Genomic DNA, 142,658 nt, shown 5'->3' on the forward strand with positions numbered 1-142,658 from the left:
TCGACAGCTATACTAACCAAACAGGGCAACCTGTTCATCACCCTTATACTTGGATCACAACAAATATAAAAGTTTGATTTCTCTCGTGTATCACTTTACGTGGTTTAACATATTTTAATTATAAGTCGCGAGCACACAAACATATAATCAAACATGCATTATACATATTATCTTAGGATCATAAATTTTCCAATAGTATATATCTCAAAAATTTCAAATCGTAATTTTATTTGTTAAATCACCATTTTAATCTCAATTGGTGGCAATAGAAATTAATATCATAAATATTTTTATTTCAAATTCAACTATACTTTTAAATCATTATTAAAATAATAATAAGATAAATTTTATCAAAATAATATTATAAATTAAACATGTAACAAAATGATTGTAAATATAATTTGAGAATTAAAAATATAAAGTATAGTATCATACAAATCACGTATCCTATTCAAATACATCAATTATCACTTAGCACATAATACTAACGAGATAATCCTAATTGGATGGACAGAGAATTACCTTGTAAAACGACCCTAGAACATAAATATACGCTCCTATCAATTTTCATTTACGAACTTGACATTTGAAATATAACTGTTGTTTTAATTTGTAAATTGAAAATATCTAAAGATTGATAAATACTATAAAGAAGAAAAAGAAATTAATAGTAGATGTAAAGCAAAATAGATGGTTAATGAGAGAAAAAAAAATGTAAAGGAGAAGAAAGAAAATTAAAAATACTGGATAAGTTAAAAAGTCAAATAATTTAATTTATAGTTGTAAAATGTGATAATTAATAGAATTAAATGGAAAGAGCGAGAAGGAGTGGATGAATAAAGAAGTTATTTTGAAATAGTGGGTGAGGAACTTTTGAACTTTTTAGAGTATTTAAACGTATAATATGGTTTTTTCAGATTCTTTTTATTTTTTACTTTTTTTTAATTATTTTTCTTTTCTTTAAAATCCTGATATTACATTCGTAGTGTAGTAGAGTTAAAGAGGACAATGTCAATTGTCAACAACAAATCTACAAAAGTGTTTATAACTTTTATTTTTAGCTTATTTTTCCCTTTCATTTTAGAGTTTTTGTTTATTATATTGAAAATGACCTACTAGAGTTACTAGTTATATTGACAGTCGACACACTCTAAATAAACATTTAAAATTTAGATTATATAGGATCAATCTATATGTCACATTATTATTGAAAATTGGATGTAATATAAAATTATTTTCTATAATTTATTCTTTAATAATTTGTACTTTAGTTAATAGTTTGACAAAGAGTAGATTATTTGAATTTTTTATTACGATTTTTATCAGTTTTATGAATTGTTTTCATTATCATAAAAGTATTACACGCTATTCAATTTCGTTTGGTCCAATTTAACAAAGATGAAGTCTTATGTGAATTTGGTTAACACAATTTACTATAAACCAACCTAAAAATAATAAATACTCCCTCTGTTTCTTAATTCTACAAGGAATGTTTACGAAAATTATGAAAAATTAAATTTTTTAGATAGTTGATAGATTATTTTGTTGAAAAATAAATTTAATTGAGAAAACGTGAGGACAATAAAAATTTTAAAAATATTAAAATAAAGTAATGGAAAATATATAGAGACCACAAAAAAATGTTAAAATAAATTTAGTGAAAAATATGTAGGATTATAAGGAGGATGAATAAGGGTATTTTTATTCAAAATTTATGATATAGATAGAAAAATTTCTTTATGGGAACAACAAATAAAATACCAAAATAACAAATACGAATGTTGTAAGGGGCAAAGAGTGTATTTTTCAATAATTTTAAGGAAAAATTATCAACAATATTTCAAACTTTTTATGATTTTCCTAAAATTATCCCATTCATTGATTAATCATGAATAATTCCAACTTTAAGGGGTATTTTCTTAGAATAAACCCGGTAATCGATAGCAAGTTTTATCTAAAAAAATAAATTAAAACAAAATTTTTAAAAAAATATTTAAAAAATGTTATAAAATTTATGATTTTTCTTACTATTTAGAATTTTTTATGTAAATTTTTAAAATTTTTCTCTATTTTTACATTAATTTTCAATTTTTTTTTTGGTGCATTATCTACTATAGCATGTAATCGAGTTATTCAAGTTTACTATAGTCAAATAACCCCCTAAAATTGAATCAATAAAAAATATTATTTAATCAATACAAAATATTTGTTTTTTCACGCAGTTCAATACACTAATTTAATCTTTAATATCTAGAATTATATATAAATAAAAATTATAATAATTAAATATTAATAATCTTTGCATCAAGATGAATAAAAAAAATTCCAAATAAAAAAACTCGGGACGGAGGAAGTAAATTGGCAAGAGACTAGAGTATCGTACAAAATCGAATTCAAATTTAGATAAGGCGTTTTGAATGTGAATACGCCTTTGTCTGTCTCTATTCTCATTCAAGGAGTCCGTAGAAGTACTTGTATTTCTTTCGGCGTAAAGTCAGTCGCTCCACCTTAGGGCAAACAAACTCTTCACTGATTCCTTCCTTCCTTCCTTCCTCCTCTACTACTCTCTCTTTCTCTCTCATTCATCCCAATCAAAAATGGTGGAAGCCATGGAGTTACTCAGAGCAAACCTCTCCCGTGTTCGAATTCCTGAACCTACTAATCGCATTTTCAAACAAGAATGTTGCGTTTCTTTCGATACTCCGGTGAGTTTTCTTTTTAAAATTTTTTGTTTATTGTTTCCAGCTGAGATTTTGCGAAGTTCAATTAAGTTTAGTTTCTTGATCGTTTTTTAACCGAATGATTTATTATGTTGTTTGGTTGCACACTGAGTTTAGTCGTAATCAGTCTAAAATGGTGCAAGTTCTGTACTAAAGAGATTGCGTCGAAAACCTAGGTTTTGAGGAGCTGCAATGGCGAATTATAGAAATTTCGACTTTGACATGGTTGCTGAATTTTACTCCTATGTCTTTATTGTTTATTATGTTGTTATTGGTATATGTTTGTGACCTACTTTGAGTTATTGATGATTATGCTGCATTTTTCAAGTATGCATTGTTTTTGGTTGTATTCTGTGTGCCTTTCGATACTCCATTGCGTTTTTTTCTTTTCATTTTCGATTTATTTTACTTTGTTTCGCAGGAATTTTGCAAAGTTCAATCAAAGTTTAGTTTGTTAATCGTTTTTAAACCTACTGAGTGATTATACTGTTTGCACTTGCACATTGAATTTCAGTCCTAATTAGTCTAAAATGGTGCAATTTTAATACCAAAAAGATTCCAAAACCTAGGTCTTGAGGAGTTGCAATGGCAGATTATAGAAATGTTTGAAATGGTTGCTGAATTTTATGTGTTAACTGTTTTTGAGGATGTTATATTTTGAAGTTCTTGATGATTATGCAGCATTTTCAAGCATGGATTGTTTTAGTTCAGTTTTGTGTTTCTTTTGATTCTCCAGGTCGTTTTTTCCTTTTTTTTTTTTTTTCGTTTTTTTAGCTTTACTTCTGCAAAGATCAATCAATTATAGTTTGTTGATCGCTGTTTAACCTAGTGATTGATTATGCTGTTTGTTTGCTCATTGAATTTTAGTTGTAACTAGTCTAAAATGGTGCAGGTTCGATACTAAAATAATTGCCTATAAAACCTAGGTTTTGAGGAATTGCAATGGAAAATTTTGAATTTGAAATGGAAGCTGAATTATACCTGTTAATTGTTAGTTATGTTATTTTTTTGAGTTCTCGGTAGTATTGCTGCATTTATCAAGAGTGCATTGTTTCTAGTTGACTTTGATTATGTTGGATATTTTCTGTTGTTTTAGAAGTCGGAAGGTGGTTTGTTTGTGGATATGAGTTCTTTCCTCGCATTCGGGAAAGATTTTGTCAATTGGAACTACGCAAAGTCTGGAAATCCGGTTTATCTGCATATTAAGCAAACACAAAAGGTGGTTGCCGAAGACAGACCTTCAAAGAAGCCAACTATCTTGGCAATTGGTATGCATTTTGGATACTCTGTATTTTTAGTTGCTACATATTTTGATTTCACCTTATACCACTATTTTGAACTTTAATATATTTGCATTTATAAAAAGTTGGAATTATAAAAAGATGTATTAAGACGACTCAAACAAGATTTTGATTTTTTTTAATACATTAAGAACAAGATGTAAAACAATATTGTTTGATGAATACCAACTACCGGAGTTTGTATTATAATTTATCACCAGCCGATCCCAATATTTATTTTGTGGCTTTGACATTGTTGCTGTAGTCGTTTTCTTTCCCAATCATTGTTTGGTTGTGATGGAATAATAATTGGACTGTTGTGGTTTCACGTCGAATTTTTGCTGAACTATGTGCTTGAAATGTTTGATGGGTACATTATAAGAATACAACTTAAATTGAGTTAAGGTTCCATGAAGGTGTGAGATGCTGGGTAAGATGTACACATCCTTGCCATAATGAATTAACCATGAGATGGTTTTAGGACTCCGTTCTCTTCCAAATGAAAATAAACTTCAAAAGAAGGTTAAATAGCTTAAGCAAGGATTTATAGTCATAGACGTTGCAAAATAATGCAGAATGGAATATGATCCTTGTGATTTAGGGTTTAATAGTCTAACTTTCACAAGCAATAATGTGACTCTGTTCTCAAAACTGTAGTTTGAATTTCAAACACTCATTGTTCTTTAACTCCCTTATCTAACACATATTTTGAGTCTCAATAATTTTTAGAGAAGAATTTTCCTAATTACTGAAATAGTGAGTTTGCAGAATTTCTCTGCGCTTCTGCAGTTTAAGGGTGTTGGTAGATGTGCTACAATGGCTAGAATAGATTTCTTAAATTGCTGAATTGACTACAAAAATTTTGATCCGCATTATTGTATGGTGTGTTAATGTTACCTTGTGGTGGAGGGAAAACTAATATTCTTTGTGTAATTGTAGGTGTAGAAGGGGGTTTTGGTAGCGGTGAGCCTGAATATGAAGAGAAATATAACATTGTTATATTGCCGGAATATGCTAGTCTTCCATTTCCCTCTGTTGAGTTGCCTGAAAAGGTACTTACTGTTCTTTTTAAAAATGCAAGAGGTCCTCCCCCTTCTTACTTGGCTTGGTAACAGTTAGGCATGAGCATTGATCGATACCAATTTTGAAGTGGAAAATCTGCTTCATTGAGAAATTTATTTCTGTGTATTTCGAAAGCTCTGTTCTATCCAAAATTCCAAGCTAAGTGTATGTATCAAGATGTTGAAATAATATATTGCTTTATTTATTAATAAGTAGTCTGCATCAACACTCTCAAATTGAGATTTTCAGTTATTCAAACTCGTCAATTGTGTTGCTGTATATGTTAACTATTCGAACATGCGTCTATTGGCTTTGCATGACATGCGTATTGTAGGTAAGGTTGGCAGTTGATGCTATTTTATTGGCTGAGGGTGCTGAGCGGAAAGAGCAAGTTGCAGCTTGGGTAGTTGAGAAGCAAATCAGTGCATATGCCATGGACTTGCAACAGATTGACAATGGAGTTATTGTTCCTCCTTCAGGGTGGAAATGTGTAAAGTGTGATAAAACAGAAAACCTTTGGCTAAATCTAACAGATGGAACAATCCTTTGTGGTAGAAGAAATTGGGATGGAACTGGTGGTAACAATCATGCTGTTGAGCATTATAATGAGACAAAGTACCCTCTTGCGGTGAAGCTTGGCACAATAACTGCTGATTTGGAGGCTGCAGGTAGTGTCACCTTTTGGCTTTAATGTGTCTTGTACATCATTTTGTCGCTTTGTATATTAAGATTTTAGTTGTCTGCTTATGTATATAAGCTCGGCATCTAATTTTTTCTTTACCTTTTATGTCGTTCTTTCTTTACATGAACTTGAAAGTAGCATTTTCTTTTGTGAAAATTATGTGATACTTTGGCGTGCTCATTTATAAACTTAATTATGTATGACTATGTTCTTTGTGACCATAAGTTGAATATCTTGACTATTCTAAAGTTGGATAGTTTAATAAAAATTCCCAAAGCTTGGCCCTTCTTTGATGTTATTAACACTTTACTTTCTGATCAACGGGACCAAATATTGCCAACTTTAACATCAAGTTACCATTGCCTGATCTAAAGGGGATTGTGCTAATTAGGGTGTCAGGACCACCATTACCTAATTTGCTGTCTAGTTCTCCTGTGAATTTTCAAATATCATGAAATTTCCCAAACTTAGTGGCTAGTCCTAAATGTCTTATAATGCACTAAACTTAATTCACAATTTGTAGATTTAGTATATTAGGTTCCATTATTGAGGACTTGGCCATCGTATTCATTGTTTTGAGCATGGTGGCTAAGATGTTGTATTCCAAAATGATAGGAGCTTTTGGACTATTTGAGCTTAATTACAATATCATGAGCTTGGGATTTGAAATATGGCAGTGTCTCTCGGTGTTGTGAAAGTTTGATTTATACTGGAGGAGATGCTTATTGTTAACATGAATCCATTTGAAGAATCCTCACAGCATCTTCCCTGGAAATCCAGATGCTGAGACTTCTGCAATCTTCTTTAGTTGACAAATTATAAAGCACTGGAAAATAAAGCCTTGGCTAGTTAAGTTAAATGATACTGGTGAGAAGAGCATGGTGATGTTTTACACCTCATATAAACATGCATTTTATCATTCAAAATCTGTTCATCGTGATTCAATTACCATTGTATCATGTTATATAATATGCATTTTAGTTGAATCTTGTTTGCATTTGAATTCAATCCTGTTCAAGGCGTTTAGTGTTCTTGGAAGGCTTAGAAGAGGTTCCTTTCCCATATCCTTTTTTCTTTGCGCTCCTACTACAGTAGCCTAAAGCTTATAATATGAGTGAGTTTGTTGAACTGTCTTGGAATAAAAAGTGAGAAACTCTATTATAGCTAGTTGATGCGTACTCTTTGAATTACCATTTTCAATATGTAAATTTAAGATGACCAACTCCGTTTTTCCTTATGAGTTATGAGCAAATTCAAAAAGCTTGAGTCCATTTTTGTTGATGTCTGATATAGTTATGGTTCATTTTGAAATGTCAGATGTATTCTCTTATGCGGAGGATGAAAGTGTCATTGATCCTCTTCTTCCACAACATTTGGCACATTTTGGGATTGATTTTTCTTCATTGCAAAAGGTGTGTAATTTAAATTTTGATTGAGGAGCTTCAATCATTATTTATTCTTTTCCCAAAGTTTTAGAGTTAATTGTAGAAAGGTTCATGTTTGTAAGTTGGTTAGCTGGGGATATTCTACATGCGCACACAATGTTTGTTTCTTACTTCCATTAAGTTACATGGGCCATGTTCACATGACTAGTACCGCTTGAATGGCATTAGACACGAATCACGATTAGTATATAGTCATGTTAAACTTTCAAAAAATGATTATTATAGGGAAATTGGGTAGCTTTGATGTGTATGGTAAGATGGATGAGTGGATACTCTAAAAGGATACAATTTGAAATGAAAACATAATGAAGAATTTTGGAGTTGTTGAAGTAAAAATGAGTCAAAACCTTTTACGCTGGTTTGATCATGTGCGAAGAAGATTGGAAATGCAGCAGATCGAAAAGTGGTAAAATGGAACTGTGAGGAGCTTAGAAGAAAAAGAAGTAAGCCAAATATGATCATGATAATTGGAGTGAAAAATGAAATGAACGATTGGGGTTCGCATGAGCTTATGGTAATAGGTAGAAATAAATTGAGAAAGAAAATATGTTTGGATGATCATTGAATAAATTATTTTAGTAGATAGGACCAAATAAATTATAATCTTTGTAAGCAGCGATTCCTCACGTTGAATGTTGTTGGGATGAAAGCTTTAGCATTTTTGTTGCTGTATACAATGAATGAGTTATTGTGTATCAGATTGCATGATGGACCCTTAGCTGAGCTAGCATAATGTATTAAAATGTCTGTTTTCTCAAAGAGCTAGAAATTATTGCTTTCAAACACTCTTTTGCTATGTATTCTTAGTTATGGGGTTTATCTCAATTATTTATTTTTTAATTTCCTGTTATCTTACAATTTGTTTACTTATCTTCATTAGACTGAAATGACCACTGCGGAAAAGGAGCTTGACCAGAATACAAACTTTGATTGGAATCGAATCCAAGAAAGTACAGAGGCACTTCAGCCATTATTTGGCCCTGGTTATACTGGACTTGTCAATCTTGGCAACAGGTGTTACTCTTTGACACTAAATGGTTTCTTTGGGTTATTGATAATAATTCAACTCTTAATTGTTCCTTGAATTTCATTACAGCTGTTATCTGGCAGCGACCATGCAAGTAGCATATACCACACAAGCTTTTATTTCTAGGTTTGTTTGTCTTTCGAATATATATTTTTTTCTTGTGTCCTTTTGCTAGTATTCTATTTGTCGCTGAGATGCTCATATTCATTTAATGTTTATTGTGTGATTATCCAATCAGATATTATGCGAACCAAGACTTAAAAAGTGCTTTTGATTCTGCCCCTGCTGATCCTACGGTGGATCTGAATATGCAGTTGTAAGTGAACTAGCATCCCCATCCTCTTTTAATTATATCACCTAGGCTATAGCTGTTAGGTTACCCTTGTTACATCTTGATTAGTTGGGTAAAGAGATTTTGTACTGCTATCTGTTTTGGATGTTTGATGTCATGAACTATGGTTTGAATGTTTTTACACAAAATGAAGTTTTCTTCTTAACTCCAATTTTGAATGGGATATGGATTGGAGTAGGGGTGGGGAGGGATAGGGGAAGCCTGGAAGGTACTGTATATATGGGTACATGGGGGAAGAATGCACATAAACATTTTCATTACATACCAAGAATTAAAATGCTAGAAAACATCTGAAATACCATCCATAGTTAGCTTCAACTCTCTATGACACCTACCTCTTAGCATTAGGACATTCTCAACACTTCATACAAATACTTCCCAAGCATCATCTCATTCCTAATGTTCCCCACCCACCATTCAGTCCTCGCCTCAGGTAAATCTCGACTTAGACTTTTTTTCATGAAAGATCCATCAACCTTGGTTTAAAAACTCTCACCTAGCGCGCCTATGGCATGTGCCTTGGGCGGGGATGGGCAAGGCGCCTTGATAAGGCTCGGCGAGACGTTAAGTGAATGCCTCAGGGCGTCCATTCTATCGTCTGCCACAGGGCATCTTCTATTGCCTTTTGGCTCCCTTTTCGATACCTTTTTACCAGTTTCACATTATACCAGATGTTACCATCTTATTGCGAGGTATTTGACCACCTTATTGTTCTCTGCATCATCTTCTCTGTGAGGATTTAGTAATTTTTAACTATCCTTCAGGCTCCTCCTTTTACAACTTTCACTATAATTGTATATGATTCTGCTATGGTCCAGTGCTCGTGTTTGTTGTTGACACCGCCAGGATTGGCATCAATGTCAAGTCAGGTATCGAGCATGGGGAGATCATAGAGCCAGAGGGATAACTAAGAGGGTTTACCAACATAAGTTCTGCTGAGCAGCTAGTCTTTCCAACTTGCATTGAAAATTTAGCCAATCTATTTCCAAAGGGTTTCACTAATCTACATACCACAGTGTACCTTCTTCATAGGTTATTCATGTATCTCGGGAGTCGGGATCGATTATGATACACAATCTCCATAATTTCAATGCCTGGTGATGAATAAGTGACACGTCATTTTCTGAATGAAAAAATTGCCCTGTAATGTATAGCAGATTTGTAAAGTTAATTTTGAAACATATATAAACTCCATTCAGTTATACTTTTTATGAATTGATCCTCAAAGTTTTGCAAATTTCATTATTCCTTGATGAATTTATTTCCCGATGTCACATTTCACTAGCAAGTAGCAACTGACAATATTGTGTGGTAGGACAAAACTCGGCCATGGATTGCTCTCCGGGAGATATTCAATTCCATCATCAGAGGTGAGCTTTGTAGATAGTGCCTATCTCTATTTTTTTTTTCTTCACAAATGTCGTTCTTTCATGCATTTTAGTTTCCTTCCCACATTTTATATCAGTGCATGGGTTTTGATGTTACTAATTGAGTAGTTTGGACATTAGTTGTTTGATTATCTATATAGTCACGTACCATTAGTGCCATCTTATTTCTCACTCATTATCATTTGGATCTGCTTTCATATGTCAAGTTGAGTTGATAATTGGCCTTTGAATATTAAAAGTAACTAACTTTATTATGTAGCAGTAGATTACTTAGAATCATCTCCTTCCTAAAAGACAAAAAGAGAGCTCTATGATTTATTGGTTGTGTTTCAAAATGTTGAAAGGATATAATCTATAACTTGGTTGTTCAGTACAAAAAGTACTGCTAGAGTGCCAGTAATTCGTTGGAGGTGTCTGTTTTTTGTGTATGTGGAAGAGTCTCAACCTCACTTGAGGATAAATATAAGAGAGGAGTGTTATATGGACAAACTGAAAGTAGGTTACATCTGGCTGTTAGTCCATCATCCTTTCAGTTTTCTTTCGTGTCGTTTCCTTGATATTTTCTTTCTTGAATTACTTGTGTTTCAAGACAAAATATTCCTGTCTTACTTCAATTAAGTTTTTGGTTTTGGTTTGATTAAATTAGGTTCATGGTGATCGCTACTCTTTATGTTGAGTTAAATATGCCCCTCACCTTCACCGCAAAAAAGGTCTTGAGTCTTTACATGCTTTAAATAATTTTCAATACAAATGCAATTGGAGATACTAAGGTTTGTAGCTGGAAGAAACGAAAATAAGCCATTTAGACAGTTGGATGGGAACAAGTGTAATAATCCCCTTCATGGGGCTGGAGAGTACTCTTATGAAGTCACTCCTGAGCTACATCTCAGTAAGTATTGGCTATCGTCTTGATGCCACTGAATACCCTTCGGCGCAAGTGTATTCTTCCTATCCTCTCTACATTCCACGTAGTGTTGGGGAGGGGGTATGTTCGGTAGTCTTAACTTTTGACCTTTATTACTTTTCAATCTAGGAAGAGTACAATTTTTTTAACATCTCAAAATAGTAAATCCTCCTTATCAAATTCATTGTCCTCTAAATGGTTCGACGGTCTTATATGCGTAAATTTTACTATAATGAGTTTTAGTGAGATTTTTTAAAAACGAAACAAAGTTGATATTTCAAAGTACTCTCTAAAACAAATCTTGGAAGTCCAATTTATTTTCTTTTTGTATATTTGCGAAAAATAAGGTCAAATTTTATGATCTTTGTCTTTGAAAAGTCACAAGGGATACTTGTTGACTAGTCACTTAGTCACTATGCAATTCGGGACTTGTATATACGCAGTATAAGTCATTTTGGAGTTCAAATTGGGTCGTCTAAATTGAATTATCTCTATAATTATTGACTTTGACTCAATCTTCACAATGTTAATTTTTGCTTAATGAGATTTTGTTAGATTTGTCTCTATACTTTCAAAATAATAACTTTTTATGATTTTAAGTACATCATCTTAATCATCATACTCCTGGTAATAGAATTTTTATGATTTTTAGTAATACACTAGATATTGACAATCAGAGAAGTGTATTTGGTTGTATAAAAGGCAACTTAGCATTCATTTTGAAATGAAAGTAATAATCTGTATTTTAGTGATAGCCGGTTCTCCCTCAATTTTGGTTATTGTTATTGAAGATGAAAGGGGGAAAAGTAATGGAGCATGATATATTTGTGTTCAATTATCTCCACAAGACCATAAGAGAAAATCTCACTTTCGACTCCTGAGCACAAATTTTTGAGGGGATAAAAAGAGAACTCTTGAGGAAAGGAAACTTATGAAAAAGTTGCACCTTGTGCTAGAATGTTTCATGGAAGTGTTAACTTGTTCTATGTCCAAACGGAATCATTGTTTGTGTAGATTTTGATTGGTGGTTTATACTATTGCTATGAAAAAATTTATTTGCTTGCTGAGAATTTTTCGTAGTTTTTCTTTTCCTTTTGCCTTTCTCAGACAAGAGAACTAAAGAATGCTATTTTCTTTTTCTTGGCTGTATCTGGATCTTCAGAAGCAGGAAGGCATCCCTCCTCGGATGTTCAAGACAGTAATTGCTGCCAGTCATCCAGAATTTTCTACCATGAGACAGCAGGTTTGTCCATTTTCTCGGGCTGCCTGAAAACCAACTGCTTTCGTTGTGACGTGCTGATTTTCCTGTGAAAATAGTTTGAGGTCATCTGTTTTGTTGGTCATACTGCTGCATAACACTGCATCTAATTGAGAAACTGTCCCAATTGATAGCTTTATATGTGTAAGCATACAGTAGATGTGTGGAAATATAGAGGTCCATCTGCTTTTTTGGCTGATCTTCTACACAGACCTTTGAGATAGAGCTGACCCCAATTTTGTTTGGGTTTTCAACATCTTTTGACCTTGACTTGAAGATTGCCAATGAAATATACTCCTATATAATAAAAGGGACATAATCTCAAATTTGATTCTTGACTAGACTACTCCTGTTGAGGTCTGATAGATGTGTCAATGTATTGATCAGTTAGCACGTAGGGCACCCTGTTGTTTCAGTTTCTTGGTTAAGCTTCTGTAGACTGCTTGACGAAAGGAATGGGTTTGCCTCATGTCTGAGTTTGTTATATACTTGACCATGGCTCTTTCAATTTTTCCTTCTCAATTATTTTTTAACAAAGTATGACTGGCTTCTCTGCTTTACTCTGGCTAGGATGCGTTAGAGTTTTTTCTACACCTTCTAGAACAAGTTGAACGGGTTAATGCCGGGAATCCGAAACTGGATCCTTCAAGAAATTTCAAGTTCGGCATTGAAGATCGAATTCAGTGCCCCTCTGGAAAAGTTACTTACAATAGACGCTATGACTACATTCTTTCTCTCAATATTCCATTGCATGCTGCAACAAATAAGGGTATGCTAAGTCAATGTATTTTTATGCTTTTCAGGGTAAAATATATTGATTTATTATTTATTGTGCCTGCATTTTCTTACATGTATGTGATGTGATTTAAATTCTAGATCAACTAGAAGTGTTCCAGAAATTGAAATCTGAAGCTGATTCTGAAGGAAAGGATATGTGAGTCGACCTTTATGATTGTCATGTGATTCATGTTCCATGGTTGCAAGTATTTTACTCAGCTTGTGTGATGTTACAGTGATGCTAGTGAAGTAGTTCGCCCAAGGGTGCCATTAGAAGCTTGCCTAGCTAGCTACTCAGCTCCTGAGGAGGTGATGGACTTCTACAGCACTGCATTGAAGACAAAGGCAACTGCTACAAAGTAAGTAAACCCATTTGCTAGATATTATTCTCATAAATTAATGTAACAGCCTAACAAGAATGATTTGAATGGCATATTCATGTCTTGTGCCATAACAAATGACCATAGTTTGGCTTTCTAATTTTTGTGCAGAACTACTGGACTGACATCCTTCCCCGATTATTTGGTCTTGCACATGAGGAAGTTTGTTATGGAGGATGGATGGGTACCCAAAAAGCTTGGTATTTCATTAATTTCTTTATTTCTTGGCCAATATTAATATGTGGTCGACTTCTATCAGTACTTAGGCCTCTTCCTTTTCTTCCTTTTAGATGTCTACATAGATGTACCCGATATGATCGACATCAGTCACATGCGGAGTAAGGGTCTTCAACCTGGAGAAGAGCTGTTACCTGAAAGTGGTAAATTATGTTTTGTTTTCTATGCATTTCTGTTTGCTCATCATCAATTGGAAGAACTAATTATTCTCTACTGTTTTTTGTTTGCTATTGTTTTTTCACAGGTGAGGGTGACACAGAGTCTACCAGAGTTATAGCCAATGAGTTTATTGTTTCTCAACTTATGTCCATGGGATTCGGCCAAGTGGCTTGTGAAAAAGCTGCCATTAATACTTCCAATGCTGGGGTTGAAGAGGCAATGAATTGGCTGCTTGCTCACATGGATGATCCTGGTAAGTATTTTTTAATGTTTAGTCTAATGACATGAACATCTCATTTCATTGTATATCATCTATTTTTGGAGCTTACTAAAAGTATTCAGATTGTAACAAGTATTTCTTTGCTAAAATTAATTTTGTCAGATATAAATGACCCTGTATCAGATGTGTCTCAAAGTACTCCCGCTTCTGTTGATCAGTCAAAAATTGACACTTTGGTTACATTTGGTTTCTCAGAAGAAGTTGCTCGAAATGCTCTCATGGCTACGGTATTAGTCTTTTTCTTTGTGCTTGAATGATCTATGTTCTTCTATGTTTTGTGATTTTGACATTAAAATTGCATAGGGCGGAGATATTGAGAAAGCGACTGATTGGATTTTTAGCAATCCAAACACTTCGTCCACATCGGATATGGACACATCAAGCAGCGGAGCTGCTGTAGCTGACGCTGAACTACCAGATGGCTCAGGAAGTAAGTTCTCTTTTTTCATCCACTCTTGCCCTTGAGGGAATAAAGTAGCCTTTTGATGCATAGAAGTTATGCTGGCATGACTTTCTTAGTTTGTCTGATTTCTTGGTTTTGTTGAGTCGGATTCCTTGAGTCCTTTTCTCTTCTACATGTGATTGTAAAGGCGAGGTTAATGACTTAAGACATTTTCAAGAAGTATTATTTATGAAAATGGAGTTGCATGCCCCTAATCTTGTTCTAATCACACATTCATACTGCCCAGTTGAGCTTTTAAGAGTTGCTGATCTTTTGTACAATTATGATAAAGAATGGAGTAAATTATTAGTTTTATACTTCATAATTGATACAAGTATTCTTTATTTTTGTTGATTTGTCCAATGTTACTCGGACTTGGGAACATATATCTAACATGGGTGCACTTTCAAGTGTCATACTGGGCTAATTTATGGAAACGTTCCATATTTCTTGTTCAAAATGAAGTGTCCAAGTGCTCTGCCCATGTCAATCCATGATTCGACACGGGTACATAAGATAAAATGAGGAGTCCGAGTAGCATAGGATTTAACTATCTGCTGCTTTATCTTATGAATATCTCAATACCTTGCAAGAGATAGTTCATACTCCATTCAGTTAGCTCATTGGTCTATTTTTCAGAGTACCGACTTCTTGGATTCGTGAGTCATATGGGAACTTCAACCCATTGTGGTCATTATGTTGCTCATATCAACAAGGATGGTAAATGGGTACTATTCAACGATGAGAAAGTGGGAGCTTCTGTCAACCCACCTAAGGATATGGGGTACTTGTACTTCTTTGAGAGACTAACTGCTTGATTAAGAGATGCAAATTCATAATCGGCTGATCATCCAGTGTTTGAGGGATCCATCCCAAAGCTTCGTTATGTTGCATCCTGTCCGTCTTCCTCCAAACTCAGTTGTCACAGCGCCGATGGCGGGTATTCAGATGCAGGCTTCTCTAATTGCTCGTTCCTTTCATAGGATGCGATTGTTCTGTTGACGATCTCTGGAAAAGGTATTGATTGAAAAGTTTTGATATGATCTCTGCTTATATATGCCTGGACCCAGGAAGCTGGTTCTTTTAAAGAATAGCCAACAATTGTCAAAACCCTAGGATTTAATCTGATCATATTGGCATTGTTTCAGATGTCAATTGTTAAATAATAGAATTGGAACTTGGAATTATAAATCTGTTGCAGTGGACTATAGTAAATAGACTTCAGGTTGATTTGAATTTGACTCTTGCGATCGGTAAGAGTAGCAATTACTCCAATACTTCCTTTTTCTTTTTGATTTTTCTACATTAGAAATTTGTTACTTTAATATGTAGTATAAAAAGGATAGAAAATAAGCGAATTAACAAAATATATAAATGAGATAAAATTGGAAAATGAGTTTGTGGATGAGATGAGATTACTGGCTACTGCAATAAAGACAAGAAAATGAGACAAACTCATATTGACATAATATGAAGTATTTCTTTTGTCTGTTTGAATTTGCTATACGCTAGAGTCTACAATATGCATACAATAACTCTTAGTCTCATTTTGATTTGATGGTCATAAATTGTCGTCCTTGGCCTGATTAAGTTAACTTCTTAATTAATTACTTATAAATGGGCATAATGTACTTTAATTAGGCAACTTGTATTATATTACAACGTCTACATCTAAAAGTTTACTAAAGATTCCCACACGTAACTGCCTTATCCATATCTCATAGAAAATTAGGCCTACTTAGATAACAATGCACCATTTTGGCTGCTTCTGAGGAAGCGATATGTGGATGCTTCTTTTGGTAGGGCTAATCTACTTCTTGAGTGCTCACTTTCACCTTACTAGTCCCCTTTTTAGGGGAGCCCACCTTAATTATCACTGTCTCCCAAGAGAACAAGGGTAATTAGTAGTTTAGTACCTTCCTATTTATATATAAGAAAACAACTTAATTAAATGTATTTTTGTTTAATTAAAATTAGAGGTTCAATCTTTATATTTTAAGAGAATAATGATATCTAAAACTTAGAAGTTGTGCGTAAAAATCAATATATTAATTTTTATTTTTAATTATAATTATTTAACTTTTTTAAAAAATCTCAACATGTTTTACGTAATTATGTTGATTTTCAAGTAGAGTAAAATATAATAAAGCATGTTTTAAAAACAAGTACAATATTAAACTAAAAAAATTACTAAATTCTCTTTTACATATAGTATAAGGGGTGTCTATCATTTTCTTACCCTAAAAAAACAGCTCGTATTATATGAGATCATCTCATCATGAGACGAGTTCATATAATAGCTCATTTTTTAAATGATTACTATAAGATTATAAGTAATCGTTTTAATGTTATAAGTAATTATTCTAAGACTATATATATTAAAATTATAAGTGAATATTTTAACGTTATAAGTGATCATTTTAAGACAAAAATGTATATTGAGCCAGCCCAATTGAGATGATTTCACCGTGAGACCGTCTTATTTAAAAATTAGTGAAAAAGATAATACTTTAAAAAAAATTTCTAAAAAAAGGTCCTTTTCATACACTCACTTTTCTCCTCTATAAAGAACGATAACCCCATCTACCATTTCTAAACCATGAAACTTACACACTTCCCAATCAAATACCCATTCAAACAATCTAAATTTGTAAAATTTTGTTTTGAAAAATGAGTTCAGTAAAAAGCACAGCTTGGATAACAATGGCAGCAATAGAAAACATGAAAGAACAAGGCTTTGTTAGGTGGAATCATAGCCAACATGCCAAGAATAACATTAGATCATATTCTCAAGCTAAAAAGCTTTCTGGGTCATCTTATTCTTCAATTTCCCAAAATATTGGAGACGATCAGAACATGAATCAATCTGAAGAATCTCTTAGAAAAGTCATGTATTTAAGTTGTTGGGGACCTAATTAATTAATTTTTAATTTCTTCATCTTTTCTACTCCTAATTAATGGGTTTTTTGTATATTTGTTTCGTAGAGTATAGTAATTAATATATACATAGTCTTTAATCAAGTTTTCTTGCCATTTATCTTATCTGCATGGGGAATCTAAGATCGGGATTTCGTTTATCCGTTGAAACGAGTGTCCGTGTCGAGAAACAACTAAAAGCTTAAGCTCAGGAATTAACTTTAACACGCCATCTCACACGAGAGCACTTTAGGCTAGAAGATTCATGTGAACGTAGCACAAACTGTGCTTATAAAACTTGACATGAGATATTCCACTTTAAAACAAAGGCTATTGATATTTGAACTCTTGACCTTTTATCACGTCAGCTCTGATATTATGTTAAAAAATCAACTCAATTAAATTATTCTCTTCAGTTTAGAGAAAAAATAAATATTGGTCCTAATTAGAACTTAGGAGTATGTGTAGTACTTGGATTTAGTCAATTTGGTAAATGACTATTGGTTCAAATTGTCAGCTAGCAATGATCGTAGCAAGATCAGAGCATACTATTGCCTAGGGTTGATATTACTTGGATTGAATTTAGATATGAGTTATTATTGTTTTTATAAAGTTGTTAAAAATATCAACATAAAAAGAACAAAAAAAGTGAAAATCACAAATTTTTGTATCAGATAATTTCACCGTGAGACACGTCTTATATATGGACAACTAGCCCAATAATATAAATTATTAATACATAAATTTCTTTTCTAAATGTTTTTCCACCAAAAAACAGTCTCTCACAATCAACATTAACTGGATCTAGTATTGTTATATCAAGTTATAAAATATATATAAGTTATTTTTTAGTAAATATTCAAATTTTTTAAAATCATATTAAAGGGTATGAGACAATATAACTTATTAGAGAAATATTTAGCATATTTAGACGCAAAAAAATAATTAGGAATCCACTACTTGAGACTTATTGTTATAATTAAAAATACCTTCAGCATATTCAATATCAATTTGTTAAATCAATCACTACAGTATGTTATTTGACAATCAACATGTCAAAGCAATTAACAAATACATTTAATTAAATCAACCACTAATTTGCAAACACATTTAAAAAAAATCCTCACAATCATCATGCCACGTCTATGTAAAAGTGCAAAAATAAATGCATCATCATCCAGTATCACATGGTTAACCAATGCTCCTCGTGAGGGACAGATAGTACAAAACACTTAACCCAATAAAAACTCTACAATAATGAGTAAATGACACTATTCTATTAGGCATTAGTTAGTGGCACTTTCACAAAAAGACACCTTCATACCCTCCAAATTTGGGGTATGACTCATCTCTTTCTCCATACTCCCAAATCAATCAATAACAAATAAAAATACCTTAATTCATCTCCCCAAAGCCCAATACCACGTGCTTACCCACACCTTATCTCTTTAACTGCCAACAATTTTCCAACCACTATATATTAACCCACCCATATCACCATCATTCATCAACAAACAAGCCTTTAAATCCAACACTTATATAGCCTATAGTCGATTCTCCAATCTTATTCTTGAATTAAAAAAGCACTAAATCTTCTTCCAAATCAATATTAACCCACCAATAACAAACAAATCTTAAAACCAATACTAAATCACTTGTAGCGATTCTCTAATCTTACTGTAATCAATACTAAATCTTCTTCTAAATCAAGATTAACCCATCAATATCATTGGCATTCATCAACGAACAAACCTTAAAACAAGCACTAAATTGCCTATAGCCGATTCTCCAGCCTTAGTCTCCCAAATCAAGATTAGCCCACCAATATCGCCATCATTCATTAACAAACAAATCTTTAAGGCATCACTAAATCGCTTGTAGTGAATTCTCTGGCCTGGCCTTACTCCTAAATTTTAACTCAAACAAAGTTATAGGCTTATAGCTTGATCTTGTTTAGTTTTGATTATAAAATATCATTTAAAGTGCAGGAAAAATGAAGGGTACAAAGAATTGGGTAGTAGCAGCAAGTATAGCAACAGTTGAATCCTTAAAAGATCAAGGATTTGCAAGATGGAATACACCAATTCGAGGTCTTCAACAACGAGCTACGAATAATGTTCGATCGTGTAGGACTTCATTATCGACTTCTAATGTGATTTCTAATAAGATTAGGGATAATAATCATAAATTGCAACAATCTGAGGATTCTATAAAGAATGCTATGTATTTCAATTGTTGGGGTCCTAGCTAATTTTTCCCTTTATTTGTGTGTAAGTGTACATTTTATAATGAAGTTAGTGCATGTTGTTGTAATATACTTAATCAAATGTCTCGTTTAATTTTAATTCTAAATATTTATAATTATGTTTAGTAATAATTATAAACAGTTATAACATTTACATTAAGGCGAGCAAATAAAATTTCACATGAGAATAAAATATAAATAAAATTTTATTTGGTTGAGATTAAAATTTATTTAACACAGAAAATTATATTTCTTAGGAAATACTTCTAGATTTTTATGTTATGGTCAAAAACTTAAAATGTACTTTCTAAAATTATATGGTATTAGAAAGATCATCCATCGAGTATTGTATGCAAGTCTATAATCCATTATTTTAATAATGTGTGATCTTCCTAACATATTTAATATTTCCAACATAAACTTCAAATGTTATATGAATGAATGTAGTAGGTCACGACCAAAGACGTAATGACATAAAACTAAAAATTATTAAAGTTTTGCAGTTCACACAATACTTGTAGAGTTGTAGTATATACGACAAATTGTCATAATAATTTGGAATAATCTTGGAGCATCAAAATTTAGAAAATAATATAATGAGATTATATATTTTCCGATTCACCGCCGCCAATCATATGGACCAAGCACAATGTTTGACCTCTCAGAACTTGAAACTAAATTTCTCAACTTATGTTTGAGATTATCTTCCCATATGCTACTGTCATGTACTCCTCTCAACTCTCTTGCTGTATCAACAATTTTGCGAGGCACGCCCTGACACAACTCAACCATTTTCTGTGCTAAATCTTCGATAGCAGGGTTGGTTTTAGACTGTGTTGCAAGGTAGGATGTTTGTCTAAATAGTGCGTATGCTTCCTCAAACGGAAGTGAATCCATTGGAATCATTTTCTCGCAACCTGTTTTACGACAAACATCCAAAGAACGCGAAGAAACAATAATCTTACCTCATGTCTCATCGAGGGGAATGCCTACCTTATCTTCTGATAGATAGTTCTTCAAACCATCAAAAATAAGCACAAAATTCTTTGCTTGTAGTTTTCGTGCTAACAAAGCTGCCCTTCGAATTCTATCCTTTTCCTGAATTTTGAATCCTAGAGCATTTCCGATCTCCTCCTGCAATTGATATTCGCTATCCTGTGCAGGTACTTGTATCATATAAACATCTACACCGTTTCGTAACAATTGATTATAAATGTGCATTAGAACTAAAGTTTTTCCAATTCCTTTAATTCCATTGTCTAGCCAAGTCAATATACTGTGGATACTTTCATTTGCAGCCTTACCTACTAATGTTGTTGTCACTAATTCTACTGATTCCCTAACATCAGATAGAACTTCATCGAATACACCTTCATTGTAAAGTTCATCCACCTTTTTTGATCAGTCTCTTAATCAAACCTCCAGATCTTAGTCGTTCTGTGATTTTCTGGAAAGGACTGACATCTCCATACGTCATATTATGTAGCATACGCAATTCTGCGCATTTAGCTCCAGTGTCATTCAACCAGATATCAACTTCTTTTCGACGTCTACCAGTTTGAAACTGTTGGTCTTCAACCCGCATTCTAATATCATTCAACCTATCCTCCAACTTAATCCTTCTTCCTTGAAAAATTTGCAGATTGTCTTCAAAATGGAGGAAGTAGCTAACCCACAATGGTATGATGGACCATAGCAAATTGTGGATCAAGGTATCCACTGCACAAGATCTCCAAGGTTAACATGCATTTTCTAACTTTTCATTGGTCATCAAACTAACTAGCAAAATGTTAAGAATAATTGACTAATAGCTTCGGATTTGTAACTATAATCAAGTGCTTTGCAGTATGAACAATTGATAAGTAAATAAGTAAGAATCCAAATAAGATGTAGAACAAGAGAGACGAACCAAACTAGGGAAAGCCTCCTATCAAATCTTCAATAATTATAAAACCCACCCAAACAACGTAAGTCAATTATATTGATGATCTCGTACACAAAGTTTGGATAATAGTTTTGAAGAGAAAAGAAAGGAAGGGAATGGAGATGGGGAAGGGTAAGGAAGGGAAGAGGAAAGGAAAGAAAGTAAATCTTGTTTGTTTAGGAGAGAAGGGAGGAGAACGAAAGAAAGATGAGAGTTTTCCCCTTTAAATCATTCCAATTTTGGAGAAATTGTGACCTTAATAAAAATTATTCATCTAATTCCTCCCATCCCTTCCATTTTGTTAGCCAAACAAGAAATCCTTCATCCCTTCAAATCCCTTCCTTTATTTCTTTCCATCCAAAGACACCTTTAGTGTAAGAGTTTACATATAAGAACCTCCCACTAATTTCACACATAATGTACAGAAATTTAAATGTTTAGCTCTCCCTCAAACCCTTACTTTGTAGCTCTCAAACCTCTCTAGAATTGATCTGTCTTACCAAGTTGAGATGAGACTTTCGTTATTTATACCCCGAATGCTTAAATTGAGTTAAATCTCAAAACACGTGAACAGGGGTGATGTGCTCAAATGAGTAAGATAAGTGTTTGTTCGAGTATGCAAGCACGAGATGAACTGAACTACTGGAGGTGCTCGCTTAAGCGCAAGACTTGCTTCCTCCAGCAGCATACCTGCTCATCCAAGTGGATAAAGGATCTGCCCACAAAGCTTGCTCATACTATTGGCAAATCGGTCTTGTGGCTGCTCGTCCAAGTGTTAAATCTACTTGCCCGATCAAAGACTCCTAGCATATTGCCCAACTTGTCCGAGCATGCTTAGCCAAACAATCCCAAGCTCTTACACAAGGGTTGCAACATATTCACCACATAAGAAAGCCTGATGCATTTCTTTTGACACTGTACCTATCCAAGCCACCATTTTCAGCCTCCAAGATTTGAATCAACACTTCACAATCCTCTACCTTAACGAATTAAGCAACTCCACCAAGTGGCAAGTAACACACCATTCGCAAACCACAAATAAACCACAATCATTTAAGAAAAAATGATGACCCATCTCAACCCAATGCAAACATCCTAACAAGGGAGTCCAAACCTATTTTACAAGAATGTACATCGTCTCAACATGACGTCTCCTCATCAATGAGGTGTCACCGCCGAAACAAGGATGTCAAAAAATGATTGATGACAATAAGCAACTGAGATTGAGACTTGCTCAAACTTAACGATCAACTCTAACTAAAATAAGTTCTTCAGGTTCCTTGAAAAATACAAATTCAACCTAGACAATCATGTAACGCCAAGCAACAATGTATTGAAAGTGGACCTGGCAGGTTTTGGATCCGATCATTTTCAGTAGGGTTGATTTCAAGATGGGTCACTTTCAGGTTACGAGTCAAAATTTCCAGGTTATGACCCACTAATTTCCCCTTAGGACTCTGAGTTGATTTTGGATCAATCAAATTTTGACAGTTCTAGTTGATAGTTTCACAACTTCACAGTTCACATCAATGTGCAACCTCCTATCAAACGAATAACTATGCGGTAAAAATTATTATCTCAACCGACCTATTTCTACAGCATGGCAAGACACATTGTTTTCCATTAGCACCACTCTACCTAGGAGACTTTTGGGAAATTCAGGTTCAAACCAGCTTAGGCCATGGACTAGGCCGAGTCAGTCTAGGCCATGGCCCACAGCCTGAGTCGGTCTAGGCAAAACCCAATTTATTTAATTAAAATTTAGTTAATATTATATTATGTAACATATAACACGAAAAAAATAGTAGCACGATAGGTTTAGTATACAAATTGGTGAGTGTTCGCCTATTCGGTAACTCTACACTAGTATCTCATATTATTCGCCCCTATTGGACACAATCAAAGTAAAGAACCTCCGGAATCAAGGATCCATTAGACCTTTCACTTTTGATTCAACCGCAAAAGAATTGGATAATCATCATCACTATCACAATAAACATAAAAAGTACTAGTAACTTCCTTTTCTATGTCTTGCCTTCTCTCTGAACAAACCTTTCGAATATGACCTCATTTTCGGCAACCTTGACACTCAAATTAAAGTTCCTAATCCTAGACATGGACCAAAGTTAAAATCCTGCTTCCACTCGAACTACTCTTCTGACTAGACCTGATCATGAATATGGCCCAATGGGCGGGTTTGTGCAGACAATAAATGGCCCGAATTTTTTTGGGACGGATTTGGGATTGGCGTTTGGCCCGCGGCCTGGCCCGGACCGGCCCGAAAGGAGCTATGTTGGCGCAAGTATAAGAAATAAAAGATTATGGGCTTGTCTGGTTTTTGAAGAATTTTGGATTACTTTAAATTTATACATGAATTTGTCTGGTTTTTGAAGAATTTCGTTTGTGTACTTCGATTAAAATGGCAGTATAAGTACCATATGAAAATCTATTCAAATACTTCAATTGTATTTTGCTTGAACAATTAAATACTGGGTAAAATCTATTCTAATGTGCGATTGTATTGTTTGACAGTTTGATTTGCTGGGTAAAATTATTGATTAGGATTCTCTTAATTAAGGTATTGATTTGATTCTTAGTTTCTTACATTCTGTCTATTGGTAATTGGAATGGCGGAGTAGATCTTGAAATTCTAATGTGATAATCTTAGAGTACAGTAGAAGTAGAAGTACCAGTGTTTTGTTGGAGTACAGCAAAATTGATGGTTTCTAATGTGATAATCTTGGAGCACAGCAAAGCTAAAGATTTTCCGGTGTTATCATAATACTTTAATCTTATCAACCTTGTCCTAATTGACGATTGTCAATTCATTAATTAGTTACATATTATGATTATTTTGTATTTGTTTATTTGAATTATTTGTAATTTGTGTTTTAAATTATGTATAATATGTAACAATTGTATTAAATATTTGTGTATTTCAATTATTTGTAATTTGTGTTTTTAATTATGTATAAATAATATATAATATAAGCCCGCAAGCCCACATATTACAGGTTTGTGCAAGAAGTTTTAGGCCCGCACTTTGGCCTAGCCCGGCCCTCATCAATGGGCTGTTTTGCCAAGCAGGCCCGGCCCGATGTTTGATCAGCTCTCCCTTGATTTACGCTTTACTACAAAACTCTCATCATCCAAAACAATAATGACTAATTAAACAAATAAAAGAAAAAAACAAGAATTACAGATATAACTTACAAATTTGTTCAATGATTATGTAATTTACCATTTTATCAGTAATTTGTGAATCAATGGCGCCTTAGCTTGACGGAAAGAAGAGAGAAAGCAGAGTTGTTTTGTGGTGAATGGAGTGAAAAAACAGAACGAAATACGAATGAACGCCAGTTTCCATGCCATAACCATAGTCCATAAGTCTTGTTTCCTCCAACGCGCATTTGAGGAGTCAGCGTGTGAGAGAAAGTAGTATTTTAAGAAAAGAAAACCTAATCGTTTGGTCGTTGAGAGTTCAGAATGTTCTAGAGAAGATTCCTAAATCCTAATACTTTCTTCTTTCAAATTACATGCTAAAATTATAAAATAATACACTATTTATTTGTTATCTTTAATTTATAATTACTTTTTAATTTAATAAGTTAAAGCATATTTTAATTTGCCTTAATACCAAAACATTTTGATATCAAATTTTTATAATTTTTTATAACATATAATATAATTAGATATATCACAAATTGAATTAGTATATTGAACATACAAAGTCAGATAGTGTAAGTATTTTGAAATGGAGGTAGTAGTATAAATTTTTACGATTTGTATTAAGTTTTATTTTATAGCAATAAAATTTTAATCGTAAAAAAGACCTTTATCATAGTTTTTCATTATTATTACTAATTATCACCATTTCAACTTGTTGAAGAAAAAAAATTTGAGAAAAAAATAAATTAATGTTGAAGTAGAATAAATTCAATCATTAAACTTGTGAGGAATTTTTTCAATAAAAAGTAACCAGACTTTCAGTTTTTATTCTAAGCATTTATTATCAACGAAAGGAATTTACACTTTATTTAAAATGCTTATCGAGTCATTGACAATGTGAACAATTTTAAATAAACCATCTCCTAAAAAAAGTTTTATATCAACAGTGTTATTATTATTAAATAGGAAGTAAAACACAAGTTATCTCATTATATTCATATATGGTAATTTCTGTTTATTAAAGTATTACTTTTCGGAAAAAGTTTTCAAATATAAGTATACTTTACAATTTAGACATGTTAAACTTTGTTACAATTCAAATTGTCCTGAAATATAATCTGAAATTAATAGCTTATAATCTAGAATATTTGGCATGTGATCAGTGGCGGATTCAAAGTTGAAACTCAGTAGGAGCATAATCGATTAAAAAAATTCAAAAAATTATAAATCTATATAAAAAATAATATTTTCAATTTGGTGTTTTGTTAAACCGTAAAAAAAGAATAATTAAGAAAAATTAATTATATTATAAAATTATAACTGTATTTAATTGAACTTTATTGTATAGCTGAATATATATTAAGTGCAATTAAAATTTCTTATTAGTAACAAAATTAAATAGCACATGTGGTTTAGGCTTTGTCTCACAACTTACATGTTGCAAGCTCAAAACCTATTGTAACCTCTTAGAAAAGTCTTTTTAAATGCAGTGACCTTATGTTAGGGCACTAGGATCCACCCATGCTTGTGATCCAAAAACGACGTGATTCGAGTTTTTGAAATTTTATACTCTCTCTATTTTCTAATATTTTTCCCATTTAAAATATTTTATTTTGGAGAGAAATTTCATTAAGATTTTTAAGACATATTCATCATCATCATCATCATCCAACCCAGTATATCCCGTTCATAGAAAAACTATGGACAAGGTCTGGAGAGGGAAGGACAGCGATAACTCATACCCATAGAAAAGAACGCGGCCAAAAGAGTCCCCCGACTCGAGTAAGATATGGAGACGTAGCTACACGGGAAAGATAAAAAGGCCTATAAATAAAAAGTAGGCCCACCTACAAAATATAATAGAAGGGGACAAAAAAACTAATACTAATAAAAGATACGAGAGGAGCAGGATGGTAAAAACATAAAGAGGTAATCTACGAGGGCATCAGTAATCTAAAACATGGATATGATGCCTCCAACTACCCCTATCTCTAGTCAAGCCTTCGGAGAGGTTTAGCTCACGCAAGTCAACTTTTATCAGCTCATCCCAAGTTCTCCTAGGTCTTCCTCGACTCCTCTTACCCTCTATTATAATGCTTTCTACTCTCCTCACAGGGGTGGCGAGGGTCTTTCTCTGCACATGTCCAAACCATCTCAATCTATTTTCGCACATTTTTCTAGAAATAGGGGCTACCCCTAGTTTGTCTCTAAACTCTTGGTTCCTAATACGATCCATCAATATGTGACTTCCATCTTATGTTCAAAAAATCTTCTTAACACGCCAATATTTGGTCTCATATAACAGAACAGGTCTGATTGTCGTCCGGTAGAATTTTCCTTTTAACCTGCTTGAAAATTTCTTATCACATAGCACCGCGGTGGCTACACGCCACTTGATCCAACCCGCTTCTATGTGATGGTTTACATCTCTGTCAATCTCTCCATCCCTTTGAATAATTGATCCCAAATACTTGTACTTGGTCGTACATTTAACAACTGCTTCTCCTATGGACACCTCTGGTTCACCTACCGATGATGTCCCACTAAAGTCACATCGCAAATAGATATTTACATATCTTATGTTGATATTAAATAAGATTTCATTTGACTATGTTTTAGTTTATAGATTAAGAATAAATTAAAAATTAAAAGTAGCTGATGAAAACTCAATAAGCAAATGTATACTTTCTCCATTCTCAAATAATTGCTACATTTCGATATGGGCACTATTAATTGTTCAAGTTTATTTTATATATTGCGACTAATGTGTAAGTAAAAATATAGTCCAGGGGAATTTTATTTGAATCGTTTAATCGCATATTTTATAATATTAACTTATTATAATTTTTAAATGTGTATAATTCAACATATAAATAAGCAAAATAACACTTTAAATTGTGTAAAAAATCAAATGTAGCGTATATTTTGAAACGGGATCAAGTATGTCCTACATGCACTCAAAATGCTTTCAATTCGAATTTTTCTATGTATGTTTGAGTTTGACAGTTAATAAAGTGACGTCTTGTAAAAAGGAGTACTAATACTAATACTAAACCAAATGCAGCTAGTGAGAATTCGGAAACCATTGGCACAACGTAACTTGCCCCTGGTTTTCTCATCTTCCGCTCGCTTTCCCTTCATCTATAAAAAAACCCACATTCCAATCTTCCAACAAACCAATTTCATCTTTCAAAATCTCACAATTTCTTCATCAAATCATCCATTTACAATCAAAATCATAATCATAAACCTAAAAATCACAAAATGAAGGGAGGTGCAGCAAATGCATGTAAATCATACATAGTAGCAACAAGTATGGCAACAGTAGAAGCTCTAAAAGATCAAGGATTCGCTCGTTGGAATTATCCTTTAAGATCGCTTCATTATCGTCTTAAAACTAATCTCAAATCTACATTTTCTCAATCTTCTAAAGCTGCTTCTTCTTCGTCAATGGCTTCTGAGATCGCCAAAACAACGATTCAATCAACAGAGATGAATATCAAGAAAGTTATGGAGATCGATTGTTTTGGTCCTTCTACCGTTCGATTTTAAGATCAATTATAGCAATTTTACTATTAGGTTTTTGGTTTCCCCAATTCTGTTGAGGTTTCATTTCATATGGTCGAGATTACTCGAGAAACTATTGTGTGTACTTACTACTTCGTCCACACTAAAATTAGAGTTGTGATTCAATGTTACTCTATATGAATGTTATCCTTCCCTTATAAGAACGTAATTAATTTGTTTGTGTTGTGTTTGATTTAAAATGTTATCACATTAAAAACAAATTATTGAAACTGATCTGTAGTTCTACAAAAATTATTGACTTTTATTCAACTTATTAATCCATTTAGTTTTTACATTTCTCGACATAATATTTTAATCTTTAATATTTCTAATTGTTTTTAATTAAAAATTATAAAAAGTTAATATTAATAATATTGGTATTAAACGAATCAAATAAGATTTCACATAACTATATTTTAACTTATAAGTTGAAATTAAAATACAAATTACGAGTGATGAGTGAAAACTAAATAGTGAGAAAAAATAAATGGGACTTATAGGTAAAATAGGAGGGAGTATTATTTATTTTAAAGTTTACAATGAAGGTGACCTCTATTTGATCTAATGTTATCCCTCTAATGAGACAAAGTTACTCTGATATACAAAAGGTATTCTTCTTCTAGGATGTAATTAATATATAACTTGTATTTTTGTATTGTTTTGGTTTAAAATTCAACACATAGATAATAAATTTTAATTTTATTTAACGCGTTATAAAATAATAATTTATTTTTAAGTTTACAATCATGATGACTCTTATTATATTACAATGTTATCTCATTTACATGAAAAAGTTACTCTTTATTACATACTTTAAAGTAATTGAAAAAAAATGAAAAAAATAATCACGTGATTTTAATTTTTTAATTTTTTAATAATGGAATGAAGTGTAAGAGTATAAGAGTAAAGTGGAATAGACTATGATGAAGTGAAATAAAGTATAAGAGTATAACAATAGAGTAAAATGTAAGAGTTGGTCTACAAATATTAGCGCGGACTAAGTCCATACTAGACTTTTACCATATGGTTTGGTACTTAGAAAATTTGAAAAACATAAGTGAAAAAATACAAAAAAAAAAAAAACTAAATAAACTAAGAATCAAACTTATTCCAAAAGTAAGCGTGAAATTCCCAATTCTGAGGTTTGAGGCTGTTCGCAGTTAGTAACTGCGAACAGGTCAAAACAGACAAAATAGATGTTCGCACTTACTAACTGCGAACAGCTATTTGACCTAAAAAAACCAAAATAGTTGTTCGCACTTAATAACTGCGAACAGCTATTTGACCTAAAAAAGAAATATTTTTTTTTGCTGTTCGCAGCAGCTATTTTGTCTGTTTTGACCTATTTTGTCTGTTTTGACCTGTTCGCAGTTACTAACTGCGGTCTGCGAACATTCTCAAACCTCAAATTTAAAAATTTCACGCTTACTTTTGGAATAAATTTAATTCTTAGTTTATTTAATTAATTTTTTTTAGCCTACAGATTTTAAATTTCCTGGTACTTAACGTATTGTTTCTCAAGTATCTGAAATTGCTTTCAATGGACTTTGACTACTTAACATAGTAACAATCAATATTTTCTGCCTAAATCACTTGATTCTCTCTTTAAATAGAATTAAGTACATTCTTTCAAAAACAAAAATAAAATATGCACGATATTTGAATATTTTGTTCCTTAATTAAATGGAACACAAATTATTATACTATGAGATAGAGATGATTTATTATGAGACAGTCTGAATACGCATATGATGAGTGATGATGATAATGAAAACAATCGGTCTTTTGAGAGACCGTTTCTCAAATAGACGTTTTTCGGACTCAATCCGTTAAAGACTTTAAAGTTTAATTCTTACTTTTGCTTTACATTTTTTTAATGGGTCAATTCAATTAGAGATGATCTCTCAAAGAAACCGTCTCTTACAAGAATTTGTGTTTTAAAAGTTCATACAGTATATTAAAAATATTAACTTTATATATCAATTCATCAAATCATATATATTTTTTTCATAATTTTCAAATAAGACAATCTCAACCCTAAGAATATTTATATTAGGTTGTCTCAATATATCCTTATAACGTCATTAAAGTAATCATTTATGATTTTAGTGAGCTTAATTATAATGATTATAGATTATTTGAAGTGATCAATTAATATTTTTGAAGTGATTAAGTATAATTTTAAAGTAATTATTTATAATTTTAAAATATTCATTTACAACAATTTTTGCATGAGACCGTCTCACGTTGAGACATGACTATACAAGCAGCCAAATTATTTATATTTAAAAAAATTAATTCAAAGCTGAATCTAAATTGTTTCATATATATATATATATATATATATATATATATATATATATATATATATATATATATTAGAAAAATAATGTGATTGTATGGATCCGTTTAGTAGTGATACAATTACAAGACTTGGTGAAATTCACAAATTCTTGTGAGAGACCATCTTTAATTGGGCCGACTTATTATATATTTTTTAATATATTGTAAGTAAACATTAAGAATAATGTAAGTAGATATCTAAGATATTGAAAGTAGGCATTAAGAATACAGTAAGCAGATATTAATTTTTAATGGGATGGACTTGAGATAGATCTCTCAAAAAGACAATTTCTCAAGAGACTAAGACAATTTCTCAAGAGACTAGCTGGACGTAATTTATCATATGGCATATACTACACAAGTATACAACCCAGATTTTTTAAAGGCCCATTTCAATCTAATCGAATTTAGTTAGAGGCCCACTGACCCAGCCCGTGGTGTGGCACTGGAGGGCCTGCTGCCACTTGCCATCTCCCGAGTATATCAAAATACAGCTAGTCTCTTGAGAGACGTATCTCAAGCCTAGCCTATTAAAGATTAATACCTACTTATCATATTCTTAACGCCTACTTACATTATCCTTAATGTTTACTTACCGTATCCTTAATGTCTACTTTCAATATCTTTAATGTCTACTTATATTATTCTTAATGCTTACTTATAATTTTTTAAAAATTATATAATGAATCGGTTAAATTAAAAATAGTCTCTCAAAAAGACCGTCTTTCTCAAGAATTTGCGACCAGAATATTGTTTAAATGCCAATGTAATTCCCCAACTACCCAAGTTCCATCAACCAAGACCCACAGTTTGTTAATGCCCTAAACCGCCTATCCTATCGGTTAAGACAAATACTCTGACCTTTGAGTTTAATTATTTTAATTGCAATTTTTTATCAGCTTTTTTTTTTATGAGACCGTTTCCGAGTTCATACGAAAAATTCATCATGATAAAAGTTTTTATTATTAGGCTATTTAACCCAAGTAAGAGGTACGTTTCATGTGAGACCGTCTCACTATGAGAGGGCCTCAATTGAATCAATCCAAACTCCTTAAAAAATTATTAGCCTATACAATTGTGAATTCAAATTTATTACTTTTTATATTTTTTCACTAATAAACTATTTGTATTCATACCATATGTGCTGCTTGGTTCATATTCTACAAGTTTGACGGCCAAAGCAAAAGAGCTCCCCAGTCCCCACACGGAAAAGAATGTGAAAAGTCAACGTAAATTTCAACCCCATCTTTTCTACTTAACACAATAACACTTCTACTTAAATCCTATGCCAAAAGATTAAACTACTTATGATGCGTTTTGTTATTGCTATATTATTATAAGGAAAATTATTAGAAACTATCTAAAAAATTTATATTTATTAAAAATTATTTAGAAAATTTTTTTGTCAAAAATTACCTATAAAGTCTATTGTTTTTTAAAGAATACCTATTAACGATTACCGTAAAATAATCATTACTAAACCAAGTTTTAAACAAAAAAAAAATCATTTTCAATTTCTTACTTTCCCAAACTCAATATAAAATTTCTTCCATTTTAAAGCTTGAACACATGATTTTAACGGGGAAGAAGAAGGAAGAAGATGAAGAAAAATCGTTCTTCATTCGAAATTAAGGTTCTGTTTGCTTCCCAATTGAAAACTAGAATGGGATTTTATACAAAAAAAAAGTCACGTAGTTTTCATGTGAGATGAGAAAACAGTATTTTGGATGAAAAACGTTAATAGATAGTCTTTAACCAAAAAATAAATAAATTTGTATGTAGTTTTTGACAAAAAATATTATAGGTAATTTTTGACCAAACTAAGCTTTTTTTAGGTAATTATCAATAATTTTCTCTTATTATAATTACATAAGTTGAAAAATCAATATTAGTAAAAGCTTAAGGCTTTAAGTTGTTGGTTGAAGTTTAAAAACATCTTAAATATTTTAATCTACTCTCATTCACGAGTGTTCTTCCGAGAAGAAGTGTAAATAATCGCGTAAAAACTTATTTTACTTCTAGCTAATAACAAAAGTCTAACCTTTTTTCTACTAATTTACAATTCTAAATTCTAATTCCCTTATGATTTTAAAATTTGTTGGATTTGAAATAGAGTTTGTTTTAGTAAAATTAACATATTTGAACAAGATGCGTTAAACGACATGTTGGATTAATAAATAAAAAAAATCAATTAATCAATTCAATTTTTATAATTAGTTATTAACTATTAGTTATCCACGATTTGTCAAATAGTGCGAAAAATAAGCTTTAATTTACATTAATTATAAGTCATGACATTATGTCATAGATCTATCCTTTTTATAATTCTTTTTCTTTTTTACTTTGATTATTCTATTATTTTTAATTTTATCTTTTTATAGTTATAATTATTTACAAGTAATTATTATTGACTAATATTTTAAGTGCAATTGACACATTGAAAAGTTGAAATTAACCAATTAATATATATTTCTTCAAGAAAGCCCCACTTTAATTACTATTTTCTTTAAAATAGAAGGCTATTGGCCAGTAAGAGTAACCAACTCTGAACTGTTCCATTTCTCTTTCTCTCAACTTGCCATTTTTCTTTAACACGCTCTTATTTTTTTGGTATAATTAATATTTATATTTATACATGAAGTTAGAGAACATTCACACTTATTGACCGGAAATACCCCCAATATCCGATCACCGGAACCCTAATTATGGCTACTAAATTGAAATCTTCTGAAGTGAAGCTATGGAGGCTCTGCAATTTCTGGCAATCCAATAGTAATACTCCTAATACCACTCAAACTTCTTCGTCTTCTACACAACAACTTCACCAGAATCATCATAGTTATCGCTCTAATTACGATTCAATTCAGCAAGGAATTTCTGTTCCGAGGTCTAAACCTACTGTTTCTTCCGTTGCTCGTTCTTTGCTTCCGGCGAAACGGCGGCTTCGTCTTGATCCTCCTAATCATCTCTATTTTCCTGGTGAGTTTTTGTTCTGGTCTTTCTTTTTTTTGTTTATTTTTCTGTTTGATTTTGAATTTTTGGGATTTTAAGAGTTTTTTATTGGGAGTTATTTCTGTAGGAATTAGAAATTTATTGGAAATAGCATAATCAATAAAGAACATGGAATAGCAATTCTAAGGAATTTATGAAAATTTGTATCAAGAGGAGGAATCTTTAGCACAAATGAGATAACCAGACTCTATTAAGCTAGAAAGTAAAAACTCTTTTCAGGTGGATTTTCAACAAGGGGAAAAATGGTTAGCGGATATTATGTGATCGGAATGTACCCCTAAAACTAAAGGACCATTAGACCGGTACTTCTAGATGGATATGAATGTTGGAATGTTAGAAAGGATCCGGCACTTCTATATGGATATGAATGTTGGAATGTTAGAAAGGATCATAGTTGAAAATGGAAGTTGCACAAATGCGAATGCTTCAGTGAAAGACCAGGCAAACCTTGAGGCAAAGAATTTGAAACGAAGATATAAAAAAGGGTTAGAGCAGAAAATATTGAGAAATAGGTGAAAGGTAATCATTTGAAATGGTTTGTGTATGTGCAAAGACGGTGTATTTTAAAAAAGAAAGAAAGTGGAAGTTCGGGGGACTTAAAAACAAGGGGAGGAAGGCCGTAGAGATCCTAGAGGACAAAAGCGGAAAAGGATACAGAGGAATCATACTTACGGATTGGGATTGTAGAAAGTTGAAAATAGTAGAGAAGAAGAATCCACGTGGATGAGAAATTGATATATTAGTTCATCTAGCCGACCTTGTCTTTTAAATTAAAGATCTCAATCTTTTGGGATTAAAGCTCTGATTTTACGTTTGTTGTTGAATAGTCAACCAAATATTTGTCTAAGTGAAATTTTTTTGATTTCAATGTTAACCAAATAATATTGCCCAATTGGAAAGCAATTAATTCAAATGTGAACTACATTACTCCTTAATTTGGATTTCTTATTGATGACTTACTTCCATGGAGATTGCTGGAATTGGATTCACTACCACAATATATTTGAATAAGATCAGTATAGATAAACTATTTGACACACATTTTTTTAAAGCCTAAAGGTGAATGCTAATGTAGTGGTTGTTTAAGAGGAATTAGTTATTATAGAGTGCTTTATTAAATTTTGTTTAATTGATTATGTGCTTATAAAGGACTTTGGTATTGTGAATGTAAAGGTACTAACTTAACCAAATGTTTAAGCGAAAGATTGTAGCCCCTCAAACAAGAGCCCCATGTATTAGACGTGTGGTTGCTCATGCAGCACAATTCCTATTCATACCTAACAATTTTTTATGCACTTGAAATGAGGGGCGAATGAGATTTATTCATACCTAGCGTTATTTATTCATACAAGAATGAAATGTTTGGTAAATGGCTTTTAAACCAAATGAAAAGTTGATTTTCAAGTTAAAACATTCATTTTAACCCCTTTTTTCTTTAATAAATAGCCAACAACCAATTTACCAAATATCTTCAGTTGTCTTAACTGTTAGCAAATCAACCAACATTTTCGGCTGGTCAAACCGGCTAGTAGCTTCAAAAGATCCCGTGTCGATTGTCAAGTAACCAAGTCAACCAAAAGCTTTATTGGCCCCATGATATCCTAGTAGGTGGGGAAAAGATGTGGTTTATAGTGCTCTATTGGCCCAGCAAGTGGATTTTGATTCCATTCAATATGCTATGTTTTTATTTGTTTTTTGTTTATATAAGTATTTTGAGGAGAAATGTAACAATTTCAAGACGATAGAGGAAGAATGTGTTAATTTGTGCTCTAGCAGTGGGGAAGGTGGAGTCTAGCAAGCGCTCAACTTGAATTTGCTATGACAACACTTATATTTATGCAAATCTTAAATATGCTTATGCATTTGGCAATTTCCTTCTGTTTCTTATCATCTTTTGTGTTTCTCTTTTCTTAAATGTTTAAAGATGAACCTGGTAAACAAGTTAGGAGTGCAGTGAGGATTAAGAACACAAGCAAATCACACGTTGCTTTCAAGGTATTACTTTTCAGTTATAGTGGCAGTTAGAATTTTCTGATTTATTGTTTTCTCCGAAGCATGTATAATATTTAAAGTAGACCTGTTAAATATTGATTTTATGTGACTTGCCATAACTGATTTCCAATAGCTCTGAAATGTCTGCACTATCTTTTTGTCTCAGTTTCAAACAACAGCACCTAAAAGTTGCTATATGCGCCCACCTGGTGGCATCCTTGCTCCTGGAGAGAGTATTGTTGCAACCGGTAATATATCCCTGCCCTATTCGATTTTCTACATAAGTCGTATTCTTGGTTTTTTGAAGTCTATGCTGTAAACTCGCTTTTGGGAATATCTATTCGTTACCCTTGGGTTCAAATCTAAGTGTTCTAGCAGTCAACTTCCTGTTTTGTTACTGTAGATTTGAAGTTTTTTGAAATTATACTAAGTTCATTGTTATGAGCTGGTTGGAAATCCTTAACTTTTTGGTTTTTCCCATGTAATTTCTTTTCAGAAGAAATTTCCACCACTTCCTAACAAATATGTTAAATTTGTTCAAAAAACTTTTTTGTGAATGCTACAAATGGAACTTGTAAAAAGTTCCGTTCAAGAGCAATATTTCTACTGATTCAAAAGCAAAAGGATATTATAGATTTTTAAGCTAGGTACAACATTGAGTTCTGAAAAACACAAGGATGCTATTTAGAAAAATTGTTTTCTAATGGTGACAGTATTCAAGTTTATGGAGCAGCCAGAGAACAACGAGAAAATGCAAGATCTCAAGAGAAAGGTTAAATTTAAGATTATGAGTCTAAAGGTGAAAGAAGGAACAGAATATGCTCCCGAATTGGTGAGGATCTCTAAACCCCTTTCCTTGGTGTTTAGACATTTAAGTTTTCTTTTGCTCAAATTTTATTCTTCTGTGGTTTACTTTACTATTGAAAAATATTTCTAGTTGAATTCCATAAAGTTTAAATTTACGTCACCTTCTGGAGTAGTGAATCTTAAACTTCAGTAAGTTTTATGATTCTATGTCTATACTCTAAAATGGTGACAAAAGCGAAGAGGAATTGAAGAATATGAGTGCTACAGAATTAGAAATTTGGGATTTTAGAAGCCAAATTTCATTGGGCGTCATCTAGTTGAGAGAATTAACTTCAGTCAGAATGACATCCAAAAGAGACAAGTTGCAGGCTCGTGAACCTTTTATTAATGGGTATCGAGGTGTTTGGTGCAATTTACTTTGTTGATTAGTAACTCTTATCCTGTATGGGCTTCAAGTAATGTTAGAAATTGTTGCTCCAAGAATTAAATCCTATAAGAAATAAATTTTAATTGAACTGGCTGAGTTATTTCATGGACCATCTGTTTTTATAAGTTGTTATTTCATTGCTTTCGATGAAAGTGATAATTAAATTAGTCAATCAACAGACACGGCCGCTGGCAGTCTGGCACCACATCGCCTATGTCTTGTGGAGTGTTTGGGTATGTAGATTGCAGCGTATGGCTTAAGAGACCTTTTTGTCCGAGTTCATTTGCGTCTAAAAACATAGAGGTGTTCGGAAATTAGCTTACAACTAGTTGATCAAATCTTGTATAGACTTTAGATATGTAGTTTTTCACAATCATTTTCTTAATTGGGATAGGCAATTACTGGGATAGCAGCATTTTCATCTTGTACAATTAGTTATTCACTATGCTAGGAGTGGTAGTAAAAAGGTTAATTCTATCATGCAAGCTAACCAAGGAAAGTAAACAAGATGTGAAATGTTTTGAAGTCGAAAGTGTTGAATACTTCTTATTGTCAGATGCCGTCATCTATGCTTTTTGTGGATAAAAGCTCATGTATCTGTGAGGTAGAATTCTGTTTCCGGGTGTTAGAGTGTTGATATATGCACACTGACTTCACTTTTATTCCAAAACTTCTAGATGGAGTTGCAGTTTCTGCCATTTACTGTATGAATGGGTAAACTGTTGAATTTTTTTCTAACATGTGCTAGCTGTGTTAAATTTCCCTTACTGAAAGCACATGGACATGATATTTGGATTTTGTCGAATCAATCTGGTTAAATTCATTTTGAATTAAGGAAAATTACATGCATGTCAAGAGATGTACACTGACATATACATACCAAAGTCCACTGAACATATATGCAGAGAAACTGCAAATTTGTTTTCGTATCTAAACTACCCTTATTTGCAAAGGGAATGATGGGATCGGTCGTGTAAAAATGGAGAAGTTAGTCATCTTTTGTCCGTTTGACCTAAAATAACGGATTAGAGTACATTAAATATAATGAATTTTGCCTTGGGGAAACTCATCTCTTACAATAGTGTTCTGTATCTTCAGTAGTGGTAAGTTACTGATTGTGCTACAAATTAAATATCTAAATTCCCTCCTACTTTCTCAATACTACTCTGGTCCTGCAGTTTGATGAACAAAGAGACCAAGTCAATGTAGAACGGGTATTACGTGCCATTTTCTTGGATCCTGATCGTCCTAGTTCGGTGAGCTTGCTTGTGGAATTTTCTTTAGCCTCTATACTCCAAGCATTATGTCCCACATTTCTTGGGATAAATCTTATGTTGATGCAGGCTTTGGAGAAATTGAAACGGCAATTGGCTGAAGCTGATGCTGCTGTTGAAATTAGGAAGAAACCTGCAGCAGATAGTGGTCCAAAGGTGGTTGGTGAAGGTCTCGTCATAAACGAATGGGTGAGTTTTATATTGATAAGTTTACTAAAAACTTGATAAATTCTCTATTACACACAAGCACAGAAGAAGAAAAAAATAGTAAATGTATATTTTTTACACGAAACTTCTCTTATTTTTTGTCGAGTTGAGGAATTCTTAGGCCGCGCTTCCATTTATGGGTATAAGTTACCTCCGTCTTTCCCTCCCTGGACCCTGATCATAGTTTTCTATAGGCGAGATATACTGTGTATGATGATGAAGAATTTTTTTTACAAGAAATCTTTTCGCTTCAATGTCTTGAACTGCAGAAAGAACGAAGAGAAAAATATCTGGCACAGCAGCAGGGCGAAGCAATTGATCCATCAATATGAATTGCGTAGTTTTGGTGGTAAAGTGTCATTTCTCGCTATGTTCTTGTTTTTGCAATCCTTTACTTATGTGTTTTGTCACGGGTTTTATATTATTGTGTACAGTCAATAATTTGACTGCTTCGGTTCCTGCTTGTAGAATACACGATTCAGGGCAGCCATATTCTTCTTCTTGTAGATATTGATTGATTTTTGCTTTCTTTATGGAAGTAATTGCTTATATTATTTCGGCGGGGACTTCATTGAATCTGTTCGTTGATGGAACTTTGTATTGGATATATGCCATTTACGTATAGTCGGTCTTATCGTTATGGTAATTTCAGTTCCTAGTATCGATTACGGCACGTGATTTTCGTCAGTCGAGTTTTTTAGGTGGGAGTTCCTCCCATCATTTTGTTCAAATGTCTATAAATGCCCAACCCTAAATTTTTAAAAGTTTGATTTGCATTTCCCAAAAGTTGATTGGCGTTTTGTGATAAATTGTTTGATTTATGTAATTTTTAAGTGTCGTATTTAGGGCTTTACAAATAAAGTGGTACGTTTTGAGAGCTTAGCTACATCTGCGTACTTGGTAAATATTGTTTGTTATTTTATAGATATTATTAAATGATGAAACTCAACCGAGTAACAATAAATATATTTTATTTGTCCTATAAAATTTACCTCTTTTTTGTTTTTAGGCGTACTCTCACAGTTTCACTATTTTTAAAGTTTCATCCACACTTTTTTCTTACTTTAACAAATACCAATTTAATTCATATTTTTTAAATTGTTCTCTAATTATCTGTGAAGCAAATTTAGTGAAAAAGGAGAAGTGTACTTATTCTTGAAAGTTGATCCAAGTGACATGTTCGTTAGAAATCGACTATGGTTGCAAACTTGCAATTTGTTATCCAACCATGAATACGCAAATGCCTCTAATCTTATCTCTATAAATTTGTTTGTAATTTTCTAAACTTTTTGAATAATGTGATCTTGTGTAAATTTATTTTTCCAAATTTGATTTGATTTGAACATATTTTTGAGCAAAAATAGATGAATCAGTTTCGTAAACATAGTTTATTATTTTAAGTCTTTGAAACGCAATGTTAAGTGTACGCTTTTTAAACTTATTTAAAATTAATCAATAATTATATAATTTATTCAATTGCTTAATTGTAAAAATGTCAATAATTACTGTTTTAAAAATTAAATTGTCAATAAAATTAATAATTCCATAAGATTGCAATCTAGAAGATAGCATAAACACAAGTACACAAATCATAATTATACAACATTTGTTAAAAAATAGCATCATATCATCAAATGTTCAATTTTCTCTCCAAATCCTAGACCAAAGAAAATGAAACCAAATACCAAAGATTCACCTAACCCAAATGCAACTCTTTAAAAAGCAAGAAAGTGTTGCTAAGAATAGTCATGTTACAACTTACAAGAATAATGTTAAACCGTAATCCCAAAATATAGGATCGGTAGAATTATACATTTCATTACCCTTAACCTTATGCAAACTAGAGTTTACGGAGGTCAGATGGATGCATCCGTACCCTCTTTATAATCAACTAAATTAATGAACCAAAAAACATCAACACTTACGACTCCAACCCAAAATCAATTTACCTTCACATCTTCAACAAATTCACCAATTTTTCATCCAAATTTCCTTTACTAAATCATAAATTACTTGGAAGATCAAACTTTTGACAGCCAAAGATATGATGAGAACTGTTTTGTTGTACAAAGAGAGCAACACCACATTTAGTACTGTTAAAAGTATCCCACAATGGGAAGTTGAGAGTCCCTGTGATGTTCTTCTTAGCAGAAATGTCTTTAACGAAGCAAAGTTTTTCGAGCCTCCTAACGACAAAGTCGTTAGAGAGAACTCGATCTTTGTTCTCTCCCTTTGGACAATCGGTCACCAAGCCATTCTCGTACAATGCCACCATCACATTGGCTCCTTGATTATCTAGCTTCATCCTTAATTGTCCTGAAAGCGAGATTTGCAATGTTTCTGGTTCGGTTCTTTCGAAGTTTGCCTGGTTGCACAGATAACTAAAGGAGATTACATAATCGATAAACTATACTATGTATTGTTACACGGGAAAAATCTGATCAAAAATAAGCTTAATGGGTTTTCATCTTAAAATCAATTGGTATTAGGTGGAATAGTCCACTATATTATATTTTGATCATACTCTTTCGAATTCTTTAGCCGGATCACAAGTGAGAGTACAACAAAGTCCGAGTTATGTTTGTGTTTCCATTTTACTATTCATTTATCTATTTTGGATTATTATATATAATAGCAAAACGGTCTCATACAAGACGAGATGTCGTATATATGACAACAAACCTTGTAATAGCCCAATCCAACCCGATCCTTTAAATCAAAGCTCTTTATTGGTTCAATCTGTTCATGATCCGTTTAAGAGTGACCCGATTTTTAACCCATTAGGTTGACCCGTCCCATCAATATCTCGAGTTGAATCATTAAACAAAGTTGAGCTTGACATAACTTTCTAGTCTTGATGCCTAAACACCACATGTAACGACGTGGACCATAATAAACATCATTAGCTCGTACTCCCTCATCTATTTTTTTGATATTGCTAAACATTTTATTTTGAATTGTACTTCTATTTTTCTTTCTTTTAATTTAAGTAATCCCCATTTTTATTTTCTCTCACATCTCATCACAAAATTAAAAAATTTTCTCCTATTAACAAATTCATTTTAACTTCTAATCTCATCAACAAATACATTCACTCTCGCTCTTATTCACATGCATTTTCCATCACTTATTTATCTTTTATTCTTCGACAAAAAGTCAATAAAACAATCCTTATCTCTATTTAGCAACCTAAAGCAACAATAAGAGTATAAAATAATTGAACATACTATTATTCTTATGTCGAATACCAAATCAGATCTACGTAATCTTATCTTTATTCTCATAAAAACAAATTAGCTACTTCAATTTACTTTTATCTACAAAAATAATACCAAAAAGGCTATATCGGAATACTTTCCATGTCCACATTATAAAAACAACACGGTCTCATCAAGAGACGTACTTTCACATAGGTTAAACATTCTATCTAATACATATAATAAGAATATAAACTTTTTGTTTAAGATAATTTCTTCGAGATACAACCTTAGAGACATTAATTTTCAAAATTAGATTACTTGGCCTATCAAAATGAAAAAAAAATATACAAAAATAATTAAAATTAAATCTCACCTGAAAATTAGGGGAAGGAAATCTAGGAGCAGCAGCAATATTAGAGAGAAGATTATCCTCTTCATTACCAATACAGTGGGCCCTACCTTGAATCACTACTTGAGGGGTAAACATGGTATCAAGTTTTAAGGACTCAATATAAGCCTTTTGTCTAACAGTCCATTGACTTGACCCGTATGGATCTTTCCAGCCCATATAATCCCAATAATCCACATGAAAGCCCAATACAATTATGGGCTGATCCAATTTAAAATCTCCCCGGCCCAATCGTGACATTAAAAGTTCAGCTTCAGGGGACGTTTTACATCCTTGAGATGAAAATAGCTCCACCAAAACGGCGCCGTCTCCTCTCCTCTGCTCCTCTACTGCCACGTCAGACGTCGCCGCCACGTCGGTTTTTCCGGTTCGTAATGAACGGCTCGGTTTTTTACCGAAACAGGAGCTGAGACGGGGAGCCATCACGATTAGACGACGTCGTTTTGGCTCCGAGAGAGGAGAATACTATTGATTGGAAATGGAATTATTTAGTTATTTATGATCTGGGTTTTGCTTGTTTTGATTTGGGTATGAATGAAATTGAAAAAAAATAAAAAGTAGAGAAAAAGTTTTTTTTGGGGGGAATTGGGTTTTGGTATTTGGGAGGAAAGATTTGTGTGGAGAGGAGAGAAAGAGGGTAAAATTGATGAATTTGAGAATCTTAAGAGGAGGGTATTGAAATATTTAATTTGGGTTTGATAAGAAAATTATTTTTGTGAAGATTAATTTAGTGGAAAATACTAAATTGGTGAAGAGAGAATCAAATTAATTAAGTTTAGAGTTGCTTTCCTTAGAGATGCTCTGTTTTGTTCTGGTGGTGATGTTGGTAGCACGTTGATTGTCAAAGGTAGGAAGTGTTATGAGGAAAGAGACATACAACATTTGCATTGCGCCATGTTCAAGTTTGCTGATGAGACCAAGTTGTTTAAAATAGACCCAATGATCTGACATTCAACTAATTAAATCGGACTTTAACAAGGCTTGAAATTTATATAAAAACTATGTAAAAATCTATGTGGATATAAGACTCGATTTTAAACCAATTCAAATACTTAACCTAAATCACCCCGATAATCCAAATGAACTCTGAAATGGGGACACCTAGTTTTTAAAAGAAGGTTTAGATTCGATTCTCATTTCTCACCTGGTTTTAGGTTTGCTTCTTTTGTTCATTTTCTATCTAAGGTGTGCTTTTAAAGGAAGATTAGTTGAGTATAACTAGAAAAAGACTTGTAGGTCGTACCTTTTAGTTAAAGTAGTCAGTTGGTTAATCAATGTGAATTATTGTCTAAATCAATTATTTAAGTCAATTTTTAAGGGGTATCTGGTAAAAGTTAATTGTTGATTGTCGTTTATTAGATAATGAAAAAATTACTCGTAATAATTTTATATTTTGAGTTGAGGTAATGATCTAATATGTCGTATTATAATTATTCTTGGTCTTTAAACAAGTCCAAAAGTGTTTTTCACTAAAATGAGTCTAAATTAAATCAAAAAATAGGTCTTAAATTGATCATAAGTTGATATAGGATGAGTTTGAGTATGGCAATATCATACTTGCAATGACACATTTAGGTTTTTTGGATGCGTCCATCCATTAAATATTAAAATATTATTCCTAAAATTAAGGGCGGATTTAGAATTGATTTAACTATTTATTACATCTTTGCTCATCTCTAAAGTATATTGAGACTAAGGTTAACCATTGTCTAAGTAAAATGCTACTCACAACCAACAACTTCAAATAAATATAGTGATTTTAAGTGGTAATAATGATAAGTAAAAATATAAAATATAATTAATCTTAGCTATGTAAATTATTTGACAAAGGTTTGTGACTGTTTTTTTAACTTTCATATTTTTTTTATATAAATTTAACTAATTGAAAGGTACACCAGTACTCCACAACAATTTTTTTCCTAATGACATTAAGGGGCCTATGGACCTATGGTGGAGGTCGAAGGGACGAGAACTTACTTTTATTAGTAATAACATTAATAATAAATAAATTGATCCTGATTGAACCTTAATCCTACTTAAAAGGTGGCCATTTAGATATTAAGCTTCGACAAGTAGGAGTTGCGAATTTGAGTTGGGGTGTATGGATTTTTTTGTTAATATCGGTTATGACTTATGAGTGGTAATTAAATTATAAGTCTCTATTAGACTCGATGTAATCAATTTTATATGAAGCTAGATGTTAATATTAGGTTGATTACAAATCACTACGAGTCCACGATCAAGTCAAATATAGGTAGGATACATATTTATATACATGCATTTCATCTAAGAGGTTCTGTCTAAGCAAGTTACGTGTATGTCGGACCATGCCATAGTAGTTCATGTTCAATAACAAGTCTTGCCATGCGGCCATGCCAAATAAACATAACAAAATTATTTTGAATATTTATTTTATGGCTTGTATTTACGCATATTTGATTTATCTCTAATAATCCCTAATTGCCTATTAACAATTGAAAAATATATTTCAAACCAACAAAAAGATATCATAAAATATTCTCATAGAAGTTTTTTTTGAGAAAAACAAATTACTATAATTCTATTTCTATCATTTTATTTTCACGATGCTATATCGATCATTTATTAACAATAACTCAGAGCACGTGACTATGCATCTTGTGTCGGTCAGTCGGGTCATGTCACAACATAAATTTCTTTGTTATTTTATATTTGGAAAAATTGTTTAGAATAATTCAACTTTTTATTTATATGCTCTTACAATAGTCATAACTTTTGATTAATCAGGAATAATCCCAACTTTAAGATTACTAACCAAACAATATTATTACCCAAAGGGTGATCGATTCACTAAAAAACCAAAAGTATTAAAGATTACAGTTAAAATATACAAAACTTACATCAATTATTTTTTTATAAGGTCGATAATGATATTTACAACTCTAAGAGTTGTATATAAAAATCAACAAATTTTATTTATTATTAATTTTTGTTAGTTTTATAAGATAAACCAACATGGAAATTGAAAATAATTAATAATTGTATATAATAAGTAGATATTAAAAATATAATAAATAGAATTTAAGAAAAATGTAAATAAACATTAAAAACAGAATTAAAAACAGAATTAATTGAGGCATGGGCCGGTCTGAGACCGGCTGAAGAGGAAATGCCTTCCCGCCAGATACAGCAAGTCCTGCAACTCCTCCACTTTCCAGTTTCCACCACCATTGCTAAACCTTCCTTAAACCCTAACTAACATCTTTCCTCCTCCATCTTAATTTCTCTCTTCCAATCCCATTCTTGACGTCTTCGGCTAACCGATTTCGTTTTTTACAATCGATTTCATTTTGGTTTTATCGGGTTTGCTTTTCTTAGGGTTCACGAAATTTGCAACCTGAAATCCGCATTCAATCAAGGCGTTCACTGAAGTACCACTGCGGCGCGGATATCTTCTTCTCCATGTTAGCAACTTTCTCTTTGTCTAAATCTGCATTTATTTTGATTTTTTTGTTCAAAACTTGCTTCAGAGTTTATTTCGTCAGAAAGTTGTCAAAATAATGTAATGGTTTTTTAATGTGAAATTGTGCTGGATTTAGACTCCCAGATGATTTGCCAAGTTTACTTCCAACTTGATTGGTTTAATTATTGGGTTGATTTTTTGATGGGGTTGAACTTTGAACTGTGTTTATACTATTTGTTAGGAGTTTGAGTTTTTCTTTTCATACTCTGTTTCTCGGATGATTAGTGATTAGTTGAGAATTGAGATGTTTGGTTTTAACTGATAAGTTCATTATTAACTCAGCTGCTTCAATTGTCAAACTTTACTTGTATGTAAGGTGGAGCAAAAATACACAATAACTTTTTAGGCCATGCTTATTTACATAGTTCAAAATTTTGGGGCCTAAAAACATAATCAAAACTAAAGCAAAATTGATGTGAACCCTTATAAATTAATATTTGAGAACCCTTAATCCAGGTCCTGTGTGCGATGGAATACTTTGTACATGTCTAGCTCCATCTTTACTTATATGCTACTTAGCAACTTATAGTATACTTTCTTGCTTCTTTTTACTTCTAATTAATTTTCCACACCATTATTTGAAAGTTGGTTAATTTTTCACACCATTATTTGAAAGTTGGTTAAGTTTGATTTGGGTCATCAGTTTTTGTGTAGTTGTGAATTTTGGAATCTGTAATGATAAATTCAAATTTAGAAACAATTTAGCCTTGTAGGTTCGTTTTAGTTGACTTTCGTTCAAGACTTCAAGTTTAGGGTAAAAATGAGGTTTCGGTTAGGGTAATGCAATTCTATGGTAGTTTGTAGACTGGTTCTACCCAAACTGTTTTGGGGCAAGAGTCTGGTTTACTTTTGGATTGTTACATTTCTAATGATGTAAAGTTTGGTAATAACACCCCATGTTGCAATGTATCTGTCCTAGATTGTATCTAGCACTATTAGGTGTGTTTTTTCAATGGATTTAGGCAAACAAAAAGGATGGAAAATGATTGTCGGTTCTACACATTCTATAAATCAAATTCCTACTATTAATGTCTAGTTGATTTTTTGATTGTTTCTTACAAGTTGTTTTAGTTGTTTCGTTTCACAGTGCACACTGTAAAACTAATGCTAAAATTTGAGTTGTTGAGTAGTATTGAGTTAATGGGGCATGCCCAGGGGAGTGGATGTTAGCACTTCTAGTTTACCTCTGTCAAGGGAAGTGAATATCATTTGTATCCGTTTGATTTTCTCCCCGTTGTTCAATTACTATCATCATAGGCTGAAATTCTAGATAAAATTACCCCTGCATCTTGTACAAGAAGATACGCTATGCATCAATTATATATTTTAGTTGATATATTCAGGTCCATTAATTGAACTCTTTTATCCAAGAGTTATGGAATTGATGTATTCAAAACTGATTGATTTTGTTGCTATTATTGTTTGAAGATGTAACTAGAGTAGAACTCTTGGCAATACATGAGAAGTTATTGTGTCAGAATCATAGTTTTGAGTATGCTCTATATACTATGATTAGGGAGGATTCGAGCAATAATTTAAGAGTGCTTATAGCGACCGATTGCCACCTTGGTTATTTAGAGAAGGATGAGATACGCCGTCATGATTCATTCGATTCCTTTGAGGAGATATGCTCAATAGCAGAGGAAAAACAGGTTATTCTCAGTACTCACCAACTACAATCCTTTTTATATTAAATTATATCATGAATAACGCATCATTTCATTAGATTCTTAGCCATTGTTCTAATCTTCTTGCAATGGTATGGTTTATGCCTATGTTCGTTTTGTGCTCCTAGAGGCTTGGAAGTGGTGTTTTCAATCTTGTTGTTATTATGATTATTGCTCACAAATAGAATGACAATGGTGTGGCCATTAGGTGGACTTCATACTTCTTGGTGGTGATCTCTTTCATGAGAACAAGCCATCAAGGATGACTTTAGTGCGGGCCGTGGAAATCCTTCGTCAATACTGCCTTAATGATTCACCCGTGCAATTCCAAGTTGTCAGCGACCAGACCGTGAACTTTTCAAATAGGTTTGTTCTATATTCATCTTTTATTAGCATTGTGAGACTTCGTATGAAATTGTATATTACCTAAACCTCACTTGAATATGTTGTTGAGCTTTAGTTATATTGCTGCTATGATTGCTTGTGTTACCTTGATTGTGTTGGTGTACTCCTTTGATCCCTTACTACACTCATATTTGGGTTCTAGAGAATATCAAGGATGATTTAACTGTGAAAAATTGTTTTTGATTGTAGGATAAGTTAGAAATGTTATGATCGAGAGATAATTGAAGTTGATGTCATGGAGAAAGAAAAAAATATGTCAGGAACAACCCTAAAAGGATACTGAAAGTATTAAGGGACTGAAAGTATATATATTTTTTATTTGAATGCATTGCGTTCTTGGTCTATAATTTATATTTCAAGTCAAAAACAAATAAATGAAATTTAAAAGGAGAAAAGGGCGTAAGGTTTTGTAATAGGTTGTTTGACTAGTATATGAGAAATATGGTTGGTTAGTAATGTTTCGATTTTTAGTAATCTATTGTCTTCATTAGCAAGTGGTGTGTTTAGCTTCATTTTGTTCATGATCATAGAACAATCCCTAGGGTGTTTCATTTGATTTCTAGGAACCAACAAGACTAGAGTTTTTCTTCCACTTACTATTCTGAAACACTTAAGCCTCCTCTCGATACTCTTTCTTTGTTTTGGTGTCGATGAACTTTGTTCTTACAGAAAAGAATAGGCGTTACTTGAGTTTCTATGAAGCATGCTTACTAGTTTCTAATATAGTTATTTTGGTGGTTGATGATACAATGTATTATTTCTACAGCTTTTGAGATACGTAGTTATACTATTATAGTACTTGCGGAGTTCATCGTTGAAAAATCATGATTTCAAACAATATGAATACATATAGGTTGTTTCTTGATTGGGAGTAATAGTTCAAGAGGGAGACGTTCTGGCTAATTTTAGTTGGTTGGATAAGGGTAAAATATTAAAGGAAGGTAATCTACTATCTTAATATGATTAGGTGAATTAGTTGCTCTAGCTAGTGTTGTCAAACAGATCAAGCCAGATCGGGTTCGTGTTCAGTTCATATATAAACCGGTCTGAAACCTCTTGATCCGAACCTAACTCGAGATCAAGTTAACTTGATTTCAACTCAATTCATTTCAAGTTTTCCTTTTCCATTTAAGAGGTTTTAACAATGACTACATCTTATCTTTTAAACTCAATTTTAAACTTTTATGAGTTTATTTTCTATTTATTAAGAAAAATAAGAAAATCTTAAATGAATTAAGTTCATGTTATATTGCTTGACTTGACTCAAAACTAATTCGTTTAATTAAATGAGTTATATATGTGATGTGGAAATTTTATTTATTGCAAGCGCACAATGTATGTATAGTGCTTGTCAAATACAAGGAAACTAATTTAATGATTTTATTTAGTTCTAAACATTGCACAATGAGAACACAATTAAAAAGTGGGTTTTTATACCTAAATCACTGAAAATTATAACCTAATATGTTGTAAACTATATAATGGGAAAGTCTAGGATATTGAATATCACCAGTTCTCATATGGACAACCATTACTACTAATATCTATAAATTATGGTTCAAAAAGGAGGTGAGGAAAGAAAATAGACTTGAAAACATGCCAAAATAGAGTTAGGTGGAACTTTATCCCTTGACTTAGTGCTCTAGGGATAGTTAACTGTACCATTACATTTTACTCCCAAAATCTATATTTTTATACTGGAATGCGCTTGCATATAAAAGCTATATAATGAGATGTTGTTACATGCTTATTCCTATTGGATGGGAGGAATATATTATTGCAAGGATTAAACTAGATGGTTACTTGTGAGGTAAAAGAACACTGCTTGAACCATAGTGTAAAATGCGGTAACAGTCGCGTTAATGAAACGGTGATGTGGTAACAAGAGTGATGCAGTTACCATGACGCCTAAATATTGGTCAAAACCATAAGTTATCCCTGTATACGGCCCAAAATGTGGTTTTTTACACCTTTACAATGCGTGAAATATCAGTTCGTAGTTTTTGAAAACCTTCACAACGCGGACGATGGGTCTTGTTTTTACTCTGGCTTGAATTGCGGTAACGAGCATTAGGAGACTAAAATAGCCTTGGAAGAGCTGTATTTTGCGTGAAGCTCTCCGGGAGATGCTTGGTTAACTTATTATTTCAATTGAATTGAATGGTTTCTTGGGATTCATATGCCAATAGTTAGAGCTTAATAGCTTATCTCTCTGATAGTGATGACGAATTAGCTACTTGCGGCATTGCATCTCCAATGAATCTGAGGACCTGTTTATCTTTTTGTTATTTTTGAATGGCTTATATATCTTACAACCTTTTTTATTTCTCGACTCAGATTTGGTCATGTAAATTATGAGGACCCTCATTACAATGTTGGCTTGCCCGTGTTCACAATTCATGGCAATCACGATGATCCTGCTGGAGTGGTAAGGCCTGTAGCATGGACACATTTGTTCTTTAATTCTTCTATATGTACATTTGAAGTGTGTCTGTGTGGGTGATTACTTTTATTTTGTTGTATTGAAGTACTTGTCATATGCTGTAAGAAGTTCGTTCATTCCAGATTTTGAATAGTGGCATGACTAGGAAGATACAGTTGAGCTGTCAATCCTGTGGTTTTAATTTGATGTTCCTTCGTCATCTTTAGAAGCGTAATTTATGGTGTGGGATTGTAGGTCATTGTCTTAGAGTCTCACCCCACCAAATCCTAGGTATTGTTTTATTATGTTGGTTCATACCTGCAAGCGAGTAAATACCCTTGTGCAAAAGGGCTGATAAAGGTCCCCCCATAGCTGCCTATAATAAAAGGAATGTTGAAAGGGCATGTCTGATAAGTATAAGGTTGTAATGCTCAATTTGCTAGTAAAGGTCAAATCAGCAAATAGTGATTCTTTGTCAATTTATGTTTGAATGTTGAACTGTTCCAAATAATGACAGGTGCGTGGAAGTTGCAATATTTGATTCTCATTCGAGTAAAGTGTCGTTCCTTTGTACTATTCTGTATATTTCTGTACTTCTGTCATAATATATTAACAACTTAAATTCAGATTTGTTTTTGAAAGAATGTATATTGGAATAAATTGGAGTCCCCTTGTCTTGCACCAAAAAGCGGTGCTGCTCAAACTGAGTTGGTGTCTGAATGAGTACACTGGAGAACTTTTTTAATTACTGGCTTGTTTGAGCACAGCTTTTTTTCATTAACAACTCTGCATGTTGTATGCATGAGCCATCTTGTTGAATCTGAAAAATTCTTTCTTCTGTCTGATATGGTAATTATCAATGTTTAATGATGTCTCTTGATAGAAAATTGAATCAGGAGCAAGAACAATGTCAGTTGAAAATACTTGGATAGTGTATTAAATTTGGCTTCCTGAAAGATTATGCTATAAATGTTTTTATGACAGGACAATCTATCTGCTGTTGATATCCTTTCAGCGTGCAATCTTGTCAACTATTTTGGTAAAATGAATCTTGGAGGCTCAGGGGTTGGCCAGATTACTATTTACCCTATTCTTATCAAGAAGGTTAGTCTTTGATTATCTTATGTGAGCAGTTCATCGAACTTTATATGATGGCATGTTGGGTTTTTCTGTAGGGTTCAACATCTGTCGCTCTATATGGCCTTGGAAATATTCGGGATGAAAGGTTAAACAGAATGTTTCAGGTGCTTTTATATTTATAAGCATGTTTTTGTTTCATCCTGCATTAGAGTCTGTAATCGGGATATATTATCGACTATGTTGAATTTTGGGTTCCAGACACCTCATGCTATTCAGTGGATGTGCCCCGACGCACAAGAAGGGTGTCAAGTTTCAGATTGGTTTAATATCCTTGTTCTCCACCAGAATAGGTACAGTCTCTACCAATATTGTTTTCTGAGAGCTTGCTTTCTCCCTTTATCCTGCAGATAAGTCGGTGAAATATTATTGTTACAGACCGCGTAAAATCCTGAAAGCTACTGGATTTTTGCAGCAGCAAATGTGCTCTGACAAGACTTTTACTTGTGCAGAATAAAAACAAATCCTAAAAATGCTATAAATGAGCATTTTTTACCGCGATTCCTTGATTTCGTGGTTTGGGGCCATGAACATGAATGCCTAATTGACCCACAGGTGCAGTTTCAGTTTTTTCTTGGCTTCCGACATATATCGCAGAATTCTATAACTGGTGGCCTGTTGATTTCACAGGAAGTTACTGGAATGGGTTTTCATATTACACAACCTGGTTCTTCTGTTGCAACATCACTTATTGATGGGGAATCAAAGCCAAAGCATGTTCTTCTTTTAGAAATTAAGGTAGTTCAACAGATTTCCATAAAATTTTGTACCTTTTTATTTGCTAACAGCGTTGGAATCAAGTTTTTGTTTCCTGACCTGATATTGTGCTCATTTAGGGAAACCAATACCGTCCAACCAAAATACCTCTGCAATCTGTGAGGCCCTTTGAATATGCTGAGGTAATACTTACTAAATAATGTTGAGGATGATGAAAGCCGCCTTGTTGTTTATTGATTGTTAAAAATTCAGGTTGTGTTGAAAGATGTACCTGATATTGATCAAAGTGATCATAATTCAATTCTTGAGCATCTAGATAAAGTGGTAAGCTTTTCTCTGTTTTAAGAAATACCATTATCTTGTGTCTGTGCAGTGCCCCCCATGCTCCTTTGTTTACATCTGTATTCTCATATCAAATATATAAGTGTTTTTTTTTTTTTTTTGTGTGGATGGTATTTTGTTATCTTTTCAGTTTGTTTTCTTGCTCTGGTGTTGATTATGTAGTTTGAATAGGTCAGAAATCTGATTGAGAAGTCTAACAGAAAGGCAGCCAACAAAGCTGACGCTAAGCTTCCATTGGTTCGAGTGAAGGTACATCCTGCATGCTTTATAAAATGGTTGTTATTAATGATGGGCATTTGATGGTTTTTTGACGAATCTCTTTCAATTGATTATTGTTAATTCAACGGAGCTTAAAGATTTTGGGTCCAATGCTTGGTCAGCTACAATTGTTTTCCTGAACTAGAAAAGCTTTTATAGACTAAAATCATTCTGGAAAATTCTTGCCAAGTGTTGAGACTTGAGCGAGGATTGTAGCCACCTAAAATGATCCTTTCACAACACCTTTGCTATTACAAGGGTACGATTATGTACGTTGACCCCAAAACCCTGTCTAGGAGGGAACGACTTTGCATTGGGGTAATGACATGTTGTATGATCAAGTCAAAATTCCTGCTGCTAAGTGTAACTTAATCTAGAAGAAATATAAAGTGGATATGAAACTGTTGTACATCTTTTTGTTTTTTTTTTCTTCTTTTTCTTTGGCAATGATTAGAGGGAAAATTCTTTTACATGGGATTGCAAATGAATAGATGAATATTGCCGATGAAAAGTATGTTAGTTCTATGTCAAATATCTCATCAACGCAACCCATTTAATAAAGAGTGAACTCGTATTGACTTGCTTAGATTAAATGGCCAAATTTTTGACGCTAGTCTAGGACAATTGTTTTGTGTGGAGTCTGTGTTGTGTTGTCATGTCAGATCAGCTTTTTTTTTTTTAACTATAACCATGCTCTGCCCATACTCACCACTGTCAGCTTGTCATCCCATTGCAACTACAACATTAATTCTTGCCCACCTCAGCATAGTCTACTCTTCTTCTCCACAAATTTGACAATTGTGATTGCTATAGTTGATGGAAATAGTCAAGGGGAGGCAAGCTAAATCATTACATTTACATTTTCATAATTGAGTCATCACAGCCAAATAAGGTATTTAACAAGTGTTTTTTGGTGAAATATAGGAGACATTTGGCATCAATTTAGTAAAGCCTTAAGTTACCTTAAGCAGATATCATTTGAAATGCACATTTGATCACATGTTACTTATTGGTGGTTTGAAAGAAAGGAAACCATTGAATATTGCAGGAGATTTGTTGCTATAAGAACCGCATATTCTCTTTGTAAGAGGTTTTTCGGATCCTTGATTCAAGTTCATATAGTTGTCGAGGACTTCCTCTTGAGCTTGTCGGTGGACTCATGACATGTCTTAGATCTTGATGATTCACATGCATATTGGAATACTCTGGGGGTTCCGGTTCTTGTCTTCCATTGCAGCTTTTTAGAAAAAGAACGAAAAAAGTTATAGAAAACAAGTTTTACTTTTAGTCACTGCTTTTGTTTATGAATCATTTCTGTGGTTAGTTTCTTCTACACAGCTTACGTTAGCCTTTTTAATTGGTAGGTTGACTACTCTGGATTTATGACAATAAATCCTCAGAGATTTGGACAGAAGTATGTTGGCAAGGTACTTTGTTAGTTTGTCTTTCTTCCTTTTGCATCATATTGCATATTTTGTTTACGATTGTCCCTTCCTTCCTGCAATTTTCCATCCAAAATACTATGATAATTTATTTTAATAAACTACTTTATTACTTGTCAGTTACTATGCTACAAAGAGGGGATGGGCATATGTATATAGGAGTAGCTATGGCCAAAAGAATGATATGATCGCATATTTATGACAAGTTCTATCATTTTCATTATTTTAATGATTTTTGGGTTCTTGCAACTTATAGGATGGTTAGTAAATGCACTTTTTTCTGTGTAGGTGGCAAACCCTCAGGATATCTTGATATTCTCAAAGGCTTCGCGGGTTAAGAATCGAACTGAAGGTAATTATCTTGTGGGCAGTTCTGGTAATGGTTTTAATTCATTAAAATTAGAAAGTGGTGAGATTTTAAGGTTGAGGCAATTGTGACTTTTGTTATTTTTTGGATTTTGAGTTTTTTGATGTCATTAGTTTACTTGAGCTGTTATTGGATTATTTTTTATATCCCTGCTTTTGTTTATTTTGTATTTTTTACTTTGAATATTGGGTTTGTGCATAGTATAAAAGAGAGAGACAGTAGTGAAAAAGGGGTGCATTTGTTGAGGAGAGAGATAGAGAGAACGTAAATGCTATTTAAGTTATGTGCAAGATAAGATAGTTTAAGAGCTGAGATGTGAACCAGAAGTTTGACGAGCATTGAGCATTTGATAGAGAGTAAATCTGAAGGAAGAAATTGAAATGGAAAAGAACAACTAACGGCACCAGAGTAGCATTGTAAAGCTATGGATGGACGGTGGTGATCAGCGTATATGGATCTTGAGGAGTCTTGGGTCAAATTCTATTGCATTTTGAAAACTCATTCATCTAAATGAATACTCACTCTGGATATATTTGTTAGATTAACTCATTAAGATAGAAAAGTTATAAAGAAGGCAAACACTTCTAATATAGTTTTTGGATCATGAATGACTAAGATTCAATGAGTTGTCACTGAGACTAAAGTCAACTGTGTGATACTGGGCTGTTGCACTTTGGTGAGAAAATTCTTATGGTCTGGAGCTAATGATACTAGGAAAGACCTTGCAAAGTGAGTTATGCTGTGTCGCTCAAAATTAGAGATCAACAATTTGGGAGGCTTTAAAATCGATTATCTATGAGATTCCCGGAGGATTTATGTGGAGAAACTTTCTTTTGTGTCTGTTCCATTGTTTCTAAATGTTAATTATATATTATACTGTTGTGTGTACTCTTTATGCTGTTAGTCTTGGGATGTTGTTTTATAAAAGACTCTCATGCTAGGGAGGTTTAAGGGTTTATTATGTTGGTGGGATTTTTGATTTCTAATTACTTAATGGTGATGATTTTAGGTTGTCGATGGGTGATCCATTAGCATTGTTTAAATGCAAGTCTTTGTTTAGTTGCTTAGCTTCTATTCTTATTTCATTTAGAAGGTAAAACTTGTCAAGAACTTTCATTATTGAGTTTCGTTAGTTTTCTACAAGATTATACAAATGATATGCTAGATTCTATATGGATGGTTTTTTTAGCAACTTTTATTCTTGTTCGCATGTCATTCTTTATTGTCAATGGCTCCGTCTGAGTATTTTAGTTTTTTTTTGGTGGAGAGTATAGCTTCGGCCCTGTTGAGTGGACCTTTTGTATATACATTTTGTAGGGTTTGACCCAACCAAGGGGAAGAAGTTGTGCCATGTTCCTTCATATAAGTCTTCTCGTGTATTTGATTAGATCAACATTCTTGCTTTTCTCAAAAGCCACATATATACAAGACTGCCGGAACTTATCTGTCAGGGTTTGTATTGGCTCTATTTTATTTCTCTGGCACAGGGGCTGTCGGCAGACTGTTCTATGTATTTTAGTTTGTATGCACTTCCCAGGTTTATAGAGTTATGCCCATGTTAAGTTTCACTGTTTAGTCTAGGCGACCTCAACTCAATTGGGCCTTTTTCTCCAAAGGGAAGGCTTTTACCTGCGAATCCATAAACCGTAATATGGTTCATCTTTGATTAGATTTCACCCCTTATACCAAAGAATTAAAATGACTTTCTTTTAGGATATTTGCAGCTGGGGCTTAAAATAAATCAGTTATGGAGATTTGTAGGACCCTTTTTCGGTGATATTCACTTTTTATTGAGGATAACTTGTCTTGCTTTGTACATCCCTTTTGTAAATTTCTTCAATTACTAAAAATGATAAAGGAGTGCATTTTAGTTTGCTTATGGCACATTTTTGATAACAAAGTACTTTGCTTACTCAATATCTTTCATGCCCTGTTTGTATTCAGATATAAATTTTTGTCACATTTTTATCAAATTTAGTCTTTATTATTCTTGTTAGCTCATCACTTCATCTAAATTTTCGTTTGCTGTCTGATGTACATGTGCCCTTTTCCTTTTTTCAGGGAAATTGGATGATTCTGAGAAATTCCGACCAGAAGAATTAAACCAACAGAATATTGAGGCTTTGGTTGCTGAGAGTAATCTGGTAATGTGTTCAGAAGTTAGGACGTTTTCAATCCCTTGTCTGATGTAGATTTGCAAGTTGACCTTAAGATATTTTGAGAGATGATCTCTTCCTAGCTCGACAGCTGAATGCAAAGGGTTATACTAGCTCAAAAGATACAAACAACTGTGTTGTGCGTACCTTTCATATACGTTTCTCCCTTCTCATGTATGGAAGCATTTACAAACGAAGAATTAGAAGACTGCTTGATAGTTGTGTCCAAAAGCCATTTTATGTAAAATAAATTGTACAAAAATGCAGAATGTTAGCTTAACTTTATGGTACTTAGTGTTTTTTTTTTTCTAGTAAATTAAATTTTATCTTTTTACTTCTTGCAGAAAATGGAGATTCTTCCTGTTAATGATTTGGATATTGCACTGCATAATTTTGTCAACAAAGATGACAAAATGGCTTTTCATGCTTGCTTACAACACAATCTTGACGAAACACGTGTAAGTTGCATTCATAAGCGAGTGTCCGGCATCAGATTTCCATAATATATGTGATGATGAACCATTTCTTTTACTGTTCCTATATTCCCTTTGATAACCTTTTTTGACTTGATTCTGATGGTTTTGGTACATGATAGTAAACTTGTAATTTGTTATGTCTTCTGTGTAGAGCAAAATTGCTGGAGATTCAGATCCGGTGAAGTTTGAGGAAGAAGACTTGATTGTTAAAGTTGGAGAGTGTTTGGAGGCAAGAGTCCTGACTCTTATATTTTCATATCTGTATTTTGTATCTGCAGAGTACATTTATACTCATATTTATACCGAGTATCTTTTTTCTCCCTTAGTGTACCCTTGTCTCATTTTCTAGGAAATGTTGTTCTGTTATACGCCATGATTGATGGGAACTGAATGTTTCAAAGTTTTGTGTCTAACTCTAACTAGTCGTTTGTTAATATTCTTCAGGAACGTGTCAAAAACAGGGCAACAAACCCAAAGACATTTACCTTTAGTGCTCAGTCAGAGGTTGGCTCTCTTTCTTTAGTGTTATATGTGTCTGAACTGACGTTTGTCAATGCTATATGTTCATATTGTTCCTGAAGCCTTTTCTTAATTGTATTAACTTTTATCTATCATGTACTTTTTTTTTGTTAAGCACACGAAGAGCACTGAAATTATAATGAAATGTTGAAATTATAATTAGTCAGTCTTTGAGATCCACCGGCTGACTACCCTGATAGACTACTTTGCATGGAGATTTTAAAACAATGCAAGGAAACTTAAGTTATTTACTGTCAGGCCCTTATCCAACAAGAGCACTGAATGTTGTTTATGAAAATATTGTATTTAACGAGTAGCAGAACAGGATTTCTGTGGCTATCCCAAATTAAAAGCTTGTAGCTATGACGAGTCTTGATAGCTGAATGCCTTTTCTGTTCCCTGTCTAGGAGCTCAGAGGTAAACGCATGGCAGGATCAAGAGGTGCAGCATCTTTTAGTGATGATGAAGATGATCCTACTCAAATTTCTGGAGCAAAGTCTATTGCTCGAGGCAGAAAGGCGAAAGTTACAGAACTAAGTTCATCCTATGATGTTTCCGAAACCGGTAAAACTTCTACGAGAGGAAGGGGAAGAGGAAAGGGTAGAGGAAAAGGTGCCACCAATATGAAGCAGACAACTCTCGATGCAACTTTGAGTTTTCGCCGTTCTCAAAGGTGTGCTATTTCCATGCTTACTTCTGTATTGATCTCACTTTTTTGCATGTATGTACTAGACTTTTGCATTGGTACTGCATAATGTTTGTATATCTGGTTGGGAAGCCTGAATAAAATACCTCTATTTCTTGGGGGAATTAGTAGGTTTTTTAGATGGTTTGCTTATTTGACTTTGCTTTTCTCTATGAGATTTTCTTTTGTATGTTTTATTTTATGGAGGTGAGTAATAGCATGGCTCAAAGTTAAATACCTTATACATGGCTGAGACTTTGGTGTGTTTAAGATTGGGGAGAGTTTTCCAAGCTTGCTTTTGCCTTCACATAGCCACAATTAGTCTTGTTCCTTTAACTGCAGGATCAAACAGAATCATTTTTTCCACCTTCAAGGTTGGATGTGCCTGCTAGCCCCATCTGTCCTTCCATTACTTCCTTTCTTATCACTGGACCTTAACTCAAATTTGTAAGCAAAAGAGAAAAAGGGGGGTATGCAAGATTGTGGTGCACATAGATGGAGTTTGGTGGTTCTTTGTAGAATAGAGTTTTAAAATGTAGGATTTCCATCTGCTGTGCCACTTATATATATATCTTTTTATATATATATATATATATATGTATATATATATATGTATATGTATATATATATGTATATGTATATATATATATATATATATATATGTATATATATATATATAAAGGGTCAAGTTCAAGTGAGAACCAAGGTTATATGAGAACCGTGAGAACTAATCTCTCTAATAAAAATGTGTTACTTTTCAAAAAAAAGTGTTACTTTTGCACAAAAAAATATTACTTTTGTTTTTAAAAAAATCTGGTACATTTTAGTAAAAAAACGTTACTTTCAGATTAAAACATTAATACAAAGTAACACATTTTTTTCGAAAAGTAACACCTTTTTAAGTAAAAAGTAACACCTTGTTATGAGTTTTTTTTAGAATTTTTTTCTTAAAGTAACACTTATTTGCCTAAAAGTATAATCTTTATATATATAGATGTAGGATCAAATATAAAGGATTTATTGTTAGTCACTATAAAAAAAAAAAGGATACTATGTTATAAATTAATAACATTCTTCAGATTTATGACATAATATCTTTTCTGTGTAAGATAGTGACTTTTACAATTAAGTGTTTTGGCTTCATTGTGACCTTCGATTTTTTATTTTATTCAAATCAAAGGTGTAGAATGCTTTTTATTCTTCTCATTTTGAACACCCTTTTCATTGGATCCCTCTCCTCTCTCTCTCTATATATATATATATATATTGCTCTATAGCAAATAGTGCATAGATCTTATTAGAAGTGATAGAGTAATATGCATATATTACCCTTTTCTTATAGTCATAGGGAATACAATGAAAAATAAAAACTTTTATACTTTCTCCATTCTCTAATATTCTTCCCACTTAAAATATGGAGAGGAATCAAGGAGAGTAGTAATAAGGGATAAGATTTGATTAAAAAGTAATTTATTATTGCTTGAAATCATAGAAAGTAAAGGGGTTCGGTGAAAAGAGGGTGCGGTTATATTGAAGGAGAGAGGTACCATTATTTTTATTTTGGTGCAAAGGGGGAGGGGTACCATTATTATGAAAGCATCAAGTTAATTTTGGAGGTTAAAAACGCAAATATGTGATGCACTTTTTGTAGGGGGGTCTTTCAGGATGTACGAGGTGATCGACCGTACAGGGCCCTCCTCTTTCTCCTGTGTATAATCAAAAAAAGAAATATGTTAAGTTTATTAATAAAATAAAATATATTTACCATAAATAAGGCGCAAAATAAAAGTTTTGCATAGGGCCCTCAAATTTTTCAAGACGACTCCGTCTTTTTGTAAAATATGCTAGACAAATGAGGTTGTTTTTATCCAAAAAAAATGTTCCAAAATGGAAATATGCATAATGGGAAGAACTATATCAAAGTTTCATTTGGGGATAAACAAATAGTACAGAGGAAGCATAAAATTAGAGAGATTTTTCCCTAGTAAGGATTTCATTATGGCTTTATTCATGTAGACAAATCTCGCATGAAATCTTTTTAATCTATTGTTTTCTTTATTTTATCTTTGGTGGTCTGTGATATCTAATGGTTAGCTTTTTAAAGTGCAGATCTGCATCAGTTGCCGCTTCAACGGCAGTGCATGCAATTGCTGATGAAGTCGATTCTGCATCAAGTGATGATGAGGAGTACGAAGCTCGAAAGGTCAAGAACAGTTCGGTATGTGAGATCTGCTTTGCATAATCCAGATAAGCCGTCCGTAGCTGATGTGGGAGCTCATATGGATATTTAGCTTTTTTGATGAACAATGAAATATAAGGAATTTCTTTTGCAATTAAGGGTCAATTAAAAATAACCTTTTTGTTAATCATGGTTAAGTTTGCATACATCTAATCCCGCAATCCCTGCCTAGGTGGGAGCCACTTGGTATTGGGGTTATGGCATGTCGTTGGATTGCAAAATTGGTATAAGTGTAAAAACTTGAAAAAAAATTAAAGGGTAATAAACACAAATCCTATGTTATAGTATGGGCAGAGCTGTGTACATTTCTTTTATAGGCTTTGCTAATCAGTAGTAATGTCTAACTAAGCAAATGAATGTAATTTGACTTGTCTAGGATGATGACGATGGGCTCCAAGTAAAAAATCGCAAACGAGCTGCACCAAAAGGAAGGGGGAGAGGTTCAACACAGCCCTCTAAGAGGGGAAGACAATCAGGGAGTTCTTCACTTCAAAGGATGCTTATGGGCAATGATGATGAAGATGAGGATGATGATATACCGAGCCGATATAATAAGTCTCAACTTAAGGTCAGGATATTTGTTGATTCATTCTTTGACTTTGATTTCTTTCATTGCTATGCAATGTTCAGCTGAATATTTTGAGTTTTCGTGTGATTTTTGCTTCTGCCTCTTTCTGTGACTGACATGAAGCTGCTTGTGAGAATCTTCATTGCATTGACCAGTATAGAATTTTTGGATTCCTTTTCTAACAAAAAATGGCTATTAAAGTATGAACTAATTTCCCACTATATACCCAAGGATCAAAGACTTGATCTCAAGAACACGTCTCACACAAACACCCAAAACTTAATTTGATATGTGCAACCCAAGAACAATTAATAAGCAAATAAGAACACAATCAAAAGCACACCAAGATTTAAGTGGTTCACCCCTAATTGGGCTACGTCCACTGTCCTAGCCTAGATGTCTTATTGCTCCTTTAACAAGTTCTCCAATGAAGATGTACAATTGAAAATGATTACAATTGAGGAAGAAGAGAATAGAGAGTAGAGAGTGAAAATGTGTAGAGAGAATAAGGGAATGAAATCAATGTATCTAATCTATGTGTTTAGCCCTATTTATAGTTTATAGGGACTAACACTTACATATAATCCTAAGGCTAATCAAGAAAGCCGAAGAACAAAACAAGAAAATGTTCCAGCCTATACCACCGAGTCGGCTTCCCTTTGGCCAAGGGAAAATCCGACTCGACTTTTCCTTCTGTCTCAAATCATCGATTCTTCCTTTTAAGCCTTATACCATATGTCTGAAATTACCATTTTGCCGCTTCTTAAAACACAACATATTAACCCATGATTAAGGACATTAAGTCACACTAATCACCACAAAGTAAATTGTAGTCTATTGATCATGGAATAAAAACTCATCTGTTACATAATGCAACTACCATTATTTTACATGTTTGAGAGTTGTGTCAAATCCCGTTACGTAATGGTGTATGACTTTTTATGGTCAAAATGCTGCTTTGACCGTTATGTGATGCGTAATGGCTGATATTTCACTATTACTTTGTCGAGAAGATGTTATAGAAAAATTTCTTCTAAAATGTCCCTAAATTATAGAAAAAGTTCTACATCTCTTGTTAAAATTTCATTACCTTTATTTCCAAAAAAAAAAAAAAATCATTACCCATTAACTTACTTTAATTATTACAAATCACTTAAATTATAGTTATTTATCATTTTAATCATTAAACAAAATAATTATTTAATAAGTTATTTAATTATTCACTAAAAGTTTCTTATATAGTGCAATAATAATAGTTATGGGCATGATAATAGTAGTTAAACAACAAAAATGCAATTATAAGCTTACAGCTCAAAACCCCCTAATGGTCATACTATTGTGTTATATCCGTTTTCCTTGACGCCGCGACCGTTTCCACTAATGTTTCCGCAACTGCTTTTAGTTTTTACCATGCTACCTATGTTACTCGAACCCTCCATTTTCGCCAGCACACCAGTGTCCAATACGGCCGGTACAGATGCCGATGCTTGACATGTGCACGGTACGCCGGATTGCACATGGGTACGGTAGCTTAATGCTGTCATTCTTAAATCGCCATTGAAGCTTCAGTTAACAAACCCATTCAACCATTGTTTTTCTTATGTTTTAGCGATGAAGAACATGTCTTTCTCTTCTGTTTTAGTGATGAAGTAGAAAGTGTTAAAGCTTGAATAATGAAAAAAAAACAAAGAGAAAGAAGAAGATGAAAGGAGAGAATACTTATTTCTAAAGAATATGTAGTGTAAGTGAAGAAGTTTAGGCCATAAGGGTTAGTAAGGGAAGAAGTCTTCTTTTAGCTTCTTAGAGGAGCTTAGTTTTACTTCTACTTTTTACTTTTTTCTTTACCTTTTACTATTTTACTTCTTTTTTTTTTTTTACCTTTTCTCTATTAGATTATTATTTTTACTTCTTTTAGCTTGTTAGAGAAGCTTGGTTAACATCTCCAGGTGCATAAAAAAAGATCATGCATCATTGCCTTTAATATATATTAAGCTTAAACCTAATAAACCTGAAATACATGCATTTATATCAAGTTTTCTAATACATTGTCTGTCATTTCCTTTGTTCAATGAGATTCTCAAGCTGGATGTTTTGAAGATGGTGTTTTTCTCTCATTTCGACAAGTAATTGATTTGTGTGTTGTTTTCTTTTCGTTCTAATACCTTAGATCACAAAAGATTATGGAGCTTTAAGACGATAATTTGGATTTGATCCCTCTTAACAATCTCGTGTTGAAGTCAAATCTTTTGAAATGCCGTTTCTTGTGCTACCTCAAGAGTGTAACATTGAATGTAGAGAACAAGTTATGGGCGTCATGCACAAATTTTCCGAATCAAAAATGTTCTTGGCGATTTTCGTATTGGCATTTAATGTATAATATTGTATTCTATTTTCTGGGAGAAATTTTGAAGATTTTGTTTTATGTAAATGTATAATTGTACAATTTTGAAATCCATTAGTGCAGAATTGGCCATTTATTATCAGCTGACCATTTTGAACTCCAGACTACAGTTCATACTTCATAGTTTGATCAGCTGTAGCTTATGATATTGTCTGAGAATTAACCTTTTCATGGAGTTTTAGAACCATTTGCTCGTGCCGGTGTTTCTTTGCCTGTGCACCTTGCCGATTTTTTTTGGGATTAATGGGTAAGGATAATCCCGTTTAAGTAAAAAAGGAAAACAATTAATTTTTCTATTGGTGGTGAAGTTTGTATATCTGTGAATGGGATTGAAAGGAAAATTCATTTAACCAATGATTCTCAATGACACTTCATTTTATTAATATTTTAATAAAAATAATAAAATAAAATGATATTTCTCATGTAAATTGTTGAAAGTATTTATTAATGAATAATTTGAAACTATGAATTATGGTAATTTGCGAGTTATAATTATTGGGTAATAGAGATGGATAATTTGCACAAATGAAAGTCTAAATTATCAGCTATTGATAAAATATACTCTTATCATATCATTTAAGTTTTTATTGATTGATATTAACTTATATGATAAATAAAATTAGTCAATTTATCATTTATAACCCTCCTAAAAATTAATTAAATTGAGTAACTTATCATTTTAAAAATAGATTGAGTTGATTATTCTTGCTAAGTAATATATATATATATATATATATATATATATATATATATATATATATATATATATGTTCTTACTAAACAAACTCATTCAACTCCATCTATTTTTAATAAAAGAAGTGGAAGGAATAGAACATGTATCCCTTAATCTCATTTAATAAATTAGCAAAAAAAAAAAATTTATACCCCTTATCATTGTTTCCAACCTGAAAACACATTTGTTGTCTTCTTGTATTACAGAATAGTTTTAAAATAATTATTGCTTTAATATCTAAAATGTTAATTTTAGATTAAAATTCATGTGTAAAATATTAAACAAAATAAAGTGATATTTAAGTCTTAACGTAAAAGATTTAATCACTATAATTGATTTATTTATGTAAAATAGAATTTGTGTAACATAACTGATATGAATATGCATTAATTATTCCAATATATAAATTAAGTTAATAAAATAAATAAATGTACAATTCATTTCTTCTTTTTAATTTGCACATTCTATAAATTTTATTCTTACTTGATAAACTTTTTTTCATTTTAATTCTAAAACGACTAGCTATAATATTAGTTGTATAAAAATAAATTAAATTACAACTTGCGGGGATAGCTCAGTTGGGAGAGCGTCAGACTGAAGATCTGAAGGTCGCGTGTTCGATCCACGCTCACCGCATATTATTTTTAGGCAAATAAAATTCTATCCTAATTAAATGACTCGTATTTAAAGATTTTGCTAATTAGCAATCTATTAGCGTTGCTTGAAAAATTTACAAACCAATTGCTATTGAATTTTTTTTACTTTTGATTTTTGCTATTACAATTCAGCTAAATTTTTGTTTGTTGAAAAAAATTTTCATAATTTGATTTCCATTTGAAGAAAATTTATATCTTTAATTTGTTTGATGAATCGGATTATTAAAGAAAAAGTTTATTTGTAAAATTTTTCAATTATTGTCTATTTTATCATTACTCGAATCATAACTTACTTTATTGTTTAGTTAAATAAACAATTATACTATATTAATATAGAATCTAGTGAAATGCAGAATTATTAATATTAAGATATAAAACTATAGAAGTATTATGAGATTTTAAAAGAATGCTATAAATTTTTCAAAAAAAATGTTATAAATATTATAATAATAATAATAATAATAATAATAATAATAATAATAATAATAATAATAATAATAATAATAATAATTATTATTATTATTATTATTATTATTATTATTATTATTATTATTTAAAATATGATTGTATTATACTAATTTGATGATGGACATATTATTTTTCTTTAAAAAGAAATTGAGTGTTTTGACTTTTATAGTAGAAATATAATATGTTATGTCATGTAAGTTTAATAAATATAGCAATTAACCATTTTAATTATTCCAGGTGGCAAATCTTTGTAAAAAAAATCCTTTAGTAAATTGGATGATATTTAGTTCAATAAATATAGCAATTAAACAATTTGATTATTCCATGTGGTAAATATTTGTATGTATCTCACATGGAATTTTCTAATCCTTTCAATTAACATAGATTCTTGTATGAGACGGTCTCGTGACACATAGACTTGGGTCTATTCCATAGACTTGCAATAATAATGTAAAATTTGGTCAAGTATCAAAATTTGCAAATTTCAAGTATATAGGTATCATTTACAATTCTTAAATTTGAATATCCATATCAAAATTAAATTTCCTATTTTCAAATGAATTCTATATTGCCAAACACTACCTTATTAACTTTGGTGGAATTTGAGAATCATGTTTTATCCAAAAAAAAAAAACCTCGATTCAATTCTCGCTAACCTTTTTTCTTCTCTTAGTCTATTTTATATTATAACCCAAAAAGCTTTGATGAATTTTTAATTAAAAAATTTTCTCTCGATTGCTTTAAAAAAAAACTGACTAGGACAAAGGAATATTTGTCTATATAAGAAAAATAAAGGGCACATATGAACCCACACATGAACAAGTATATGGAAGAGTGATGGGAAAAGACGAGAAATAGAAGGGATTGGCAATTTGGTATTGGCACGGCATGGCATGGGTTAGACAACAGCCACAACACAACACCAACTACTTGTTATTTCTCCTATCTATTGTCTTTATGCCTTATTGTCTTTCACTACGTTCCATTTTTCTCTCTTAGACTCATCTGACATTTCCATTGTTCTTTCGCTCTCACCCAAGTCCCAACCTATTTTTTGCTTCCCTATAATAATTTTATTTGATTCGAGATTAGACTAAAGAATTCTGCCAGCAATGGAAAAAGAAATTGGTTCTTCTTGTATGTAAGAGTTAAAGAATTGCTTTTTATTGCACGCCTAACCCATAATTCATATTCCCTGTAATGAATATGTTGGAAAAATAACTCATATATAATCCCATATTGAAGAATTAGAGAGCGATTGACGTAGTATATAATATTGATGAGCTACTCAACCGATCATGATTGGTTTTAGGAGAAAACTTCATCGAGTTGGAAAATAACTTGTATGTGATCCATTTCGAATAATTAGAGATATGTTGACTAATATATAAGCTTGGTAGGATATTTCTTTTATTACCAATTGGTTTTAGATAAAACATTATTAGTTTTGTTGTATACAGTAAATTGTCCTCTTATGTGGGTATTGCTTTCCAAGCCCAGTAACAAATTTATCAAATTAATACTTAAACGATTTCCAACATATTGGCGTAAAGTTATATAATATAATTATATAGTATTGTCCGTATAGGGTCAAAAATGTCTAGCTGAATGTCATTCTCTGTGATATTGTCAATAATTATATCTTTTAATTTGTTTGTAAATGACCATAAAAAGATGGCCTTAAAGAAATTTGGTCTTGTACATTATAAATTCAGAGAAAGACAAAGTGAGATTAATTTTAAATTTGTATAGTTTTTTAAGTGTTATGATGGACCAATTGAAGAAAATCTAGCAAAAAGAAGAATTACTCTACTATAATTTCCTAGTTATTGTTGAAGTACAGGTCAAAATTTATACACCATATGAACCACTCTAACAAGATATAGTATAACTTGTGAGCTAAACAACACCAAGATTTATAAATAAAGACTTTTCTTCTCTCTCGTGTAACAAGAGTTTAATTAGTTTCTTTCCCTCCTTACTAGTAGAAAATTGTCTTCCCTTACTTAAAAAAACCCTAATTAATATTTTATCCATTTTAATTTGTATCAAAGATGAATTGAGTTATTTTTAAAAAAGTGATAATAAATGAAAAGATACAATGAATTGTGTGAATGAAATTAAAAAGGAATTAAATGACATGAATATGATTAACAGAAAGTACTCGATCATTATTCAAAAATAAAAATAATACAAATAAAATAGAAGCAACTAAAATAAAAAGAAAAAAAAGTATATCATTATCATAAAAATGGTAACTTTACATATAAACTATAAAAGTATACACCAATCATAGATAGAACATACTTAAAAATGAAAAAATAAACTTAAATCTATCCCAAAATGATGATCCCAAAAACCACATGTTAATCATTTATACTTTTTCCCCCCCTTATCTTCTTCATAAGTGGCAAAGAAAATAAAACCCCACTACCTTTGTCTATCTACCTCTTTTTGATTAGCCTATTTTCTAGACAACTCCTCCCCCACCATTTCTAATCCCAAGACACTAAATTTTTTCATTACATTGTAAATCAATTTCTTTTCTCCAAACAACTACAAACATAAAAAGTAGCCTTATAATTTCATTATACCTTTTTTTGGATTACCCTTAATTCTTCTATATCTCCATTAATATTCATTCATCAACCAAACATGGGTAATCCTAATTCAAACAATACATATAAGGAAAACTTAGAAGAAGGAGAAGAAAATAACACCCATTACCCTTTTTCCCTAGACTTAAACCTTTGTTTTAATCCAAACAAGGAATTAAGTGAAGAAGGTGCGGGTGATGAAAGTGATGATAAAGTGACAGGGGAAGAAATCTCACCTCCTAATAATAGTAGAGTATTCTCTTGTAACTATTGTAGGAGAAAATTCTTTAGCTCACAGGCACTTGGAGGTCACCAAAATGCTCATAAAAGAGAAAGAAGTATTGCTAAAAGAGCTGTGAGGATTGGTGCTTTTGCTGACAAGCATGTAAGTTTAGCATCTCTTCCTCTTCATGGTTCTCCTTATACTTCATTCCCACTTACATCTAGACCGTCCATTAATATTCAAGCACATCATGGGTCTATGATGGCTATGGTGCACCCTCATCATCAATATCATGATCATCAGAGAGTAATGCCCTTAAATGGGGGTGGTGGGCCAGCAGCAAAATTTGAAGGGCAAAATGGGTATTTCATAAGAGGTATCCCAGTCTTTAATACGGTGCCGTTTTGGCCAGGAAGTTTTAGGCAGGTGGATGATGAAGCTGAAAGTTCAGCTGTTTTAATTAATAATAATAATAATAATAATAATAATAATAATAATAATAATAATAATAATAATGGTTATTACTCCTATTATTCATTTGAAAATAATGATTCTTGTCCTGATCTTACCTTAAAATTATGATTATATGAATTAAAAAATTCTTTTGGGTTTCTTTAGTTTTTATTAATCTTATTATAATATGTGGGTAAGATTTTTATTGCATGATCAAATCTGATTAGGTTTGTGTAGGAGCCTCTTTTTATAATAAAATTGATAATTAAATCTTCTTTTTTGAAGTGTCATTTTCTTTCCTTGATTTGGTTTAAGATTAAAGTAGATTTGAAGATCCTTTGTAACAAGGACTCCCTATCATTTCTCATTGCTTTTAAAAAATACAAACTCAAGTGTAATAAAAAAAAAATAAGTTTATTTAAGTATATATTTTATATTTATTTTTGTAATTCTTTGTAAAATAAATTATGTAAAGTTTGACAGAGAATATGTTATAGAACTTCAACTATAAACTTAATTAAAAATTTTTAGTTAAATTAATTTTTTAACATGATATCCAAAGCCAATTGTTAGAGTATAAGCTTTTGGTTGAGTTGGTTCCTTAACATAGTATTAGAAGCCAACGTGAGAGATCACGGGTTCGAATCTCAACCACCCTTCATTTAAAGTGGAATATTCAGCGCCTATGCGCATCCACACTTCTAGCCCAATGGGGTCTCGTGTGAGGGGGCGTGTTAGAGTATATAACATATCTTGGGGCCTCAACCATCAGCTTAAGCTTTTGGTTGAGTTGGTTCCTTAACACCAATAAGAAAAATATAATAGGGTATTTAAAAAATACCATGGGCTATAGCTATCAATTTAAGTTTATGTTTGAAGACTTATTATAATATCTATATACACTATTAGTTTTATCGTTTGGAAATATAGATTATTTATTCATTTCACAAATAATCATAATAAATTTAGATTTTCTTTAACTATTTTTAGCATGAACTTTGGGTTATAGAAGTTCAAATAATGCACATCGAGTGCTCGATAATTTTATTTATTTAGATGAATCTTAATAATCGCTTATGCTAAAGTGAAAAATAAATAAATATCCATCAAATTCTTTGATTTGTATCATATAATTAATTGTCAAATAATTAACTTAATTAAAAGTGTAATTGTAAAATCTTATAATTTATATTTTTGGAGCAAAATATTTATTTAAGTAGTGGCATATCGTCAAAGAGTCATTGGCCATCCAGAAAAGGATAGATTATTGGCTCATCAGTATTATTGCCTATTTGGTAACAAAGCCTACATCAACATGACCTTTGCTAATCTGGCTGACCTTTTATCGTTTCATCATTTATTGATCGTTACTCCCTCCCTCTCATGTATATTACTATATTTTTATTTTGGTCCGTTTTTTAAAATTTGCTATATTTTTATTTTTGATTATAATTTATACTCTTAATTTGCTCAAATTTTATCTTTATACCAAATGTTAAGAACAATATATATTACTACATTATTTATTAATCATTGCGTACTATTATTCATTAATCATTATAACTACTTTTTATGAATCATTAAAATACTCATATTAATGTATTATACTTATGTGGCGTAGGAATATTGCTGCATAAAATTTGGTTTTAGTTGGATAGGTTGGGACTCGGAGAGTATATAAGAAAAATTGAAATTGTATGGATTATATTAAAAAAGACAAAATATATAAATATTTGATTGAGATATAATAAAAATAATGAAGTTATTATTCGCTATTTTTTTGGTCATTCTCAAACCCGCTTGATGATCTAGAAAAAACTTAGTATCGTATTTGTTAGTTTTAGAGTATATATAACATCAATTAGACAATTACTATGTTTGTGCTCATATCATTCATAGGCTTTGTGCAATGCTCGGAGAGAACTAGGCTACGTTACACCAAAACTCTTGCAAAAATGGCTAAGAGTGAGCTTCAAAGAACCTGTTAGGATCAAGATCGAGCCCAAATTTTCTCCAATAGTGGACTTGACTATATGAGCAACATAACCCTAGTCCATGCTCGAAGCATTCTAGCCGTGCTAGTGTTTCAAGTAATACTCATGGGTTTCGTTGAGGGTTTTCGTATTGAGTCGGATGGAGTTTGTGACTGCAACGACCTCTACCCATGTGGTCTATACTTCAGCCCGTTGGGCTTAACTGATGACCCGGTTACCTTTTTGGGCTCAAGGTGATAGAGTTAAAAAAATGGAAGGCTTGATTTGTTCACCAAATAAGTTATAGTTTTAAACTTATTTACCAAATAAGTTTTTTTTTATTGTTGATTAACCAAAAGCCAAAAATAAACAATCTCAACAAGTTAACCGAAAATAAAATTATCCAACAAATCAATATCATTAATATGTCGGTTATACTACAACCCGAATGCACGATACCCCATTTGCTCGATCAAAAGATGTAAAGAATGGCTCTCGTACAAGATGTGGGGATGTGCCGATAGACAATATTACAACAAATTTGGAAAAAATCAAGTGTTCATGAACTCAAAAATGTTGGAAGAACATGAGTGATAAAAGTACGAGGAAGAAAATCCAAGAGTTCCAACAAACTAATTGATTGGCTACAACCTTACATAAAAACACAACATAAGCTTCGCTTCCGCCTTTTGGAACGCCTATATTCACTATATATACATTGAATGTCGTCACATCTTCTCCCGGACAGTAACCCTTTAAAAATACACCTTGATATCATCAGGTTTTCCACCAAGCAACAAAATTTGGTAGACATACAACACAAACCGTGTTCATGTTATCTCCGCTTAATGTACTTGCACGGCATGCCAGAACACGTTTTGGCTCAAGAAGTTGATGAGCGAAGTAGTTTACAGAGAAATTTGAAAGATATGAAGTTTTCTCCGATTAATGTACTCTTCCACTCAATTTTCCCCACCATTTACGACGATGCTTCTCCACATCAGCATGCCCAATCTTGTGAAGCGTTTGTTTTGTCTCCTTCAGCCGAACTTTGTATTCCTTCTTCCATACTTCGAATTTCATCTTCAGTCTCCGAAGCTCATCAAAGGAGTTCATACCTGGTGTAGACGGCACCGAGAAAAGAGCTCTAGCATCTTCATCAAAAACTTGTGTTTGCTGCTCAAACTCCTTTGCCAAACGATTGACTGGATTTAGGCCACCTCCATTAACTTCTCGAGCTTCAGCAATGGGATTTGAGTACTTCATTGGTGTGCACTCTCCGGGAGTCCGAGGGCCCATAAACAAGTTATCATCTGAATCGTAAGAGCGAGGTGATGGTGATGCATCTTGCCTTCCAGGTTGACCAGCAGCATCCTCGGGGACAAGACTCTTTTTAGCTGCAGCTAGGCTCATCTGCAAGAGTTTCAAGTTGTTTTAAGGGACATGGTTTTCAATGTCACGTCTTCTATAAATCACCAACAACATTGTATGATTTCAAAACATTTAGACTGCCACCTTGGATATCGACATTTTTTTTGTTATTTGATGCAATTATTAAAGGAACTACCAAACCACCAATAGAGCACTCATTCTATTTCGTTTTGTTTAGTTTGATCATTTATGAGAGCTTTTTGTCAAACTAGAAATAAGGAAAACGTAGGTAGTATTAGCTAGAGGGGTTCATTCGGGTCATCGGATTGATTTCGGGTCAGTTCAAACTCAGTTCTTGTGCCCACATTGATTTTTATATAATTTTAAATTCATTTTAAAGTTGGGTCAAGTCGGGTTCGGTAACAAGGTCGGGTGAATATCGGTTCGTCGGTCTATTTTGAACAACTCTAGTAGTAGCTAAAGTAGCATTAATGATACTACGGACCACAGATCATAACGTCACTGCAACAGTCTTGATGCATAAGTTGCACAATATTCGAAAAACCAACGAATAAATCTTTCAAAATCACTTCGTTATAGACAGCATTGAACGCAATTGCTAATTTTGTTATGAAGTAGGGACATTGTCCCAGAAAGGAGATAAAAATGACGGTTTGCATCTCCATAAGAACGTATTAAACAAACTTACTTGCAAAGATGTTATCTGCTTCTGCCACATATCCTCCATTGACCGCATTTTAGCTTCATAATCTGACCACCGCATCTCATACTGCTGTAACTGTGTCCTTAATGAAGTGTTCTCTTCTTCCTTCTGAGCTAAAGTTGCTTCGGCTCTTGCAACCCGTCTTTGAAGCTCCTCCACAGCGCTATTGGAAACTTGAAGATTCGCTCGGGACAAATCCTGGTCAGGCAAAAAGAGTTACATTTTTTTCTTCAAACGAACAACATTATTTTCAGTAAATCAAATGTTAAATAAAAAAACAAATATAATGACAATAAGCAGCATCAATGGTTCCCCAAGCACAAATCATGAATACTAGAGGTGTTCGTTCGAGTCAACAGGTTGATTTTGGGTCAGTTCAAGATCGGGATTTGTGTCCACAATGATTTTTACATGTAACTCTATTTTTAAGCTAGGTCAAATCGAATTCGGTTACAAGGTCGGGTGAACATCGGGTCATCGGTTTTGTTTTAAACACCTTTGAACAGTACCTTCATTTGTCCAGTTTTGCTATCCTTGACATTGTTTTTATTCATATATTTGACGTTGGAGTCTCCGATTGTCAGCATGTCATCAAAATGCTTTCGAGCCAACCAACCACGTACCACTGTTTAAATACAATTTTCAAAAAAATAATGAGACTGCTATGATGTACAGCAATAAATAAGAGCTGGTCCCCAACTTTGGTGCTTGGTACGGCCAATTACTTACCAGACTGTAATTGAACGATTGCTTTCTGCTGCTCATCCAAAGCTTTTGAAGCACTGCGCGTATGCTTATGGTTGTTCTTAAGCTTTTGCAATTGGGCTCTATGCTTCAGTAATAAAGACCCATACTTCCTTCTGGTAATTTCCCCACGGATGACTGCACCACGAGATAAAACAAGACAACTACTTAGTATGAAGTAAATGTCAAGGAACACAAATCATAGATGAAATAGCATATGAACATTACAGGACTGCAACGTAGATATTCCTTTCTTCAGTTCCGTAAACTCTGTTCGAGCTCTATAACTACGGTAGCATTTTTGTAATCCGATAACAGACTGCAGTACTTGTTTTCTTGTATCTTCCAATGCCGCAATCTACATGTATTTGCATTAGCATATCAAATAAATATCGCCATGTATGCAAATAGGCTTTACAAAGAAAGATACATCTTGGTGGCATTAATAGTATGTCAAATTCTTTTAAGCAATTATGAGGTTTGACACAGGGACTTTACAACCATTTCTGATCACAATCGAAAGAATACTAATATAGAAACTCATGCAATGCACGAATTTATTAATATGGAATATATAAAAATATAACTACAAAGAATAATGCAAGTATATATAATCGTGATTAAATTTATCGAATATATGACTTTTTTAAAGCAAAAATTAAATACTAATTTTTTAAAATTATTTATCAAAAACATCACTTTTTCTTCAATCTAACATATCAAATTCTAAGTTAGGTATATAGAATTGCTATAATAAATTATATAAATACATTACCTAATTTAGCTCCAATAAAAAAAATATTCTAAATTAGGTAAACATTGTCATGTAATCAACTACATTCACTAAAATAATTCCATTCGTCAAGGCTCCATAAGGATGACACTTGTCATTTTCCAACAGTTTTATTAGCATGTATGATGTATGATATGATATGATGTGTTTTCATCTAAGGTGGTAGAGGTATAAGGGGACGTTATGCACACAATCAGGAGAAAATTAATAAAAGATTTGTTAAGGTTCTTACTTGCCCAATCCGGAAATATAATTTTGTATAGCCAACTTGGTATAATTCAGGAAGAATGTTAAATTGTTGCAAAATAGCAACTGAAATACTCAAGGGGTCCTGAGATACGCTCTTATCAGAAAGCAGGAAGCCAAACCTGAGATGTCAAGGGGAACATGAGGATCTGTTTGGGAATACATATTCACTAAATCAACCAAAAGAATCATATACCTTTGCGCAAATTCTTGATGAGTTATCCTATTAGGATACCCACACCTAGCAATCCTTACAACTTCAAGAACTCCACAGCATCTTAATTGTTGCATGACAAGATCGTTGTCATACACACCAGGAAGTTGCTTACTGTTTGGTTTTATGCATCGGATGAAGTGAGGAGTGGTATCTTCCAGCTGCTGCATTAGTTTGTAAAGTTGACTCTGCATGTAGAGAATGGGATTAAGAAATTAGCTTCTTAAGGAAAAATAAATGGATAAAATAAGCATAGACTATCACGAACAATATCAATAATAAGATCACTGCGTTTCGACGGTGCTCCACACGAAAAAGGATAAACAGATAAAGAACTAAAAAGGCCGAAAATGGGCAGATACAGCAACATGACATTAACCCGATGAAAAGTGGCTCTGGCCTAGTTAGGGTTTAAAGGGCTGGATGTATGCAGCATAATCCATGTAATAAGAAAGAGGTTATTTATGATTGACCTATGTAATTACGGATTAGGTACACTTGGAAAAAAAACATCTTCTGAAGTAAATACACACTGGCTAACCCAAAAAATGAACATAATAGAACAAAATGATCACCTTGAACTTTGTTGCAACACTTTGCTTCTGGGTAACCAGCGCTAATGGGCCATTGGGACTGATACACTTCTGAGATTGGTCAAGCATACTGGAAGCAAACAGCCGCAACAATGGAAAGCTGCATGACTGGAGTAACTGGAGAGATTCAGAGTGCACAGGATCTCTGTTCTTCTCCAAGAACCCAGTAGTGTCATAAGGAACCTGTGAAACCACAGAAAAGATTATGACCAAGAATCACCATGAAATTGGAAGAGTATGATTCTGCTTTTACAGAAACTGAAGATTATAAAGCTCAACTGTTCGTCCATGCATACATTCATCACTATCACAAAAAGTTTCTTTGAATAAGCTGTATGCTTAACCAACTACTTACGATTAAATAGAAAATTATCCTACATATCATGAAGTCGGACATGGTATATAGATGGTATAAATTAGCCTTCAAACTTCAACAACAAACATACCAGTCCTGCATAATGGCAAATACTAAATGCGCCGTCTCTTTCTCCTTTAAAACAGGAATTGGTGCCCAAATGTCGTTCAAGCTTGCTGGCAAAAGTAAGATCAGTGGCCTTGGGAAAATTTGATTCCTCATCCAACAGAGATAAGAGCCCCAGAGGTTTCTGCATGACACACAATAAACTAATTAAAGTTCTTGCATAAAAAAAAGAGAAAACTATCAAGCAAAACAATTGTACCCAATTAAACAAAAGTACCGTCTCAAAGAGGTTCAAGCACTCTTGGTTGTCCTCAAAATCAACTTTTGCCCAGTCAATCCCATCAGCTTCATAATCCTAAGGTGGCATAAATCAGAAGTTATGGCAGAAGTCACAAATACATAGAAGTTTTGAGAAGCATACAAAAAAAAGTCTCAAAAACTTTTTTTAAAATCGAAAATCTATATGATAGCCAGTAGAAGATATATGATACGATCTCCGAATTAAGGATACAATGTTAATTCGAAATGTGATGTAGAAAAGTTCTAGCATGACAGCTCATCACAGTACTCTCCCAAGCTATTCTAGCCTTCACGATCCAACTTAAAGTTGGAATTTTTATCCAAATCAAAGCATTCAGTACAAAATTTAGATGCATATTTCAAGCTATTCAAAGCCAAAAAGCTCACATCTTGTTCCAGTTTGAAGAGATGGCGATTGAAATGTTGCTGCAATCTCTCATTTGCATAATTAATGCAAAATTGCTCGAAGCTATTTTTCTGAAAACAAAAATAAAACTAAGCATAAATAAAAATCACTTGAAACACTGCACGCTTTTAAAATGATGTTTTGAGCTGCAGACCTGAAATGACTCAAAGCCATATATATCCAGAATGTTTATGGATCTTCCAGTTCGCCTTTTACCCACTTCAAGAGATTTATTGATTTGTTCCACAAGCCAATCAAACAATCTGGCGTAGATAAGTTTTGCTAAGGCATCTCTGGTGTCCGTTGCCTGCAAACCACAAGATATAACCAAGTCATATTGCATGCATGAGATGCTTCAGTTCCAATGCAAAAGTATGGCCCACATACCTGCTGTAGAGTTAATTTCTTTGCAATGTTATCCTTTCCAGCTTGAATTTTCCGAGTTGATAAAGCCAGCATCAAGTCCTCCTCAGAGCAACCAATTAAATTGGCAGCAGAAGTCACAGCTGCCAAATAAGCAAAGCCAACAAACAACATAAATTTTTTTTCCATATCGCGAGCTGCAGAGTAATAGGTGGAGGACAAAGGGAACTTATAATCCACCAAAATCGAAGTCTAAACTTTTGATTGAAACAATAAAAATGTGAATGCCTTAATATCAAATGTAGGGGTCGGCTACGTGAACTAATATAAACTAACATGAAAGATCATTGCTAACAAAGAATATGTATTTTATTCGGCTAATCTATTTTGATCTAGAATTAAAATATATATCCTTCGATATACAACATTACTCCCTCCGTTCCTCAAGTTTGTCCGCACTTGCTATGAAGTGGAGTAATGGATGTTCCAATGAGAGTGCAACACTTCAAAAAGGACTCTTATTATTTCTTCCCAACATTCATGTGCTCCCCTCTCGATCCAATTTTCAACATCTTATTTCCCTAGCTCCCTGGTCTCCTATTGTTAGCTATTGGCCACAACAACTTTTGGCTGACTGTTATCTGAATTCTCGTACCCCACTTTCCACTCTAAGATTCCCAAAAGAACCTCTACATCAAGTTCCACTCCCACAAGGGATTAGGATTTGAGCATTCCCCCAATTACCAATAGCTCAATAAGTATTGACCATTGTTGAACCACCCACAGCAGCTACCATGGTTGGCTTTCCTTTTCATACTAATGAAGCAAACAGCCCCTAAATTTATACTTGAGGTCAAGCGCTGCAATCTGAAAATCTACTATTTGCTAAAAGACACAAATTGGAGTTGGGATTGCTTTGAGTAATGCTTACCACCCTAAACTATTCAGACTTTGGTCCAGTTGATAGCAATTATGTCCCTGCTCCCTACAAAATACTTTTTTTGGCATTTTTCTTCCAAAACAAAAATTTCAGAAGTCGAAGTAATGAACCTCCAAGGCTCCAACACAGATACTTCCCAAAGAAGCACGATACTAACTATTATATGGAACCAAATAACATAGTATACACTTCAAAAAAACTGGTGCAGCCAACTGTTACCCTTAGTAATTAAGTCTACTTCCCAAATGCAGCTCCTTCAATCTAACAGGTGGAAAAACTACCAACTATTATACGGAAGTAAGCTATAAAAACTTGATCACACAGAAACAAGATACCAACCTTCATTAGCCACCACCTCCACGTGATTTTCATTGTCAACAACTTGAAAAGATATGTTTCCAAGCCATAAAATTGCAGTGAGAACAGCAAACATCATCTCCTTGTCTTCTGTGCGGATTCGAACAATATCCAAAGCTTCCTGATGAGATGGGATAAGAAAATGAACTTAGCTATTGGAATATATGAACAGAAATTCTTCTATCATCAAAAGAAATTGAATTACCTGAAGCTTATGAAAGTTCAGCACATCATCAACATTATCAATCACCAAGCAATTACTCTGATTAAGATAGTTGTAGTCATTAGCCGTTTTAATATTCAATCTACCTGAAAAGCATCCAACGACGCATCAACTGATTAATAATTAGAATAATGCAAAACCATTCACTTAGAAAATATTATAAGAACGACGATGTTTCATTCTTGTTTACCTTATGTACCCATTATTTATGACAAATACGCAATGCACCATAAAAAGTCATGTTACTTAGATTCTGGTAATTTTGTTGGACACGAATACATGTCTAACAGTCCAAGTGTCTAACCCAACTATTTCACAAAAAAAATCCATAATTACAACCCAAATCAAAGTCTCCAACCAAATTGAGAATATCAATGATGTGATAAGTTCGTGAGGTGAATTGAAGAGTCCAAGGTGATGATATGCATAAACATCATTTCGTATTCCTGTGTCAAAAATCAAAAAGAAAAAAAAAGAATGCATTTTAACCTCTTAGATCAGATGGTGCGCCAGTACAAAGTTGATAAAAGACATGGTATGACCTTTCCCCGTTCGCTAGTTGAACTACTCTTGACTGCATATGGAAAATCAAAGGTGAGGAAAAGACTATAAAATAAATAGAATGACTCAATATGGAATCAGCTGTCACATCTCACCTTTTCAAGCAGGACTGTTCGTTCCATCAATTTAAACATTAGACAAAAGCAACATTGACAAGTTAGTCAACCCTATTGTTTAAAGAGATCAATTTTTTCAAATATAAATAGAAAGGGTAGCTCACAAGTTTGAATAAGGGCACCACATATCTTTCCTGCCATACTGAAATGAATTTCAATCAACTTTCCCTGTAGAAAGCATGGACAACCCAATAATCAACATCATTTCTAAAAAATTCAGCTTAAGTAAAACAGATAAGAAAATGATTAAAGCCAATAGAAGAAATAGGAGATTTACAAATCTACTAGAGTTGTCGTTTCTAAAGGTTTTCGCATTTCCAAACGCTTCTAATATACAACTTGTTTGAAGAACTTCTCGTTCAATCCCATTTCCACCACCACCAAGTGTAGCCAAATATTGCATTGCAATCTTTGCTGTTTCTGTTTTCCCAGCACCACTCTCCCCACTGTAAGGTGAAAAAATGCATCACATTGAGATAACAAAATAAAACAGAACAAAACAAAACTAGCCTTGAACGGATATATACATCCATTTTACATCCATTTTACAAAAGAACAAAACAGAAGCATCTGGACGCACCTTATAATAATAGATTGATTCACACCATCTGCAGAAAAATAAAAATAAAAAGCATGAATACAAATATGACAGTAAGTAAAAGATCAAATTTCATAGATATAGTAAGCAAAAACATCAGACCTCTCATCATCTCATCATAAGCCGCATCTGCTATCGCAAAAACATGAGGACTGTTAGCAAGCTTCTGTCTATAAGCATCGACATGGTTGCTCTCATATAGTTGGACAGCCTTGAACGGATTGATTGCTATCAATACGGGACCTGCTTTACTCTATTAAGCGAAGCCCAACACCAGATATATGGTAAAAACATAGGTTAGGCTAGAAGTCATAAGATCTCAAAAAGAAAGAACAGACATTAAGAGAGAAAGGTAAGTACAAACATAGATCAGATCACGTGAATATCTGTACTGAAGATTGCAAAGAACTGAAGGCTCATTCAAATAACTAAGCTGTATTAAGTCATCTACACCATCAAGAACATCTGGATTTGCAGGTAGGAGCTCAGTTTTCAAGACTTTGACGACCTATAGCAATGCAAGTAAATCAATATTCAAACTCTGAATATGCACATAAATCATAAGAATATCCATATGAAAGATGTAACTTACATTGCCTGATGAAAGTTGTAAAAGAGACTCCTCGCCTGAGATGGACTGAATCCTCCCCAGCTCCCAATGTCCAGAAGCAAGTCGACACCACACACGAAGTTTCTAAAACATTAAAAGTTAAATTTTAGCTGTTAAAAAAGAACCAGAAATAGGAAGGCAGACTGGCCTTTCATTTCTCAAGAATGTGGTAGCATGCTACTTCTTCACAAATTGATCACATTACAATCACGAGCATTATCATGCAAAAGAATAACCCAAAGAAATGAAAGGCATTCTGTAAGCTGTTTTGGGCGAGTATGGACATACTTCCAGTAGATATCAAAATAAAGAATCAGACAATTTATCAGGAAATACGATCACGTTTACATACCAGCCAGGAAGGCTACCCAACATGTTTAAACAAAGACTAGATCAAAGATAATTAATAAGAGAACAGCTATATTTGATCACATTACAGAAAACTTAAGGATTCTTAACAGATCATAATTCATGAGTACACTCATTGACCGCTAAGCATTATCAAACAAAAGGGGCCGCCCAGTGCACAAAGCGTTTGTATGTAGGTAAACATTTGAAAAAACAAATGATAGTGCCAAAAATTCAGGATTCTAGTAGACATATTTCTTCTTGCTCTGAATAGTCATTCAATTAAGTCTAAAGCTCAAGTGATGTCATGGAGCTTTCAAAACCCCACCACTAATCCTGGTGTCATTGTGTCAGTATCCTAATTCTAAGTACAATCTACAGTTCAATCAAAACTAACCCCAGATCAAAATCTTTAATTAATGCATTCGGGCAATTATTCCACAAACATTCTTTCTTCAAAAAAAGCTTTTATTCCAACAGGACAGACTGATGCATCAAGTGTCTTTGCAAAACGAGGGTCATGAAAAAGGACCAACTACAAAGGTGTAATCATTGTTACCTGGAAAGACATTTGATTTGGAACGTGGAACGCGAACAGGAACAAGAACAAGGAACGCAACCTAGATTGACTCGGAAACGATTGGATACAAGATACATTACGTATAATTGAAAACAAAATTAAATTAAAACGATTTTTTTGCTTTGAGAAATTGTTATATAGTGGCATTTTTTTTGTTTTCTAGGCTTCATCTCCTTTTTGTTTAATTTGTAATTGAGGGCCAAAATATCTTTTAAAAAGGTCTTCTGCAGCGGGACATCACTTTGAGCAATTTGGGTCGCGTTTTATGGTAATTGGGCACGAACGTTCCCGGATTGCAAGAATGGGCGTAATGTAGGTAAATTCTACTCTACATTCTTGCAAGAGTCTACTTCCAAGCCTTGAATCCCTGGCCTCTCGGTGGCACAACAACACCTCAACAAAAAAAATGTCATCCTAATAGCGGGAAATCATTAGAAGTTGCAACCTTTTATAGACAGTAATCACAAGAAACAACATAAATTTTTTAAAAAATTACACCAACAACCATCACAACAGTAAAATCACAAACTTCCCAGTTCATCATCACTCCCAAAAACCCAGAAAGAAAAAAACAATAGATGATAAACAAAAATTCTATCACATCCAGATGCATATTAAGGAAATTTATCAGATTAACCCAATTTACAAAGTTCAGTAAAAATTCGCGCAATCAGTGGCGTATCATCTAAGCTACGTTTGTTGAATCCCAATACACAAATACTGTAAGTCTATAACCCACAAAACCCAATCCTACAGGAAAAAACTTCAATTTGAAGCTCAGGCCTCAAAATAAGGTCACAATTTTTTTTAAAATGGAAAGCTAGATTTCACACTAAATAAATCAAATTTTAACACTTACATCCAAAAAAAGAAAAAGAAAAACAAATAGAGAAAATCCTTTGACTTAAAAAGAAACAACAAGACAAACCCTTGATTCAAAAGCTTGGTATCGGTTATATAAACCAATAAATCGATTCTAATGCTGTCTATATGAATTCTATTCCCATTCAATTAATATCTACTATATTCAACATGTAAATCTAAATTCCATAATTTAAAAAACACAATAAAACTTAGTAAAATTACCTTTTTGATGAAATAATCAAGATTATCTTCCCACTCAATCATAAATTTAGAAGTAGGTGTGACCCCATCACCATTAACACTATTTTCATCATCTTGACTTTGACTATCTTCAACTCCATTGTAAGGTGACTGATCTGATTTCATCTTCTTCTTACTGTTACCAAAACTATTCTTCCTCCTAAACCAGGGCCCCACTCCAAGTTTCTTTTCTCTCTCATCTACGTCATCATCAGGCTTTCTTTTAGAATCATCACCGGAAACCTTAAACCCGACCGGCAAAGACCTTCTTGCAGAGGGTAAACGGGCTCTAGATGTGGGTCTAGAAGGTAATGCTGGGGGAATGTCTTTAGGTTGTTCTTCATCTCTTTTACGGAGATTCTCTAACATCTCTTCCAATGAACTTCGCATCATTGTTGGCGATGTTGACATCATTTTTGCTTAATTTATCTACCTAATTTCTTTTTACAACAAAAATTGATGAATCCTAAATGAAGATTAATTGTTTGACATTGAAAATGAAATTAGAAATCTGGGTTTTGTTGGAATAAGAGAAATTAGAAATCTGGGTTTTGTTTAAAAAAACTAGAATTTTATTGGGTTGTTAATGATGATTCAGGTATGGTAAAAGAGAATGAAAAGGGGGGTTTGGGAAGTAAGAAAGGGAATTTGAAAATGGAAGTGAAAATTGCTAAAAATGGGATAAAATTAGGAAGAATTAAGGATTGTTATATGTATAATTGATAGTTGGGTGATTGAATTTGAAAAGCTGTTAATTTGCTGGGGTTTGAAAACCTAATCTGATTGTTAATTGGGGAAAAAAAGGAAAGAAATAGGTGGAGTGATAGCAGAGGGAGGGAGAGAAACTGAAAATGTGTGTATGGTAAGAGAGAAAAAGCGATTTATTTGAAATTAATTTAAAAACATTCAAATTTTAAAGTGTTGTCAACCTAGTCTTAATAATAATTCCTATACATACAATGTGCTTGTGTTCACGTATAGTTCTTTTTTCTTATTTCCTTTTCAAGATTAATTTGTAGGACCTAGATTATACGTCTACACTTAAGGCTCTAATAAAAAAATTTTGTTTTTAACTACCGCTCAAGTTTGAAATACATATATATATATATATAATAGTTTAGGGGGCCATAAATAATCTATAATCTTTCGTCTCGGCTCTCGGGCTTTTAAAAATCTATGATCGGTCTTATTAATTTGTTTAAACTTTTTCACAAATTACTAAATGAGACGGGTGTTAAAGTAATTATTTAAAGTAACTAATTACAGACATGAGTTAATAATATGGATTTGTCTCATAGTGAGACGATTTCATATTAAAGCACTCAGTTTCTTTTTTTGGTTTGTCTTTACTATTCTTTTTCTATTCATTTTTTCATTATTTAATATTAAAGAGAAAATTCTCACATTATTTTTCAAATGCTTAAGAAAGAGTGAGATTAAAAAGCAGGTAAAATTGTAGCATGTACTATCTCTTACAGGCAAGGAGTAAGAGGATATATCACAAGAGTAAATAATAAAATCTTCAATCATTAGGTTTGCATGGTATGTTGATAAAGATGTAGAGTACAAAATTTGATCTAAATTATAAATTAATTTGAATAAATATGCATTTTAACAGTTTGGTCTGATTTTCGGTCCAAAAGCTATGGTTTGGTTTATGTTATTGTAATTAATTTATCGTGTGATTCATTTTCGTGTGTTTCGAGTCTGACGAAATCGTAAACCACACTTTATAATGTTAATTTCAATTTTTTGAACTGGTGTTGTTGACTTCTTATTAAGTTTAAATCCTAAAAAAGTGATTTTAGATGAAAATATGATAAATTAAGATGAAAAATTAACATATCATAAATCGTATTAAAATACAACTTAGCTCAATTGTAATTTTCGAACCCAAGCTCGATCCAAGCAGGTTATTGTGGCGTGCACATATAGCTAAACATTTTCAAATATCTCCATAAAACTTCTTGTTTCATCCACAGGAAGATGAGGTATATATGAATTAACATGAATCTTTATTCTTTAAATATCATTTCATGAATAATGTAAAGCAATAATTAAAAAGTCAATGACAAAAATTATTTCATACAACAATTTTATTTATATACTTTTAATTAATTTGAATGCAATCTATAAAAACTTTTATAATACAAATATATGTCTTTATAAAAAAAATGTAAGTCAGCACATAAAAAAATTAAATGAAGCAGAACAATATAGAAATATATATCAATGTAAAATAATAATTCAAAATTTCAATGTTCAAAATATCAAATATTAGATATTTAATTCAAACTTGTGTGAAATATTTTCAGTTTCATTTATATTATCACAAGAAGCAAGGAATATAAAGCTACTAATATGTAATGCCACAATTCAACATTTTCATTCCAAGTTTATTCTCCAAGCAAACATGCATGCGGCTAACCAAGGAGAGACCACGATTTTGGCTATTCTCTTAATTGGTGTTAATAATTCCACTTAATTGGTGTTAATAATTCCACTTAAAAAACGAGTTGATCATATTTAAACAGTAATATTTTCTTATACTACTTTAATTTTATATTATATAAAATGACTAATTAACTTAACTAAAAAGTTAAACTTATAGTTGAAATCCATTTCTGATGATGGATGACCTTAAATAATTTTCGTGGAGTGACCAACTTAATATAAGACTAAAGAACTTAAAATTTTAACAGGTTTAAATTGAATAATAAAAAGTAAAATAACGACACAAAATCGTAATGAAGATTCACCTTTAATTACTTTTCACTTGAAAAAAGGAGTATATGAAATATAGATTAGGTAGATAAATGCAATATCAAAAATTAGTTTTACTCTATATCTATTTCATAATACTTGCATCATTTTGACTTGGCACATATATTAAGAAAATGATCAGTTGATAGCAAAATATCATTTTTGTTCTTAAATAATAATAACAGTTAGAGTTAATAAGCTATAAAATAGGAATAAAATAGGGGTACATGTAATATTTATAAGTTACTTTATAAAATCTACAAAATATAGCTAATTTTGAGAAACAAAAGAAAAATATATATAGCTAAGTATCACATAAACATAAAAGTATTTATACTTTTATATTCATACTTCATAGTCCATATCACTAATAAAACTAACTCTATTTTACATATTTAGTCCATTAAAATTGCAATATTATACAACAGATTTAGTAAAAGTTTTTGTGAATAAATCATCAATTTACTTTTGTGATTAGAATCATAGAAGTAGATGCATGAAAAAAGGTAAATTTGAGTGGATAAATCACATGGGTGAGTGCAAATTTGGAAGGGACTCAATCATTATCCTATGCAGTTGTCACAATAGTGTCCAGTTTGAATAGTCCTACATACCCTTTAGACTACCATTACTGAAGTGCACTATTCCTATACTAGAGTGAGTAGTAGTACTACTACTTTATGAACCGATGTAAAAGGAATGTTTTAGAGAGTTTTCTTTAAGGAAAGGGCACATGTACTTTTCAGGGTTCCTGTCCCCCTTGTCCCTCTTTACTATACACTCCCTTACAAGGACCATTATTTATTCAGGAATTACTACTACACAATACACATTTCATCCATGCTCACTAGATGGTTATGGTTATCAAATTAGTGTCTCGTATAAAATCAGTAATCGAAAAGAAAGGTAGTTGACGGATCACATCTATAAAGGTAGGAAAGAGTTCTGAGATATAACGGTACGTATAATGAAAACAAATTTTATTCTGCAAGACCCTGCAATAATAACTTGATTTCGTAATCTTTAATTCGCGGTCACACAAAAATACCTAAAGCTGTGCGCTAAAGGTTCCTTCGTAATACTTATTATGATAGGATCATATAAGTTCGCTTGTGAGTGTTTGTCGCTTATTGTCAATTTTAAATATGTATATACGAAAGAGATAGCTAGCTCAATATTATCCATTCACACACCTTGATCATGATCCTAGTCTTTTGGGAATGAGGCTTGGCATTAATTTAATGTAATTGTAAAGGGATTATATATGGATATACAAATATCATACTCTTTTGTCTTATTAATTTTGTCTCAGTTAATAAGCAAAAATGAAATGTCAAATATATGTAATATATATTATTCTAATAATGATAATAGAATTTTTTTTTTTTACTCTTAATAATAAGCATCATCCATAACTTAACAAAAAATATATTTGTAGTACTAGATCAACCATAATTGTAAATCTATCCATCAGTGGTACATTCCTACTACTGCAATAAGTACAATATCAAATAACTAATCCTACTAAAAGTCAATATCTGTTAAAATTTAATCTACCTAATGACATGCGATAGATTCTTTATTTGTATAGTAATCCTGTTTAATTTAAAAAGTCAAACCTAATAATAATAATAATAATATAATCAAGTTGTGTCTCGATTAAAACAGATTTTACTTTTACTAGGTGAGAGTTAAGGTAAAATCGAGTTCGACTTTCACCTGATTCTTTTCTTCCCACAACCCATTCAATAATAATAATAATAATAACTAATAAATTCAATAACAAAAAAATATTCTGACTCCCACCTGGTTCTTTCCTTATCAACATATCTTATAATAATAATAATAATAATTTCAATAACGAAAAACTATAAGTAGTTTTTATTAGAAGTTATTATTAGGAAAAATTACCTAGAATAATCTACTTATTTGTGATTTTTTCAACAATAATCTTACTTATTGATTAACCATAAATAATCTCAACTTTAAGTAGTATTTGCCTATAGTAAACTTGGATAACCCGATGACATGCTATAGTAGATAATTCACAAAAAAGTAAACTGAAGATTAATTTAAAATAAGAGAAAAATTTTAAATTTTTACATAAAAAATTCTAAATAGTAAAAAAAAATAAATTTTTTAACATTTTTTCAACATTTTATTTTAATTTATCTTTTTTTTTTTAAAATAAAACTTGTTATAGCAAGTTATCTGGTCACCGAGTTTATTCTAGGAACATACCCCTTAAGATTAGAATTATGTATGGTTAATCAATAGATAAAGTTATCATAAAAAAATCACAAATAGATTGAATTATACTAGATAATTTTTCCTTTATTTTATGTACAAAGACCATAATGAGTTACTGCTAACTGGTGTTCAGTTCTTGATAATCTCATGAGGTGTTCGTTCAAAAGTCCCCATTGAAAAACCCGAAGGACATAATTTCTTTTTCAATTAAATAAATGCAAGTCTATGATAGGGAAGCTCTTACGGGCCACTGATCGGGCCTAACCTCTCCCTTACAATTTAAAATCTTTACGCTCGCATGGAGCCAACTCCTAAGTCACAATGATTTTCTATTAGGAATCGACTTAATTAAAAGTTCAAGTTAATGGTTGAGGTTTCAAAATATGATATAAACTTTAACACGCTCTCTCGCATGAAAGTTATTTGGGCTAAAAGTGTGGATGCAACACAGACTCTTCTTATACCTGGCTGTGGCGCTGAATATCCTACTTTAAATGAGGGGTGATTGAGATTCGAACTCAGAACCTTTTATTACGTTGACTTCTAATATTATGTCAAGAAATCCACTCAATCAAATACTTAAGTTGATGACAAAGGTTTCAAAATATGTTATATACACTAATATTTTCGAACAGTATTTGCATGTCCTTTTAGTAAACTAATAATAATAAAATTGGTGATGATAATAACTAGTCTACAAGAAGCCAAAAATCCTTAATTATCTTCTTAAGGGTAACGATTGGATCTAGTTCCTTCCTTTGGTTAAGGCAAAAAGGGAAGGCAATCAATCAAATTATAGCAAAATTGAAAAAGGCCAATTAATAAACAACACTACCATAAATCAATCAATAGTTGGTGATGAATAAGTCAAAGTTAAAGTAGCCATATATCATACCTAATCATCCAAACCCTTTTACATGTCTTTTTCTATTGTGATTGCTTTGCTTTTCTATCCATTGTTGCTAGTGATGCTAGCTTATCTACTTAGTTTGTTGTGAACTTGTTTTTGAATTCTAGCTAGGGACACTCTTTATCTATATTCACTTGTAGATTCATAATCTAATTAATAATTAATTTGTATATTTGTCACATAAACAGTATAAATCATATGTTATCTTAAATTAGAGTCAGAATTTTAGTTATTTAAGAAGAAAGACATGTAAATGTATATGTGAGAAGTATAATAGTAAATCAATTATGTCATAAGATTTATGTGGTTCCATCAATATGAACTATATTTATTTACATGATAAGGGTTTTATATTAAGAGCGACTTTTACAGAAAAAGATGAAATAAACAAACTAGTTGAAGTTCACAATTGGATGAAAATCGAGCTCCCATGCACAAAGCCCTCCTCAGCTAAGGACATTATAGTAGATTTTTGACTCAATCAAAATAATATTTTTTGAATGTTTATTTATAATGTAAACCATATACCCTTAAATTATTTTGAAAAAGCCTTGAATATTAATTATGCAACACCATTATCAAGAAATTGTCACATAGATTGAGTCAAAATCTAAAAATATAAAACAAAACAATATGAAAAATGATTATTGCTTACTTTTAGGCCCAAAGTTTATTCACGTAAATATATTAATTTGACTTTTGATTTGGTATTTTCTCAAATTTACGAAGAACATTAATAAAATAAACATGACCTAAAATTTTCTTTTACTATAAGTATTGGTTGTTGTCTATTTATTATGATGATCATCATCGGTCATCATGTAGTTTGCTTTGATCTCCAATTCCTTCAAGTGATGGAGCATCATGCATTCATGCTATAAAAAAGCATGCTAATATGTTATGCAATCTGTTTTAGTTTGTTGATTACGGTTAATGAAAAGTTCTTACAGTTTTGATCAAAGTGTAACCATAAACAATAACGGGTGGAGTATAAGGCATGAACATTACATATACTAATTGTTTAGTCAAATCAACAGCCATAGTTCTTATAAAGGGAGACAAAGCATGCATATTATTGTCCCTTTAAATGCTAAATTTTGTCTAACCATGAATGGCTCCCTCCTTTTGGATAGATTATTATGTGATGAGTATTCATGATTTAATGTTCTACGCCAAGTTTTTGCATGGATCTTACTCATTGTCTTATTTTTTTGTAAGAACCATTGCAATTTGCAATTGGCTAGTGATGTAAAATTATTGGAGTACTAATGAAAAGATATTTTATAAGATTTTTTAAGTTCAATTCCATTTATCTTATTTTTATTTGGTTGGATGAAGTTTTTTTTATATCATTTTACACTTAATATTTTTAATATTATATTTAATTCAATTAGCTTACCTAATTAGTTTAGTTCAATTGATTTACTTGAAATAAAACAGTTATATGGTTTTTTTTCTCTTCAAGCGTTATGAGTTTATAACGTTGTCTTTTTTTGTTCGCTGTTTTTGTTCGTTGTTAGTAACAGCGAACAAATTTGTGGTATTTTTTTTCTCTTGTTCGGTATTTATAGTGGCAAACAAACTCCTGATCTTAGTCTCGGACACAAATACACTTATTTTGGGAATTTTTTGAAAAAAGTTTGTTTTATTCGACTTTTCACATTTGAAAGTGGGTCGTTTGACAATTAGCTTTTTTTCACAATTATCAAATAAAACGGACTCATATTGAAACTATTTTTATTGCATTGACCCAATGTCATGTGCACTTACAACCTTAAAGTAATTGATTATCACAATAAAGTGAAAACTTGTATTCTTAGAGAGGTCATTAATAACTTAAAATTATCATTTATAGTTTTAAATTGATCACATTTTAAAGTCTTAACGTGATCACTCTTATAACTTTAAAGCGACGACTTATGATTTTTAAGTTGTCAATTGGAAAAATAAACTAATTGTGTGGGCTTCTCTCATAATGAGACAGTTTGACTTACCGCTTTTTATTATTTTTTATTGTCTTTTGACTTTTAAGTTTTTAGTTGGTTAAACAACTATTTTTTTAAAAAGAGCTTATAACATAGTCAAAAGATAGTTTTTAAGCCAAAACAAATAATATTTATAATAATTTTTCTTTGGTTTTTGGCTTTTAGCCTACATTTTCTAAATAAGGGTCATCATGCAACAAATAATTTTTATCAAACATCTCTTTAGCAAATGGCGTAAACAATTATCCAACAATGTATATTACAGCCCGATAATAATTAATATCAATTATTTATAAGGGTAAAAATTCGATTTGTCGTTTGGTTTTATGATAAAACCAAATCAAACCAAATTTATTTCTATTTTTGATTTTTCAATCCAAATCAAACCAAATTGAGCCACAATCCAAATTGAACCATGCCAAATAATTCGGTTTAAATTTTTTCACACCAATCCAAACCAAATTTTCACTAAAAAAAAATTTAAACTACAAATCAAGTTAGATTACAAACATTATAAAGCTAAAACATTTAAAATCATAGTTGCACATGGGAATGAAATAAAATTTTTATTATTGACTTAAGGTTTTTTATAGTTATAAGATTGCTTAGGTCATTTTGTTAGTATTGTCAATGTAAAAATGAGCTTCTATTTTAATTTGATTCAGAATTTCGATTTTTAATTTTAAGTATGCTCAAACCTAATCCAAACCAAAATATTTCTATTTTAAAAAATCTAATCCAAAACCAAACCATGTTTCTTATACAATTTAAATTAATTTGATTTGCGATTTTTATCAAATAACTTTTTTCACTAGTCATTTGCCAAACAAACCTATTATAAGACGGTTACAGGTACCGGCGCACATTTATAATTATCTTTCTTACAAAAAGTAGATTTCTCCAAATTAGGGTTTTGCTTCTCAATCCCCTGTTCACTTCGTCAAAGCTTACAACTATGGCGAAGAACAGAAACAAAAAGAAGAAGAATTCTGATAAAGCTCCTATGGATACTACCGAGGTTTCCGTTACTGATATACCCCAAGGTTCGTAATTCGGCCTTCTTTTTTATTTTTGAAAATTTAGCTCGTTTCAGGTTGCTTTGTTGAGATTTGTATATGTATTTTGGCAGCCATGGATACTTCTGAATCGAGGGAAGGAGTTTCTATTCTTCTTGCCAGGTTTAATACTCGTTATATTTGTAACTTTGTTATTTTTCTGTTTGCTGATACATTTAATTATTGTGGAATATTTTTTTTATAATCAAGGATTCCCATATTTTTAGGAAATTTAGGGTTTTCACTAACTTATTTGACGCTTTTCATTGAAAACCTTGTAAATTGGATGGATTAGGATTGTTAATGATTTTCTCGCACATTTGTTGTGATCAGTGTTACCTAAGACGCTCAAAATTAGCCTAAAGTGGCCTGAATTTTGCCTGTTTCAATCTGCAGTTTGTAATTTGCAATTTGGGGAGGGGGGATAAGTGAATCAGATAAAAAAATGTTTCTGATGTACTGAGAGTAATTTGTGGAGGATTTAGCTTGATTACATCTCAATGACCATTGGAGTGGTTGTGAAATTCTTGAATTATGTAAGTAGGGTTCTAGGAATCCATTCATAACCTTTTGCCAACAACAATGTTTTATTACTCTGAAGTCTCTGGCCGTTAAGTGGAGGCTGGGTTTCAGGGGGAATAGATCTATTTATGACCTACTGCAATTATAGGAAATCGGAAAGGTGACTATGTTTCAGAGAGTAGAGAAGTTTATTTTTGATAATATGGTTAAAAATTGCAATGGATGGACCGAGTGTCAATATACTGGTTTGCTTGGCTATTAGCAAGTAATATCCTTGTTTTGTCTAGTTTGTGGAATTAGTTATTGCATTAATGATAGGAATACAACATATCCGCATAATTTTTTGTTGATTGTTGACATTTTTGATGTGATCAGTATGCTCTATGATTACTAGTTGGTGAGCTTGCATTGTTAGTGGAAGGATTGCCGTGAATCTGACTATGTTTTAGTGTATCGGCCTAAATCCTAATCCTAGTCTTTCATTTGAAGTGTTAAAATGCCAATATAGTTGCAAAAAGGTAAATCTTCTCATAGTCACAATGAAACCCATTTGCTTTCCTAAAGCACTTTTTTATTCTATCCCATTACCTCTTGAGTGCTGATAATCCCCCCCTCCCCCTACCCATTTTGTCTAAAATGGTGGTCCCTTTGATAAGTAAAAATAATGAGCAATGGTTAATTTAAATTGGTTGAATAATCTACCCATGCTCTGTCAATACTCAGGAGTTGGGAGTTTAATTTTTCACTGTCTCTGATTGCTGGTATCCTTACTGCAGGAAAGTAAAGAAGGGGGTTCAAATGAAGAGGTCAAAGAATGTGAGAAGGAAAAAAGCTATTGCAAAAGCGATTGCAAAGGATGAAAAGTCCTCGGAAAAAGTCGTGAAGCTTGAAACCAAGAAAATGAGAGTTCATTCAGCAAAGTCCTTATATGACTGACTTGCTACTTGCTAGTTAACATGGATTGATATACTCCGTTCCAAAAAGCATGAAATCTACATAGACCGTACCATCTCTATGTGCTTTTTGCTCTGGGAAAAGTTTAAGGGTATCAAGATACCATTAGGAGTTCTCTTGCACACTTATGGAGTAAGAATCTGAAGTTTTGCAATCCTTAGGTGCCTTTTCCTGTATAAATTCATTAGAGCTTGAGGTTGTTAGAACATTTGAATCTATTTCAACCAGGAGAATATACGCAATTTTTAAGAATTTTTTTTTGCTTGTGTTTTGTCGCTTTTGTCTGCTCATATGCGCACACATATTAGGCCTGCGAGCCATGAGCGGCTTGTCTATATGGTTTTAACATATAGGCACCGTAATCACCCTTGTCTTTCTATTATGATCCCTTTTGAAAGCCCAATACAATTATTCTTTTAATCAAGTGATAAACCTCGCACACCAAAATGGAGTTGACACGTTGGGATCTTACTCGACCAAATCCAACAAAATGACATAGAATCTTCCAACTCGAGTCTCAGTTGCAAAGTTGAAAAGAAATCCAGTTCAATTGTGGGATAGGGGGATGTCTTGCATCTCTACACTCACTCTAGTTTGAAACAGGTCTAAGCAAAACACTCATGTAGAAAGCTTTTGATTTCGCTTACTTGACCACACAAGCACAATTGCACTCTCTTGAGTAACAATTCGAAATACTTCTCGAAGTTATTAATTCAATTATTTATTATACATTTAGTATGTAAAGTGATCAATTTATCGCACATGGGTATCCCAACTTTTTTCCGTGTCCGACTTTACTCTCTAGCCGCATGACATCTTGTTCTTGAACAAGTATTGTGCGGATTTAGTTCATATTAAAATTGTATTATATTGTGCAATAATTCTAATATTTCCTCATTTTTCACTTATATCAGTTGATACAATTCTTTAAAATGGAAATGTGTACAACAAATTAATGTAACTAGGTCCATACAAGATTCTTACATTCTTTCTGTCTCCCTCAAGCATCATTTGCCTCTCTTTCAATCACACAATCATCTTGATCAAATTCATTTCTTCAAGCTATGAAGTAATACGTGTCTTGATCTTCTTCTCAAGCAAGATTTTTTCCATAGTTAATGTGTATTATGTAGCCGAGTTACAAATGACACGCATTAATTCGTTAACACATTATATTCTGACCACAAAACCATTTAAAGTTAATCATGCTTACATTTTGATCAATATCTATACTTAAGAAAAATTGAGTTAAAATACTTAAAAAATAAGATATTTAGTTTAAAGAAATTATTTCATATTTAACTTTACATTCATGATTAGGGTTCTAACTATAGAGAATACAAGAGTAATTGAAAGTCCCTAAATTACTCACGAACCCTAATTTGTAGCTGTCTCTCTATCTAGATCAATCTCCCTTACAAGAGGATTACAATGTATTTCTCTCTTTTAATTACAATGTAATAATCACCCCTTAATGTTGAATAGACGTGTATTTATAATAAACAATAAGAGAAAAAAGTTTCAAAAAAACCGTAAAGCAATAGCTTTATAAAATAGAATGTTGTGAAGCAACTGGAAGCTGCTTGACTGGGTCGAGCCATTCTTCTCGTGTGGGTCGAGCAGGTTATTGCAAGTCGAGCCAAAAGTCGAAAAGAGGGCAACAACATTCTGATTTAGTGTTTCTTGAGTGTCTATATATGAAGCAACAAACAACCACATATTGATATACCAAGCATAATCACTCCACAACGTTAAGCTACACGATTATGAGTCACAATATAACATTATTATTATTATTATTATTATTGATATTGTGATAAAATTGAGTGTAGTTGCTCTAAAATTAGCAACTTTTTTTGTATGCTTGATCAAGTACTTCTTAATCCATCAAATTTCCTCAACGACCTCCTAGTGTGGCTTACATGTTCAATTATGTTTCTTTTTCAAACCCTAAATTCTTTTTACTCATACCCAATTACTAGATTCGCGTCTTCTTCAATGGTATATGATGCTTCTCTTCCATGCTTGTTAGTTGGAAAGTCCGCGGCGCCAAATTACATGGCGGTTTCTGTAACTGTAAGTAAATAATATTCCTCACTCTCTTCTATATTTCTTGATACTCTTAAGTGTTATGTTGTATCTTATTAAAGTGAATGCTTTTAGCTTAGAGACAGTCGGTATGCATTTGGTAGATTAGGGATTTTGTGAAGTAGAATGAATTAGAAGGTTTTTTAATCTAATTTTCTATAGGGAGAAAAGATTTGACATAGATGGTAGAAAATCGAATGAATGGAGTAGGAGGATTCGTGTGGACCACCGGTGGAGTGATGTATTGGTTCTTGTAGCCGATCTCAACCTTTTGGGATTAAGGCTTTGGCCTTTGTTCTTTAGAAAAGATTGACATATTCTTGTTTGGGAAATTGGGTTAATTGCTTTTAATTTTGGGGCATTGAAAGATTTTATTGTTAGGGATGGAGCTTCAGAAAAAATATATTGTTGGTGATTTGTTTGAATATTTTGCAATTGCAGGAGATGTTATTGTGATAATATACCTGGAAAACTTTGAATCAAAATTTATATATGGTCATTTATGTATGAGAATAGATCCTTTGCTTTCCTCTGATCGAGTGAGGCTAATATGTTTTTAGTAAAAATTCTTGGTTACTGCTAGAGCTGCTAGATGCTAGCTTCTGAAATCAATTGAATGAAAATCTTTGTTAGATAACTTTCTAAAGCATGAATGGAAACCATAAATTGTTCGTTTGTGTAGTTTGGGTTGCCATTTAAGCGTGTGATGTTTGGGTAAAACCTATTTAGGGGAATTATCATGGATAGAAGTTTGTTAAGAAATTGATTCACCATGAAAAGAATCTTTCTTTTTTTAGTGTTGTAAAGCTGGACGAATTCCTCCTCTTTAGGAATTAAAGGTGAAAACATGAATTGACATCATCCACAAACAGCATATGATGTTCATAAAGGTGATTTTCTGGATGTTCTCAAGACAGGTAGCCTATGTGGATGGTACCTAGTGCCCACTATTTGTTATTGCCTTTTGTGGGTAGTCAAGTAATCAACTTTGCCTATATATGGCTTTTTTTAGGTTTCATATGTTGGCATTTGGAGGATACTGTAGTATTGACTGCGTACTATGCTGGTTATGTTATGCTCATTTCTTAGATCACTCATTGTTGCATATCAGGCTTTATAATATAGTAGATTCTCTGCACCAGTTTTTTTTTTTTTTTTTACTGAAGTGCTTTTTATTACTTACCAAAATTATTTTAACTAATTAAAACTAATTTTGTGAGGTTCAAATAAAGGTTTGAAAATGCTGTTTTGATGGGGACGATGTGGTTATCATGCGCCAGGTTTTGTCGTCCTGGCTTTAATTTGTACCTTAAATTATGAATCAGAAGCCATCAACAACTTGATAGTTATAAAATTCTTATATGTTCTCAAACATATTATTTCAAATAATATTGAGCTTAGTCATCGCCTATAATGCTGATGAGTCTTGAGAGTCTCGCCAATACCACAAGGTAGTGATTGAATTTAAGAAATCTCTTTTTCTCCGAACCCTTAAATGAAACAGGCAGCCTTGCGTTGTATTTTTGCAAATTGGTATGACTTGGTTTTTATGTCACAACTCAGCCGAGTTTCGATTCCCTAATGAAAGCTAATCCTCTATTGTTTTCTCTATGCATATACTTGTTTTTACTGATTTTTACTCATCAAAGTTGATTTTAGTGCTTTTTTAGTTAAGTTGTTAAAGAGGACAATTTCAACTTGTTCTTTCTTTTTCTTTTGTTATTCCCCTCATTGTTATTTCCTTTCCTTTGTCCAACAGCTAATATGGATTTTTATAGTTCTTTTATATGTAAAAGAAATTATTTGGATTGTGCTTGTTTAATTCTTATGTGTAGGTTCTCAGATTGATGCAACAAATTCCTTTTTATTCTCCTATGATTTGGAATATGATTTATTGTTAAGCTACCAAAACTGTCCCATTTTTCCTGAGTATGCCCATTTTTAAATATAAATTGATGTAACATATCTTGTGTAACTATTTAGGAACTATGTGAGGGGGAGTTGGAGGAGTTGTTTTTTTTTTAAATAGGAAATCTCAGGTTTGGCCCCATTAAATAACCAGGAGTGACAGCAAATTTTCTACATGCGATTTGGCTTGGTGTTTAAACTTGCAACTTGAACTGTTTTCATAACATTTGTGTGGTGTTTAACTAAATTGGAATTTAGATGCCTTTTCTCGATTGCCGTTATGAGAAAAAAATACTTATACGATCTTATATAAATTAGGGGATCAAAAAGAAATTGAATGTATCTATAAAAACATTTTCTGTTTAAAATACGTTGTTTCCTCTTTTCTTGAATTTCCTTTTTCTCACAACAACAACAATGCCAAAGACTTAACCTTTGAAGGTTGCGATTTGCTACATGAACGAATAAATCATTCTCAGTGGTCATCCACATTAATTCTCTTTCTGCATTCATTTCGATTATCTACCATATTAATTTGTAACTCTAGATTCCGCTTATTATTTTCTACTTTTGCCTTTCCAATCACCTTCGGTCTTCTTCGCCTTCTTTTCAAATCTCCCAAATTCCTTCTTTTTATCTTCTTTACCAATTCGCCAACACTTTGTCGTTGCACATGGCTAAACAACAAAACGATTCTTTCCTTTTATCTTCAATCTTTACGATATATAAACCTTTTCTTAAGTCTTGGTTTCGAATTCTATCATTTTTTATAGCATGTGCACCCATCCATGTAAGCATTCGCATTTCGGATACTATCATCTTCCTAGTTTGATCTTTTTTAAAAGTCCATCATTCTGATTCTATAGTAGCGGTGGTCTAATGACTATCCGATATAATTCTGCTGTTATGATATTCTCTTTTTCTCCAATTATACTATTCTCCTTTCCTAATATAAAATTGTGCTGTATTTATCACTATTTTTTGCAACAATGTTATAATGAAATCCTTCACGAGGCATGTAATTTTCCGGTTTCGTGAATCATGCTTGCTATCGGAGTCCTGAAATATGAATTTTAGTACCACTGTACCTAGCTGTTGATGTTTGGAATTGAATCCTATTTCTGGTGGCGTATTAGCATATCACTCATGATTTTAAAGTTGATTGCCTTGATATGGTTTTGTACTTGGCATTGTGCTGTTGGATAATCTTTAAGTATGAACATAATCATGTAGTTATTGCTTAACATATAAATGTACATGTAATTAATTGAATTTGTCCTTATCTCTGCTTCAGTGCATCCCTCCTAGTCTTTCACGCATTCCTCACTATGCCATACATGGAAAAACTTGTGACTCCTTCCTTTAATGTAATATCTATATTGATCCTCTTTGACCAGTAAAACCTGTATTTGAATTCTGCTTATTCCACCCCTGGCTCTGTCCCCTTTTTTTGAGCGAATATTTCTCTTCTTCTGCAAATTTGATGGCTTCAAGCGGTGAGAAATGCAATTTCTGTGTCGGTGTTATGGTTGAACCCCAAAATGGCTGGCGTCTTAAAGATTCTACCTATGCCAAGCTTTGTGTTCTTTGCTTGTAAGATATAGTCTTGAACGATAGATTCCGAACTTCAACTTGCTTGTGAATCTTTTTACTTGACTTGTATCCTTACCAATTCTTCTCTTGCTAGATTTCAGAATTATGAAATCAGTAATTTTTTTAATGATTTGTTAGTATTTTTATTATCTGTTTATTTTAATTAAAAGCGGGTCAAGTATCTACTTATGAGATTTAGTCTTTCTCTTTCCTTTGCTCCTTTGCTGTTTTCCCATTTATTTTATTTAGTTATATAAATTTTTAGTATTTTGTTTGTCATGTGCCCATTCTGTCTTTATGGATGATCCAATTAATTCTTGTTATCTAATCATTAAGTGATTTCACTGTGTATATGTTGGCATTCATTAGTTTTTAATCGGCAAACATACAATTTGTTCTATTCTATATCTGAAATCTGAATTACTGTAATACATTGAGCAAAGCCTTCTGTTTTTCTGTATCACTGTCAATCTGTTGATTTCATATCTTCTTGGAATGTTTCATAGGTATAGTGCTAAAATTTGAGCTAAAGGTGCTATGTGTTAATAAATACAGAAATAATTGAAGTCTTCTCTGTTTCTTCGGTTTATAGAGTTTTGAAATTATTAATTGCCTTTTCTTAGAGATGGGCTCATAATTATCAACCGGAAAAGGTGTAAGTAGATCTCTAGGATAGCATAAATGTGTACTAGGAGTATCTGTTTTCCCTGTTGAAGAGAAGGAGATTAGGATTCAGGAGAGAATATTGAAACTTAATTTCAAATTTCTAGTGTATCTTGCGTGATCTAATTTCGTTCTTCTATAGCCCCTCAAAGTCTTGTGAATTTCTAATAGTGGTTAACATAGGACAATGTTTAGTTTCCTGAAGGCCCTGATACTGTTGAAGTGCTATACTAGTTTAGGACTCGTGCAAATGCACAATGCCAACAAAGATGGTTATTAATTAATTTGGAAATCATCTATATGTCCAGAAAACAAATACAATGATTTGATTTTAAGCTTCTTTTTTCAAACTTCTAAGGAAAGCTTCTTCCCCCCGTGCCCCCCCAGAAAAAAGGAAAATGATTTGATTTGATTATAACATTTATTTTTAAAATTAATGTATGACATATTTTATCAAATTTTTTCCTTTTTATTTTTTTAAAATTTAAACGTATTTATGTAATAAGAAAGATATAATGAAAAGTATGATTTACTGTATGTTTGGGTGTATGCATACTTATCACATTGTTTAGATGAAAGGATGTGGAGGTAAAGGAAGAGATGAGAAAGGGAGGAGTGCATTTCCCCTATTGGGATAGCTAATTATGGATGATGGAGTTGAGGAAATGGACAGATAACTTTCGGTACTTTCAATAACATATGGATTGATGTATTGTATCAATCAAATTTCCCATTGGCATTAGAGAGTATTCAGAACGCACCTTACTGCACTCACCTTACATACGCTGCTCTGCTTTACCTTCTGTTATCAGTCTTTTGATTTCGTTGAACTGTTGAAGTCTATTCAGTTGTTCTTCCTTATTCTGAACCCGAGTATGCTCTCTGAAGTCTAGACCACTTCAGAGCTGCAAATCTGTTTTTGAATTCTGGTCTTAATGTATTGCCATTGTATTTCACAATCAGTCTCTTCTGTTGATTTTCAAGCCACCTTCTTCAGCACCATCACAAATTAGTTAGCTAAAAAATACTTTGAGGGATGCCCACATCAGAAACAAGAAATTTGTATAATATTTACATTCCTGTCAAATTGAGAAGTATACCAGAAATTGCCTCTTGGTTGTATGCTAACCTGCACCAAGAAGCTTGAACTTTGATGATCATTGTTCTTTTTTACTGAGAACTAGCAATAGAAGGAAATGCTACCTGCTGATAATTCTGAATGTTCTTACTTGAAGGAGATAAGTGTACTTGTCATGGGCTTTAAGAACTTCATTTTTAAAACCATTGTCAAAATGGTACCAAATACAAGATGCACTTGGAATCTGATTCCACATTGATTGCATTGTAATTTTTGTTATTCAACTTTTTGTTCGGGGAGTCTAAATGGGGAATTATTATCAAAGCTAGAAGAGAATAAAATGAAAGAAAAAGTAGTGTGTAAGTATAAGCTTGTTATTTTGTTGTGTTCCAATTGTAATTTTAAGCTTGAACTATATAGTAGATATGTGACAATTTCTTTCAGTTTGCTAAAAATTAAGTACCAAAAATTATCTGGCCAAATGAAGTGTGCATGATTGCCTGTATCATAACCTAGTCTATCCTTGGTTTACGATATGATTGTTTATTTTCAGTTGCTTGATGTTGGACCACCTTAAAGGTAGTTCTTGGCACTAAAATGTGGAGATTTCCAATGATTAAACATAATTTATGTTGACTGTGGGTTCAATTGTTATCTTGAACGACATTCGATTTGATACGAGGGACGGGAATAGGAATGAGGAACGCAACCTTGATTGACTCGGGAGCAATTGTATACGAGATACTGTATAAAAAATAAATTTAATAACAATAGAAAATGAAACTGTTTTTCTGCTACAAAAAATGTTAACGGAACCTAGATTGACTCTGTAGCGATTAGGTACAAGATACTATGTACAAAAAAATAAATTCAATAGAAAAATAAAAAGACTGATTTTTTTGCTTTAAAAATGTTTCTAGTAAGTTTTTTGCTTCAAAGATTTGTTGGACAGGGACGACACCTTGAACAATTTGTATTACATTTCGTGGCTATTTGAGACTGATGTTTCTATGGTGGCTTACCTTTTCAAAGACATAGATTAACCAAAACCTAGTGGTGATTTGTGACAAGTTTCTAGGAATTGTATGGATAGATCAAAATAAAGATCAATGCATGATCGTAATTGTTTGAAAATTTGTTCAATTTGTAATTATATCTTTGTAGATTATTAATTGATTGTTGTATATGGAAGTAAAATAACCGAGAGGGGGGTTGTAGGAGTTATGAAAGAGATAAGTACATAAATAAGATTTCATATCAAATCAAATTTGTGTTTTTAAACTTATAGGTACTTAGTATCCGTATAGCTTTAAGATTTATTATGCAATTCAACATGGAATCAAATTTGTCTATCAAAATGAATGTCTATGGAAAAACATGGATAAAAGATATGATAGGCTTGTAAGTTGTCAATTTGATATTGAGATCTTCGTTAGCTTAGGTAAAAGCGGAGAAAGCTATGAAAATCTTCATAATTTAATCTTGAAATGGTGCATCATGATTAATGCGCTTAATTATATGAACTTTTTGAAAGGCCCAAAGTACAAAAAATGGTATAGGTTGCGATTTCACAGTATTTTTGTAATAGATGCAGTTCTTGTATCGCTAAACATTGGCTAAGAACATGAAATATTCCTTGAAATAACGTTACACATTTTTTTTTACACCTTTATAGTAAGGGTAGTATCGCTTTTCTAGATTTGAAAACTTTATACCTTGACAAATAAAATACGATGTGGCCTTGTTGTTCCATCATGAGGCGAGAAGAGTTCTTGCTATATAAAGAGAACTTGGACTAATTTTCATGCTTGTCATATTTGTTGTTTTTTTTCCCTTTTTTCTTTTGGGTTAAGTGAGATGGTCTCAATATTGTAAAGGGCCATCTACATGTTACTACATTTTGCAGGCATCACGAATTCATGATGTATTTTGTACCTGGAAATTGTCCCCTTTGTCCTTGTAATTAGGAATTTTTGTACCCTAAAACATGTTTCTGATATTGTTATACTTACAAACCTACTTTTTAGCTTGAAGTGACTAAAATGTTGAGGTTTAAGCTTGTTATTTGCAAATTTTTTATTGTATTGATACTCGTTAGGGTCTTGATGATGGGTGAAATGGCTAGTGTGCTTATCTAATGGTCTAGACTCTAGTCGGATAATGTAGATTTTTAGCCCATGCTATGGAACATTTTTTTACTCAACAGCAAGTTGAGAATCCTTCACCAATGGTCATTATGCAATGGACCTTGATTTGATTCCATGATTCGTAAGAACCATATTGCTGAATTTACTAGTCTTTGTTGTGAATTATGATTTTTAAATGTGAATGGTTCGTGGTAGGTGCCACGTTAGTGTACTTATGGACTAATTGACTAGTAGATATACCAAGTTAACATTGGTGTTGACTTTCCTGACCATGGTTACCTATGTTTCTTTTTTCTTTCCTTTTGGCTGTTTAGGATATTTTTCGTGTTTATTTTTTAGATGGGTCATTATCATTCGTCTCTCGGTTTATAACTTTTTGGCTTCTACCTATCATATTCATAGTTGTGATGCTTGTTTGATAGCAGTAGTTTTCCGAAGTTAGAAAGCTTGAAACTGCATGTATTTACTGTCCATATAATTTAGTTTTCTTTGTCTCCTTTCACTGTTACCTCTCTTGCAATTAGTGATAATGTATGTTACAACATTTTCATTTCACCTTGAGTACCCGTGCCATAGAATCGGCAACTTGACAAGGTTATTATTTGACATTTGGCATTTGACTTTGAAACATAACAACTCTAAATTTTTATAAAGTGGTATAAAATGAATTTCAAAAATCACTTCTTCGTTGTAAAATTTGTAAAATACGTTGATTAGGTTTTTTCTTCTGTTATCATAATGCAAGCTTGTGGAATATACTGTGTTACTTACATGGTTTTTGATATGTTTTGCAATGCAGCACTGCCTTTAGTGATGGAACCTTCTGCCTTCAATATCATGAAGATGAAAGTGGATGGAGAAAGTGTGATGAATGTGAAAAGGTAAGCTAGAAGAGCATTGCTTCTATCTGGCCACTAAGTTATGGATTATATTTTTGAGGAACTTGTTGAATCTTAACGTGCGGTATTTGTGAACAGGAAGTTCACTGTGGATGCATTATGTCTCTCCATTTATATGAAGCTAATGATTTATGTGGTGTAACCTGCAAGGTTTGCATTGGAAAAAAGAGTCTTGTGGTATGTGATGACTCTCCTGTTATTACTTATCAGTCTTCTCACAGCTTATTGACCCACTTAGTAGTTTTGCAAGGGTAGGGTTGCCTAGATAGGAGTGTCGGTGGGAGTCACTAAGTAGCATTGAGATAATGGATTGTTGTAGTCTTCTCACAGCTTCTGGTTTCACAATCTTCTGTATAGGAAACATTCATAGTTTTTTTTTTTTTTTTTTTTTTTTTTTTTTTTTTTTTTAATTTTTTTAAAAATTTATTTCTGGTATATATATGCTTATACCTTATAAGGAATATATGCCTGCTGATAGTAGATGTGGTTATTGTTTCATAACTTTTTTGGCATGATCGTAGTATACAAAGTTCTTTGTTGGTTCCTGTTATATGCTATGACTACAAAGATGGGAAGCTAAGCTAAATACATAGTGGGTTATGTGATGTGGTATCCAAGAACATAGAGTAGAGTAGGTATTTGATAACTTTTGCCTAATGCGATGGATTATACTGTTACCATCTGAGCAGTTCTTATTAATTGTAAATAATTCCAGGTGAGGAAGTATTAAGGTTCTTTATGAATTGTCTTTTATGGAATCATATTTTAGTTTATCATAAAGAACTTTCTCTTTTTGAAAATAGCTTCTAGGGGTAATATTGTCCTCTCCATTCGATGGGAAATATGAATTGAATTAAATCTAAGTTTTGGTGTAGAAGTTCTCCATCTGTATCGATGAGCCTTTCCTAGTTTTCCCTGGCCTTGTGTTAAGGTAGATGTGTAGACTTAATGAATTTGTGTATGAGATACTTCTACATAATTAAATGGGGGACGAGTTCCATAAAGTCTAACTTGAATTGTAGTACTACTATGCGAGATGAAAAGGATTTGACGAGAGAGGAGATTCCACAAGGCTTGAGGCCTAGTTAAATCAGGTATATCCGTACATATATAGAAAGTGATTTAAAAGTGGACTAAACGATTAGTATTGAGAAGAGAATTTACCACCAAATCTTTTTATATGGTCTTGCATACCTGATTCTTCCATTATTTACCCCACCATCGAAGTCATCATTGAACATACTTGGTCTCTTATGTAGTCTTCACTTTTTGAACTCTCGATTGTCTCAACGGAGCATTTTTTGGTCGTTGTTGGCCGTCACACATACTCAAACCAGAGTTGACTATTTTTTTTATCTTATGAGCAAAATCTGTCACACCTAGCTTTATTCTGAATTTTATCTTTTAGTGTGTACCTACACATTCATCTTAACATACACATCTTAGCTACTCCCATTTTTCTGCTATGCTGGTTATATGCCCTACATTCTACCCCATATGATAACACACATAAGCGACAAAAATTATTTATCTACTACAAATGGGATGACCTTTGTTATTAAAATCTTGATCCGGACAACACGATCTGAGTACACGTGTCAATGATTTTTTCTTATGTTCCATACCTCCATTGTTCACTAATTTCTTTTACAACTAAAAAACTGAAAGTAGCTATTGGTTCACAATCTAAAAATGATAATTGAAACTTGAAATTTCATTTTCATAATTTGAAAGATGGGATTTTAAAATGTTTCATTTTACAATTTTGAACTTTTTTTTTTAAAAGAACAATTTTGAAATTAAAAAATGAACAAAAATGGCTCCAATCATTAATGTATATTTAAGCTTATTCTAGAATCTTATGATCCTACCATCCGATTCTACAATCCAATTCTGCCGTTTTGATTATATTCCCTCGTGACCTTGCCAATCCCAAGTGGAATTGTGATCCTGACATTCTTGGGAACGACCATGTGACTACATCTCTTTTCTTCATTCTCTTAAATCAATCATGGTTCGAAATCTTATCTTGTAATGAACTAGATTTGGGAATTAAAATGGTTATCGTATGGTATCAACTTTTCTACATGATGAACATAAGAATTTGAATGTTCACATTGTAGACCTCTTTGTGCAGTTATTCTTCTCGTAAAATCTGTGACCATTTTTTTGTTCGAATTATAAAATTTATTTTTTAGTCAAAAAAGATTTTAAAATAAATAAGAAAAAGAAAAATAAACCCAAAACCCTTCCCTCACCAGCTCTACAACCCTCCCACCACCCCATCTCCGGTCCTGTCCTCTGGCAACCCTCTCCTTGTCTTTGATATATGGCAATTGGAAAAGAAAGATTGAATTTGACCTCCGAAGAGCAAACTAGTACATTTTGAGCTCAAATACTACACCAAATTGGAGCTGAATTAAGGTCGAAGTCCATAATTAGCTTCATTGTGTTCTCTTTGTGGATTCTAAAAGTAGAACTTGCCTCATCCTTGACCCTATTTGTTTCTTGAATTTCATGCGCTAATTTCCTGATCTCTTTCCAATACAACATCTGTGTTCCAGTTTATTTGCAATGTAGGGTTGGCACAATGTTTTGAGGTAATGAAAAACTAGAGAGAAACAAGTTAGTAGGAAAGTGAAGTCAATTTAAGAGAAAAAACACTCCTAAATGGTATGTTGCAACTCCATTGGAACAAATGCATTCCTAGAAGGAATATGTTTCAAGTACTTGCAACTTTTTGGGAATGGGAGGTGTACTTGAGAAGGTCATGTTGCAAGCATTATATTTTTTTCCTAGCATTAACTTGGATGAGTATCTCTGCTTCTCTTATTATATAGGTGCCTCAATCTCTGATATTATAGACTTTGAAGAAATTTAATTGTTCTTTTTATTAACTTTCTCTGTTTTGGTGGTCAAGACTAAATTTTTTATTCTGTTTTATTCTCTTTGTTTCACTATTTTACTCACTTTGTAATGTGTGGTACACAATGATTTTCAGTAGGCACTTTTTGCTGGGTTTTGAATCTGGTAATACTTTCCATAGTTTCTCTCTGAGCATATTATATGTTATGTTTGGTTGGTATTCTCCATGCAGTCCGATATAGGCACTTCCAATGCAAGCTCAAGTCCTGAGGATAGCTTTCAGTCTGATGACTCAAGCAGTTTTCCTGAAAATGTCATTGGTAAACTCTCATCTAATCAATTTTAAAGCCTACTGTTGTATTGTTATGTGAGCATGCAACGTCAAGATTTCTTATTGTTTAGTGGTAGGATATATGTGTCAATGTCACAAAGATGCTGATAGCTAGTTCTATTGCCGACTTCACTCTTCAATTATCACCAAAACTAATATTAGGAGATGATGAAACTAAATAGAATAATGACACTACTTAAGTAAAACATGCCTGTAAAATGACTTGATTGGAATTTTGAAAACTATCAAAGCAATGAACTAGTTTATCAATTGAGGTGTCAAACTCTACCATTGATCGAGTACAGGATAGAGAAATGGTGATTTTTTAGTATTAGATATGCTCGTCTTAATTCATTCGTTCTTAGTTTCAACGAGCCTAAAAACAGTATTCATGGGATTTTGCAAGCAAATGAACTCTAATGAAAATGACTGCTGCTACTAGTATGATGGTAAAATATTGACAATAATTTCGCGAACATTTCTAACTTAAAGGGGAAGCACACTACTAAAAATTGTCTGATGAATAACCTGATTTAAAGCTGTTATAACAAAGAGGTTATCTTTGATTGTGAACATCATCAACAAACTCTTATAAATAAGAAACATACATGATGTCATGAGCCATTTTACTGTAAAAATGAATCTACAATCGACAAAAAAATAGATGATAGTGCAAAAGACTCATCTTGAGCATTCAAGTGGACTGGGATGAGGTCTTCAACACTGAATCCTGGTGAAAAATATTTTCTCATTTTTACTAGCTTGTATCTATGAGAAGCAAAATACTGAGATCTTACTAGTAGCAGAGAAGATTTCTTTTATCTTTGTTCTGTTACCTTGTAGGGAAATATGTATTGGTCTCTCGGATGAAAAAGTAATAATTTGAATCTAATGTTAACTTTTTGACATATTCAGGTGAATCCGAGCCTCCAAATGATGAAAATCAGAATACAGATACAGAAATTACTGAAGGAGATTTGGATCAATATCAATTGTATCCATCATATACATTTTTCTCTGATTTTATGAAAATAGCAATGTGTTTCTCCCCTTTTAGTGATACTTGAACCTGCATTTTTTTATCGAACGATTTTCTATCTATATGCCTCTTATGAATGGGATTTCCTTCACTATTTCGTAGGCCAAACTCAGGTCTTATTTTTCTCTTTGAGAAACATTTGACACCAGCTGATTGTGACGCTAAGTCTGGGCGTCTTCAGTTGACGAAGCTGCAGGGAGAGGTGAGTGATATGGTGACAAGTTTATGAGTTTGTGTTCTCTGTTAGTTCACAAATTTTCTGATTTTTCAATATTATTTTGACTAGATATGGTGCTTTCATACTCTTTTTGATACTGGGAACAACTGTTATACAACTAGTCCTGTCACTCTTACCTTCCATATTTGTCTTGACTTGATGATTCTGTCGTATTTTTTTGTTCTATCCAACTACATATGGATCTTCATCTCATAGACATAGATAATTATTTTATGAAATATTTTTCAACTAATTAGAATATTGATAAATTTGGTCAATGAGTTCACAAAACCTTTGGATCGCCATGCTTACATTATAACTCAAGAATGCAACTTGGTAGTTACTTTCTAACTTGTGTCTTATTCAAGATACTGATTAGTTTAATTCTCCTGCAGAAATTACTAGACCAAACTCCTGAAAATCGCATTATTTATGTTGATGTAGAAGACATAGTAGGCAATCGGTGGAATCTTAAGTTGCGATGGTGGTCTACTAAGAATGGCCGGAGGTATATATTTGATGGCACTAGAAAGTGTTGTCAGAAAATGCAATGGAATGCTGGTGACACATGTAAGGAGTCTATTCTCTATCTTAATTGTGCATCTCATTTTACATACAATTTGATATGAGACATTTTTAGCTATTCCCCTTACTACTCCATTCCCTTATACCCCCCCCCCCCCCCCCCGCCACACGAACACAAATTCCGAAAAAAAAAAGAAAAAACATTAGAGAAACTTCTTGAAATTATTTTGCATAACTTGGAAGTTGCTACAATCTACATTTTGGATGTCTTTTCTAGTGGCCTTATTAACTTCCCTAACACTCCATCTCGTATGTTGTCATTTCGATGGTATCTTCGTTATTTCATTTTTTCGTATAATGAAATCTAAGTTGAGAAAAGTTGTTACAATTCATAACCAAAATAAAAAAAGAAAAAGAAGCTAAGGAATAATTTTCCATTGTAATGACTCATTAAATTCCTCTTATTTGTGTTCAGATAACGTTTTAGGGTGAATCGTAAACAATTTATTTGTTATTGCAAGGGTAAGGTTGTGTGCATTCAACATTCTCTAACCGCACCTACACTTAGTGGCATTAGGGTGATGTTATGTTGTTGGTGAAAGAGTATAATGTTTCGTATTAATGATTCAATATCAGTGTCACATGATTTTCCCACTTCACCCTCAAATCCCGATTCGATTTAACGGTCTCCAACCGGGGTACGTTCGTTGTTCAAATCACCATGAGTGCGATTCAAGTCGGTAAAATCACTGATCCAAAGTAGAAGACAAAAAATAAATCAAAGAGAAAAGAAGAGAAGAGAAGAAGATGAAAGTCACAGGGTTCTTTGTATTAGATATGAAGATGAATGTAGACGAGGCATGCTCCGTGAGGAAAGAAAAGAAGACATAGACACATGCACATAGTTTAGGGTTTTAAATGGGAGTGGGCTCTTCCGCTTTAATTTTTTTGTTTAAAGGGATTTAAATAAAGATGGGCCACTAGAATGGATCATTTTCTCATTGTGAGCTTAATTTCTTAAGTATATTTGTTTAATGGGATTTAAACAAGGGATTTAATATTAATATTAACATTAACATATTAAATTAAATTCCTGGATTTAGTCAGCTCTATATTTTATGAATTATACTTTTAACTTTATTTTGTACTACTAATCATATTTTTTTTGCCATTTATAAAAAACTTAACGATCTAAAAAAACAAATCATGTATCTCAATCGAATCAAACAACCCAACCCAACGATCAACAAATTTGCCAACTAGCGAATCGCAAACCCAAGTTTGTATAACGAATTAAGACAAACCAAAATGAACCACAAATTATGTGACAATGTTCTGTATCAAAAGGAAATGAAAGTTTCATATGGTAGGATTTATTAACAATGAATCAATTAAATGGATGAAGATTCACTCGTTAGTAACTAAATGTTCACGACTGAGCAAGAGAATGAAGATTTTAGTAGCCACGGAATATCTCACTATTGCTTTATATGAACACCACAAGTGAATGTCCTTTATTAGTCCAACATTTCTAAGAAATATCTTCACGAAAATTGGAACATTGATAAATCACATGGTCTTTTTGAGTCCTACGCATCTAGTAAAATCACTATATCAAAACTTGAACATGTATAAATTGTCTATGTATAGGAATCTTTTTGACATACACGGGAAATGGATTTTTTTAATATCTTTCCTAGGATAAGATGAATGTTACCTTTTAAATTTAAGAATTATTATTTTCTAAAAGCAAAGGAGAAAAGAGATGAGAAAAGAAAATATCCCATAAGTAGAACTATAATACTTTGCAACTTCCATGTTATCCTAGGTGACAATATGAATCTATTCGAATAGCTTATGCTCTGTGGCAACCTCATTTTGGAGGATTCAAGCCCATTATTCCTACTTGCTCTGTTAAAATACAAAATCAAAGAATCGTAGACATGTTATGAAAGTGAAACCCTTCAACAAAAGTACCTTTTTTTTCTTCTGTTTTTCATCATAACTAAAAGAAAATTTGCTTCCCATCATTTTTACTTTTTTGTTTTAATGCTTTCTTCCACTTTTAACCAGATATTCAGTTGGTGATCTGGTTTATTTTATTTTGCTTCCTATCTGAATCTAGTAATTTCTTCACTTAGTTTTCTACTTGGCTGATTGGATTCATTCTATTCTCACATATTTACCTCGTACTTTTTTTTGAAATTATTTAAGTTAGATGGAGTCTTTTGAATTACAAGTGGTATTTTCAACTTTTCACTCATTAGGTAAATTTTTTGTTTTTGTTCATTCCTATCACAAACAACATGGACTTTGCCTAGATTGAGAATAGAATATTTATGGAATCTTTGATGAAAATTTCTTTTACTCGTTTGTTTAGGTAAGCTATTATTAACAACTTGTTTGCGAAATAGAGCTGGTCTTTTTTGGTGTCTTGCATATCTGAAATTCTTTTTGATTAGGTAATGCTAACTATGAACTGTTTGTATTCTGCTATAAACATAAACTAAGAATAAGAAGATATTTAAAATGCTTATATCAAATTTTCAGCAATTAAATAAAGCAGGGAATTACTTTTGAAATTGTTACAAATAGATGCTAGGGAACCTCTACTTGATGTTATGGAAAATCACAGAATAAGTTTGTCATGAGGTCACTGGTGGAATCTCAACCTACTGCAAGTGATCGGGTTTCTGTGTACTTTTCTTCTCACTCTTAAGGAGTTAACCAGTTCAAAGGTTGGCTTGAAGGATACATGCAGGGTTAGGTTGAGTTGCGTTATTCATCTTACTTTCTCCAAAATATAAACAAGTCATTTCTCCATTCTTTAGCACCATTTCTCTTGGGCGCGCAAGGTCAGGAACGAGGATATTTTTTTTGACAATGTTGCTCATATGATAAGAAAAATTACTTAGGAGAGGAGAGAGAATCAACTTCACCTGTCTTCACATGGGGATTGTTGATTTATAATTACTTGATCGCAGAGAGTTACTGAAGAACTGGTCTAACTGTTTAGAAACTTTCTTGAATAAGAATATGGCGCAATTAAAGAAGACAAGGAAAGTTATATATTTCTGAATTGGCTTTGCCTCGGCCCTCATGTGATGTGTAAATTTTAGAAATGCCTTTTTCAATGAGCTTAGATTTCATACCAAAAACGCTAACATATGACTTGTATTTAGTGAAATTTTACAGGCAGATTTCAGATGGAAAACTGATCTTGGAGCTTCAAAAGATTCCAATAAATACTTTTCCAAGTACCCAATAGGTATGCTTCTTAGAATCAGAAATAACTGCATCTGAAAATCCTCTATGTGCATTACTTTTCTGTATAACATTAATATGGTAGTTAATTATTTTAAAAGAAGTGATTAATTAATATTTTATTTCAGTTTGTACTTATGTACTCCTGCAGAAATATTTCATGAGGTGACCCACATGATGTTTAACTCGGATAATGCTTATATACTTATGACTTTTGAGTATGCTAACTTTTTGCTTTTCGAAGAAGATGCTGCTTGTTGCTTTAAGTGATGATCACGAAATTATTTAATGTAGTGTTTGGGAACAAGTATTTCATTTCAAATTATGGATTTGAATTATGAAATCGTTAATGAAGAATTTGAAAATGAGAAGGTTTGGGTAGTCATTCTCAAATTTTCAACTTTAACTACTTTAAAAACAATGGTGAAATTTGATCCAAATCCAAATTTGAAAAATTTTGATTTGCCAAACAATAAATTTGAGCCAATTCAAAATTTCCAAATGAAACCATCGTTCCCAAACATGGCATAATTTGATTTCGGATCATCATATTCAACTGTAAATTTTTTGTTGCACATAAAATGTGTCTTGACCTAGGTATTAGGAATATCCCTCTCTGCAACTGCACTCTTCATTTGCAAAGTCACTAAGTCAAATCATCACTTTGTTAATATATTCTTGTTTGTACCTCTTCAGGTAATGCTCTAATAACCAACTGGTCTCAAAACTACCATAAATTTTCGCATTTGTAGATTAATATATTCTTGTTTGTACCTCTTCAGGTAATGCTGCTCCTGAGCTCCGAGACAGAAAAGTAGCTGTATAGCCGTTGAAGCATTCTCAGGCTGTTGGCATATCCGGCCTTTTCCTGTTCTATCCCCCCTTGCTAAAGGAACTTTTTGAAGCAATAAAAAACACCATTAGGTGAAAGAAACTTGTGGTTTATTATGTGATTCTGTTGTCTTTGCTTGGATCGTTATTCGTCCTGACAAAAGGTTTGCTGAAAACCCGAAACAGTGATCGTTGAAGTTTGAAAGCTTGAACTTTATGTCGAGCTGAACCTTTCTTCCTTTTTCTCTCCAGCAGTAAGTTGGGTTGTACCCATATTTTACTGGATGAAAGCTGTTGTTTGGACCTATTTTATGCTCTAATAACCAACAATGATTCAGAATGCTCTCATGCTTTTGATTTTATGCTGTGTGTTTACACTCTGCTATCTATTTTTGCTGTATTCACTTGTATTACTCCCTGTGCGGCTGTGCCCCAAATAGCACCTATTTTATAAGAGGGTAAATATTAGTAATTTGTAAGTTGTAGTTGGAGAATAATAAATATAAAAATAAGCGATTGGATGAGATTAAAAGATATTGAGCGATTATAGTTAAAAAAAAAAAAGTGCAAGGTAAAAGAATGTTTTAGAACGGAATAAGGATGTTATTTCAAGAGTACATTTGATTATGGTTGGAAAATCGAATGAATTTTTCAAATTTTTTAAAAATTTTTTTTAATGATTTAGGGTGTAACATGTTCATTCCTATCATAGCAAGATGATAGGGTGTAAGAGTGTAGCAATTCATTGTCAAGTGATCATGTGATAATGAGGCTTTTAATTTTATCAATGTTTTGATAGTAGTCCATGATTGTGTTTTTGTTAAATTTTAGTAGCAAAAATTTGTTATACTCTTTTATCCTTTTTAATTTTCTATATCATAATAAAATAACTCTTACGTATAAACACCACAATGATACAAAAGCTAATTGCTTGAACTAAAAGAGTGTTTTGTATTCATTTCATTCATTTTGGATGCTTTGTGCCCAATATATTCATCAATTCTTTGTTTTTTTTAAATAATTAAACAACTTATTTGATCAAGTGATCATTTAAATCATAAAAGTGATTCTATCACCAAATTATGAAGATATAAAGAGAAATTCTCTTTGTTCGTATGAAAAAAAATCATGACTTAAATATAGTACTTTCTCATAATAATGTCAATTTAGCATACTCTTAATAAATAACATTGTGGTAACAAAATACTATTATGTTGATGATGTACATATTCGAGTAATTCATACATGAAATGATTTTACAATGAGATAAATCTATAAAAGAGCTCAATTCACATTAAATAATAATTAAAATAAATACGTTAAATTTAAAAGTGAATGAGGTTATTAATTTAGTTAGATTATTTAATTTAAGTAAAAGCTTTTTTACAATAAATTGTGTGCTCAAAATTGAACCCTTTACCTATAAAAAATGATCCTTTTTTCAATTAAAACAAGGATATTTTTCTCATATAAGTACTACTCTTACATTGGATTTTACGTATAAATAAGGATTAAACTCGTGGAGCTAATTTTGACACACTTGCGCAATCAAATTGAAAATGAAAACCCACCATTGACAAACTCAAATATTCATAGTTAGAATTGGCATTTACTTTCTCACTGCTAGAGAGAAAACTCTACAAGATTACATCTTTATAACTCTTCTAATTCTTTCTTCAAAATTTGCTGATGAATTTGTTGGGTCATTATAATGGTCTCACTGGTTCTATCTATGCTTTTTCGAGCTATAAACACCATCTTCAATCTTGTACTGGTGAGCCCTAATTCCTTTTCAATTCAAATAATTGCAATATCCTTTGTTTTGTCTTATTTTAACTGTTTCTATGTAATTGAAATTTGGAAAATTACAATTTATGATGATTTCTGTTATGCTTTTGTGGGTTTTGGTTGATTTAAGAATTTGTTTGCAGTTATTATAAACTAATCAATTTAAAAAATGGGTTTTTCAGTGGGGAGAATTTTGCCTTTAGAAGTGATGAAGGGTGCAGAAGCTAAGGAATATGAGAAAGATGCTGCCCTAGTGTCAAAAAGTTATGATTTGAAGAGCAAATTTAAGGGTGCTGCTGTTGTAAATGCGTTAGCTGGTGAGCCTTTTATTAATTCTTTACCCAAACCCCAGATAAAGAAATAAATCAGTACTATTAATTTTTGATGTTGATTATAATGGGATATATTAAAAATGGCTTATAAATTATGTGAAATTTTTCTATATGTGAAATTTGGTCAAAAATACCGTTTCAGTAACCGTTGCGGTAACGGTTGCGAAATGGGTTTCACGGCCAATACAGATGATTGCGCGGTCAATGCGACCTATAACCTTTACAATACAGATGCGATATGGTGATGCGGGCTTATTTTTGCACTAAACAAGTGTAAGGTTATCTATATCGGACCCCTCAAATCTCGTTGAGGTGGAGTCGCTTAATGACAATTAAGTAGTGATATATTATTGTTTTGAAATTTAATGTGGATTAGATCTTGACATCGGTGGTCTCGAATCCATCTCTATTTCCACTCTTAATTGACTGCTAATAGAAATGAGTTGCTTAATTTTGTGGAATAAATTTTCTTACTGATAGTCTTAATATAGTTGCTATTGTCTTAAAATTATGAATTTGAGTTCATTTGCAATGCATTCTTGCTTAATTGCCACTCTTTTGTTTTTGTAGTGGCTAATCTGCTTGCTGATCCTGCAAATGCCATCCAAATTGAGAATATAATGGTACGTTTTGTCCTTTTTTATATTGAATGCTACGTTTTGGTATATTATTTTCATAGAAGTAATTGTGAGCATGCGGTTGATCAATGAGTGAATTATGATTACATAATAATAGTCTTCATTATGTAATGTTCATATCATCAAAAAGGAGAGAAAGAAAACAAGAAATTTTGGGGATGTTCTTGACAATTGTTTCCTTCCTACTTACGGTTTCTTAGGGGTTTTTAGGTCTTATATACCTTGTATTCACTCAAATGCTATCCTTTTTCCCTTTCATTTCACTGATATTGCTTCTGAATTGTGGAAATCTGATTACCTTGTTTAATTTGATCTTGAATATCCTGTGTGAAACTTTTTGAGTTAAAAAGTGTTGAAGACAAAATTAACTTTATACAACAACAACATCCCATAATCCTAATGCCACTGAGTGCCAAGTGGCTCTCACCTAGGCGGGCTTAGGGCTTGGTTATACGCAACTTCACTTTTGTTTTAAAAAGAGGCTTCTTTTCGACTTTTCGATCGACTCGACCACAAACATTACCCGCACCTTCACATAAATAAGAAACTTTCAGATTTCATGAATCATTTTACTATTGTCCATCCTAAAACAAAGAATTATAAATCTTTGGTTCCATCTGTCCATCGAGAATGGACATGTTTGTGAACACAAAGGATCTTGTTGTATCCGCATCTTGAACACTAACATATTTGTGAACTATCTAACAAGTGTAAAATCAACACATTATGCTAAGTTACTATACATTTATCTTCACATTCTTGTTGCATGTAAAATGTGCTCTATGTGGTAGATCTTAGTTTTCTACTTGGTATGTATAACCTCAGGGGCTAGAATTATTCTTATTCAAGTCAGGATAGGGCCACGTCTATCTATGTGATAGCAGAAGGAGGTGCTGGAGATTGGTTTGGAGGGCTCCTATTTTCCGCTGGGCAACAAGCCAATGAAGCTGTTCAAGGCCAATTGTCAGCTCTTAGTTTTACCAGGTAATAGCTAATTCATTACTCACAGATATTGTGCCGTTGCTTATATTAACTTATATTACTTCCGCTTACTTGTCTAACAGCCTTGCAGTCATTTTTGGGGCTGGACTAGTTACCAGCCTATCCCCTTGTACATTAAGCGTTTTGCCATTAACACTTGGTTATATCGGTTAGCTCTTTTCTATAGTAACTATCAAGTGTACTTTATAATTTTTTTGTCAGAGTTTGATGATAATTAATCAATTTATTCAGGTGCTTATGGATCCGGAAAAAGTAGAGCACAGGTGATTATTTACTGATGAAATTTCATTTGTTATGAAAGTACAATGCTATTTTAATGATGTAGATCTCAAATGCTACAAATTATGAAAAAATTACCAAGAATAATACAACATTTTGCTTACTTTTCTACAATGATACCAACTTTTGATTAACCATGAATAATATCAACTTAGAGGGTGTTTCTCCAGAACATCCCTAACAAGTTAAAAATCAAACTATAGAAGATTATATGACAAAAAATATTAGTAAATTAGTTAATAAACTAAAGTTGGTATTATTCTAGGAAAAAACCCCTTAAATTGGTGTTATTCATGGTTAATCAAAAGTTGGTATTATTGTAGGAAAAATGGAAAATTAACGAAAAGTTGGATTATTCACGGTAATTTTTCCAAAACTTTTTGAAATGAGTCAAAAATGTCTAAACAAGTGATTTCTACGTACTTAATATAGAGTTGAAAGCGAGGGTGCTAGATGAGCTCTTAATTTTGAGAGAAGCTGAAATGAAAAAGAAAATTCTAGCATATTGTTTGTAAGATTTTATATTGAGAGAAGAAATTATTGGCGTTTTCCCCTCTTAATTTTGCATGTGGATATATATAGAATTGAAAGCGGTGTTTCTAGACGCCCTGTTTTGTAATTTTTTTGAATGCGAGGCTTATAATTCTAAAATCTAAACTGGCATTTTCTACATAAGTTATTACCCTTGTATCCGTGGTATGCTTAGGTCATTGGTGATTCTATTGCTTTCGCATTAGGATTGGCGACTACTCTGGCACTCCTTGGTGTTGGTGCGTCTTTCGCTGGAAAAGCTTATGGACAAATAGGCAGAGGATTGCCTTTGGCTGCTTCTGGTCTTGCTATAGTAATGGGCCTGAATCTTTTAGAGGTATTGACTGCTTAATGTTTCACAAATTCTTGTATAAGACGGTCCCACCATGAGACGTGCCCCATAATTGGATTAAATAGCCCAATAATGAAAACTTTAGCATAATGGACCTTTTGTATGGACTCGTTATTACTGTTAGGCTCTTGCGACATTTTTTCTCTTTTCTGGTTGGCTTTGCAGATACTTGAGTTGCAGCTTCCATCATTTTTCAATGAATTTGATCCCCGTTCTGCTGCTGCAAACTTTCCCTCAAGTAAGCACTTGTGTTTTCTGCATTTAGTGACCGATTGACGTTTAGCTCTGGAAGTTGTTTGACGTTGAAGCATTTTTGGACATTTTTTGTATTCTAGGTGTGCAAGCGTATTTAGCTGGTCTTACATTTGCTTTGGCCGCATCACCTTGCAGCACTCCTGTCCTGGCTACTTTACTTGGTTATGTGGCTTCAACCAAGGTATACTATATCCTTTGATCTTATATAGCGTGATTTTGTTTTGTTAGAGTGCTAGTTGAATGAGAGGATGTTGAGACTTCTTCGGTATTGAAAGGGACTAGTTTAATTACTGCCATTTTCTACCTCTCTTTTTATATTAGAAATGCCATCACGAATACAACAATGTAATACTTCATCTGGTTTTTAATAGTTACTACATTTTTGTTTTTTCCGATATCTAATGCACAATTTTAATTTTTAATACTCATGATAAAAATTTCTAAAAAGTTAATATTATGAAAATATGCACTAAGACGAATCAAACATCCCACTTGACTATGTTTCACATTATAGAAAAGTATATAACATATAAGTCAATTGATGAACAGTATTTGCTACAGGAACCGTAGCAACTATCAAAATCCAGAGGAAGTAATATGTATCATATAAAGGTTGTAGAGATTTAAATGGCTCATCAAATCATGTGCAATTCTTATTTATGTAAAGTTTGAAACAATCTCGTTGTTATCAGTAACAAGGGTAGGATTGCATACATCCGACCTCCCAAACACTGCTTAGGTGGAAGCCATTTAATGGCATTGGGGTAATGGAAAAAAATTGTAGGTGCAAGCCTAATTGTTACTTTTGTTACTGTCCATCCTGCATTTGTGATTTTTAAACCGAGTTTCTGTCGTTATTCTTCTTTTCAGTATATTAATTTGAGAATTTGTGACAGGATCCTTTGATTGGGGGTAGCTTATTGTTGACGTACACTACGGGCTATGTTGCTCCTCTGCTTCTTGCTGCATCTTTTGCTGGTGCCTTGCAGGTACTGCTTACTTTCCTATTACCAGATTCTTGTTGGGATAACCTTGTATTACTCGGTTGATGTTGGTGTAATGGATCCATGTTATGAATTGTTTACGAATGGTGAGCGATGAAAGGTCTAACATTTTCTTTGTAGGACGGTCCTTTACTTCCTCTGTTCCATTGTACTTGCTACTAATAGTCTGATAGTGACATTTTTTCACTGCACATGTCACTATTAGGAAGTAGAATTGAGTGACTCTACTTCACAAAGTTTGTCCTAATCGACATGTCCTAACGTTCAAGGTGGAAAGCAACAAATTAGAAGCCGAAATCCCTACGTAAAAACCTTTGTCCTCCTAGCAAAACCCGTTGTAGGAAACCATTTTCAAACACCAAGAACTAAGGAGATGAAAAGCTAACACCACATAAGCAATTAGGAAAGCAAGATCTACAACTCGAAGATATTATAAACGAGTTCTTGTTGAATTCTTTGCTTTGTTTGTCAGACGTTTTTTTGCGTACATATCACCTTTCTTTTCTTTCACTGATGCTTAGCAACTCTTGGGCTCGACATGTTTTGCAGAGTCTGCTTTCGTTTCGTAAATTTTCAGCATGGATCAACCCAGTAAGGTACATTTTTGTAAGCATATCATTCTCACTTATTGCCAAAAGTTTTTTACGAATAACATTGTTCATTAGGAAAATCGTTTCATGTTAACGATTTTCTATGCTTGAATAAATTGTAACTGCAGCGGCGCCCTCCTTCTAGGTGGTGGTGTGTACACCTTGCTGGATAGACTTTACCCAACAACAATGTCTATGTAGGTCATCGCCTCATCGGAGCTGAAGAGCGAGGTTTTAGATTAAGCAAAGTTTGAAGATGTGGAAAGACGAAGTAGATACGTGACAAATATTTTGTTTGGAAGAATGGGAAAGATGAAATACAATCTGCGACAAAGATTTAGTTCGGAAGAACACATGATATTTATTTCCGAAGTACTCCCAAGTTATAGAATCAGCCAACGCCTTTCATGTAACTTGTCCGTGTAGTACTATGTACAACGACTGTACCAAGTATTTTTATCGATCAACTCGTTTAAGTACTTATCGAAGAATGACCTTTAATTTAGTTTTCGCCATTTCAAATAGTTTTTGTGTTTTTAGCGCCGATTATTATTACTTTCTTAAGGATCAAAGCACTGAAAATCAAATAAAAATAAATAATTATAATTTCAACTTGAAATTCTACATAATAAATTGAAGACAAAAAATAAATGTGAAATAAGGGTCAAACAATATCCAAAATTAATTTAAATAAATAAACAAATAAAACATGATTTCAAATATTTGTAGTTCTTTACAGAGCAGAAAATAAATTTAATTAAATTAAATTTCTTCTCCACCACTCAAAAATGAACTAAACAAAATTACTTATTTAAAATTTAAAACGAAAATTTGCTCACTGGGTCCCACGAACATTGATCATCCTCCTGTAATGGTTTAGTGACTCTTGTCTTTGCAACCTCATTTCTTCATTAAACTTCTTGATAAACGCCTCAACTCGCTTATTCAACTCGTCTTGACTCAGCGACGATTCTTTCTTTACTCCTCCGCTTCCGCTCATTGCTGGAGACGAGTTTCCGCAATTGATAGTGTCAGACTTTTTCATTACTCTCACCGGAGAATTCTCTGGCGATGCACCGGAAAATGTGTCGGATTTCCTCAGGTGGCGTTTCAGCGGCATTGACCTTCCTTCTGTTATTGTCCGCCATGTTGATTCTAGTGTTTCCTGCTTTTTTGGTCTTGATACTCCAAGCGCTGCTTTTCCTGACAAATTCAAATCATATTTTACCGTTGAAGTTCAAAAACTATTTGTATTTGTATTATAAAATTTCAAATCTGTACTAATTAAAAATTAACTAAATCTTAAAGTAGATGATGTAAAAATTAATGGAGAACAGAAACATAGATTTACCTTCAGGACTAGCTTTAACGGCCCTCCGATGACCAAATCTCGACGAAAAAGGCGGTTTCTCACTCAAAGACACAGGAGAATATTCCAATTTCACTGGAGTAAGTTTCTCCGGCGACTTCCAAGTTGATTTCGATAACACAAACTCACCACCATTGGCACCATCACCAACATCTCGGACAATAACCTCGTTTTCTGACGGAGTAACAATATGATGATCTTCTTTGATGACAATTGGACTTTCTACATATCCAAAAACTACCAATTTATCTTCAATATTCGCATCAAAACCCAAATCTTCTCTCTTCTCAACCGGAACTTTCACCGGAGTAGAAAAACTCCTCCGCACCAGTGTGACAGATTCTCCATCGTCGCCGCTACTTAAATGAAGCTTAGAGGAAGCAACAATGGTGATGATGATGCAGTTGATGAGAAGATACAAGTACGGTGGTTGCAGCCACGAAAGTACAATAGACCAAAACAGAGGAAGCTCGCCGGTGAAGAAATCAAGGATTATTGGAAGTGAGAGTTTGAGTATGAGAGCCATTGAAACGACGCCTGTTGATAGGAACACTACTTTCAACGGTAACATCATTCCCAATTTATTTGTATTTTGTTTGATTTCTTTTGTTGATATTCAAACAATGAAACAGTAGGAGTCTGGAGTTAATATATGAAGGACGAGTGGAGTGCTGAATATTGATGGGTTAATAAATTTAAATATCATACTCCACGTGTTCCTATAAATGTTTTCATTTAATTTTCTTATTTTCTTTTTCAATGTAATTTAAGTTGTAATTATAATCACAAATTATGTAAAAGTTGAAAATATTCCTGGTGAAAACAATAACTAATAACGAATAATTGTTCTTTAAAGTAACCAGCAGAAAAATCCTTTATTATTCCTTCTAAAATATATTTCGTGTATAATTTTTATTCCTTATTTTTATCTCACATATCAAATCATTCACTATATTTTACCTTGAAATTAATAATCATTGTCAATAATTAATAACAACTAGCCCTTTATTGTTACTAATGAAAAATATATAGCAAAATCAATATCTTTTTAGGATTAAACGATGGGTTGAGGGAGGAGAAAAACTACATGAAATTCAATCACAAAATCTTACCTAAAAAAGATGATACTTATTCCAATTGACACAAGACTCATTTTTCATAATCAATGTTAGTCTTGAAGAGAACGAGTAATTACGAATTTTGATGTAAAAATTTTACATTTTTGTTCGAAATTTTACAAAAATTGGCAGGAAAAATAGTTTCTTAAGAATAAAAAGAAGAAAATTGAAAGTGCTGCAAAAAAAAGTGTATTTATTACCTTAGCTTATTAATCAACCGAGTCCAGTCCAAAACATACAAGAGATATGGAAGCATAAGATACTATTACAAGTGATTTGATAATCAAAATCACCTCTTGTATAAAAACATTCTACAGACATTTAAGCACAAGATACAATTACAACAAATGATTTGGTATATCAAAAATCTTCTTTAATGATCCCAAAAAAAGGGAAAAAAAATACATCTCAAGCTCGAAACATACAGAGACGCTATCCCAAACAGAAAACTTCCCTGCGCGTAGTTTTTACAGCAACCAATGAAGGAGAGAAAACGCTGTCACCTGTCGACTGTCAGCTTGCATCCCCCATCAAGTTTTCCAGTCCTAATTGGAACACACCCTAAACGGCAAAGTCTTCAAAGGGTAACACTATCGCTTTGTAAACAACCCTTGGGTTAAGGCCGAGAAATCATAATCATCTGCCTTTTGAGTTGAAGTCCCTGTCGGAACTGCTGATTCTGCAGAACTTTTGCTCGTTTCAACAGCAGCTACCGCGTTAACAGGCATGGCTTGGACCATAGGATAGAAACTGTATAAAATTAAAACAAACAGAAAAAAGCATTAAAAACTGTATATATTGTGACTTTGGGTTGGTTTGAGCTATGTACAAAAGATAAATTTCAGATCATAATTTCAGGTAAATCTATGATTTCAAATGTATTCGTGATAAGAGAATGAGAAATGTTTTGCAGCTAGGTAGAATTCGTAGCGAATGAAATTAGAACACAATTATAATCTATGTAGTACTTGTTTAACATCAATTGTTTAATTTGTGTCAAATATGTCATAATTTAGTCCAAGTTCATTAATCTATTTTTGCCCAATAATGGCCCATTTTGAAAGATTTGACCTATGACCCACAAACCGCACCCTGATCTGCTAAAACCATACTTCTGTCCCGCATCTTACCCGTGCTGCCTCAGTCCAGCCTGCTAATTAACCCCTGCTAATTAACCAGGTATTCATAACTAAGCAGCTAAGAAAGAAACACAATTTACTTGCCTCATTGATGGGAAAGAGGGGGGATTCCCGGCTGTCTGCATTGACTGAGAGGTCACAACCTGCTTAAACACATAAAATAAATGGTAAGTCCTATTTAGCAGGTTAAAGAAAAAATAAAATATAAAGATCGCAGCTGCTACAAGAAATCTTTGCCTGAGCTAATTTCTGCAAGTCATGCTGCCCTGCTGATGGCATAGTTAGCCCAGGAATTTGATAACCAACGTTCATCCAGTTTTGAGCTGGCATATTGGCACCACCATTTAATCCAGGTTGTTGGACAGCAACGGGTGATTTTGAAGCGCCATTAGCTGCATCCATAAGAAGTCTCTGTTGATGTGCCAACATTGCCAGTTGCTGTTGATGAACAGCAAATGGTGATACAATGTTGGACTGCACGTAGTAATGAAAGTGGAGCATTAGAAGCATTTTAATGGCTAAACTACTAGCTGAATTGCCGTTGCCTGCCGATCAAAATCATTTTCATTGTGATTTCGCAAAAGCAAGTATTGCAGCAAATTATCATTTAAAGATAAGATCCTGACAGCAAGATCAAAATACTTGTTTCAACTAGATGTGAATGAGACAAACAGGGCAACCTCGATTACTCAAACAATATACAAAGATGGTGTATGTTTGTTGTTGAACTTCACAAACCACAATAGAGAATAGCAAACTAAAGTGACAGGACTGCAGGTCAGGGAAACAATGATGCACTCCTAAGTTCTAAAGAAAGAATGAAAGAAAAAGCTATCAGTGCGAACATCGTATAAGTGACATAAAAAAGTCGAAAGGAAAGTATGGACACAACATTACTCCATCAAAAAGCACATAGCCAGACGAAATCGAAGAAAGTAACCAGAATATCACTCCAGATACTGTAGAGAAAACATCCTAAATCGTAAATAGGCTAAGCTTAAAAGGAGCAGTAAAATTTTAACACAGAAATTCTAAAGGAAAAGGTAGATAACTCCAATATAGGTCATGCATACAACATTTCATAAAAGGAAATGTAGAGCAGAAAGTACAGGTATACAGTACAACATGAAGAAAACACAAGAAATTAAGGCAAGCAAATAGATGTCATCAGGCATTATGCATCAGCACCAACAAAAGCTAAGGTGCAGACCTTCTCAAAAAGACTCATAATGTCTGATTTTACATCTTTCTGTGGCTGCAAAACTGTAGTAGACGCTGAAGCATCACCAAACAGATCTTCGATTCCAGAAACAGATTTCTTGACACTGTCGACATCATTCTTCGCTTCAGTTTTCTCAGAAGCAGACACTTGCGCTGCAGCTGTTGGCACCAAAGGAAGTGTGAATGTCAGCAATAACGTTTTATCTTTCACAACTGCAAAATTACTCATCAAAAATCAATGCTCGTCAGAGCAAAGTAAACGCAGTGAGTATACCCTGGAATCCTGCCCAATCATTATCATCATTATTGGCACTTTCAGAAGGACCTTCACTTGGATCATCCATGGAAAGCATATTGAAAAGATCAGTAGCAAAATCAACTTTTGGAGGAGAAGCAGCTGAAGATGTGTTGGCCATCTGTTTGGTCACTTCTGATTCTTGAGCTGCTTCACGTTTCAAGATCTCAGGTGGGGGCGGAGGAGCTGCAGTAGGCTGTTGAAAAACCATACAAGATTCTGGTGAGAAGAGGATGCTAAGATGTAGAAACAGAATACAATCAATGATTAACATAAATGGATATGTAAATCCAAATAAAAGCAGAACAAATAAAGTTTTAGTACATGTGACAACAATTACAACTATAAGTATTTTAAACTCAGGATTACTTTCACATCAAGCATAATTAAGGAAAATGTTCCATTTGATATCTTAATATAGTGTCAAAACATGGCCAAATCATGTCATATCAGCTAAGTCATAAAGATTTTTGAATTTACCAAACCAATATTTCTTATTAAGCGGGTTCAACTGTTCAAGCTTTATTTCGTGGTTAACAGCATCATCTTTATTACCACACATGTGTTGAGGTAAGTGTTGAGGTTGGTAGCATAACACAAAAACAAAGTGGCATATTGGCGGAGTTGAAGAAATTTTCAAATTCAATAAAATGATCCTACCACATTGCATTTTGAGATGATTAAAGGATATCTCATGTTCTAGGCCATAGAGCAAAATCACAAATGCGGTCATGGTTTGTGGTAACAATTGCTAATTCAATTTTTCTAGGTAGGTGAGGATGACTTAAGATTTGAAATCATCTAAATAGCGGTCGTGATAAACTCAAAAATCTTTACGTGGTCGTAATGGGGTGATGCGACTAATATTTTGTACTATAGTCTCGGCCAATGTGATACAAACAATTACATCATCCTGTGACCAAAATTAGCGACCACAACCGTATTTTGCACTATGTTAATACGACAATCACATCACCCTGTGAACCAAAATCGCATTTTTGCATTATTCAATAGGTCTAGTTTTCCTAGACAACGATTCTCCTTGTCTCCACTCACAAATGCAATAATGGCTACTACTATGATACTTCCATATATTCTCGATACATAATTTTAGCCTTTAGGTAAAATTATTTAAAACACTTCAAAAGGACCTTTAGCAACAAATTCATGCCACAATAAATGCATCATAATGATCACAAGACACTGTGATTGATATCAAAGCCGCAATTGCAAACATTAATAGGTATGATAAACCAAAGGCGTGCCTCTCAAGAAAGATAATCAAGCATAGAAAATCTATACTTGTGAACACAACAGCATTACAGCACGCAGCCAATATATATAAATTCTACAAATCAAGAGAAACCATACAAGTAGGTCATAGACGAGTCCAAAGCAAATGAAATAAAGTAATCATCAAAATAGACATAATATCGTCCAGGTTTCCATCTGTTATAACCATCGACATTCGGAAAAGGAAAAGCAATCTAAAAGCAAATACTACTGCTTTTATTTAAGTTAAAATAATTTACTTGATGCAATATTCAGAAAATCTAATTTGACAACTTTTTTCCAAATATATAATAACACATCCTCACTATGTTAATCTTGTAGACTTCGGGATTTGTCTCAATGCATTTGTACAAATATCAAACATACATTTATTTAACTGAGCAGAATGATCAAAGTTAACATTGACAAGAAAAATATCAAATGTTTCAACTCAAATTAGATTGAGTGATTAAAAAAATAAAAAGGTGAAGACACCCTCATTGAACGAGAAACTGTACATCAGACAAGCAGTGCTCCAAATTTTCAAAATTATTCTTACTAGTTCAATTCCTTTGGGAGGAGATGAGATGCTGATTCTTCCTGCTGAACTAGCATCCCTAGTACTGGCATGAAGTTTGATTTTCCTCTCGTCATTTACGTTTACAAGTTTATTAGCATATGCATGCCCATTACTCGCATCCAATCTAGATTGATGTGAAGATATGTATTCTTTCCCTCCATCATAAGGTGATCTTTCCCTTCCATCCCTTGAAATCCATCTTTTTTCTTCATACCTGAAGATTGCAATAATCAGTCACTTTGACCCTCCATATGAAGATCTATAGGGAAAACATAGCAAACTAAAGCAAAAGCAAACAAAACATAATAAGCACAATGTTTCAAATAACTCAATTTACATACTTCGCACGAATGAAGTTTTCAATTCCAACTCGATCGTAATTTGGAGGTAACTCGGCTTCCCAGTAACTATTTGCTCTCTCATTTCCCATGGCTGTGCACACAAGAGATAGAATCTAGTTATCCAAGTGAAGCAAATGTCTACAACAAAAAGTTCATCTTGCAAAGAGCATTGAGCACTTACACTGAATAAAAGCAACCTGTTCAGGGAGCCATGTGTCAAGCGTCGCTGATCTTACCTGCAGAATTTTCATAACAAATATACGTGTCCTTTCAGTAGAAATTTCTATAACACAAAAGGATGAACTGTGAAAAAATGTATAAATTCAGAATGCAGCACCATGGCTCTAAAAGGGACAGACCAGGGGAAAGCTGCCAAATATTTACCTATAACTTTCAAATAACAGATGAAAAACAAAAAAAGCAGAAACCCAAGTGTTTCATTGTTGCAAAAGGTCACTAGCCAAGGACAGGTCATAACGGGGCATAAAAATATTGGAAACACATAACAAGAGAACTTAAATGTACAAAATACAGCCACTAAGCATCACAGAGGCAGCATAAAAACATTAATACAGAGTTAGAGTTGTCTCATCCTATATTTTGGTCATGGTTAACTCAAAAACTTTTACAGTACGGTCGATGTTGTTTATATTTTGCACAATGCCAACAAGTCTTGAACTCATAAAGAGAAGCATGGAGCATTAGAAGCTGACAATTACCATGCAGACTAATAACTTAACCTTTTGAATTTTCTTCTGTCCTTCAAAAACATTTCACACTTCCATTTTAAATTAAAGACAAATTTACCTTCAGCCTTCTCACTCCTTCATATCAATCCTTTCCCGAGGCTACAAAAAAAAAATTCTTTAAAGCGCCTCCAAAATGCCATTTTTCAAACTACTTCTAATCTCACATGCAATTGTAAAAACAAATTTAATATATAGTGAATAAATGAATATCAAGAATATTAATTTGCCACCAATCAATCGTGAAACAAAATATGCATAAAGCCAACAAACAAAATACTAAAATATACCTTTGAGATATGCACTCCTAGACTTCTGTGGATTCCAGAACACTGCATGCAAATGAAGATGCCCAGATTCACACTTGCCCATCTTGGTCCTCTGTATGTGTTAGCATTATTTCATAAGTCAATTCAAATAAACATAAAGATAAAATTAAACTCATCTTGTTTAAAGATTCAAGCATTATATATATCATCCATTGCTTCTAGAGACACGTCAAACATCAAAAGCTGAAAAATTACAATTTTGGGTTTTATGTATCCATACTTGGATTTGCAATCGGCACATTCCCTATTCTCTGGTAGCTTGAGAAGCCCTTCCAAAATCTGTTCTCAGGAAAAATAGACCATAATGAGAATTAAGTTCAATGAGCAAATGATGTGTCAAACACGACAGATATACTTCAACATAAATTTTTGGCAAACAATTTATGGCAGATTAGTAAAAGTGTCCAGAAATCAGATCTCTGACAACCTACAATCTCAGCTAATTATACATCCACACAGCAGTGTCCAAAAAAGATAAAAATAAGAAATGAGATTCAAAGTTTTGTCTTATAAACAAGTCATCGACCAAAACACTAATTAAATATCCATAATTGTTTATAATAATAAAAGCATAATAATTCCAAAATTTTAAGTACAATAGCAACATTACACACTCCCTTTGCCTCAACTGTATTGTTCCTAGAATCATTTGTAGTTGTAATAACATTTCATTAGACTCATTTCAATGTACTAATGTATTTTCATCTTAAATATATAATATTAAAATAAATTTTAATAATCTGATTAGGTATACAATTGGCTAAATTTGTTTCTTTGATGCAGAAAAAGTTTCAAACAAAACGGGATGGAGTGAGTAAAAATCAAATCTTGAGGATTTCAAAAAAAAAAAAAAAAAAGATATAAATAATTTGTAGTTCTTTTCTTATTAATTTTTTTGTGTAAATATAACTATATAAGAAATTCAATGAATAGAATCAATTTTATTTGGCCTCTAAAGGATTTCATCCTTGGTCTGTCCCTCATCCTTCCCATTTAATTGGTTCAAGAAACAAGTTGGTAGATGCTCTACCAGCCAAGCATATATTCCACACTTTCACTCACAACAAGGCAGAAACCTTGATCCTTGCATATGGGATCAACTACATGATATCATAAACCAAAATAAATCAATGTGACACATCGTTTATACAAATCATTAAGCCCCATCAAATACTAATATAAAACTAAGAATGTCAATTTCAATTTGCATATATTTTCCTCCTTCAATCATTTCTATCTAAAATTATTTGCTCCTGCGGATCCCAATTCGTTACTTTTGCTATGTTATCTTGGTCCTTCAATCATAAAATGTTAAAACTTCGTGATCAAAGTACGAAGCACCTAATCAACATGCAATGCCACCACCAACCTCACCATAAGCAAAATCTAATAAAAGCACTCCCTCTATAAATAATGTTGCTACTCTTACGAATGGGGTTATGGCCTATGGGATATATACGCCATCAACATAAAGTGGTTTTACTACCAAATATTCAATCACACAAATGGTGAAGGCAATATCGTGGCCATACATAATCGACAGCAAAACTAAATGCATCTACTATAATCAAACAGCTATACTGACAATGCAAACTCTCCCATTTGATCATTTCATTTAAAATACAAGGAAAACCTCAAGTCTTCAATAGTAGATATTGCTTATGTCCAGATCAATCATCCAATCCACAAACATGGGGACCAAGTAAAAAAAAGGTTTAAATTTACTAGCAATGTAGCAATTACAAAATTCTCTGCCCATTTGAACAAACAAAACAGAATTAAACATCTTCAATGAACCATCTTACAATAACTGTAATAAAATCCCACAAAAAATTGTTTAAACAATTAAAAAAATAGAACTTTGACAGGATCAAGAAAATATACACATTGAATCAAACAAATCCAAATTTAAACGAAACCTGGGAAAGTAAAGAAAGTAAGCTTTGCAGGTTGAATTTCAAAGAAAAGAAACAAGGACCTTGCGATGCCTGGCGTTGAGCTCCTTGGTAACATTGGCTTTCTCGTTCATATCTGTGTTCTCTTCCTTTGCCTGTTCTTGCTCCTTTGTCCGACTTCCTCTCTGGATCAAGCCTGCCAATTTGATTTTGCTCTGAATTAAACGATCAATAATCAAGAAGTTTTTCACCAAACAAACCCTAAAAACCAAAATTCCAAAAATAATGCACAAAAATTGTAAATTTGTAATGCCCTAACTACCGTTCACGTAATAATGCAAATAACGATAAACTTCTTTTTCGTTGTAATTCACATTAAAAAATAACGAAGATCAAACCAACAATACCCTAATCAATCAATCAATCAACCAACCATAAAAATAATGCAAAACAATTAAATAAAAGATCAAAATGAATGAATAGCTAAATAAATACGTGATAATTGACGATATCACGGATCGAAAAATTAGGTAAGCTTTGATCAATCAGTAAGAGTCCAAAGGTTTGTACCTAGAATTAAAGTTGAAATTGAGAGCAGCAATTGACGGAGAGGGCTGATCCGGGAAGCCGAAAAGCGGGAAGAGAGAGAAAGAGGAGAGATAAAGAGTGTGAGAATGTGAAGACTGCCGCAAGAGGGAAGAGAAATGAGTTGAGGCATAAAATAAAAATGTGTAAAGTCAAAAAATGTCAAATAATGCCACATAATAATGCCAATCAATTATGGGTAGATCATAGATGTTATTATGGGCTTAAGTAGTTTAGAGTTAGAGTCAGAATCAACAATTGAATATTCAACAATTAACACAAATTAAGGTTTGAGGGAGAAGAATAGCAGATAGATTATACTTATGCCCTTTTAAAGAAAAGATAATAAAAAATATAATTGTTAGTCGTAAATAGTTGTAACAGTAATATTGTGACTAATAGTGTAAAATCTATAGCAATTACTTAACCAATCGATATGTTACATGTCCATAACTTATTAATTGTAGTATTTCTATTTGGTTTATGTAAAACTCATTTTTAAATTATTAGGTAAAATAATCTTTAATTTAGACTAGTCAAATTCAAATTAACAAAAAGATGGTTTAGACTTTTTTTTTTCGTTTTGAAAAAAAAATTCGTAACTTGTATTAGTTATTAGTATCAAATGGGATCTAAATAAGTCAAATGCTTTTATTAATTAAGTATTGTTTTATGAAAGTGATTGCATTTCTATTTTATATGACTTCAAATGCCAACTTCAAGTCAAAACACATTAGGATAGTCCAACTTTCATCCACAAAATAAGTCAACGGCTTCCAAGTGATCCAAGGGGTAGACCGATCAGAATGGTTGATTAGGAGGGCGTTTCAAGTAGGATGGATTAAAAATTAACGGTTCTACGAAAGGGATGCATGGATGAGAGTTGAAGAAAAGGCCTATTTACATCACTTTCCAAAGGACTAAACAAAAAACAAGATCTTGAGTGAAAGGAACTAAATACAAAGCTCACTTTCATCAAGCATCACCAAGTTTCAATGAGCCAACACGAACATATGGCTGATAGCTGATACTGAAACTCATTACTCGTTGCTTCAGACCCAAAAGTTTTACTTCAACAACATGGATGATCTTTCTTCAAGTGGCTCTACTGTGCCTGTCTGCTCAACCTTGAACTTCCAACACATTTGGTAGTAATGAATGATTTGCTCAAGCTCCAGCTGATGACATGAACACTGTGTCGGTTTATGACAACCCCGGCTTGAGAAAAAGCTTCCAGCTATCTGAAGGAAAACCCAAATGAACCAAGGAAGAATTTGAACAGCCCACAGCCAACTACTAGTGTACAATTTTAACTTCCAGTTTTACAGGTTCAGTAAAGGTGCAAGTTGACTTAGTCTAGCTTACAATTTTACTCGAACCCAATCAACCAAAAGAACTAACAAACTTTTGGTAGTCGGTATTAAATGGTGCAGAACAATAATTCTACACAAAGATTTAAAGAAAAAAAATAAAAAACCAAGAAATATGAATGCAGAACAATAACATCTAATTACCTTCATAACTTCCATAGCTCGCTAAATTGCACGGCACTGTATAGAAATATAACCCCTTGCTGACATTTTATGCCTTGAAACAGCTTAAAGCACTATTTTTCACCAAATTATTGAAACTGTAATCTTACACAATAAAATTCATATAGTCAAAGAAATAATATGCTACGAGAATTAAAGAATGCATGCAGGAAGGAATTGCTACCTTCAACTTGTAATTCGAGTTCCACATTTTTTGAAATAAAGATCCCAGGGACAATTTAAGATGGCCGACGCGTCAATTTGGAAATGGGCACCCGAAAGCTTCATCTGCTAAATATTAAGCGAGTTAACACCAAGAACGCAAAAACAAAATCATAGTAATCTAACGGATAAAATGATCACCGTATCGAATACAATCGAGATCTTGTCATGCCGTGAGTATGGTCAGAGAAGACGATATGGCGACCTCATGTGGGATCTGAAAATCTTGATATGCAGTTGTTGTCGTTTCAATCTCTCGTAGATTAGTAACAAACAACCTCTAATGTAACTCTTGAATCTTGGATGTTTTCAAGACTGAAGGATTCCACTGATCCGTTTTCCTTTGCATACTCGATGCAAGGAAAATGGAGTTTGTTTTGTATTTCATTGTAAAGTTCCACGATCTTCTCAGAATCACGATTCTTCACATGAGCCAAAGCCAAAGTACAATAAGTCTTACCCTCGGCATCTACATCCACATTAGCCATATGTTCCAAAAGCTCGGATGCTTTCTCCATATCTCCAGTCTTGCATAAACCGCTAATTAAGGTCGAATAGGTGACAACAGAAGGAATAATGCCTTCTTCCACCATTTTTTGCTTGAGCTTTATGGCTTCGGTTGTATTACCACAATTACAGTACCCGTTAATCAAAATGTTATAGGTTACAACATTTGGAAATAAGCCCTTTCGTTTAAGTTTATAAAAAAGTCTTGTTGCACGATCTAGATGGTTCAACTTGCAAAGGCCATTGATAAGAGCATTATAGATGGCAATGTTGGGACTTAAACCCTTTTCTATCATGTGGTCACGTAATTGAAACGCTTCAGCGACATTACCAGCCATGCAGTGTCCATGGATAAGGGTACAATATGTAAAATTATCTGGTACAAACCCTCTTTTCAATAATGTCGAGAACATCCTCATCGCATCATTTAACTTCCCCGATTTGCAAAGACCAGATAACGCCAAATTATAGATTATCATATTAGGAAGTAAATTCTTAAAACTCGTGTCGATATTATAAATCATATCAAGCGCGTTGAGGTTGCTTACATCTGATCCGAATTCCTCGGATGATCCACAACTCGGAAAAACTAAGTTGACCATTTTCTGCAGCCATATATTTGCTTCATCGATCTTACCAAGCTTGTAAAGTCCACTCACCAACGAACAGCAAATAACTATGTTTGGTGTGAAACCCTTCTTCAGCATCTTCTCATACACACTCAGCGCTTTATCAATCTTTCCTAGTCTACACCAACCAGCAATCTGGGCTCCATAGGTGACAATAGTCGGGAAAATACCCCTTTCATGCAATTCGGTAACAAGACCTGAAACCCTAGATGACTTCCCACATTTGAAAAGCCCATTGATAAGAGAATTGTAAACTTCAATAGATGGGGAAATTGCACTTCTTTCCATCATATCTTTGATCAAAAAACCTTTATCAACATGTCCAATTCTGCAATAGCCATCATTAAGTATTCTAAATGTCATCTCATCAGCAGAACACCCAAGATCTTTCATCTTTTGGAAAATCACCTCAGCTTCAGCCATTTTCCCCATCTTGCATAGGCCATTTAACATAGTATTGAAGGTAATACTATTTTTGGCTAAACCCCTAGCTAAAATACTTTTCCATAATCTAAAAGCCTCATCCAACCTTCCCGTTTTTAAGAAACCATCAAGCAAAGTGCAATGTCCAATCTCATTTGGTATCACTCCTCTTTTCAGCATTAAACGCCATACATGCAACGCATCATCTAGTGCTCCTTCACGACATAAGCCCTTGAGAAGAATATTATATGTAACAACAGTTGGCAGAACCTCAGAACTTACCATCTTATCAAAAATAATAAAAGCCTCATGAATACGACCTTCTCTACAATAACCATTTATCAAAGTACTAAAACTGTAACAATCTGGCTTCAAACCCCAGTCCTCCATTTGTAAAACTACTGACTCGGCTTGGTTAATTTGCCCAATTTTGCAATAACCATTTATCAACGAGTTACAAATAACTAGATTCATTTTCAAACCAGATCCTAACATAGCATCTCGAATTCTTATAGCATCATCCATTTTTTTCAACCGGCAATAAGCATCAATAAGAATCCCATAAGCATGAGCATCCAACATCAATTCCTTCTTTTCAAATAACAAACTCTCCGCTTCCCTCACATTACTTTGTTTGCAATAACCCTTCATCAAAAGGGTATATGTGACCTTGTTTCGACATATTTCCTTTTTCTCCATCAATTCTACAACCCCTTTAGCCCCAATCACATCTCCTTTGTTAACATATCCATTCATCAAACTATGATATGTCACGGCATTCGGTTCTAAACCCATATGCTCCATTTCCTTAATCAAGTCAACAGCTTTTCCTACTTCACCGTTTTTACAATATGCATTTACAACTAAACTAAACATAAAAACATCTGGGTTGATTCCAATCTCAATCATCTGACGATAAACATAAACAGTCATATCAAATTGACCCTTTTTAACCAAACAATTCAACAAACTATTACAAGATCTCAAGCTAAGATAACTACCAAGCTTACCCATATTATCAAACACAAAAAGGGCATCATTAGAAAAGCCCTTTTCAGCATATACCTTCAAAATCATATCAAAAACAGTAGGAGAAAATTTAAATTCTTTATAAACCCTAACTAATTCATCCCAAACAACACAAATAGGTAAATGGGTATTTGCACAAACATCAACAAGATGATTTAAATAAAGTCTAGTATCATCAAAAAGTCTTGCCCTTGACAAAATATGAACAATTCTACAATAAGACTTGAAATTAGGAGCATATTTTTGTTGTTTTAGTGCTAACCTGAAAAACCCAAGACAAGCTTCGGGGTTTAAGCGAAGGTTTTGAAGAATGTCGATGACGATATCGTCGGAGAACTTAATGGGTAGTTTTGCGACGGAATCAAAGCGACGAAGAACCAAGAAACGACACAAACGAGAGATTAATTCAGGTTGATTGAGCTTGGTTTCGTTGATTGGAGACCAGTGTATCAAGCGCCGGAAATGGGTCTGATAGTGGAATAATTTGATGGGGGAGTATTTCAGCATTTGGAGAATGATTGTATGGCTAGATGATTGAGCTATGCTGTTGAGAAGAAAATGGTTGTTCTTGTAAGAAGATCATAACAAGAAGGTTGGGTAGGGCAATCACCAATGGGACTTTGATTTAATTTTTGGGATATTAAGAATAGTAGCCCTGTGTTGCACGCTTTTTTTTTTATTTTAATGGTACCTCAAACTATCTTGCTAATTACAACTGTAACACTTTTTAACTTTTTTCTGTTAAATGTTAAATCTCGAATTTGACCCATGGTTCTTCCTCTTGTGAACAACCTCCATTGAAGTTCTTGAAGAAGCTCAAATCAGTCAAGCAAATTGGTTATTTGAAACCAGATCGAATTCTTCAGGTTAGTAATTTTGATAGGTTTGTTGATACTTTTCAATTGAAGTATAATTTTGTAGACAATTGCACTTCCAAATTTCAAACAAAATCGTATAATTTTGTAGACAATTTCACTTCCAAATCTCAAACAAAATTGAATTGTTCCCATAGACCAAAATTCGAAAAACCCGAGGTAATCGATGTAGATCAGCTCATCAAAGAATTCGAAGAAGATGAAGAACAGGAAAATCACGAACATTAACCGAATTCGAAGAAAAATGTCCTCTAGGGGGAAGTAATTCAGTTATATTCTACACAACAAACTTAAGAGGGATAAGAAAAACATTTGAAGATTTTCAAAGTATAAGATTTCTCCTTCAAAGTTTTGGGTTAATTTATAATGAAAGAGATGTATCAATCCATTTAGAGTTTAGAGAAGAACTATGGAAGATCACTGATATGTTAAGATATTTTAAATTTGGAAAATTTTTTCAAAATTAGGAATGGAAATTGAGATATTATTGGAAGAAAGATTCAAAAACTTTAAATTGAAGGAAATATTCAGGCTTGATAATGAAGAACTTGTTGCCCAAATAAATAATTCATAATAACATTTAATGTTTTGAGAGAAAGCCCAAATGAGCCACTTTTAAATTTTTGGAAGAATCCAATAAATTGAAGGAAATATTCAGGCTTGATAAGAGAGAACAAGAAGAAAACTTTGATAAATCAAGGAAAGACCCAGAAACAGAGTTTTGAGATAGGTCAATTTCTGAAAATGAAGAAGAGCAAAGAGAGAAAGATTTAAGAGAGCCAGAAATATTTGAAGCAGCTATAGAAGGAGAGCAAGAAGAGGAAAGGGAAAAGGGAAGAAGAAGAAGAAATTAATTATGGTTGGGTCAAATTTGAGATTTAACGGCAACTTAACGGAAAAAATTAAAAAGTGTCACCGTTGTAATTAGCAAGATAGTTGGGGGTACCATTGGAAATAAAAAAAACACAGGAGTACCATTGATAAAGTGTAATAACACAGGGGTATTATTAATAATATCCCTTAATTTTTTCAAAATAAAATTTTCAAATCCCTATTTGATGAATTAGTAGGTTAAAATAGTTTTTTTATTAATAATTTTTAAATAGCAACTTTTAACATTATGATTAAATTAACTAGTCAAATTAACTATTACAATCAACTATTATTTGTTGACTATCAACTATCAGTCGATTGTTTAACACTCAAAGTATCTTATGATGTGTTAATGATGTGATATAATTCTATTATCATTACCATTTTAATTTTTTTATCCGGAATGAAGTTGGAAAATTATTATAGGTAAAGGAGGTAAAACTAATTCTTTTTAGGTAATGGGAATTAAATTTTTATCGGGAAAGAAAAAATATTTAACCACTATATCAGAGTTAGAATTGGTGAAATAGATAGAAATTAAGAAAAATCTATGTAGAAAGTAAGAGTAAAAACCAAAGCAGGGTGTTTTAACTTTAAGCAATTATTGTAAGAGACCGTCTCTAAGTGAGACGATCCCAAAACAAAAAGTTCATGTGTTAATAATTTGTATTATTAGTCTATTAAACCCATATACGAGGCGCGTCTCATATATAGGTTAAATAAGACACATCTCACGGTGATACTGTTTCATACAAAAATCTGTATTTAACTTAGAACTAAAAGTTGTACAACAAACTAGTAATACTTCATATTTTCTGCTATGTTAGTCTTCAACATTGTACCCACCATTACAAACTAAATGCAAAATAAAAAATCTCCTCATAGAACAGTGTGACAAGTTCCAAGCAATTGCCCTTCATTGCTCAAATGAAAAGATTTCATTCAAGGAAATAAATGAATTGAAAAACCTATTCAGATTTTTGTTTCTTCCTATCAGTATGATCAATGCCAAGCAGAAGCTGATATCAACATCCTGTCTTTCCATCCTAAAAGCATAGCGCCATCTTTCTCGACCAACGTATAGTGTTCCGAGTAATACCGAAGTAATTCCCTAATCACGGAGTTCACATACGAGCTCAAAGGGTATTGCTGGAACCCAGCCATTGTAAATCTCGATTTCCATTTCCCGAGCAGCTCGTGTCGCTCCACCCGTTCTATCCCTTCACAAGCAATGATATTCACAATGTCCTTAGCCAAGCAGTGCTGCTCGACACTGATCCGTTCTTTCTTATCTCGAGGCATCGTCACGTCAATAGACTCGAACATTGCCGAGTAGTAACTCAGTGCTTCGATGAACCTCGTTAGAAAAGGCGTAGTATTGGTATTCGACTCTTGTTCTACCAAAGTCGTTACCCTAGGACCAAGCGACTTCACCATTCTCAAGAGGCCGTCTCTCGGGTTGTTGACATCGACACTCTCATCAGGGGTGTGGTGGAGTTGTAAAGGGAAATTTACAGCTAAAGCTTCCCCCGGCCTCACATTGAGCATTTCTTTTGTCACCTCGGGGAGAAAAACCGGCACTGCGTGAAACTCGACAGGTATATTGTACCTTTCAGAGAGAGTAGCTAATCGTTTCCCAACAGCTTCTAAGCTAGCACCTCGAGCATACTGAGAAACGGGATCATCAATCCCCGTTATTCGAACATAAGGGGCCCCACCCGGTCTTGCAGCCAGGGCTTGCAAGAGAGTCAACCATTGGGTTCCTTGAGCAATCTGAAAATCTATTATATGGATACGATCCTCGTTTCTGCATGCTTCTGCTATCGCTCCGTTTGCAGCCATGTAACCGAACTTCAAATATGGGCATATTTCATACAAGAGATGCATGTACGATAGCAAATCTTTTCCGAGAGGCTCTTTGCACCTAAGAGCCCGGTAAATGCTATTTCCGGAAGATTCTTTCCTTGCTACAAGCCCTTCGATTATATATGCACCAAGCCGTTGTATTGGCTCGCCCGAAATTGAAACCCTTGTCCTTGCTTGTTCAACTAATTTCTCAAAATCGTCAAATCTGTTTTCGGATAACGCACATGCACATTCAATCAGCAGCTTCTTTAAATCAATCGATGAATTTTTGGGCTCCGGGTTAATTTCCTCTTCCATGTCCACCTTCTGACATTTCTCGTTATGATGACCATTACCATCCTCTGATTTACTATTCCCCATAGCAGTCATCGACTGAAACTGAGACCCATGTAAACCATGTGGGTTACAGCTCGACGATCCCAATCTCTGACTCGAGATTAGGTTTTGTCGGCTTTCTCCCCCAACCAATTCATCACCCATAAGAACAGTTTCTAGCTCCTGCAAAGCATGCTTCATGTTTGCTTCATAATCCGAATTTTGAGCATACGATGTCCCACAAGAAGTCGGTGGAACAATACCCGGATGGGAATCGTCGGAAGGGCTCGAGTTGAACCGCTGATAGTAACTGTTTGTTTCAAGAGACGAATTACACGGGCTTTTTCCTGAGAGACTCTCACTTGAGCTGTGATGCTCTTGACTATCACTCAACGTTGTGGCGGTTTCACAATCAAAATGAGATGAAAACGGCGAGATTGGAGAATTTTTAAAATTGAACTTGAGAGGTCCAAATATCCTGTTCGGAACTTCAGGAGAATACTGAGAAGACATATAGGATGTGTCGGCACCAGTAACATTGTATCCAAAAATTTGCCGAGAGTCCATGCTAAAGCATTAGCTACAATGCGGCGAGTAGAAATCGTGATGCAGTGAGTCGGTAAGCCCTCGGATTTGATATCTTCCTGCAAAGTTTAATATGATCCTTAATAACAACGCAAAACAGATGGGATACGCATAAACATTTTGCTACTATGTACGTAAACTGAATTAAAGTTCACAACTTAACGCTACATTCAACAAAGAGATCTAGTAAAAGACATTGTTAACGAGGATAACGTGCTTTCTGTTTAAACAGATATATCGGTTTTGCAAACTTCGCTTTAATAAACATATTGCTAATATAAAAGTTCCTTATGCACAAGATATTACACAAACAATCAAGAAAGTATAGAACTATACAATGTTATGGAATTAACTCAACCAAAAGCTTAAGTTGATGGTTGAGGCTCCATGATATGTTATATACTCTAACACGCCTCCTCACGTGAGAGTTCTTTGGACTAGAAGTGTGGATGCAGCACAGACCCTTCTCATACCTGGTACGAAAATTCCAGTTTAAATGAAGGGTGGTTGAAATTCGAACCTATGACCTATTGTCGTGCTGGACTCTGATACCATGTCAAGGAATCAACTCAACCAAAAGCTTAAGCTGATGGTTGAGGCCCCGTGATATGTTATATACTCTAATATACAATAAAAAAAAAGTCAAATTTATGAGTAAGTAACATATTTCTATTGGAGTATAGGCAGGCTGAGGAAAGAGGACTAGAGGAAGGGGCAATGAGAATCGAACTCAAGATCTTACATTGGGTAAAGTGGTTAATGCTCCGATTGAGACAAGACCTGATTCTCAAGAGTCAATAACATATCAGATTTATGATGAAAAAAGTGGAAAAAAGGCAGCAATCATCAATCACCTATTTAACTCAAAAACTTCATTTTGGAAAGTAACACGCCTTTTCTCCCTCGGTTTTCATTTTTCATGCTCTTCCTTTATCTGATTTTCGGGCCCAATAGACTTCGGTTACGAAAAACCTCATCCATAATGATCTAATCTCTTATAGGAAACTAATGAATTGAGATTAGGATCAATATCCTAACATGCCATAAAACCAAACAAAATTTTAGCTAAACTAGGAGTATACTAATTTGCTAGCTATATTCCTTGATTATATACCAAACATAGAATAATCAAATTTCTACTCATTTTTCAATCCAATTAAATCTACTCTAAATTCAAGTATACATCCAACTCTAGATACTCCAATAAATTTATATGTTAAATAAGAAATTATTAACCAGTAATCTCATTTAAACCAACTTTTTACCATAAATTTAGTAATAATCCCTACAAACGACGATCATGATCACCAATACTTCACACACCCATCTTTTGAAAACATCCTAACATTAATCATAGGAAACTAAGATTATCCTTCTAACCAAATGAATCCAAATACACACATATATCTAAACAACAACAATGTCAAAAACCTCAAACCCAAAGATTAAAATCGGCTACGTGAACCATTTAATTTCGTCCAAGGTCACATGATTCGACAAGTTCCTCGCGATTCGAAAAAAGCCAATTATGGTCTATTTTTGTGCTATTGGCAAATTTGAGCGAATCACGAATTCAAAAGACAAATTAGCTAGCAAATAGATACACAAACTATATCCTAACTAAATGAATCAGATACACACAATCATACATCAAAAGAATTTTTATCATCTTTCTCTACTGTTCACAAAACAGTAAATTCACAGAATTTAAAAGCACATTCATACAAGCACAATGTTGATTCATTCTAACTTCCAACATAAAGAGAATCAGGTCGTCTTGTCCCAATTAGAGCAAGTACCGTCTTTCCCATCTCACATAGCTCTCCTTCGCTCGGTCTACCCTATAATCTCCAAAAATGAATAAAAATATAAAAACTTCTAACATAAAGATTTAAAATTTGAACTCAATTACACCATTCAATTCAATTTTAAAAAGGGTTCTGGCTAGACTGAAACACAAAACCCTTAAATAATAACCAAAAAAATCCAATCTTTCCCAAATTAAGCCATGCAATTAACAAAATAATGAATACCCAGATAATCAAAATCAAAAATTAATATATTATAACATCTGGGTCATCAAATAATAATTAACATTAATGAAAAAACCCAAAACAGTAAGCAAGGATCAAAGGTTATTAAAAGAACAAGAATAAATGTTCCAGATTATTAAAAAAAAGTACCTGCAATTCGAGGAATACTAAGGGTCAAATATGATTTTGAAGGGTTTTGACTGAAATATAAATTGGTTGAAAAAAAGGATACTTATTCTTGTATGTATTTTTGAATATAAAGAAATTTCAAAACAAGAAGGAAGTAAAGGTTTCAGAATTTATAGGAGAATTAAGGGACTGTTTGGTTGGGTTGTGATATTTTAAGGGGGAATCTATGACCGCCGACCATATGTTGTAGTACGTAGTAATGGATTCAGGAGTAATAGAAGTATTAGATAAACACATATCATCACTTTCCTTCATCACTTTCCTTTATAAATACACTTTATTGTGTTCATAACTATGAAGATGTTTCGACGCGCTTCGCATAGGATATTATACTACGTCAGCAATTGCAACACTAGTAATTAGTATAAATGTTACAGTTGGTCTTGGACTTAAGACCATTAATTTGGAACAGGCCAATTCACGCATGTAACGATTTATGTATTTTTTCATTTTTTAAATATTTTTCAATTTTAATCTTAAATGTATTAATTTTGATCTTAAATGTAGTAATTAGTATATATGTTTAAATGTATTAAATGTATTTATTTTCTAAAAATTGATAAATGCCTAGAAAATTAAAATATTGTTACACGCGCATGAAATGGGTCGGCCCACACTTCATCTTAACTTGCGACGTTTTCGTCCAAGTTTTTGTGTAAATGTTATGCTTTTTAATTTCTCGTTCATACTTGACAATCGGTTAGGAAAGGGGTTAGAAGTTTCAAATGTTGAGGAAAAGACGGAAGAAATTTGTTTAAATAGTTTGGGCATGTGTAAAGACGGGATATTAGCAAATCAGTAAGGAAGATTAAAAGTTCAAACCGAGAAGATCTTAGAAGAGAGTAAGGAAGACCGAAGATGACCGGGAGAGTGGAAGTAAAAAAATTGGTGTGAAAGGTTTAGACGATAGAAAATCAAAATAAATGGAGATGAAGGGTGCGGAAGACCACTAAAAATGATGAATTAGTTCAATGAGTTGGCCTTGAGCATCTTTAAAAATTAAGGTTTTGAAATTGTTGTGTGGATTAACAAAATATTTTTTAGTTATTTCCTTACGAACAAAGTTTAAACTTTAATCCCCTACGGACAAAATTTTTTTTGTTAATCTCCACGGACAAAACTTTCAACCACCAAATCAATCCATAAATTTCATTAAAACATTTATTAAAACTTCAAGTCTGATGTTTTATGTCATGCTCCCCACCATGATATAAAATATAAGACTTTCTTTTAAAATTTCTCAAACTCGCTTTTTAAGTCTCACCAACACAAACACAAGATTTGAGAGCAAAAAAAGTTTAATATTAAGTGTCGCTTCTAATGTCCTTCAAACAAATACCACTTCATGTTATTTAGCATAGTGTTTAAGGCATTTATTAGAAACAAATGTGATAGAATAATCAAAGATTTAAATTTTATTCACCTCTCATTTTAAGTGTAATATGACATATTCTGAAACTCTAATTATAAGCTTAAATTCAACATCATACGATTTAAAGTGAATATATCATTTTATTTGCAAAATAATTCTCATGACCAAAATTTGGACAGAGGATTGGAAGATATTAGTAAAAGGTTTCTCCAGCTAGCTAAGGTAATGAATTTATTTTGAAATTGAAATGATGCTCTATATATAAGAGCAAATTTGACCGAAATTGCATTCATTTTTAGGTCGACCCATTTGCCACTTATGTGATAATGATGTGAAAACGATTGAACACTATTTTATTGACTGCTACGAGTTCAAGAGGTTCTAGAAGCTTTATTGAGTGTCAGGTCTAGAACGGATTTGGATCTATGGCGGATTTAAAGTGTGTTTAAATTAGACCTGATCACAGGCGGCCCGCCCCACTGGCTTGACCTGACCCGGCCCGCAAAAAGTGAGGGTATGGGTACCAAAATATGGCCCGATGGGCGAGTTTGGGCAGAAAATAAGTGGCTCGAATTTTTTTGGGGACGGGTTTGGGATTGACATTTGGCCCGTGGGCCAGCCCAGCCCGACCCGAAATTTTTAATTATTCGAATTAAATATGACTCTATTTGACTCGATAAAAACACGGATGCTTCTTCCATTTCAAAATACTTGCAATATTTTATTTATTATGAATTTTGATGTACTAATTCAATTAT

The 142,658-nt window shown here is 32.9% G+C and overlaps 14 protein-coding genes and 1 non-coding gene across 24 annotated transcripts; 9 read left to right on the plus strand and 6 right to left on the minus strand.

Annotated features, from left to right (window-relative positions):
- The first annotated feature begins 2,407 nt into the window (after positions 1-2,407).
- On the plus strand, positions 2,408-15,686 carry LOC130818242 (ubiquitin carboxyl-terminal hydrolase 14). The gene is made up of 19 exons (XM_057684337.1): positions 2,408-2,705; positions 3,817-3,988; positions 4,940-5,052; positions 5,397-5,730; positions 7,062-7,156; positions 8,070-8,203; positions 8,286-8,342; positions 8,455-8,532; positions 9,884-9,938; positions 12,023-12,103; positions 12,689-12,887; positions 12,995-13,052; positions 13,132-13,254; positions 13,387-13,475; positions 13,566-13,655; positions 13,757-13,924; positions 14,054-14,178; positions 14,255-14,381; positions 15,033-15,686. Exons 1-19 carry the CDS (start codon positions 2,598-2,600, stop codon positions 15,209-15,211), a joined length of 2,385 nt encoding a protein of 794 aa, XP_057540320.1. The 5' UTR covers positions 2,408-2,597; the 3' UTR covers positions 15,212-15,686.
- Positions 15,687-27,718: 12,032 nt separating this feature from the next.
- On the plus strand, positions 27,719-28,509 carry LOC130817694 (uncharacterized). The gene has a single exon (XM_057683545.1). The coding sequence runs from the start codon at positions 27,911-27,913 to the stop codon at positions 28,196-28,198; it is 288 nt and encodes a 95-aa protein (XP_057539528.1). The 5' UTR covers positions 27,719-27,910; the 3' UTR covers positions 28,199-28,509.
- A 4,568-nt stretch (positions 28,510-33,077) lies between these two features.
- On the plus strand, positions 33,078-38,926 carry LOC130818161 (vesicle-associated protein 4-1-like). The gene is made up of 8 exons (XM_057684223.1): positions 33,078-33,535; positions 35,493-35,563; positions 35,727-35,808; positions 36,274-36,392; positions 37,973-38,050; positions 38,138-38,257; positions 38,545-38,624; positions 38,744-38,926. Exons 1-7 carry the CDS (start codon positions 33,262-33,264, stop codon positions 38,605-38,607), a joined length of 807 nt encoding a protein of 268 aa, XP_057540206.1. The 5' UTR covers positions 33,078-33,261; the 3' UTR covers positions 38,608-38,624; positions 38,744-38,926.
- Positions 38,927-39,966: 1,040 nt separating this feature from the next.
- LOC130818160 (uncharacterized) lies at positions 39,967-42,748 on the minus strand. The gene is made up of 2 exons (XM_057684222.1): positions 41,849-42,748; positions 39,967-40,640 (listed from the first exon to the last, which is right to left on the minus strand). Exons 1-2 carry the CDS (start codon positions 42,305-42,307, stop codon positions 40,278-40,280), a joined length of 822 nt encoding a protein of 273 aa, XP_057540205.1. The 5' UTR covers positions 42,308-42,748; the 3' UTR covers positions 39,967-40,277.
- A 2,234-nt stretch (positions 42,749-44,982) lies between these two features.
- On the plus strand, positions 44,983-63,284 carry LOC130818159 (double-strand break repair protein MRE11). Of its 2 annotated transcripts, none has more exons than XM_057684220.1 (22): positions 44,983-45,327; positions 46,815-47,038; positions 47,262-47,419; positions 49,796-49,886; positions 50,865-50,984; positions 51,056-51,124; positions 51,219-51,310; positions 51,470-51,572; positions 51,648-51,755; positions 51,854-51,916; positions 51,987-52,058; positions 52,248-52,325; positions 53,699-53,761; positions 54,065-54,128; positions 56,205-56,287; positions 56,644-56,757; positions 56,927-57,004; positions 57,220-57,279; positions 57,702-57,967; positions 60,089-60,197; positions 60,595-60,786; positions 62,954-63,284. In XM_057684220.1, the coding sequence occupies exons 2-22, from the start codon at positions 46,895-46,897 to the stop codon at positions 62,984-62,986; spliced, it is 2,160 nt and encodes a 719-aa protein (XP_057540203.1). In that variant the 5' UTR covers positions 44,983-45,327; positions 46,815-46,894; the 3' UTR covers positions 62,987-63,284. The 2 variants fall into 2 exon arrangements, with proteins under 2 accessions (XP_057540203.1, XP_057540204.1); XM_057684221.1 differs by having other exon boundaries at positions 44,985-45,327; positions 46,903-47,038.
- A 1,199-nt stretch (positions 63,285-64,483) lies between these two features.
- Positions 64,484-64,556, plus strand: TRNAF-GAA (transfer RNA phenylalanine (anticodon GAA)). Its single transcript has one exon. It is a non-coding gene; the product is annotated as a tRNA-Phe (tRNA).
- Positions 64,557-67,376: 2,820 nt separating this feature from the next.
- On the plus strand, positions 67,377-70,328 carry LOC130817476 (zinc finger protein 7-like). Its single transcript, XM_057683198.1, has one exon. The coding sequence runs from the start codon at positions 67,700-67,702 to the stop codon at positions 68,444-68,446; it is 747 nt and encodes a 248-aa protein (XP_057539181.1). The 5' UTR covers positions 67,377-67,699; the 3' UTR covers positions 68,447-70,328.
- Positions 70,329-70,689: 361 nt separating this feature from the next.
- Positions 70,690-82,813, minus strand: LOC130817475 (myosin-2). Its single transcript, XM_057683197.1, has 24 exons — positions 81,885-82,813; positions 79,853-79,954; positions 79,625-79,768; positions 79,363-79,513; positions 79,243-79,270; positions 78,940-79,108; positions 78,767-78,830; positions 78,642-78,655; positions 78,475-78,559; positions 77,968-78,071; positions 77,745-77,883; positions 76,490-76,608; positions 76,257-76,409; positions 76,084-76,173; positions 75,674-75,751; positions 75,422-75,580; positions 74,958-75,158; positions 74,365-74,570; positions 74,155-74,290; positions 73,358-73,487; positions 73,115-73,267; positions 72,895-73,010; positions 72,371-72,583; positions 70,690-71,703 (listed from the first exon to the last, which is right to left on the minus strand). The coding sequence occupies exons 1-24, from the start codon at positions 82,314-82,316 to the stop codon at positions 71,236-71,238; spliced, it is 3,654 nt and encodes a 1,217-aa protein (XP_057539180.1). The 5' UTR covers positions 82,317-82,813; the 3' UTR covers positions 70,690-71,235.
- A 7,861-nt stretch (positions 82,814-90,674) lies between these two features.
- LOC130818155 (uncharacterized) lies at positions 90,675-92,593 on the plus strand. The gene is made up of 3 exons (XM_057684215.1): positions 90,675-90,853; positions 90,940-90,988; positions 92,164-92,593. Exons 1-3 carry the CDS (start codon positions 90,766-90,768, stop codon positions 92,321-92,323), a joined length of 297 nt encoding a protein of 98 aa, XP_057540198.1. The 5' UTR covers positions 90,675-90,765; the 3' UTR covers positions 92,324-92,593.
- A 1,419-nt stretch (positions 92,594-94,012) lies between these two features.
- On the plus strand, positions 94,013-112,137 carry LOC130817515 (B3 domain-containing transcription repressor VAL2-like). 2 transcript variants are annotated; one of them, XM_057683260.1, is made up of 9 exons: positions 94,013-94,417; positions 102,618-102,699; positions 102,796-102,894; positions 105,815-105,902; positions 106,829-106,907; positions 107,055-107,154; positions 107,565-107,739; positions 110,890-110,962; positions 111,741-112,137. In XM_057683260.1, the coding sequence occupies exons 3-8, from the start codon at positions 102,817-102,819 to the stop codon at positions 110,910-110,912; spliced, it is 543 nt and encodes a 180-aa protein (XP_057539243.1). In that variant the 5' UTR covers positions 94,013-94,417; positions 102,618-102,699; positions 102,796-102,816; the 3' UTR covers positions 110,913-110,962; positions 111,741-112,137. The 2 variants fall into 2 exon arrangements, with proteins under 2 accessions (XP_057539243.1, XP_057539242.1); XM_057683259.1 differs by having other exon boundaries at positions 94,033-94,417; positions 110,877-110,962.
- Positions 112,138-113,305: 1,168 nt separating this feature from the next.
- On the plus strand, positions 113,306-119,084 carry LOC130817972 (cytochrome c-type biogenesis ccda-like chloroplastic protein). The gene is made up of 12 exons (XM_057683974.1): positions 113,306-113,563; positions 113,760-113,894; positions 114,480-114,532; positions 115,401-115,531; positions 115,612-115,697; positions 115,781-115,812; positions 116,535-116,696; positions 116,877-116,949; positions 117,047-117,147; positions 117,863-117,955; positions 118,520-118,566; positions 118,689-119,084. Exons 1-12 carry the CDS (start codon positions 113,479-113,481, stop codon positions 118,759-118,761), a joined length of 1,071 nt encoding a protein of 356 aa, XP_057539957.1. The 5' UTR covers positions 113,306-113,478; the 3' UTR covers positions 118,762-119,084.
- A 58-nt stretch (positions 119,085-119,142) lies between these two features.
- LOC130817973 (uncharacterized) lies at positions 119,143-120,606 on the minus strand. Its single transcript, XM_057683975.1, has 2 exons — positions 119,912-120,606; positions 119,143-119,763 (listed from the first exon to the last, which is right to left on the minus strand). The coding sequence occupies exons 1-2, from the start codon at positions 120,501-120,503 to the stop codon at positions 119,396-119,398; spliced, it is 960 nt and encodes a 319-aa protein (XP_057539958.1). The 5' UTR covers positions 120,504-120,606; the 3' UTR covers positions 119,143-119,395.
- Positions 120,607-121,220: 614 nt separating this feature from the next.
- On the minus strand, positions 121,221-129,609 carry LOC130817971 (ADP-ribosylation factor GTPase-activating protein AGD5). 2 transcript variants are annotated; one of them, XM_057683972.1, is made up of 12 exons: positions 129,436-129,609; positions 128,949-129,061; positions 127,191-127,249; positions 126,932-127,022; positions 126,077-126,131; positions 125,896-125,986; positions 125,534-125,768; positions 123,682-123,898; positions 123,397-123,566; positions 122,424-122,660; positions 122,271-122,329; positions 121,221-121,797 (listed from the first exon to the last, which is right to left on the minus strand). In XM_057683972.1, the coding sequence occupies exons 1-12, from the start codon at positions 129,581-129,583 to the stop codon at positions 121,638-121,640; spliced, it is 1,635 nt and encodes a 544-aa protein (XP_057539955.1). In that variant the 5' UTR covers positions 129,584-129,609; the 3' UTR covers positions 121,221-121,637. The 2 variants fall into 2 exon arrangements, with proteins under 2 accessions (XP_057539955.1, XP_057539956.1); XM_057683973.1 differs by having other exon boundaries at positions 128,949-129,080; positions 129,436-129,592.
- An 811-nt stretch (positions 129,610-130,420) lies between these two features.
- Positions 130,421-136,070, minus strand: LOC130817968 (putative pentatricopeptide repeat-containing protein At1g19290). 6 transcript variants are annotated; one of them, XM_057683964.1, is made up of 4 exons: positions 131,346-136,070; positions 131,167-131,270; positions 130,965-131,080; positions 130,421-130,691 (listed from the first exon to the last, which is right to left on the minus strand). In XM_057683964.1, the coding sequence occupies exon 1, from the start codon at positions 134,297-134,299 to the stop codon at positions 131,468-131,470; it is 2,832 nt and encodes a 943-aa protein (XP_057539947.1). In that variant the 5' UTR covers positions 134,300-136,070; the 3' UTR covers positions 130,421-130,691; positions 130,965-131,080; positions 131,167-131,270; positions 131,346-131,467. The 6 variants fall into 6 exon arrangements, with proteins under 6 accessions (XP_057539947.1, XP_057539949.1, XP_057539950.1 ...); XM_057683966.1 differs by having other exon boundaries at positions 131,167-131,273; XM_057683967.1 differs by having other exon boundaries at positions 130,438-130,691; positions 130,965-131,056.
- Positions 136,071-136,194: 124 nt separating this feature from the next.
- On the minus strand, positions 136,195-140,767 carry LOC130817970 (scarecrow-like protein 21). 2 transcript variants are annotated; one of them, XM_057683971.1, is made up of 3 exons: positions 140,490-140,767; positions 140,032-140,147; positions 136,195-138,365 (listed from the first exon to the last, which is right to left on the minus strand). In XM_057683971.1, exon 3 carries the CDS (start codon positions 138,286-138,288, stop codon positions 136,543-136,545), a length of 1,746 nt encoding a protein of 581 aa, XP_057539954.1. In that variant the 5' UTR covers positions 138,289-138,365; positions 140,032-140,147; positions 140,490-140,767; the 3' UTR covers positions 136,195-136,542. The 2 variants fall into 2 exon arrangements, with proteins under 2 accessions (XP_057539954.1, XP_057539953.1); XM_057683970.1 differs by lacking the exon at positions 140,032-140,147.
- Between the last annotated feature and the right edge of the window lie 1,891 nt (positions 140,768-142,658).

Source organism: Amaranthus tricolor, chromosome 7 (assembly GCF_026212465.1).
Source record: "Amaranthus tricolor cultivar Red isolate AtriRed21 chromosome 7, ASM2621246v1, whole genome shotgun sequence".
Classification (NCBI taxonomy): domain Eukaryota; kingdom Viridiplantae; phylum Streptophyta; class Magnoliopsida; order Caryophyllales; family Amaranthaceae; genus Amaranthus; species Amaranthus tricolor.

Bases quoted from the DNA above. Each gene is read 5' to 3' on its own strand.
- LOC130817694 (XM_057683545.1), top strand. From the start codon at position 27,911: ATGAAGGGAGGTGCAGCAAATGCATGTAAATCATACATAGTAGCAACA.
- LOC130818161 (XM_057684223.1), top strand. From the start codon at position 33,262: ATGGCTACTAAATTGAAATCTTCTGAAGTGAAGCTATGGAGGCTCTGC. The intron at 35,809-36,273 runs GTAATATATCCC...TAATGGTGACAG, and splicing joins AGAGAGTATTGTTGCAACCG to TATTCAAGTTTATGGAGCAG. The intron at 36,393-37,972 runs GTGAGGATCTCT...CTGGTCCTGCAG, and splicing joins CAGAATATGCTCCCGAATTG to TTTGATGAACAAAGAGACCA.
- LOC130817971 (XM_057683972.1), bottom strand. From the start codon at position 129,583: ATGCCTCAACTCATTTCTCTTCCCTCTTGCGGCAGTCTTCACATTCTC. The intron at 127,250-128,948 runs GTCCTTGTTTCT...TCCTGAGAACAG, and splicing joins TCAACGCCAGGCATCGCAAG to ATTTTGGAAGGGCTTCTCAA. The intron at 123,899-125,533 runs GTAAGAATAATT...GTTTTTCAACAG, and splicing joins CTCCCAAAGGAATTGAACTA to CCTACTGCAGCTCCTCCGCC.
- LOC130818155 (XM_057684215.1), top strand. From the start codon at position 90,766: ATGGCGAAGAACAGAAACAAAAAGAAGAAGAATTCTGATAAAGCTCCT. The intron at 90,854-90,939 runs GTTCGTAATTCG...GTATTTTGGCAG, and splicing joins CGTTACTGATATACCCCAAG to CCATGGATACTTCTGAATCG. The intron at 90,989-92,163 runs GTTTAATACTCG...TCCTTACTGCAG, and splicing joins GTTTCTATTCTTCTTGCCAG to GAAAGTAAAGAAGGGGGTTC.
- LOC130818160 (XM_057684222.1), bottom strand. From the start codon at position 42,307: ATGGCTCCCCGTCTCAGCTCCTGTTTCGGTAAAAAACCGAGCCGTTCA. The intron at 40,641-41,848 runs GTGAGATTTAAT...CTGTGCAACCAG, and splicing joins TTCCTTCCCCTAATTTTCAG to GCAAACTTCGAAAGAACCGA.
- LOC130817515 (XM_057683259.1), top strand. From the start codon at position 102,817: ATGTCTCTCCATTTATATGAAGCTAATGATTTATGTGGTGTAACCTGC. The intron at 106,908-107,054 runs GTATCCATCATA...ACTATTTCGTAG, and splicing joins GATTTGGATCAATATCAATT to GCCAAACTCAGGTCTTATTT. The intron at 107,155-107,564 runs GTGAGTGATATG...ATTCTCCTGCAG, and splicing joins TGACGAAGCTGCAGGGAGAG to AAATTACTAGACCAAACTCC.
- LOC130817476 (XM_057683198.1), top strand. From the start codon at position 67,700: ATGGGTAATCCTAATTCAAACAATACATATAAGGAAAACTTAGAAGAA.
- LOC130817972 (XM_057683974.1), top strand. From the start codon at position 113,479: ATGAATTTGTTGGGTCATTATAATGGTCTCACTGGTTCTATCTATGCT. The intron at 115,698-115,780 runs GTTAGCTCTTTT...CAATTTATTCAG, and splicing joins ATTAACACTTGGTTATATCG to GTGCTTATGGATCCGGAAAA. The intron at 116,950-117,046 runs GTAAGCACTTGT...TTTGTATTCTAG, and splicing joins TGCTGCAAACTTTCCCTCAA to GTGTGCAAGCGTATTTAGCT.
- LOC130818159 (XM_057684220.1), top strand. From the start codon at position 46,895: ATGATTAGGGAGGATTCGAGCAATAATTTAAGAGTGCTTATAGCGACC. The intron at 47,039-47,261 runs GTTATTCTCAGT...TGTGGCCATTAG, and splicing joins CAATAGCAGAGGAAAAACAG to GTGGACTTCATACTTCTTGG. The intron at 47,420-49,795 runs GTTTGTTCTATA...TTCTCGACTCAG, and splicing joins ACCGTGAACTTTTCAAATAG to ATTTGGTCATGTAAATTATG.
- LOC130817973 (XM_057683975.1), bottom strand. From the start codon at position 120,503: ATGATGTTACCGTTGAAAGTAGTGTTCCTATCAACAGGCGTCGTTTCA. The intron at 119,764-119,911 runs GTAAATCTATGT...TGAATTTGTCAG, and splicing joins CGTTAAAGCTAGTCCTGAAG to GAAAAGCAGCGCTTGGAGTA.
- LOC130817968 (XM_057683964.1), bottom strand. From the start codon at position 134,299: ATGCTGAAATACTCCCCCATCAAATTATTCCACTATCAGACCCATTTC.
- LOC130817970 (XM_057683970.1), bottom strand. From the start codon at position 138,288: ATGGACTCTCGGCAAATTTTTGGATACAATGTTACTGGTGCCGACACA.
- LOC130817475 (XM_057683197.1), bottom strand. From the start codon at position 82,316: ATGATGTCAACATCGCCAACAATGATGCGAAGTTCATTGGAAGAGATG. The intron at 79,769-79,852 runs GTAAGTTACATC...GCATTGCTATAG, and splicing joins TACAACTTTCATCAGGCAAT to GTCGTCAAAGTCTTGAAAAC. The intron at 79,514-79,624 runs GTTTGTACTTAC...TTCGCTTAATAG, and splicing joins ATTCACGTGATCTGATCTAT to AGTAAAGCAGGTCCCGTATT.
- LOC130818242 (XM_057684337.1), top strand. From the start codon at position 2,598: ATGGTGGAAGCCATGGAGTTACTCAGAGCAAACCTCTCCCGTGTTCGA. The intron at 3,989-4,939 runs GTATGCATTTTG...GTGTAATTGTAG, and splicing joins GCCAACTATCTTGGCAATTG to GTGTAGAAGGGGGTTTTGGT. The intron at 13,053-13,131 runs GTGAGTCGACCT...GTGATGTTACAG, and splicing joins GATTCTGAAGGAAAGGATAT to TGATGCTAGTGAAGTAGTTC.